Here is a 144179-nt window from a genome sequence, read left to right on the forward strand (position 1 = left end):
GTGGATTGAGGATTGGCTGTCTAATAGGAAGCAGGGAGTTGGAATCAATGGGTGCTATTCTAGTTGGCAGTTGGTGACTAGTGGAGTGCCCCAGGGATCGGTGCTGGGGCCTCAGCTATTTACCATTTTTATAGATGATCTGGAGGAGGAAGCTGAGTGTAGGGTGACGAAATTTACTGATGACACAAAGATGAGTGGAAAAGCAAATTGTGTGAAAGGTGTGGAAAGTCTGCAGAGGGATCTGGATAGGCTGAGCGAGTGGGCGAGGACCTGGCAGATAGAGTATAATGTTAGCAAGTGTGAGGTTATCCACTTTGGCAGAAATAATAGTAGGAGGGATTATTACTTAAAAGGCGAAAAGCTACAACATGCTACAGTGCAGAGGGACCTGGGGGTCCTTGTGCATGAGTCGCAAAAACCCAGTCTGCAGGTGCAGCAGGTGGTCAGGAAGGCGAATGGGATGCTGGCCTTCATAGCGAGGGAGATAAAATATAAAAGCAGGGAGGTCTTGCTGCAACTGTACAGGGTACTGGTGAGGCCGCAGCTGGAGTACTGTGTGCAGTTTTGGTCGCCGCACTTGCGCAAGGATATATTGGCCTTGGAGGGAGTGCAGAGGAGGTTCACTAGGCTCATATTGGAGGTGAGGGGGTTGGACTATGAAGTGAGACTAAATAGACTGGGTCTGTACTCGTTGGAGTTTAGAAGGATGAGGGGGGATCTTATAGAGACGTATAAGATAATGAAGGGGATGGATAGGGTAGAGGTAGAGAGATTCTTCCCGCTCAGAAAGGACAGCAGGACTAGAGGGCACAGCCTCAAGATAAGGTGATGCAGTTTAGATCAGAGTTGAGGAGGAACTTCTTCACTCAAAGGGTGGTGAATCTCTGGAATTCTCTGCCCATTGAAGTGGTGGAGGCTGCCTCCCTAAATATATTTGTGTCACAGGTAGATAGGTTTCTGATAGACAGGTTACGGGGAGAAAGCAGGAAAGTGGAACTGATCCACTTCAGATCAGCCATGATCTTATTGAATGGCGGGGCAGGCTCAGAGGGCTAGATGGCCTACTCCAGCTCCTATTTCTTATGTTCTTATGTAACGCTGGGAAGACAGGTGAGTCATTTCAATCATTTTTTTCATGTAGCTCTGTAACTCTCCCCAACATCCTACCATTAACTGAATAAGTCCTGCCCAGGTTCAATCTACCAAAATGCATCACCTCGCATTTATCTAAATTAAACTCCATCTGCCATTTGCCAGCCCACTCGCCCAATTGATCAAGATCCCTTTGGAATTGGAGATAACTTTCTTCACTGTCCACTATGCCACTAATCTTGATTTCATCTGTAAACTTACTAACCATGCCTCCTATATTGTCATCCACATCATTAATATAAATGACAAATAATAGTGGACCCAGCACCGATGTCTGAGGCAACTGCTGGTCTCAGGTCTCCAGTTTGAAAAACAACCCTCTACAACTACCTCCTGGCTTCTGGCAAGAAGCCAATTAAGTAGCCATTTAGATACCTCACCCTGGATCCAGTCAGAGTTAATCTTATGCAACAACCTACCATGTGGTACCTTGTCAAAGGCCTTGCTAAAGCCCATGTAGACAACATCAACTGCACTGCCTTCATCGACCTTTTTGGTTACCCCTTCAAAAAACTCAGTCAAATTTGTGAGACATGATTTTCCACTCACAAAGTCATGCTGACTGTCCCTCATCAGTCCTTGTGTCTCTGAATGCCTGTAGATCCTGGCTCTCAAAATACCTTCCAACATCTTACCCACCACAGATGTGAGCCTCACTTATCTGAAATTTCCAAGCTTTTCCTGCACGAAATTTGCCCCTCTCCAATCTTCAGGCACCTCATCTGTGACTTTTGATGATTTAAATATCTCGGCTCGGGGCCCTACAATTTCTTCCCTCGCCTCCCACAATGTCCTGGGATACACTTCATCAGGTCACGGGGATTTATCTACTTTGATGCGTTTTAAGACTTCCAGCACCTCTTTCTCTGTAAGATGTACACTGCTCAAGACATCAGTATTTATTTCCCCAAGTTCCTGAACATCCATGCTTTTCTCAACAATAAATATGGATAAGACATATTTATTTAGGATCTCACCAATCCCTTGTGGATGCACACATAGATGACTGTGTTGAAACTTAAGAAGCCCTACTCTCTCCCGTGTTACTCTTTTGTCCTTTATGTATTTATAGAAGATCTTTGGATTCTCCTTTGCCTCATCTGCCAAAACAATCTTGTGTCCCCTTTGTGCCCTCCTGATTTCTCTCTTAACTCTACACCGAGACCCCCCAATACTCTTCAAGAGAAGAGTTCATAGAGAAGGAAATGAAAGACTGCAGAATGTAGTCACAGCTCGGGTGCACAGAAAGAGCAACTTAATGCGAGGTAGATCCATTCTAAAGTCTGATGGCAGAACGGAAGAAGCTGTTCTTGAGTCGGTTGGTACCTGACCTGAAACTGTTATATTTTTTTCCCGATGGAAGAAGTTGGAAGAGAGAATGTCCGTGGTGCATAAGGTCCTTGATTTTTCTGGATGCTTTGCCGAGGCAGCAATAAGTGTAGACAGAGTCAATGATGAGAGTCTGGGTTGCGTGAGGAATTGGGCTATACTCACGATCCTTTGTAATTCCTTGCAGTCTTGGGCAGGGCAGAAGCCACACCAAGTTGTGATACAACCAGAAAGAATGTCTTCTGGTGCGTCTGTAAAATTTGGTGAGAGTCGTAGCTGACATACCACATTTCCTTTGCCTTCTGAGAAAGTAGAGATGTTAGTTTCGTTACTATAGTGTCAGCAATGGGGGGTCATTAGTAACCTGGACACCTCGAAGCTCTTGACCCTTGCCACTTTGATGGATGACAGAGCCACCAGACAATCATTATTAAGGCACGCTGCTTGTTTTATCTTTGCTACTGGGATAATGGTCATCTTCTTGAAGCTGATAGGGAACTCAGATTGTTGTAAAGAGAGTTTGAATATCTCAGCCAGCTGATCTGTGCCGAGTGTGAGGACTTGTTCAGAAACCCCATCCTGGCCAGTCACTTTCCGTGAGTTGACTTTCGAGTAGGCTGTTCTGACATCTACAATGGTGACCTCAGACACAGCTTCATCCGAGGCTTACGGAGTGGAGGCACGCTGCCACTGACCTCATGATTAACGCGGGTATAAAACACATTGAGCTTATTAGAGAGGGGTCTGTTGGAGCCAGCAATTTTACATGCCTTCATTTTAGATCCTGCTATGTCTTGCAGACTTTGGCCCAGTCGGTGGGGTCCCGGGTGGCTGGGATGGGGCAGATTGGTCCGGTACTGGCTTTTTGAAATCTTTGATGGATCTGTGTAGATGGTATCTGGCTTTCTTTATTGGTCAGAGTTGAACGCCTCAGACCCAGACGTCAGTAAACAGTGGATATCCCTGTTCATCCATAGTTTCTCACTGGGAAAGGCACATGATTTCTTCTCGGACACACAGTCTTCTCCACACCTCATAATGAAGTCAGTTACTGTGCTGACGTACTCGTTCAGGCTGGTAGCTGAACTTTTAAATATTGACCAGTCCATGGACTCTAAGCAGTAACATAGGAGATCTTTTGATTCCTCACACCAACATTGCATGACTTTATTTGACGGATCATCCCACTTTAGACATTGTGTGTAAGCCTGTAGCAGGAGCACAGCCTTGTGGTCTGATTGTCTAACTCTCTCTTGCCCCAGTTGCGTCTTTCCTGATGCACACTCTGAAAGAACAAAGAGCAAAGAAATGGACACCACTGGAATAGGCCCTTAGACCTTGGGCAGCATGGTAGCACAATGGTTAGCACAGCTGCTTCACAGACCCAGGGACCTGGGTTCGATTCCCTGTCACTGTCTGTGTGAAGTTTGTATATTCCCCTCGTGTCTGCGTGTGTTCCCTTTGGCTGCTCTGGTTCCCTCCCACAGTCGAAAAATGTGCGGATTAGGCTGATTGGCCATGCTAAAATTGCCCTTAGTATCCTGAGATGTTGAGGTTAGAGAGATTAGTGGCAAAATGTGGATATGGGATATGGAGGTAGGGCCTGAGTGGGATTGTGGTCAGTGCAGACTCAATGGGCCGAATGGCCTCTCCCTGTGCTGGAGGGGTTTCTATGATTCTATCACCCACCAAACCGGTGCTGATCATGATGCCCTATTTTAAAATAAACCCTTCTGTGCTGACTCAGTCCATATCCCTCTTACCTCCTATTAATGTATAAATCCAGATGCCTCTTAAAAGTTGTTCATGTGCCTGATTCCACCACCTCCCCTGGCAGCGCATTCCAGGCACCGACACTCGAGAACACAGAACATTACAGCACAGAACAGGCCCTTCAGCCCTCAATGTTGTGCTGAGCTATGTCCAATCCCAAGATCAAGCTATCCCAACTCCCAACTCCATGTGCCTATCCAATAACCGCTTGAAAGTTCCTAAAGTGTCCGACTCCACTATCACAGCAGGCAGTGCATTCCACACCCCAACCACTCTCTGAGTGAAGAATCTACCTCGGACATCCCTCCTATATCTCCCACCATCAACCTTATAGTTATGCCCCCTAGTAACAGCTACATCCACCCGAGGAAATAGTCTCTGCACGTCCACTCTATCAATCCCCCTCATCATCTTGTAAACTCTATTAAATTGCCTCTGATCCTCCTCCGCTCCAAAGAGAAAAGCCCCAGCTCCCTCAACCTTTCCTCATAAGACCTACCCTCCAAACCAGGCAGCATCCTGGTAAATCTCCTCTGCACTCTCTCCAATGCTTCCACATCCTTCTTATAGTGAGGTGACCAGAACTGAACACAATATTCCAAATGTGGTCTCACCAATGTCCGATATAGTTGCAGCATAATCCCACGGTTCTTAAACTCAAACCCCCTGTTAATAAACACTAAAACAGTATAAGCCTCCTTCACAGGGTGGTGAGGGATTGGAATGCCCTGCCTGCTGCAGTTGTAAATGCACCTAGTTTGTGGGCGTTTAAGAGATCCGTGGATAGGTTTATGGATGGAAAGGGATTGGTTTAGGTTAGAGGGTCATTGTTTTGTAACTGGTTGGCGCAACATCGTGGGCCGAAGGGCCTGTTCTGCGCTGTAATGTTCTATGTTCACGGCTCTATCCACTTGAGTGGCAACCTTCAGAGATCTGTGGATATGAATCCCAAGATCTCTCTGTTCCTCCACATGCCTCAGAACCCTGCCATTGACCCTGTAATCTGCATTCAAGGTTGTCCTATTAAAATGAAACACCTCACATTTATCAGGGTTAAACTCCATCTGCCACTTTTCGGCCCAGTTCTGCATCCTATCAATGTCTCTTTGCAGCCTACAAGAGCCCTCCACCTCATTCACTACTCCACCAATCTTGGTGTCATCAGCAAATTTACTAACCCACCCTTCAGCCCCCTCTTCCAAGTCATTGATAAAAATCACAAATAGCAGAGGACCCAGCACTGATCCCTGTGGTACACCGCTGGTAACTGGCCTCCAGTCTGAAAATTTTCCCTCCACCACCACCCTCTGTCTTCTATGAGACAACCAGTTACTTATCCAATTGGCCAAATTTCCTTCTATCCCACACCTCCTTATCTTCTTCATGAGCCTACCATGGGGAACCTTATCAAATGCCTTACTAAAATCCATGTATACGACATCAACTGCTCTACCCTCACACACTTAGTTACCTCCTCAAATAATTCAGTCCAATTTGTGAGGCAGGGCTTACCCTTCACGAAACCTTTACGACTATCCCGGATTAAATTGCATCTTTCCAAGAGGTCAAAAATCCGATCTCTCAGGACCCTTTCCATTAACTTACCGACCACTGAAGTAAGACTAACTGGCCTAAAACTACCAGGGTCATTCCTAATTCCTTTCTCAAAGAGAGGAACAATATTTGCCATTCTCCAGTCCTCTGGCACTATCCGCATGGACAGTGAGGACCCAAAGATCAAAGCTAAAGGCTCCTCAATCTCATCCGTTGCCTCCCAAAGTATCTTAGGATGTATCCTATCTGACCCAGGAGACTTATCCATCCTCAGGTTTTTCAAAATTGCTCATACATTTTCCTTCAGAACATCTACCTGCTCCATCCTATCAGCCTGTATCACACTCTCATCCTCAAAAACATGGCCCCTCTCCTTGGTGAACACTGAAGAAAAGTATTCATTCAATGCCTCTCCTATCTCTTCTGACTCCATGCACAAGTTCCCACTACTATCCTTGACTGGCCCTAACCTCACCCTGGTGATTCTTTTATTTCTCACATACTTCATTTTTTTATTTTTTAAATTTTATTTCTCACATTTCTCTCTGCCTGAAAAATATCCCCTGCACATCTTTAATATTTCCTCCCATTTGGAACCACTGCCCCCTTGTAATTGAACTTTCCACTGTTGGAGATAAGCCTCTGACTATCCACCCTGACTGTGCCTCTCTCAAGTTTGGAGACCTCTATCAGATCTCCCCTCTGTCTTTTCAGCAAAACCATCCTGGTTTATTCAACCTCTCCTCACAGCCTTCTGTCTAAGTTACTGCTATAAACACCAGTCCCCCTGTCATCGCGCCTTCACTACCTCCCCATCTGTCCTTCTCTCTTTCACTTTCTATTTCACTTTCACTCACTCAGAATCTTCCTCTTTCACTCTTATCCATTCATTTTCCCAGCCTCGCAGCCTTGCTAGACTCAGCCCATCCCACAAATCGTCCCTCTCTCGAGCTCATCTCTCTCCTTCCACATCTGAGCATGTTTCTGAACACTGAATCAGATGTAGATCCAGTGTCATCTGGAGCCTGTGCATTGCTTGTCACAGTTCAATCTGTTATTTTACTGCTCCAAGAGGAGATGTGTTTGTATCTGCTGCAGGGCCTGAATTTTCTGAGATGTCCCGTTGTTTCTGAATATTTTCTCAGTTTGAGAAGCTGCATTCGATTTCAGAATTTAAAAAAAATCAAATTTCTTTGCAGACTAAATAGTTTCAAATTATTGTTCAACGGAATTTTGCAATTTATGCCAAACCCTACCCCACTTCAATCACATCACAGAATGTCTACAGTTAAAGATCACACAGAGAGACACAGTAACAATTGAAACACAATTATTGATTGGTCACAGTCCAGTGCCGGATATCACTGAAACTATCTGATAGAGATGGGACTGATGGTGTTTGAGTGGACAGCGTCTTTCCACTTGTTATTATTTGATAAATGTGATCAACAAAATCCAGTGTTTGGAAAGAAGTAAGTAAATACTAAAAGTAAATATTTTCCACCACTGAACTCAATGTCGTAATCTGTTTGTTCATATAATTAAAAAAAATCAAACCTGGTTGCTGCCACAATGTCCCTAAGGTGACTTTACAGTGTATAAATTAAAGGCTTTGGGAATATATAATGTCAGATGTTAAATTCAGAGAGACAGCCAGCAGCCTGAAGAAACACATCACCTCACACTAAAGATGCATGATCCAATCGCCATGGCTCAGAAAATATTCTACCCAATCATTGCCATTATCGGTGTTCCTGGTGAGTGACTCGAACCATTGAGATTGTGTAAATCTGTGTGTGAGCGGCACTCTGTCTTTAAACTTTGCCTGAAAATGTTCCATGCTGATCTCATTGCCACTGTTATACAGACAGCAGGTTAACGGTGTAATTTACTTAAATCAAATGACTTGAAACATCTCTGTGGTTTTATTCCTTTTCATCGACTGCCAGTGAGCCTTTGTGTGTTACTGACAGGTTCACAACTCAGTGACGTTAATGTATTGAGTCATGAACTACTCCACCTATTGTAAGATTGGGCCTCAGTGAAGGTGATCTGTCTGAAATAATGTTTCGTGGGAGTAAGAATATAATCGAAATTTGATTGTGGACCATTACACAGAGTGGAATACCTGATACCAGTGAACAAGTGTTGCAGTGTATATTTGTCAGTGTAAAATTGTACTGATTGTCATTCTTTCATCTGAGTGGAATATCTGATCAAAATCTCCATTAATATCTGGAACTATCTGTCCATGTAGAATTGTATTGTGTTTCGGAAAAGAATTGGAATGAAATAAGTTGGTTCAATTTTAAGTATATACTATTTTTTTAATTAATTAAAAATTTTAAATTAATTTTTAATTTTTTAATTCATTAAAATTTTTTAATGGGCGTAGGGTAAATAGGATTAAAGAGGCGAATGGGTGGCTCAGGGATTGGTGTGGGAGAAATGGGTTTGAATTTTTGGGGCATTGGCACCAGTATTGGGGTAGGTGGGACCTGTTCGGGTGGGATGGGGTTGGTCTGAACCGTGTTGGGACCAGAGTCCTGGCGAATTGTGTAGATAGGACTGTGGATAGGGCTTTAAACTAACTTGGGGGGGGCGGGTGCGAGGGTAGGTGACATTACGGGGTCTAAAGTAAAGGAGAGGGTACAGGTAAGCGTAGAGGCCGAGGATGTCCCAATAATAAAGGGAGTAGGGGGCGTGAGTAAGGTTGGTGGCGTTCCGGCAAATAGGGTCCAGGTGAAGGCTGGGATGAAGGCGCTTTATCTGAATGCACGATGCATTCGGAATAAAGTGGATGAGCTGGTGGCGCAGATCAGCACAAATGGATATGATCTGGTGGCCATTACAGAGACGTGGCTGCAAGGTGACAGGGACTGGGAGCTGAATGTCCAGGGGTATCAAGTGTTTAGGAAGGATAGACGGGAGGAAAAATGGGGGGGCGTAGCTCTGCTGATTAAGGATAGCACAGTAAAAAGTCTGACAACACCAGGTTTTAGTCCAACCGATTTATTTATAATTATATTTATAAAAAATAAATCGGTTAGACTAAAACCTGGTGTTGTCAGACTTCTTACTGTGTTTACGCCAGTCCAACGCCGGCATACCCACATCATGATTAAGGATAGCGTCAGGGTGGTAGCAAGGGATGATATAGGAACCAAAGAGCAGAAAGTGGAACCGTTGTGCGTGGAGATTAGGAACAGCAAAGGGAGGAAGACGCTGGTGGGTGTCGTCTATAGGCCCCCAAATAATGATCTGGAGGTGGGGCGGGCTGTTAACGCGCAAATAAGTGCGGCGTGCAGGAATGGGACGGCGATAATTATGGGGGATTTCAATCTACATATTGATTGGTCGACCCATGTTGGACGCGGTGGGCTCGAGGAGGAGTTCTTGGAATGCTGCCGGGATAGTTTCCTTGAACAGTGTGTGTTGGAGCCGCCGAGGGAGCGAGCTATCTTGGATCTGGTGTTATGTAATGAGGCGGGTAGAATTAGGGACCTTGAGGTGAAGGATCCTCTTGGGGAGAGTGATCATTGTATGGTGGAGTTTCTGATGCAGATGGAGGAGGAGAAAGTGGGTTCCTGGACACGCGTCCTTTGTTTGAACAGAGGGGAGTACGGTAGGATGAGAGAAGAATTGGCGAATGTTGACTGGGGGAGCACGTTGGAAGGTAGGTCTGCTGAGGAACAGTGGAGGATCTTTAAGAAGATCTTTCTTGGTGCTCAGCAGAAATTTATTCCGATGGTTAAAAAGGATCGTAGGAGGAGAGATAATCAGCCGTGGATAACGAAGGAGGTAAAGGAGAGTATTAAATTAAAAGCTGATGCGTTTAGAGTGGCTAAGAGTAGTGGGCGAGAAGAGGATTGGGAGAGATTTAAATATCAACAAAGATTGACAAAGAAATTGATAAAGAAGGGTAGGATAAACTATGAAGCTGGGCTAGCGCTTAATATAAAAGAGGATAGCAAGAATTTTTATAAATATATAAAAAGGAGAAGGCTGACTAGGGTGAATGTTGGACCCTTAGAGGATGAGAGGGGGGACCTAGTGGTAGGGGATTGGGGAAATGGCTGAGGTCTTGAATAACTTTTTTGCTTGGGTCTTCACGGAGGAGGATGTGAATAATTTGCCGGGTGTTAGAGATGGAAAGGTGGTAGGACTGGAGGGCCTGAATGACATTATTGTTACTAGAGAGGTGGTGCTCGACAGACTGGAGGGACTGATTGTGGACAAGTCCCCAGGACCGGATGGAATGCATCCGAGGGTTCTGAAAGAAATGGCGGAGGTGATAGTGGATGCCTCAGTGATTATTTTCCAAACCTCGCTGGATTCCGGGGAAGTGCTGGAAGATTGGAAAACGGCTAATGTTACGCCGCTGTTTAAAAAGGGTGCCAGGCAAAAGGCAGAGAATTATAGGCCGGTTAGTTTAACGTCTGTTGTAGGAAAAATGCTTGAATCCGTAATCAAGAAGAAAATAGCGAGGCATCTTGAGAAGAATTGTTTGATAGAGCAGACGCAGCACGGTTTCGTTAAGGGGAAGTCGTGTCTGACAAATTTACTGGAGTTCTATGAGGATGTGTCTAGGGCGGTGGATAGAGGAGAGCTGGTGGATGTGGTGTTTCTCGATTTTCAGAAGGCGTTTGAGAAGGCGCCGCACAAAAGGTTGTTACAGAAGGTTAGGGGACATGGAGTTGGGGGTAGGGTGTTAGCGTGGATAGAGGATTGGTTGTCAAATAGGAGGCAGAGAGTGGGGGTCAATGGGTGCTATTTGGATTGGCGGTTGGTGACTAGTGGAGTGCCCCAGGGTCGGTGCTGCCTCAGCTATTTACCATTTATATAGATGATCTGGAGGAGGGAACCAAGTGTAAGGTGTCGAAATTTGCTGATGACACAAAGATTGGTGGAACGGCAAATTGTGCAGAGGGTGTGGAAAGTCTGCAGAGGGATCCAGATAGGCCGGGCGAGTGGGCGAGGACCTGGCAGATGGAATATAATGTTGGCAAGTGTGAGGTTATCCGCTTTGGTAGGAATAATGGTAGGAAGGACTACTACTTACAGGGCGAAAAACTGCAGCATGCTATGGTGCAGAGGGACCTGGCGGTCCTTGTGCATGAGTCGCAAAAACCCAGCCTACAGGTGCAGCAGGTGGTCAGGAAGGCAAATGGCTTTTAGTGAGGGGGATTGAATATAAAAGTAGGGAGGTCTTGCTGCAACTGTACAGGGCACTGGTGAGGTCACAGCTGGAGTACTGTGTGCAGTTTTGGTCGCCGTACTTACGCAAGGATATTTTGGCCTTGGAGGGAGTGCAGAGGAGGTTCACTAGGCTGATACCGGAGTTGAGGGGGTTGAACTATGAGGAGAGGCTGAATAAACTGGGCTTGTACTCGTTAGAGTTTAGCAGGATGAGGGGAGATCTCATTGAGATGTATAAGATGATGAAAGGGATGGATAGGGTAGAGGTGGAGAGGTTCTTCCCGCTCAGAAAGGACAGTAGGACTAGGGGGCACAGCCTCAGGATAAAGCGGGGGCGGTTTAGAACGGAGTTGAGGAGGAACTTCTTCACTCAAAGGGTGGTGAATCTCTGGAATTCTCTGCCTGTTGAAGTGGTGGAGGCTGCCTCGCTAAATATTTTTAAGACGCGGGTTGATGGGTTTTTGATAAGAGAGGGGATTAAGGGTTATGGGGAGAGGGCGGGAATGTGGAACTGAGACACGACAGATCAGCCACGATCTTATTGAATGGCGGGGCAGGCTCGAAGGGCTAGATGGCCTACTCCTGCTCCTGTTTCTTATGTTCTTAAGTTATGTTGTTATGTTCTATTTTAATTTGGTGAGTGAGACGTCCATTCTATGGAGCTGTCTGAGTGTTTCATCTTTGGAATATGTTGAAGGAGTTTGGCTTTGTTTTAATGATGTTTGGTGGTCAGTGTGTGATGTGAAATTTCTCCATACCTCGGCTTTGTGTTGAAAAGAAGCGGTTTCAGCTGATATTTCCTGATATTTAAACAACCCATTTACAAACAGCAATAGTCTGTGATTGTCAAACATTTTGTGATTTCTTCACATTTCATTAATCTGGAAATGAACTCCCATGTGTTTTTTCAGATTGTTATGGCTATGTCTAAACTCTGTTGCTGCTTCAAGTGATTTATGAATCTGATCACCTGAACCCCTAAACTCCTCGAAAGCTTTCAGATACTTGAATTCTCTAGAATGATTGGGAAACTTTGGGTGGCACGGTAGCACAGTGGTTAGCACTGCTGTTTCACAGCTCCAGGGTCCTGGGTTCAATTCTTGGCTCAGGTCACTTTCTGTGTGGAGTTTGCACATTCTCCTCGTGTCTGCGTGGGTTTCCTCTGGGTGCTCCGGTTTCCTCCCACAGTCCAAAGATGTGCGGGTTAGGTTGATTGGCCATGCTAAGAAATTGCCCCTTGTCCAGGGTAGTGGAGGTTAGAGGGATTAGTGGGTATAATGTGTAGGGATATGGGGGTAGGGCCTGGGTGGGATTGTGTTTGGTGCAGACTCGATGGGCCGAAGGGCACTGTAGGGTTCTATGGTTCTAATTTATTGTTCTGATCACAATGTGGAACCTGACACTGAGCTGTGCTAAACTCATTTCCAATTCCAATACCCAATTTGCAAGTTTATCATTTATTGTAAATGGGTGACTGTATTAAGGTGTATTCTTCCACTCTGCTCATTCTCATTATGAGCTTGGATTGATTTGTGAGTTTTGAAATGATCATTTTGCTTTCCAATTCATACTGTTTTTTGTAAATGGTGAAGGGCAGTGATCCCAGTGCTGATCCTTGTGGAAAACCACTTCCCACCTTGCAGCAATCAGAGAAAATCCCTTTAACTCCCACTCCCTGTGCCGTGTCATTATAACCAGCTCCTCGTCATTCTGCTGCTAGTCGCCCACCTCCACTTGCACTGAGATTACTCATGAGTTTGTTAAGTATTAACTTACTGAAGACATCGAGAAAAATCATGTGTCAGACATCAACATTCCCGATAATTGCTGAAATTATTCAATGGATCTATCGAGAATGATATTAATTTTGGAATATCTGCTGAATGCTTTTTATCACAGCCTGTGTTAGAAACAGAGAACCACATAGAAACATAGAACATCACAGTACAGTACAGGCCCCTTGGCCCTCAATGTTGGGCCGAGCTATGTCTGAACCCAAGATCGAGCTATCCCACTCCCTATCATTCTGGAGTGCTCCATGTGCCTATCCAATAACCACTTGAAAGTTCCTAAAGTGTCCGACTCCACTATCACAGCAGGCAGTCTATTCCACACCCCAACCACTCTCTGAGTAAAGAATCTACCTCGGACATCCCTCCTATATCTCCCACCATCAACCTTATAGTTATTCCCTCTAGTAACAGCTACATCCACCTGAGGAAATAGTCTCTGCACGTCCTCTCTATCTATCCCCCATCATCTTATAAACCTCTATTAAGTCACCTCTCATCCTCCTCCGCTCTAAAGAGAAAAGCCCCAGCTCCCTCAACCTTTCCTCATAAGACCTACCCTCCAAACCAGGCAGCATTCTGGTAAATCTCCTCTGCACTCTCTCCAATGCTTCCACATCCTTTTTATAGTGAGGTGACCAGAGCTGAACACAATATTCCAAATGTGGTCTCACCAAGGTCCGGTATAGTTGCAGCATAACCCCACGGCTCTTAAACTCAAACCCCCTGTTAATAAACTCTAACACACTGTAAGCCCTATCCCCTTGAGTGGCAACATTCAGAGATCTGTGGATATGAACCCCAGTGAGGAAGGTTTTCAAAGCTTGCAGAGGGATTTGGACCAGCTAGAAAAATGGGCTGAAAAATGGTAAATGGAATTTAATGCAGACAAGTGTGAGGTATTGCACTTTGGAAGGACAAACCAAAGTAGAACGTACAGGGTAAATGGTGGGACTCTGAAGAGTGCAGTTGAATAGAGGGATCTGGGAGTGCACTTTAAGACTTGAGCAGCAGGTTAGGTGTAAAGATTCGCATTCTAATCAGTAATCTGTGAACTGTCTGTGCTTTATATGCTCTGTCTGAGGCCAGAACTCTCCATTCACCTGACAAAGGGGGTAACCTCGAAAGCTTGTGAGTTTACTATCAAATAAATCGGCTGGACTTAAACCTGGTGTTGTCAGACTTTTTACTGTGTTTACCCCAGTCCAACACTGGCACATCCACATCATAGTTGATAGAAGACAGAGGGTGGTGGTTGTTGGGAAATATTCAACCTGGAGTTCAGTTACAAGTGGTGTACCTCAGGGATCTGTTTTGGGGCCACTGCTGTTTGTCATTTTTATAAATGACCTAGATGAGGGTGTACAAGGATGGATTAGTAAATTTGCTGATGACACCAAAGTCGGAGGAGTTGTAGACAGTGAGGATGGATGTTACAGTTTGCAGAGGGACATAGATAAGCTGCAGAGCTGGGCTGAGAGGTGGCAAACGGAGTTTAATACGGAAAAATGTGAGGTGATTCACTTTAGAACATAGAACATAGAACATAGAACATTACAGCGCGGAACAGGCCCTTCGGCCCACAATGTTGCGCCGACCAGTCTTATTTTTTAAAAAAAACATTGACCCACTAATCTAAACCAATCCCTTTTCGTCCATAAACCTATCCACCAATCTCTTAAACGCCCCCAAACTAGGCGCATTTACAACTGCAGCAGGCAGGGCATTCCAGTCCCTCACCACCCTCTGGGTAAAGAACCTGCCCCTGACATCCGTCCTATAACTACCCCCCCTTAATTTAAAGCCATGCCCCCTCGTGCTAGATTTCTCCATCCGAGGAAACAGGCTATCACCATCCACCCTATCTAAACCTCTAATCATCTTATATGTTTCTATAAGATCCCCTCTTAGCCTCCTTCTTTCCAGTGAAAACAACCCCAAATCCCTCAGTCTCTCCTCATAGGACCTCCCCTGCATACCAGGCAACGTCCTGGTAAACCTCCTCTGCACCCTCTCCAAAGCCTCCACATCCTTCCTGTAATGTGGGGACCAGAACTGCACACAGTACTCCAAGTGCGGCCGCACCAGAGTTGTGTACAGTTGCAACATGACGCTGCGACTCCTAAATTCAATCCCCCTACCAATAAACGCCAAGACACCGTACGCCTTCTTAACAACCTTATCTACTTGATTCCCAACTTTCAGGGATCTATGTACACATACACCTAGATCCCTCTGCTCCTCCACTCTATTCAAAGTCCTCCCGTTAGCCCTATACTCAACACATCTGTTATTCCTACCGAAATGGATTACCTCACACTTCTCCGCATTAAACTCCATCTGCCACCTCGCGGCCCAGCTCTGCAACCTGTCCAAGTCACCCTGCAAACTTCGACACCCTTCCTCACAATCTACCACACCTCCGACTTTGGTGTCATCAGCAAACTTACTAATCCACCCAACTATACCCTCATCCAGATCATTAATAAAGATTACAAACAGCAGTGGCCCCAAAACAGATCCCTGAGGCACACCACTCGTAACCGAACTCCATGATGAATAATTACCATCAACCACCACCCTCTGTCTCCTATCTGCTAACCAATTCCTGATCCAAGTACCTAAATTACCACCAATCCCATACATCTGCATTTTCTGCAGAAGCATACCATGGTGAAGAGTAATAATAATAATAATAATAAAGAATAAAGAATAAAGAATAAAGAAAATTACAGCACAGGAACAGGCCCTTCGGCCCTCCAAGCCTGCACCGACTAACTAAAACCCCCTCCCTTCCGGGGACCATATCCCTCTATTCCGATATTATTCATGTACTTGTCAAGACACCCCTTAAAAGTAACTACCGAGTCCGCTTCCTCCACCTCCCCCGGCAAAGTGTTCCAGGCACCCACCCATCCACTGTGTAAAATATCTGCCTCGTACATCTCCTTTAAATCTTGCCCCTTGCACCTTAAACCTGTGCCCCCTAGTAATTGACTCTTCCATCCTGGGAAAAAGCTTCTGACTATCCACTCTGTCCATGCCCCTCATAATCTTGTAGACTTCTATCAGGCCCTCAACTTCTGTCGTTCCAGTGAGAACAAACCAAATTTCTCCAAATTTTCCTCCTAGCTAATGCTCTCCATATCAAGCAACATTCTGGTAGATCTTTTCTGTACCCTCTCCAAAGCCTCCACATTCTTCTGGTAGTGTGGTGATCAGAATTGAACACTATATTCCAAGTGTGGCCTAACTAAATTTCTATAAAGCTGCAACATGACTTGCCAACGTTTAAACTCAAAGCCCAGGCTGATGAAGGCAAGCATGCCACTGATCCCTGAGGAACACCACTTGTCACAGTCCTCCATTCAAAAATATATCCTTCCGCTGCTACCTTCTATCTTCTTGACTACCTTCTCCATCTACATTGCTACTTTCAGTGACCTGTGTATCTGTACACCCAGATCCCTTTGCCTATCAATATTCTTAAGGGTTCTGCCATTTATTGAATATTTCCCATCTGTATGGGAAATTCCAAAATGCATTTCTTCACATTGCCATCTCTCCACCCAAGTCTCTAACAGATCTATATCCTGCTATATCCTCTGATCATTATCCGCAAATCTACCAACCTTTGTGTCGTTTGCAAATTTAGTAATCAAACCAGATACATTTTCCTCCAAATCGTTTATATATATTACAAACAGCAAAGGTCCCAGCACTGATCCCTGAGGAATGCCACTCATCACAGTCCTCCATTCAGAAACGTACCCTTCCATTGCTACCCTCTACCTTCTTTGACCAAACCAGTTTTGTATCCACCTTGCCAGCTCACTTCTGATCCCATGCGACTTCACATTCTGCACCAACCAATACTTTGGTAAGAGTAACAGGAGTACATAATATAGGGCTAATGGAAGGGCTCTTAGTAGTGTTGACGAGCAGAGGGACCTCGGGGTACATGTGCATAGCTCCCTGAAAGTTGGCACCCAGGTTGATAAGGTTGTTAAGAAGGCGTACGGTGTGTTAGCTTTTATTGGTAGAGGGATTGAATTTCGGAGCCGTGAGGTCATGTTGCAACTGTACAAAACTCTGGTGCGGCCGCACTTGGAGTATTGCGTACAGTTCTGGTCGCCGCATTATAAGAAAGATGTGGAGGCATTGGAAAGGGTGCAGAGGAGGTTTACCAGGATGTTGCCTGGTATGGTGGGAAGGTCTTATGAGGAAAGGCTGAGGGACTTGAGTTTACTTTTGTTCGAGAGAAGGATTGGAGGATTGGAGGATTGGAGGATTGCGGATGTAGTTCCTATTTTTAAGAAAGGGAACAGAGATAGCCCGGGAAATTACCGACCGGTGAGTCTGACCTCAGTGGTTGGTAAGCTGATGGAGAGGCTTCTGAGGGACAAGATTTACGAACATTTGGAGAGGTTTGACATGATCAGGAATAGTCAGCATGGATTTGTCAAGGGCAGGTCGTGCCTTACAAGCCTAGTTGAGTTCTTCGATAATGTGACTGAACACATTGACGAAGGAAGTGCCGTGGACGTAGTGTACATGGACTTCAGCAAGGCGTTTGATAAGGTCCCCCATGCAAGACTTCTTGAGAAGGTGAGAGGGCATGGGATCCAAGGGCCTTTGGCCTTGTGGATCTAGAACTGGCTTGCCTGCAGAAGGCAGAGAGTGGTTGTGGATGGGGCTTTTTCTGAATGGAGGTCAGTCACCAGCGGAGTGCCTCAAGGATCTGTTCTGGGACCCTTGTTGTTTGTCATTTTCATAAATGACCTGGATGAGGAAGTGGAGGGATGGGTAAGTAAGTTCGCTGATGACACGAAGGTCGGTGGTGTTGTGGATGATCTGGAAGGATGGCAAAAGTTGCAGCAGGACATAAATAGGATGCAGGACTGGGCGGAGAAGTGGCAGATGGACTTCAACGCGGATAAATGTGTAGTCGTCCATTTTGGCAGAACCAACGGGATGAACGAGTACACTATCAAGGGCAGGAGTCTTAGTAGTGTTGAGGAGCAGAAGGATCTTGGGGTCTGGGTCCACAGGACTCTTAAATCGGCCTCGCAGGTGGAGGAGGTGGTCAAGAAGGTGTATGGTGTACTGGCCTTCATTAATCGAGGGATTGAGTTTAGGAGTCGGGAGGTAATGCTGGAACTTTATAAGACCCTTGTCAGGCCTCATTTGGAGTATTGTGCGCAGTTCTGGTCGCCTCACTATAGGAAAGATGTAGAAGCTATTGAAAGGGTGCAGAGGAGATTTACAAGGATGTTGCCTGGACTGGGAGGCATGCCTTATGAAGTTAGGTTGAGGGAGCTGGGACTCTTTTCCCTGGAGAGACGAAGGTCGAGAGGCGACCTGATAGAAGTTTACAAAATGTTGAGAGGAATAGATAGGGTGGACTCTCAGAGGCTATTTCCCCGGGTTGAAATGGTCGCTACGAGAGGACACAGATTTAAGGTGCGGGGAGGGAGGTTCAGAAGTGATGTTAGGGGTAAGTTTTTCACTCAGAGGGTGGTGAGTGAATGGAATCGGCTGCCGTCAGTGGTGGTGGAGGCGAACTCGCTGGGGTCTTTTAAAAGACTTCTGGATGAGTATATGGGGTTTAATGAGATTGAGGGTTATAGATAGGTCTGTAGGTTGGTAGGTGATGTGATCGGCGCAACTTGTGGGCCGAAGGGCCTGTTTGTGCTGTAGTGTTCTATGTTCTATGTTCTATTACGAGGCGACCTAATTGAGGCATACAAGATGATCAAAGGATTGGATAGGGTAGACAGTGAGAGCCTTTTTCCTCAGATGGTGATGGCTAACACGAGGGGACACAGTTTTAAATTAAGGGGTGGTAATTATAGGACGGATGTCAGAGGTAGGTTCTTTACTCAGAGGGTAGTAAGGGTGTGGAATGCCCTGCCTGCAGCAGTTGTGGACTCGCCAACTTTAAGGGCGTTCAAATGGTCAGTGGATAGGCATATGGATAACATTGGAATAGTTTAGGTTGGAGGGTCATTAGATTGGTTCCACTGGTCGGCGCAACATCGAGGGCCGAAGGTCCTGTACTGCGCTGGAATGTTCTATGTTCTATCTTCCAAGTCATTGATAAAAAAATCACAAATAGCAGAGGACCCAGCACTGACCTGTGCGGTACACTGCTGGTAACTGGCCTCCAGTCTGAAAAATTTCCATCCACCACCACCCTCTGTCTTCTATGAGACAGCCACCTACTTATCCAAATTGGCCAAATTTTCTTCGGATCCGTGCTGACTATCCCGGATTAAGCTGCATCTTTTGAAATGGTCATAAATCCTATCCCTCAGGACAATTTCCATTAACTTACCGACCACCGAAGTAAGACTAACTGGCCTATAATTACCAGGGTCATTCCTATTTCCTTTCCTGAAGAGCAGAACAACATTCGCCACTCTCCAGTCCTCTGGCACAATCCCCATGGACACTGAGGATCCAAAGATCAAAGCTAAAGGCTCCACAATCTCATCCCTTGCCTCCCAACGTATCCTGGGATGTATCCCATCAGGCCCATGGGGCTTATCGACTCTCAGGTTTTTTTTACAAAATTGCTAATACATTTTCCCTCAGAACATCTACCTCCTCCATCCTATCAGCCTGTATCACACTCTCATCCTCAAAAACATGGCCCTTCTACTCTGAACACTGAAGATAAATATTCATTCAATGCCTCACCTATCTCTTCTGACTCCATGCACAAGTTCCCACTACTATCCTTGACCAGCCCTAACCTCACCCTGGTCATTCTTTTATTTCTCACATAAGAGTAAAAAGCTGTGGTGTTTTCCTTGCTCTGACCCGCCAAGGACTTCTCATGTCCCCTCCTAGCTCTCCTAAACCTTTTTTTTAACTCATTCTTAGGAACCTTGAAACCCTCAAGCAACCCAACAGAACCTTGTTTTCTCACCCTTACATACACTTTCTTTTCCTCGTTCCTTGGCCCTATGGGTGGAGCTGAGAAACAGGTATGACCACATTAATGGGGTTGTATTGTAGACCACCCAATAGTCAGCAAGAATTGGAGGAGCAAATCAGCAGACAGATTGCTGACACAAAGTTGTGATAGTATGGGATTTTAATTTTCCACATATAGATTGAGACTCGCATACTGTCAAAGGTTCAGACGGGGTAGAGTTTGTAAAATGTGTTCAGGAGAATTTTCTACATCAGTATACAGAGGTGCCAACTAGAGAGGATGCGATATTGGATCTCCTGTTGGGAAATGAGTTAGGGCAGGTGATGGATGTGAGTGTGAAGGAACACTTTGGATCCAGTGATCATAATGCCATTAGTTTCAACGTGATCATGGATAAGGATAGATCTGGTCCTCGGGTTGAAGTTCTGAACTGGAAAAAGGCCAAATTTGATGAAATGAGAAGGGATCTGGGAAGTGTGGATTGGCACAGGCTGTTCTCTGGTAAGGATGTAAATGGAAACTGGGACGCCTTCAAAGGAGGAATTTTGAGAGTGCAGAGTTTGTATGTTCCTGTCAGGGTTAAAGGCAAAGTAAATAGGAATAAGGAACCTTGGTTCTCGAGGGAGATTGTAACACTAATTAAGAGGAAGAGAGAGTTGTGTGAAATGTACAGGCAGCAAGGAACAGATCAGATGCTCGAGGAGTATAAAAAATACAAGAAGCTGCTTAAGAGGGAAATCAGGAGGGCTAAAAGAAGACATGAGGTTGTTTTGGCAGACAGAGTGAAGGAAAATCCAAAGCGGTTCTATAGGTATGTTAGGAGCAAAAGGATAGTGAGGGATAAAATTGGTCCTCTTGAAGACCAGAGTGGTAGACTGTGTGTGGAACCAAAAGAGATGGGTGAGATACTAAATGGGTTTTTTGCACCTGTATTTACTGAGGAAACGGTCGTGGAGTCTACAGAAATACGGCAAACAGGTAGGGAGGTCATGGAATCTTTACAGATCACAGGGGAGGAGGTGCTGGCTTTCTTGAGGCAGATCAGAGTGGATAAATCCCCAGGACTGGACATGGTGCTCCCACGGGCCTTGAGAGAGGCTAGTGTTGAACTTGCAGGAGCCCTGGCAGACATATTTAAAATGTCAGTATTCACGGGGGAGGTGCCGGATGATTGGAGGGAGCCTCATGTTGCTCCGTTGTTCCAAAAGAAATCTGGGAAATTATAGGCCAGTAAGATTGATGTCGGTGGTTGGCAAGTTATTGGAAGGTGTGATAAGGGATAGGAGCTACAAATATTTAGATAGACAGGGACTTATTAGGGAGAGTCAACATGGCTTTGTGTGTGGTAGGTCATGTTTGACCAATCTATTCAAGTTTTTCGAGGAGGTTACCAGGAAAGTGGATGAAGGGAAGGCGGTGGATGTTGTCTACCTGGATTTCAGTAAGGCCTTTGATAAGGTCCCTCATGGGAGGTTAGTTAGGAAGGTTCAGTCACTAGGTATACATGGGGAGGTAGTAAATTGGATTAGAAGCTGGCTCAATGAAAGAAGCCAGAGTGTGGTTGTGGAGGATTGCTTCTCTGAGTGGTGACTAGTGGAGTGCTGCAGGGATCGGTGTTGGGTCCATTGTTGTTTGTCATCTATATCAATGATCTGGATGATGTGGTAAATTGGATCAGCAAATTTGCTGATGATACAAAGATTGGAGGTGTAGTGGACAGTGAGGAAGGTTTTCAAAGCTTGCAGAGGGATTTGGACCAGCTAGAAAAATGGGCTGAAAAATGGTAAATGGAATTTAATGCAGATGAGTGTGAGGTATTGCACTTTGGAAGGACAAACCAAAGTAGAACGTACAGGGTAAATGGTAGGACTCTGAAGAGTGCAGTTGAACAGAGGGATCTGGGAATACAGGTACAGAATTCCCTAAAAGTGACGTCACAGGTGGATAGGGTCGTAAAGAGTGCATTGGCCTTTATAAATCAGAGTATCGAATATAAAAGTTAGAGTTTTAGAGTAAGGTTGTATATGGCATTGGTGAGGCCGAATTTAGAGTACTGTGTACAGTTTTGGTCACCTAGTTACAGGAAGGATGTAAATAAGGTTAGAAGAGTGCAGAGAAGATTCACATGGATGTTGCCGGGACTTGAGAAGCTGAGTTATAGAGAAAGATTGAATTGGTTAGGACTTTATTCCCTGGAGCGTAGAAGAATGAAGGGAGATTTGACAGAGGTGTATAAGATTTTGATGGGTATAGATAGAATGAATGCAAGCAGGCTTTTTCCACTGAGGCTAGGGGAGAAAAAAAACCAGAGGGCATGGGGTAAGGGTGAAAGGAGAAAAGTTTAAAGGGAATATTAGAGGTGATTCTTCACACAGAGAGTGGTGGGAGTGTGGAATAAGCTGCCGGATAAAGTGGTAAATGTGGGCTCACTTTTAACATTTAGGATTATATTCAAATTTGTAGAAATGAGAGGGTACCTCATAGAAACTTATTAAATTCTAAAAGAATGAGGCAGGGTCAATTGAGAAAGAATGTTACCAATGTTGGGGGAGTCCACAACTAACTGTCACTGTTTGATGATAAGGGCAAAACTTTTCAGAACTGAGAGGAGGAGAAATTTCTTCAGTCAGAGAGTGGTGAATGCGTGGAATTCACAGGCGTTCTCTGATTTTAAAAAAATAGGCATAGCTCCAGGGGCTAAAGAGATCAAAGAGTATGGAGTAAGGGTGAATCAAGATGTTAAGTTTAATGATCAGCCATGATAAAAATGAATGGTGGCGCAGGCTCCTATTCATGCTTCTTTGTGTCAATGACTCAGGGGCTCACTTGGAATGTAACACTGGAGGATTCATAAGAACATAAGAAATAGGAGCAGGAGTAGTCCATCTAGACCCTTCGAGCCTGCCTCGCCATTCAATAAGATCATGGCTGATCTGAAGTGGATCAGTTCCACTTTCCCGCTTTCTCCCCATAACCCTTAATTCCCTGTCTGTCAAAAACCTATCTACCCATGACTTAAATATATTTAGCGAGGTAGCCTCCACCACTTCAACGGGCAGAGAATTCCAGAGATTCACCATCCTTTGAGTGAAGAAGTCCCTCCTCAACTCCAATCTAAAGTGCCCCACCCTTATTTTGAGACTGGGCCCTCTAGTTCTGTTTTCCTTTCTAAGCGGGAAGAATCTCTCTACCTCTACCTTATCCACCCCCTTCATTATCTTATACGTCTCTATAAGATTCCCCCCTCATCCTTCTAAACTCCAACGAGTACAGACCCAGTCTATTTAGTCTCTCTTCATAGTCCAACCCCCTCATCTCCGGTATCAGCCTAGTGAACCTCCTCTGCACTCCCTCCAAGGCCAATATATCCTTTCGCAAATAAGGGGATCAAAACTACTCACAGTACTCCAGCTGTGGCCTCACCAGTGCCCTGTACAGTTGCAGCAAGACCTCCCTGCGTTTATATTGTATCCCCCTCGCTATAAAGGCCAGCATCCCATTCGCCTTCTTGATCACCTGCTGCACCTGCAGACTGGGTTTTTGTGACTCATGCACAAGGACCCCCAGATCCCTCTGCACCGTAGCATGCTGCAGCTTTTCACCCTTTAAATAATAATCCCTCCGGCTATTATTTCTACCAAAGTGGATAACCTCACACTTACTAACATTATACTCCATCTGCCAGGTCCTCGCCCACTCACTCAGCCTATCCAGATCCCTCTGCAGACTTTCCACACCCTCCACACAATTTGCTTTTCCACTCATCTTTGTGTCATCAGCAAATTTCGTCACCCTACACTCAGCCCCCTCCTCCAGATCATCTATATAAATGGTAAATAGTTGAGGCCCCAGCACCGATCCCTGCGGCACTCCACTAGTCACCAACTGCCAACCAGAATAGCACCCATTGATTCCAACTCTCTGCTTCCGATCAGACTGCCAATCCTCTATCCACGCTAACACTTCATCCCCTATTCCGTGCACCCTAACCTTCTGCAGCAACCTTTTGTGAGGCACCTTATCGAACGCCTTCTGGAAATCTAAAAACACCACATCCACCTGTTCCCCTCTGTCTACCGCACTAATCACATCCACATAGAAATCCAATAAATTCGCTAAACCTTACTTCCCCTTCACGAATCCATGCTGTGTCTGCTCTATCAAACCATTCTTTTCTAGGTGCCTCGCTATTTCTTCTTTGATGACGGATTCTAGCATTTTTCCAACTACAGACATTAAACTAACCGGCCTATAATTCCCTGCCTTCTGTCTGCTACCTTTTTTAAACAGTGGTGTAACATTAGCCGTTTTCCAATCCTCCAGCACTTCCAGTGAATTTTGATAAATAATTACTAAGGCATCTGCTCTTACTTCTGCCATTTCTTTCAGAACCCTGGGATCCATTCCATCCGGTCCCGGGGATTTGTCTACTTTCAGTCCCATTAGTCGATCAAGCACTACCTCTCTAGTGACAGTAATTGCATTAAGGCCCTTACCTCCTACCATCCTTCTATCTTTAATATTCAATAAGCTATTTGTGTCCTCCTCCGTGAAGACCGACACAAAAAACTTATTTAAAGCCTCGTTACCCACCGCTAAATTCCCCTTCTCATCATCCAAGGGTCCAACATTCACTCCAGCCAGTCTCTTCTTCTTTATATATTTGTAAAGACTGACTATCATTTTTTATATTTAGTGCTAGTTTAGCTTCATACTCTATCTTCCCTTTCTTTATCGCTTTCTTAGTCATTCTTTGTTGATTTTTAAATCTTTCCCAATCTTCTAATTCCCCACTATTTTTAGCCGCTCTGTACGCGTCAGCTTTTAATTTAATACTCTCCTTTATTTCCTTCGATAACCACGGCTGGTTATCCCTTCTCTTACAGTCCTTCTTTACCATTGGGTACTGCTGAGTATCGAAAAAGATCTCCTTAAAGATCCACCACTGTTCCTCAGCTGTCCGACCAACCAATCTGTGCCCCCAATCTACATTCACCAATTCCTCTCTCATCCTATCGTACTCCCCTCTGTTCAAACAGAGGACACAGGTTCGGGACCCTACTTTCTCATCCTCCACCTGCATCAGAAATTCAACCATACAATGCTCACTCATCCCAAGAGGATCCCTCACAACAAGATCCCTAATTCTTCCTGCCTCGTTACACAACACCAGGTCTAAGATAGCTTGCTCCCTCGTTGGTTCCATCACACACTGTTCAAGGAAACTATCCCGGCAGCATTCCAAGAACTCTTCCTCAAGCCCACTGCGTCCGACTTGGGTCAACCAATCAATATGCAGATTAAAATCCCCCATAATTATCGCCATTCTGTTTTCACACGCATCATTTATTTGCGTGTTTATAGCCCGCCTCACCTCTAAGTTATTATTCGGGGGCCTATAGACCACTCCCACCAGCGTCTTCCTCCCCTTACTGTTCTTTATCTCCACCCACAACGATTCCACGTTTTGCTCTTTGGAGCCTATATCTTACGACCGCCCTGATATTATCCTTTACTAACAGAGCTACCCCACCTCCTTTTCCCTCCTGTCTGTCCTTCCTAAACACCTGATACCCCCAGATATTCAGTTCCCAGTCCCTGCAACCATGTTTCCGTAATGGCCACTGGATCATACCCATTTGTGCTGATCTGCTCCATCAGCTCATTCACTTTGTTCCGAGTGCTTTGTGTATTCAGGTAAAGTGTCTTTATACCAGCCTTTATCTGGACCCTATTTGTAGAAACGCTACTAACCTCTCTCGTGTCCCCTACTCCTTTCATTAGTGGAATATCCTCAACATTAACCTGCTCATGTACCCTCTCCTTTACTTTAGATTTTGTAATTTCCCCCACCCCTGCACCCTCCCCCCCCTCTAATTGGTTTAAAGCCCTATCTCCAGTCCTGAAACACTTCCCCTCCCCCCCCGACCCCCTCCGCACCGCCACCAACAATTTATCTTCCTCTCTCTCTCTCTTACATCTCCTCCTTCTCTCTCTCTCCCTCACTGATAATACAATCTAACAAGAACGTTGGATGAGAAAGTTGGAAAACCGACAGTTGTATCCTGAGTGAAATGCATTGACGTGGCTGCTGCAGTTTTATTTAACAATTGATCTCAAAAAATTAAACACAGTAACTGTGTGGAAAGAAGCGAATGGAAAAGCCATCCTGAGGCCCCTGAGATTAGGCCTTGAATTGAGGCCGAGTCACAGAGAATCCTGGGGATAAAGAACAGGAAAAGCAAATTGCACGGAGAGTGTGGAAAGTCTGCAGAGGGATCGGGATAGGCTGAGTGAGTGGGCGAGGACCTGGCAGATGGAGTATAATGTTAGCAAGTGTGAGGTTCTCCACTTTGGCAGAAATAATAGTAGGAGGGATTACTATTTAAAGGGCGAAAAGCTGCAGCAGGCGACGGTGCAGAGGGACCTCGGGGTCCTTGTGCATGAGTCGCAAAAACCCAGCTTGCAGGTGCAGCAGGTGGCCAGGAAGGCGAATGGGATGCTGGCCTTCATAGCGAGGGAGATTGAATATAAAAGTAGGGAGGTCTTGCTGCAACTGTACAGGGCACTGGTGAGGCCGCAGCTGGAGTACTGTGTGCAGTTTTGGTCACCACACTTACGCAAGGATATATTGGCCTTGGAGGGAGTGCAGAGGAGGTTTACTAGGCTAATATTGGAGGTGAGGGGGTTGGACTATGAAGTGAGACTAAATAGACTGGGTCTGTACTCGTTGGAGTTTAGAAGGATGAGGGGGGATCTTATAGAGGCGTATAAGATAATGAAAGGGATGGATAAGGTAGAGGTAGAGAGATTCTTCCCACTTAGAAATGATAGCAGGACTAGAGGGCACAACCTCAAGATAAGGGGGGGGGACAGTTTAGATCAGAGTTGAGGAGGAATTTCTTCACTCAAAGGGTGGTGAACCTCTGGAATTCTCTGCCTGTTGAAGTGGTGGAGGCTGCCTCGCTGAATATATTTAAGTCACGGGTAGATAGTTTTCTGATAGACAGGGGAATTAAGGGTTAAGGGGAGAAAGCGGGAAAGTGGAACTGAGCCACTTCAGATCAGCCATGATCTTATTGAATGGCGGGGCAGGCTCGAAGGGCTAGATGGCCTACTCCTGCTCCTATTTCTTATGTTCTTATGTTCTTAGTGTTCTCCAGCTCATTGGTCCAACTAGACCATTCATTTGTATCCCTCCATTCCCAGTCTGTTCATGTGGCTATCCAGATAAGTCGTAAATGATCCCAGCGTGTCCGCCTCCACCATCCTGCTTGGCAGTGCATTCCAGGCGCCCACCACCCTCTGTGTAAAATACGTCCCTCTGATATCTGTGTTAAACCTCGCCCCCCTCACCTTGAACCTGTGACCCCTTGTATTCGTCACCTCTGACCTGGGGAAAAAGTTTCCCACTGTTCACCCTATCTATACACTTCATAATTTTATACACCTCTATTAGATCTCCCCTCATCCTCCGTCTTTCCAGGGAGATCAACCCCAGTTTACCCAATCTATCCTCATAGCTCAGACCCTCCATACCAGGCAACATCCTGGTAAACCTTTTCTGTACTCTCTCCAAAGCCTCCATGTCCTTCTGGTAGTGTGGCAACCAGAACTGGACGCAGGACTCCAAATGTGGCCGAACCAACATTCTATACAGCTGTAACATCATGCGCCAATTTTTATACTCTACGCCCCACCCAATAAAGGCAAGCATGCCATATGCCACCTTCACAACCTTCGCCACCTGTGTTGCCACCTTTAAGGATCTGTGGAATTGCACCCCCAGGTCCCTCTGTGTGTCTATACTCCTGATGGTTCTGCCATTTGTTTTATAACTCCCCCCTACATTAGTTCTACCAAAATGCATCACTTTGCATTTATCTGGCTTAAATTCCATCTGTCATTTCTCCGCCCAATTTTCCAGCCTATCTTTATCCTGCTGTATTCTTTGACAATGTTCATCACTATCAGCAACTCCAGCCATCTTCGTGTCATCCGCAAACTTACTGATCACACCAGTTACACCTTCTTCCAAATTATTTATATATATCACAAACAGCAGAGGTCCCAGTACAGAGCCCTGCGGAACACCACTAGTCACAGACCTCCAGACCCTTCCACTGCTACCCTCTGTCTTCTATGGCCAAGCCAGTTCTCCACCCATCGAGCCACCTCTCCTTGTATCCCATGAGATTTAACCTTTTGCACCAACCTGCCATGAGGGACTTTGTCAAACTCTTTACTAAAATCCATATCGACAACATCCACAGACCTTCCCTCATCAACCGTTTTTGTCACCTCCTCAAAACACTCCACCAAATTTGTGAGGTATGACCTCCCTCTTACAAAACCGTGCTGTCTATCACTAATGGGATTTCCTCAGGATACATTTCAAAACAGGTTGTCTCACAATTGGAGTGTTTGAACATCACACTTTCTGGAAAGACAGGGACATCAGTAGTGACTGCACACAGGAAAACCTCTACCCCCAAATCCTCTGCAATTTTCCCTCCACCCCAACTCCACAATGTTCAGCTGTCTCTCCCCCCTGCTTAACCTGATCCTCCTTTTTCTCTCTCACTCCATAACATCAGCCCTTCATCAGCCTGCCTCCCCACTCTCTCAGTTCTCTCGCACAAGCCACACAATGGAGATACGGAGACACATAGAGACACAGTGCCATGAGACAGAGGTTGATGCCCTTTTAACAAGCCATGCCAAATTCCCAAAGAGGAAAATTTGTTATTAAATTTTGGGTGGCATGGTGGCACAGTGGTCAGCACTGCTGCTTCACAGCTCCAGGGTCCTGTGTTCGATTCCCGGCTCAGGTCACTGCCTGTGTGGAGTTTGCACATTCTCCTCATGAGGGTGGTGGTTGATGGTAAATATTCGTCATGGAGTTCAGTTACGAGTGGTGTGCCTCAGGGATCTGTTTTGGGGCCACTGCTGTTTGTAATTTTTATTAATGATCTGGATGAGGGTACGGTTGGGTGGATTAGTAAATTTGCTGATGACACCAAAGTCGGAGGTGTGGTAGATAGTGATGAAGGGTGTCATAGTTTGCAGGGAGACTTAGACAGGTTGCAGAGCTGGGCCGAGAGGTGGCGGATGGAGTTTAATGCGGAGAAGTGTGAGGTAATTCACTTTGGTAGGAATAACAGATGTGTTGAGTATAGGGCTAACGGGAGGACTCTGAATAGTGTGGATGAACAGAGGGATCGAGGTGTATGTGTACATAGATCCCTGAAAGTTGAGAATCAAGTAGATAAGGTTGTTAAGAAGGCATACGGTGTCTTGGCGTTTATTGGTAGGGGGATTGAATTTAGGAGTCGCAGTGTCATGTTGCAACTGTACACAACTCTGGTGCGGCCGCACTTGGAGTACTGTGTGCAGTTCTGGTCCCCACATTACAGGAAGGATGTGGAGGCTTTGGAGAGGGTGCAGAGGAGGTTTACCAGGATGTTGCCTGGTATGGAGGGGAGGTCCTATGAGGAGAGACTGAGGGATTTGGGGTTGTTTTCGCTGGAAAGAAGGCGGCTAAGAGGGGACCTTATTGAAACATATAAGATGATTAGAGGTTTAGATAGGGTGGATGGTGATAGCCTTTTTCCTCTGATGGAGAAATCTAGCACGAGGGGGCATGGCTTTAACTTAAGGGGGGGTAGATATAGGACGGATGTCAGGGGTAGGTTCTTTACCCCGAGGGTGGTGAGGGATTGGAATGCCCTGCCTGCTGCGGTTGTAAATGTGCCTAGTTTGGGGGCGTTTAAGAGATCCGTGGATAGGTTTATGGATGGAAAGGGATTGGTTTAGGTTAGAGGGTCATTGTTTTTTAACTGGTCGGCGCAACATTGTGGGCCGAAGGGCCTGTTCTGCGCTGTAATGTTCTATGTTCTATGTCTGCGTGGGTTTCCTCCGGGTGCTCCGGTTTCCTCCCACATTCCAAAGATGTGCGGGTTAGGTTGATTGGCCATGCTAAGAAATTGCCCCTTGGTGTCCAGGGATCCGTAGGTTAGAGGGATTAGCGGGTATAATGTGTAGGGATATGGGGGTAGGACCTGAGTGGGATTGTGTTCGGTGCAGACTCGATGGGCTGAAGGGCCTCTTTCTGCACTGTGGGGTTCTATGTTCTAACACCTTGCTTTATAATCTGTGAAAGGTGTGTGGGAAGGTGTGAAATGTTCTTCATTAACATTTAGCAGTTCATTAACAGAAATATCTGACACTCACTTTAAGTGAACAATTAACAATTTATTTATTTATTGAACCAACAGGAAACTTTAGTTAAAGAAGTAACATTGTGATTAAAGTAATGTTCTCCTGGAATAGAACATAGAACATAGAACATTACAGCGCAGAACAGGCCCTTTGGCCCACGATGTTGCGCCGATCAATTGAAAAGCAATGTTGTTCAAATAAATACAAGGACCACTCATTAACAGAAAATAAGAACACAATCATGTCACTGAAAAAATGGTATACAACTAGATTTTGTGCCTTTGGAAAACTTTTGGCGTTCGTCTTTCTCTTCCGCTGCCTGAAGTTATTTCTGATTTAGATAGATAAACGGAGAAACCTATTAACTGATATTCAAAGCTGGAGAGAGCTGCTCTTTCCCTCTCTCGGCTTTGAAAGTTGGGAACTCTTCATTTGAACAGTAGGCAGGCAGTTTTCTCCTGTTTTCATAACTGTGATGACCTATGAATTTTCCTGCACCAGGATTGATCTGATCTTGTTCACAATAATAAATTAACATTTGATAATTCCCTGATAGCTGAGTGTCTTTGAACTGATAGGCTGAACTCAAAATTCAAAAGCCTGCAAAGCCTGTTACAAAGGCAACCTTGATGCTTGGTCTTTGCTACAAATGTTGCAGTCTGTGCACTCTGTCTGTACCTGCATTTTAAGCTTCCAAGCATTGACACAAGTCCAGCTTTAAAGGGGCACAAAACCAGCTTTTAAAGGGACCACACTTCACAAACTCAGCTTCACAACACCAGACATTGAGTGAGAGCGTCAACAATCACTACCACAGCAAACTGGATTCAGGTGGAAACCTCAGCATTTTGTTTCATCCTCACATTTATCTCTCTACCTCAGATACATTTTTAATTTCACAATTATACCCGCCCCAAGTTAAAGATCTTTCATTCCAGGCCATCAAGAATTATTCACAGTGATGAGATTAATCTTTAATCTGACCTCACTGCTGTTAATTTAGAGATTTCTGATGGAACTTGTGCACAGGAAGATCCAAAGCACAGAGGCAGTTTCAGAATTCAGTTCTGAGTTGAAGATAATTGTTTTCTGTGTGTGTGTGTTTTAATGTACAAACTGAGGCTGGAATATTATTCGCACAGTAAGATCCCACAGACAGCAATGTGATATTGTTTGAATGTCCCCTCAGTCCTCTGCAGAAAGTGTTCATGAACTCCCTCAGTTCCATTTTTCAGGTTTAAACTTTTTTTATATTCAAGGCCTTGGGACCTTCTTTGCAGTTAGTGAGCTATTTTCAAAGAGGTTGATCATTGTTTCAAGGCAGGCAAAGGGCCCAGGACAGTGTGTGCACAGCAAGATCCCATTGCAGCTGCACTGTGAAACTGATCAAATGAAACACAGATCTTCCCCTGGCCCCCATCCTCACACCTGCTGGGAGCCGCTGACACCACTGCCCCAAACGAAAAGCTCCACACACCCACCACTGTGTGTGTATGCATTGTCCCAAGTCTGGAGAATTCCCTTCACATCTCTGGAAGGGTGGAAATCTCTCTTAACACTGAGACAACCTTTTGAAACAGGTTTTGCCGTAAGATCACACACGGTGCAGTTAGCAGTGCGGAGTGCCTTTTACACCTTTCGATGGAATGTAACCCTGAAAAGTGCGAGCTGATACACTTTGGAAGGAGTTATTTGATAAGGAAGTACTCAATGAATGTTAGAAATCCAGGAAGATCTATGATAGAATGTGACCTTGGCGTATTTGACCACAGATCTTTGAAAACAGAAACGCATGTTAGTCGGGTAGTGAAAATGGTAAATGGGACACTTGCCTTTATCGATTGAGGCATAGGTTACAAATGCAGGGAAGTTGAAGTTGTATAGAGCTTTGGTGAGGTCCCAGTTAGAGCACTGTGTGCAGTTCCAGTCGCCACATTATAGGAAGGATGTGATTGCACTGGAAGGGATGCAGAGGAGACTCACCAAGATGCTGCTTTGGACGGAAGATCTACGTTATGGAAAGAGGTTGCGTAGGCTCAGGTTATTAACATTTTAGCAGAGAAGACTGAGGGGCGATCTGATTGAGATGTACAAGATTATGAGGGACAAGGACAGAGTGGATAAGGAGCAACTGTTCCCCTTACCTGAAGGGTCAGTCACGAGGGGACACTGTTTCACGGTGGGGTTAAGGAGGTTTAAGGGGAGAGGTGGGTGAGAATATAATTTTTTACCCAGAGGGTGGTGATTGTCTGGAATGCGCTGTCTGGGAGGTTGGTGGAGGTGGGAACTCTTTGTTGTTCGTCCATCATCATTGATGAGGACCTTGACACCATTATTCATTTTGAGGCTGGTTGCGGTGTGTTTGAAGATGACTGATCAGGGCCAATTCGGGCACGGAATGTCCTGGCACATATTGGACAGACTTGTGTAGACACTGTCGTTGTTGCGCTGGTGGCTCTGGACTTGTGCAGCTCGCGCTAAGTTGTGCTTCAGCAATGCATCTTGCTTCGTGAGCTTGACAGCCTTTGTGGGTGAGGCAGTGCCAGGTAGGGCGGTTTTGTGCCAGCATTTCCCAGGTGGTCGTGTCAGTGTCAAGTGACTTCAGGGAGGCCTTGAGTGTGTCTTTGAAATGTTTCTTCTGCCCTCCATGCGAATGCTTTCCAGCAGAGAGTTCCCCAAAAAGGAGCTGTTTGGGTATGCGCTCATCTGACATACGGATGACATGACCTGCCCACCGGGTCTGCGCTCTCATCAGCAGTGTGTGGACTGATGGTAGACTTGCTCCAGAGAGAACTTCAGTGTCTGGTACTTTGTCTTGCTATTGGATGTGTAATATTCTGCGAAGTCATGTGGAAATGGTTGAGCTGTCTTGCATACCTTCGATACACAGTCCACGTTTCACAGGCGTACAGGAGGATAGTGAGTACATGGAGCACTTGGAGTACTGTGTGCAGTTCTGGTCCCCACATTACAGGAAGGATGTGGAGGCTTTGGAGAGGGTGCAGAGGAGGTTTACCAGGATGTTGCCTGGTATGGAGGGGAGATCCTATGAGGAGAGGCTGAGGGATTTGGGGTTGTTTTCGCTGGAAAGAAGGCGGCTAAGAGGGGATCTTATTGAAACATATAAGATGATTAGAGGTTTAGATAGGGTGGACAGTGATAGCCTTTTTCCTCTGATGGAGAAAGCTAGCACGAGGGAGCATAGCTTTAAACTAAGGGGGGGTAGTTATAGGACGGATGTCAGGGGTAGGTTCTTTACCCAGAGGGTGGTGAGGGATTGGAATGCGCTGCCTGCTGCAGTTGTAAATGAGCATAGTTTGGGGGCGTTTAAGAGATCCGTGGATAGGTTTATGGACGAAAAGGGATTGGTTTAGGTTAGAGGGTCATTGCTTTGTAACTGGTCGGCGCAACATCGTGGGCCGAAGGGCCTGTTCTGCGCTGTAATGTTCTATGTTCTATGTTCTATGGCGCTGTAGACCTTCAGTTTTGTTGCTGGGCTGATTCCTCGACGTTCCCATACAGTGGAGCGGAGTCTACCAAAAGCAGAACTTGCCTTTGCTATTCTGCAGTTAACTTCTGTATCAATAGTCACTGCTTGGGAGAGGGTGCTGCCAAGATAAGTGAACTGGTCCACTGCCTGTAGTTTCTGCCCTTTGATTGTGATTATGGGCTCTGTGTACGGTACATGAGGAGCAGGCTGGTGCATGACTTCAGTCTTTTTAATGTTGATGGTGAGTCCAAAGTTGTCACAAGCCGTGGAAAATTTGTCCATACTGACTTGCATCTCTGGCTCTGAGGCAGTAATGATGTGGAGATGCCGGCGTTGGACTGGGGTAAACACAGTAAGAAGTCTCACAACACCAGGTTAGAATCCAACCAATTTATTTGATAGTAATCCCACTATGAAATAAATTGGTTGGACTCTAACCTGGTGTTGTGAGACTTCTTACTGAGCCAGTATACAGGGTGCAGTCATCGGCAAACAGGAAGTCTCTCAGAACAGTCTCTTTTGCTTTGGTAATAGCTTGAAATCTCCTCAGGTTGAAGAGCTTCCCATCCACTCTGTACTTGAGGCTGATTCCAGCAACACTGTCCTGGAAGGCATCATTCAGCATGGCAGTAAACATCATGCTGAACAGTGTGGGTGTGAGCACACAGCCCTGATTGACACCACTGGTGACTGGGAATGTCTCAGAGGATTCTCCGCCATCCAGTACTCTGGCCATCATGGAACTGGCGTACCATCTGAATGAATTTGGGGGGAGGCAGCTGAACTTTGACATGATCCTCCACAGGCCTTGTCGGCTGACAGTGTCGAAGGCTTTCACAAGGTCAACAAAGGTTGTGTCGAGCTCGCGATTCTGCTCCTGACACTTCTCCTGAAGTTGGTGCGCAGCAAAAATCATGTCAATAGTCCCACGACCTTTGCGGAAGCCACACTGTGACTCTGGAAGCAGGCCCAGCTCCAGATGAGTGACCAGATGATTTAGCAGGACTCTTGCGAGGGTTTCTCCTGTGATGGAGAGCAGTGAGATTCCTCGGTGGTTGTTGCATACTTGCCGATTGCCCTTCCTCTTGTAGAGGTGTACAATGGAAGCATCTTTAAGTTCCTGAGGAATGGATCCTTGCTTCTAAAAGGACTGGAACAACTCGGTGAGCTTCTCGATAAGTACAGGACCAGCAGCTTTATAGATCTCTGTGGGTTTGGCATCTGCCCCTGGGGCTTTGCCACTGGAAAGCTGGCTGACAGCTTTCATGGCTTTGGCTACTACCAGTGGGTCTTCCATGGCGCTGTTGATATCGACCTGGGGAATCCTGTCTATTGCATCATCGTTAATAGATGATGGTCGGTTGAGGACGGCTTCAAAGTGTTCAGCCCATCTCTGCAGGATCTGAGCCCTCTCTGTAATGAGAGTTGTACCATCTGTACTCAGGACAGGGGAACTCCTGAGAGATTGAGGTCCATAGAGAGTGTTGAGGGCTTCATAGAACCATTTCAAGTCGTTTCTGTCAGCGTATCCCTGTATTTCATCTGCCTTGGTGCTCAGCCAGGCATCCTGCATTTTACACAGTTTATTCTGGACTGTCCTGCGAGCACTGGGAAAAGGATTTCTCTTGGCAGCTGAAGATGGGTCGTTCTGACAGGCCCGATGAAGACGGCGCTTTTCAACAAGTAGAGTCTGTATCTCCTCATCATCCTCATCGAACCAGTCATGCTGTTTGTGGGTGGAGGGCCTGAGCATCTTCAGTGCAGATGTATGGACAGCATCCCTGAAGCATTCCCAGTTGTTCTCAGCGCTGCCTGCGAGGTGTAGGTCAGCAAGCTTGATTTCTAAGTCTCCAGCCAGTGCTGAAGCTATGCTGGGGTTCTTTAGCTTGGCCGCATTGATTCTTTTCATAACCGTGCTTCCTTGTGGTCGCCTCTTGGGTCTGATACGGAGCCTCATTTTGGAGACAATGAGCCTGTGATCTGTCCCGCAGTCAGCACCACACACGGCCTTGGTCACTCTGACATCCTGCCTGTCTTTTCTCCTGACAGTGACATAGTCGATAAGATGCCAATGCTTAGAGCGGGGGTACATCCAGGAGGTCTTGTTACGGGTAGGCAGACGGAAGGTTGTGTTGGTGATGAGGAGGTCGTGTGCTGCACAGGTCGTCATTAAGAGTAGGCCGTTAGTGTTACACTTGCCCACTCCATGCCTCCCAATGACTCCCTGCCAGATTGCAGAGTCACACCCTACTCTTACGTTGAAATCGCTAAGCAAGATCAGCTTGTCGGTGCTGCCCCCTGCTGATAGTAGGGGGTCTCTTCGTAGGACTTGTCTTTCATCTTGTTCGGGTTGTTCATTGTGGGGGCATAGGCGCTGATCAGGGTGGCTTGTCTCCTGTTCTGTAGCAGAAGCTGTAATGTCAAAAGCTGGTCGTTCACACCCTTGGGTAGACTATCAAGTTTCCGAACAAGGTGACTCCTGACTGTGAATCCAACTCCAGCATCACGACGCTCATCACTGCTGTGACTGCTCCAGAAAAAGTTTATCCACCTTCAGTTTCACTCAACTGACCTACGCTGGAAAGACGAGTTTCGTCCATGGTTGTAATGTCAATGTTGTATCTTGCAAGCCCGCTGGCAACGAAGGCTGTTCTTCTCTCTGGTCTGTCTGCTGTAGGATTGTCCAAAAGCACGTGCACGTTCCAAGTGCCAATGGTGAGCGGTGTCACCTTGTGTTTTATTTTGTGGTGATGGTCTGGAATGCGCTGCCTGGGAGGGTGGAGGGGGTGGGTTGCCTCACACTCATTAAAATATATCTGAATGAGCACTTACCACATCATAACATTCAGGGCTATGGGCCAAGTGCAGACACATGGGGTTCGGTATTTCTAATGTGTCAGTGCAGACTCGATGGGCTGCACGATATGATTCCATTCTTCTCTCCATCTCATTCTCGGTTCTCCTCATTCTCTCTCACTCTTTCCTTCCCTCCATTTCTTCCAATCAGACAGAAACATTGGAATGGAGAAACAGAGAGATCCACAGAGAGAATCTTCTAAAGCTGAATTAAAATGCCAGTCCTGCTGCTCCCTGCCCAGCCCCTGTTCCCTCTCAGTCCCTAGAAGCTGCTCAACTCACTCTTTCAGTTTGGGAAGCGGCTGCTAATACTTTCAGGACACTTTTTAAATCCTCCCAGACTATCTGACTGGGTTTGACTGGAGCTGCAGCCAGTGGCCACACACTGGAGACTCTCACATCCTGCCTCTCTTTCTCAAATGTTCTCCCTCAATCACCACCTCTGCTTTGACCGTCCACTCCCCTCAGGCCTCCCTCTGTCTCTGCTCCATCCCCTCCTCCTCTTTTCTCCTCCTGCCACGATCGCTCTCACTCATTGTAAAGATGGATGTTCTGATCTAGGTCCAGGTCTTTGGAACCACACCCACCTCCTCTTACTCCATCCCTCGATGGAAAGGTGGTAGGAATGGAGGGTCTTAATGACATTACTGTTACTAGAGAGGTGGTGCTCGACAGACTGGAGGGGCTGATTGTGGACAAGTCCCCAGGACCGGATGGAATGCATCCGAGGGTTCTGAAAGAAATGGCGGAGGTGATAGTGGATGCCTTGGTGGTTATTTTCCAGACGTCGCTGGATTCCGGGGAAGTGCCGGAAGATTGGAAAACGGCTAATGTTACGCCGTTGTTTAAGAAGGGTGCCAGGCAAAAGGCGGGGAATTATAGGCCGGTTAGTTTAACGTCTGTGGTAGGTAAAATGTTAGAATCCATCATTAAGCAGGAAATTGCGAGGCATCTTGAAGGGAATTGCTTGATAGGGCGGACGCAACACGGTTTCATTAAAGGGAAGTCGTGTCTGACAAATTTACTGGAGTTCTATGAGGATGTGTCTAGGGCAGTGGATAGAGGAGAGCCGGTGGATGTGGTCTTTCTGGATTTTCAGAAGGCGTTTGACAAGGTACCTCACAAGAGGTTATTGCAGAAGGTCAAGGGACATGGAGTTGGGGGTAGGGTGTTAGCGTGGATAGAGGATTGGTTGTCAAATAGGAGGCAGAGAGTGGGGGTCAATGGGTGCTATTCGGATTGGCGGATGGTGACTAGTGGGGTGCCCCAGGGGTCGGTGCTGGGGCCTCAGCTATTTACCATTTATATAGATGATCTGGAGGAGGGAACCGAGTGCAGGGTGTCGAAATTTGCTGATGACACCAAGATTGGGGGAAAGGCAAATTGTGCGGAGGGTGTGGAGAGTCTGCAGAAGGATCTAGATAGGCTGGGCGAATGGGCCAGGAAATGGCAAATGGAATTTAATGTTGGCAAGTGTGAGGTGGTCCACTTTGGTAGGAAGAATGGTAGGAAGGACTATTACTTACGGGGCGAAAAACTGCAGCAGGCGACGGTGCAGAGGGACCTCGGGGTCCTTGTGCATGAATCGCAAAAACCCAGCTTGCAGGTGCAGCAGGTGGTCAGGAAGGCGAATGGGATGCTGGCCTTCATAGCGAGGGGGATTGAATATAAAAGTAGGGAGGTCTTGCTGCAGCTGTATAGGGCATTGGTGAGGCCGCAGCTGGAGTACTGTGTGCAGTTTTGGGCGCCGCACCTGCGCAAGGATATTTTGGCCCTGGAGGGAGTGCAGAGGAGGTTTACTAGGCTGATACCGGAGTTGAGGGGATTGAGCTATGAGGAGAGGCTGAATAAACTAGGCTTGTACTCGTTAGAGTTTAGAAGAATGAGGGGAGATCTCATTGAGACGTATAAGATGATGAATGGGATGGATAGGATAGAGGTGGAGAGACTCTTCCCGCTCAAAAAAGACAGTAGGACTAGGGGGCACAGCCTCAAGATAAAGGGGAGGCGGTTTAGAACGGAGTTGAGGAGGAACTTCTTCACTCAAAGGGTGGTGAATCTCTGGAATTCTCTGCCCGTTGAGGTGGTGGAGGCTGCCTCGCTAAATATTTTTAAGAAGCGGGTTGATGGGTTTTTGATAAGAGAAGGGATTAAGGGTTATGGGGAGAGGGCGGGAAAGTGGAACTGAGCCACGACAGATCAGCCATGATCTTATTGAATGGCGGGGCAGGCTCGAAGGGCTAGATGGCCTACTCCTGCTCCTATTTCTTATGTTCTTATGTTCTTATGTTCTCCCTCTAACTTCCTATTTCTGTCCATATCTCTGCTTCTTTCCATCTCTTTCATGTGCTCTGTGTTGAAAGGAGCGATGCAATATTTCTGAGCCACATTGCCAATAACCACAATCATATTGCTGTGATGGAGTGGGAAGAACAACTGGGAATCTCCAGTTAGGAGTCAATGCCCAGCTTCCTGTCTCTGAAGAATAGCCTCAGTCAGAGCCCCGAGATTCCTTATTTACAGAAATCAATCAATAGATCAATAAATCAATTAATTTATTAATTAATAGCTACTGGGACACTCATTTTAAAACATCTACCATAGGAATGGACACAGCTTGTTCCCAGTTTGAAGAGGAGAACATAGAACATTACAGCGCAGAACAGGCCCTTCGGCCCACGATGTTGCGCCGACCAGTTACAAAAACAATGACCCACTAGCCTATACCAATCGCTTTTCATCCATAAACCCATCCAGAGACCTCTTAAACGCCCCCAAACTAGACGCATTTACAACTGCAGCAGGCAGGGCATTCCAATCCCTCACCACCCGCTGGGTAAAGAACCTACCCCTGACATCCGTCCTGTAGCTACCCCCCCTTAATTTAAAGCCATGCCCCCTCGTGCTAGCTTTCTCCATCCGAGGAAAAAGGCTATCACTATCCACCCTATCTAAACCTCTAATCATCTTATATGTTTCAATAAGATCCCCTCTTAGCCGCCTTCTTTCCAACGAAAACAACCCTAAATCCCTCAGTCTCTCCTCATAGGACCTCCCCTCCATACCAGGCAACATCCTGGTAAACCTCCTCTGCACCCTCTCCAACGCCTCCACATCCTTCTTGTAATGTGGGGACCAGAACTGCACACAGTACTCCAAGTGCGGCCGCACTAGAGTTGTGTACAGTTGCAACATGACGCTGCGACTCCTAAATTCAATCCCCCTACCAATAAACGCCAAGACACCGTACGCCTTCTTAACAACCTTTATCTCTTTCTGTAACTGAGGGGATATGTATCCAATCTCAGGATTCACATGGTGCTGGGTGGAGGTTTACACCAAGCACGAGGCTAGGGAAATGAAATTTCTCCCCCACTTTGTCCTCTCTCGATATGGTCACAGTGCCGTCCATGGGATCATGCTGTGCTTAAAATCCCCGCAACCAAAGCTGGAAATGGAGAGGGAGAGATCAGGAGGGAGGTGAACAGAAATGGGGAGAAAGCGAGATGGAGAGTGCAATACTGGGGTGAGATAGAGAGATATGGGGAGAAACCTTAGCAGAGAGAGAACAATTAGCGAGCGATAGGGAGATATGGGGTAAAGCTCTGATGTGAACGAAGAATGGAAATGCACTGGATGGGAGAGAAATCCAGAAAGGGGGAAATAAAGCTGGTCGGAGAGAAGAGAGTTAGGAAGAGTTAGATAGGGAAGCAAAGGAGAAGGCATAGAGAGAGGGAGAGGAGAAAGGAAAAAAAAAGAAGCAGAAAGGCTGTGAGGGAGAGTGAGAATGGGGAGGAAATTTGGAGAGGGGAAGTTAAATAGAAAAATCCTGAATTGAGATCCAACTCCATCAGCTGTCCAGCCCAGGGAAGTGTTCAATCCGGGGTGGACTCTGATCATTGGGTGCAGGAAAGGATTTCAGATTCTATCCCTGTCCACTTTGGGTCTAATTGGGAAACCCGTCCAGTCTGAATTAATCCTGGAAAACAGATCAGATGAGAAATCCAATCTCTCTGAAGTATTTGAATGATCAGAGTTTGCAGATTTGCTCCATCAAAGTGAGAGATGTGTAATTCACAGCTTCCTGTCTCCCAGTCCCTATTTAACCAGTGATGTTACATTGGCTACTTTCCAATCTGCAATGTTAATCTCTAACACAATCCTCCAATAACACCGCTACCCCGGGAACCCCTGTCCATTGGATTGATGCTGAAATCCTCTCCTTACTGTCAGCTCACACATGGAGAATGTTCGCTCAATAATTTCCCGGCTCTTATCCCTTTTTCTCTGATAGTTAATTTACTGGGAATTGTGATCCTGAGTTGGGGAAAGTGTGGCCTCTCCACCTGCACCACTCGCTACCTGGTGGCCATGGCAGTGGCGGATCTACTGTTCATCATCCTTAATCCCATTCTCGGCTACATAAATGGTGAGTTTTTCCCTGTGAATTTCCTGCACCTCACCCCTGTGTGTCGTATTCACAATGTCATGCTGAATTCAGCCAGAGACTGTTCTGTCTGGTTCACCGTCACTTTCTCCTTTGATCGATTTGTGGCCATTTGCTGCCAGAAACTGAAAACTAAATATTGTACTGGGAAAACTGTGGCTGTGGTTCTGGCAACAACCGGCATCCTGCTCTCTGTGAAAAACATCCCCATGCACTTTATAGTCGAACCTTGGTTTATAATAGACAATGTCCAGTGGCTCTGTCTGACAAAGACAAGCTTTTTCACTGATCCTGGCTGGATTGGATTTTCCTGGTTTGATAAGGTTATAGCACCATTGCTCCCATTCGGTTTAATCCTGTTGATTAACGCTCTGACAGTCAGACACATTTTGGTGACCAGTCGAGTCCGGAAGGGACTGAGGGCTCAGAGTCAGGGAGAGAATCACAGAGACCCCGAGATGGAGAGCAGAAGGAAGTCAATGATTTTACTCTTCAGCATATCTGGTGTTTTCATTCTCCTCTGGTCGGTGTCTGTTATATTTTTTATCTATTTGAAAGTGAAAAGATCAGTTTACGGCACCCTTCCTGAACTCACGTTTCAAAATGTCGGATATATGCTGCAGAATTTAAATTGCTGCACAAACACATTTATTTACATGGTGACTCAATCCAAATTCAGGGAGCAGATCAGAATCGCAATGAAATATCCGGTTACATCAATTATTCAATTAATGAAGAAACAAAACTGAATGACAGCCAATCACAGAATGGGATCACTAAATCATCTGCTCAGCCAATCAGAGACTGCATTGCGAACCAACACCCTCCCTCAGACAATCAGAAACTGGATTGCTCACTGACTGCAACAGCCAATCAGAGACTGGATTGCTAACTGACCACATTAGCCAATCAGAGACTGGATTGCTCACTGACTGCCACAGCCAATGAAGGACTGGATTGCTGACTGATCCGCCCCCCCCCCCCCATCAGCCAATCAGAGACTGGATTATTAACTGATCTCCCAACCAATCAGAGACTGGATTGCTCACTGACCATCTCAGCCAATCAGCGGCCAGACAATTGTCTGAATCAGCCAATCAGAATGGGTGCTCACTTTCTGACAGCCAAGTCCACCAATGAATGGCCTCTGCACTTTGACAGCAGATGAGCCAATCAGAGGCTGGGCTTTCTGACTGACAGCCATGTCAGCCAATCAGAACATCAACAGCTAATAGCCTGCCCCCCCCCAGAACAAATCCAATTGGCTGAGCCACAGAAGTTTCAAACAATCAGGAAGCTAGTGTGTGTCTGTATCAGAGTCTGTGTCTGTGTGTCTGCCTGTCAGAGTTTGTGTGTGTGTGTGTCTGTCAGAGTGTGTGTGTGTGTGTGTCTGTCAGAGTGTGTGTGTGTATGTATGTGTATTCTGTCACAGTCTGTGTGTGTGTCTGTCAGAGTCTATGTATGTGTCTGTCAGAATCTCTGTGTGTTTGTGTCTGTCAGATTCTGCCTGTGTCTGTCAGAGTATGTGTGTGTGTGTGTGTCTGTCAGAGTCTGTGTGTGTGTGTGTGTCTGTCAGAGTCTGTGTGTGTGTGTCTGTCAGTGCCTATGTATGTGTCTCTGTCAGAGTCTGTGTGTGTTTCTGACAGTGTGTGTATTTGTCAGGCTGTGTGGGTGTCCGTCAATATCTGTGCCTGTCTGTCAGTATCTCTGTGTGTGTCTTTCAGTGTCTATGTCTGTGTGTGTGAGTCAGTGTCTATGTGTGTGCTAGTGTGCATCACTGTGTGTGTCATTAAGTGTGTGTATCTATGTTTGTGTCAGTGTGTGCCTATGTATATCAGTGCATGTGTGTGTAGCAGTATGTGTGAGTGCCAATTTGTGTGCATATCAGTGTGTATCTGTGTGTGTGTGTCTTTTGGTGTGTATCTTTGTGTGTATCAGTGTGTGTCTCTCAGTGTGTATCAGTGTGTCTCTATCAGTGTCTGTCTCTCAGTGTGCTCAGAAAGGACAGTAGGACTAGGGGGCACAGCCTCAAGATAAAGGGGGGGTGGTTTAGAACGGAGTTGAGGAGGAACTTCTTCACTCAAAGGGTGGTGAATCTCTGGAATTCTCTGCCCATTGAAGTGGTGGAGGCTGCCTCGCTAAATATTTTTAAGACGTGGGTTGATGGGTTTTTGATGAGAGAGGGGATTAAGGGTTATGGGGAGAGGGCGGGAATGTGGAACTGAACCAAGACAGATCAGCCATGATCTTATTCAATGGCGGGGCAGGCACGAAGGGCTAGTTGGCCTACTCCTGCTCCTATTTCTTATGTTCTTATGTTCTTATATCAGTGTGTGTCTATCAGTGTGTATCAGTGTGTGTGTCTCTCAGTGTGTATCAGTGTGTGTCTCTCAGTGTGTATCAGTGTGTGTGTCTCTCAGTGTGTATCAGTGTGTGTCTATCAGTGTGTGTCTCTCAGTGTGTATCAGTGTGTCTCTCAGTGTGTATCAGTGTGTGTCTATCAGTGTGTATCAGTGTGTGTCTCTCAGTGTGTATCAGTGTGTGTGTCTCTCAGTGTGTATCAGTGTGTGTGTCTCTCAGTGTGTATCAGTGTGTGTGTCTCAGTGTGTATCAGTGTGTGTCTCTCAGTGTGTGTCTCTCAGTGTGTATCAGTGTGTGTCTATCAGTGTGTGTCTCTCAGTGTGTATCAGTGTGTCTCTCAGTGTGTATCAGTGTGTGTCTATCAGTGTGTATCAGTGTGTGTCTCTCAGTGTGTATCAGTGTGTGTGTCTCTCAGTGTGTATCAGTGTGTGTGTCTCTCAGTGTGTATCAGTGTGTGTGTCTCAGTGTGTATCAGTGTGTGTCTCTCAGTGTGTGTCTCTCAGTGTGTATCAGTGTGTGTGTCTCTCAGTGTGTATCAGTGTGTGTCTCTCAGTGTGTATCAGTGTGTGTGTCTCTCAGTGTGTATCAGTGTGTGTCTCTCAGTGTGTATCAGTGTGTGTGTCTCAGTGTGTATCAGTGTGTGTCTCTCAGTGTGTATCAGTGTGTGTCTCTCAGTGTGTATCAGTGTGTGTGTCTCTCAGTGTGTATCAGTGTGTGTGTCTCTCAGTGTGTATCAGTGTTCGTGTCTCTCAGTGTGTATCAGTGTGTGTCTCTCAGTGTGTATCAGTGTGTGTGTCTCAGTGTGTATCAGTGTGTGTGTCTCTCAGTGTGTATCAGTGTGTGTCTCTCAGTGTGTATCAGTGTGTGTCTCTCAGTGTGTATCAGTGTTCGTGTCTCTCAGTGTGTATCAGTGTGTGTCTCTCAGTGTGTATCAGTGTCTGTGTCTCTCAGTGTGTATCAGTGTTCGTGTCTCTCAGTGTGTATCAGTGTGTGTCTCTCAGTGTGTATCAGTGTGTGTCTCTCAGTGTGTATCAGTGTGTGTGTCTCTCAGTGTGTGTGTATCAGTGTGTATCAGTGTGTGTGTCTCTCAGTGTGTATCAGTGTGTGTCTCTCAGTGTGTATCAGTGTGTGTGTCTCAGTGTGTATCAGTGTTCGTGTTTCTCAGTGTGTATCAGTGTGTGTCTCTCAGTGTGTATCAGTGTGTGTCTCTCAGTGTGTATCAGTGTGTGTCTCTCAGTGTGTATCAGTGTGTGTGTCTCTCAGTGTGTATCAGTGTGTGTCTCTCAGTGTGTATCAGTGTGTGTGTCTCTCAGTGTGTATCAGTGTTCGTGTCTCTCAGTGTGTATCAGTGTGTGTCTCTCAGTGTGTATCAGTGTGTGTCTCTCAGTGTGTATCAGTGTGTGTGTCTCTCAGTGTGTGTGTATCAGTGTGTATCAGTGTGTGTGTCTCTCAGTGTGTATCAGTGTGTGTCTCTCAGTGTGTATCAGTGTGTGTGTCTCAGTGTGTATCAGTGTTCGTGTTTCTCAGTGTGTATCAGTGTGTGTCTCTCAGTGTGTATCAGTGTGTGTGTCTCAGTGTGTATCAGTGTTTGTGTCTCTCAGTGTGTATCAGTGTGTGTCTCTCAGTGTGTATCAGTGTGTGTGTCTCAGTGTGTATCAGTGTGTGTGTCTCAGTGTGTATCAGTGTGTGTCTCTCAGTGTGTATCAGTGTGTGTGTCTCTCAGTGTGTATCAGTGTGTGTGTCTCAGTGTGTATCAGTGTGTGTCTCTCAGTGTGTATCAGTGTGTGTGTCTCTCAGTGTGTATCAGTGTGTGTGTCTCAGTGTGTATCAGTGTGTGTCTCTCAGTGTGTATCAGTGTGTGTCTCATTGTGTATCAGTGTGTGTGTGTCTCAGTGTGTGTGTGTCTCAGTGTGTATCAGTGTGTGTGTCTCTCAGTGTGTATCAGTGTGTGTGTCTCTCAGTGTGTATCAGTGTGTGTCTCTCAGTGTGTATCAGTGTGTGTGTCTCTCAGTGTGTATCAGTGTGTGTCTCTCAGTGTGTATCAGTGTGTGTGTCTCTCAGTGTGTATCAGTGTGTGTGTCTCAGTGTGTATCAGTGTGTGTCTCTCAGTGTGTATCAGTGTGTGTGTCTCTCAGTGTGTATCAGTGTGTGTGTCTCTCAGTGTGTATCAGTGTGTGTCTCTCAGTGTGTATCAGTGTGTGTGTCTCTCAGTGTGTATCAGTGTGTGCCTCTCAGTGTGTATCAGTGTGTGTGTCTCTCAGTGTGTATCAGTGTGTGTGTCTCTCAGTGTGTATCAGTGTGTGTGTCTCAGTGTGTATCAGTGTGTGTCTCTCAGTGTGTATCAGTGTGTGTGTCTCTCAGTGTGTATCAGTGTGTGTCTCTCAGTGTGTATCAGTGTGTGTGTCTCAGTGTGTATCAGTGTGTGTGTCTCAGTGTGTATCAGTGTGTGTCTCTCAGTGTGTATCAGTGTGTGTGTCTCTCAGTGTGTATCAGTGTGTGTGTCTCAGTGTGTATCAGTGTGTGTGTCTCAGTGTGTATCAGTGTGTGTGTCTCAGTGTGTATGAGTGTGTATGTCTCAGTGTGTATCAGTGTGTGTCTCTCAGTGTGTATCAGTGTGTGTGTCTCAGTGTGTATCAGTGTGTGTCTCTCAGTGTGTATCAGTGTGTGTGTCTCTCAGTGTGTGTGTGTCTCAGTGTGTATCAGTGTGTGTGTCTCTCAGTGTGTATCAGTGTGTGTGTCTCAGTGTGTATCAGTGTGTGTCTCTCAGTGTGTATCAGTGTGTGTGTCTCTCAGTGTGTGTGTCTCTCAGTGTGTATCAGTGTGTGTGTCTCAGTGTGTATCAGTGTGTGTGTCTCAGTGTGTATCAGTGTGTGTGTCTATCAGTGTGTATCAGTGTGTGTGTCTCAGTGTGTATCAGTGTGTGTGTCTCAGTGTGTATCAGTGTGTGTGTCTCTCAGTGTGTATCAGTGTGTGTGTCTCAGTGTGTATCAGTGTGTGTGTCTCTCAGTGTGTATCAGTGTGTGTGTCTCTCAGTGTGTATCAGTGTGTGTCTCTCAGTGTGTATCAGTGTGTGTCTATCAGTGTGTATCAGTGTGTGTGTCTCAGTGTGTGTCTCTCAGTGTGTATCAGTGTTCGTGTCTCTCAGTGTGTATCAGTGTGTATGTCTCTCAGTGTGTATCAGTGTGTGTGTCTCTCAGTGTGTATCAGTGTGTGTGTCTCTCAGTGTGTATCAGTGTGTGTCTCTCAGTGTGTATCAGTGTGTGTGTCTCAGTGTGTATCAGTGTGTGTCTATCAGTGTGTATCAGTGTGTGTGTCTCAGTGTGTGTCTCTCAGTGTGTATCAGTGTTCGTGTCTCTCAGTGTGTATCAGTGTGTGTGTCTCAGTGTGTATCAGTGTGTGTCTCTCAGTGTGTATCAGTGTGTGTCTCTCAGTGTGTATCAGTGTGTGTCTCTCAGTGTGTCAGTGTGGGCTGAAGGTCTTGTTGTTAGGAGTTTTCTATAGGCCCCCAAATACTAATAGAGATGTGGAGGAAGAAATTGCAAAGCAGATGATGGATCGGTGTGGAGGTCACAGAGAAGTTGTGATGGGTGACTTTAACTTTCTCCTCTGGAGCAAAGTTCTGGTCCAAGAGTTCCGAGTCACATGACAGTCTTCAAATTCCTGGAGAGAAGAAACAGAGAAAAGTAATTAATTACACACACGTAAACACTTATATTAAATACCCAGCTCATCACCAATGGGGGAATCACACAGACCCAGCTCATCACCAATGGGTGAATCACACAGACCCAGCTCATCACCAATGGGAGAATCACACAGACCCAGCTCATCACCAATGGGGGGAATCACACAGACCCAGCTCATCACCAATGGGGGAATCACACAGACCCAGCTCATCACCAATGGGGGAATCACACAGACCCAGCTCATCACCAATGGGGGAATCACACAGACCCAGCTCATCACCAATGGGGGGAATCACACAGACCCAGCTCATCACCAATGGGGGGAATCACACAGACCCAGCTCATCACCATTTTGAGGGGAGGGGGGGAGCTCACAAAGATACGGATCATTGGCAGTGGGCTGGTTAGCGATCGAGCTGGCAGGCAAACTGCAGGCTGTTCGGAGATTCGCCCCATGGAACTTTTTATCAGCTAGATAGTCAACATATCTTCCCTAAGAATGAGGAGTCTAAAACTCGAGGCATGGGTTTAAGGTGAGAGGGGAGAGATACAAAAAGATCCAGAGGGGCATTTTTTTCACACAGACGATGGTGAGTGTCTAGAACAAGCTGCCACATCCAATATCTTTTTCCCGACAGAGGAAGGTGGTAGAGGGAATGTCCGGGGTGTGTGGGGTCCTTGATTTTGCTGGCCGCTTAGTCAAGGAAGCAGGAAGTTTATAGAAAGTCGATGAATGTAAGGGTGGTTTGTGTGATTGAATGGGATTCATTCCTGACCCTTTGTAGTTTCTTGTGATCTGTGACCGAACAGGAGCTATATCAAGTACTGGAGTTTTAATTTGAATGCTGAAATAATCATAGAGTCATTGCAGTGAAGGAAGAGGCCATTCAGCCCACTGAGCCTGTACCGACAACAATCCCATCTGGGCTCCATCTCCAAAACCCCCTGTATTTGTCCTGCTGGACCCCTGACACTATGGGTTCATTTAGCATGGCCAATCCTTCGAACCTGCACATCCCTGGACACTAAGGGACAACTTAAGAGGGCTAATCCACCTATCGTGCACATCCTTGGACACAGAGGGGCAATTGAGCATGGCCAATTCACCTAACCTGCATTCCTTTGGACATGAAGGGGCAATTTCGCTTGGCCAACCCACCGAACCCACACATCTTTGGAGTATGGGAGCAAATTGGAGCACTCGGAGAAAACCCACAAAGACGCAGTGAGAACGAGCAGACTCCACACAGACAGTCACCAAAAGCTGGACTCGAACCCAGATCCCTGGAGCTGTGAGGCAGCAGTGCTAACCATTGTGTCACCATGCCACACACGTTACCTGTGACACTAAGAAAAAAACTTTAAACTGATGTGTAATTTCACCTTTCCTGGATATTTCTCTGATTCATTCACAAGCAGTGGATCAGGGTCAGATTTCAAAGATTTACAAAGATTATTTTCTAACTTCATGGCCCTGGAACTGAAGCCTCGATTGAAAAGAATCAACAAGTTGGTCTGCGTTCTCTGATGATTGTAACAAAAAAAAATTGTCATAATTTCATTGTTAGCCTTCTGCTGTGAATGACACAGATTTGCTTTAATATTATTTGAAAAGAATTACTTTGAAACCATCATTTGTCTGAATAATTGATTTGTTCGGGGCACTCACATCATTATTACCATCAACCTGGGCATTCCATTCAGCAAGAATGCTTTCAACACTTGTAATTATTACCCAGTGTTGACCCATTCATTCAAAATCATACAATCATGACTCATAGGATCCCTACAGTGCAGAAGGAGTCCATTGAGCCTGCACCAATCGCAACCCCACCCGAGCCCTATCCCCGCAACCCCACATATTTACCCCGCTAATTCCCCTGAATGAAGGGTTGTGAACAAAGCCAAGACTTTCACACAAACCAGCCTCCCAACCACTGACTCTGTCGACACTTCCCGCTGCCTTGGAAAAGCAGCCAGCATAATTACGAATCCCACATACCCCGGACATTCTTTCTTCCACCTTTTTCCATTGGGAAAAAGAACAACAAAGAACAACACAGCACGAGAAACAGGCCCTTCGGCCCAACGAGTCCGCGCTGCCATTTTAACATTGTGAGTGCCCTCTTCTACCTATGACCTTTGTCTATGCCTGTTGGACTCCACAATAAAGGAATTATAACCAGATTGAGGGACGACTAATTTAGGGACAATTTGTTAACACCAATCAGCCTAAGAGCACGTTTTTGGGGTGTGGGAGGAAACCGGAGCACCCGGAGAAAACCCACGCAAGCACGGGGAGAATGCGCAAACTCCCACAGACACCGGCCCAAATCCATGTGTCTGCACAGCAATCAGTGATAGTCACTGAGCTGTCGTGTTGCCCGTCAGTTGGTTCAGTTTAAGCGTAAACTTATGATGTGAAGCACGAGGCAACTCTCGAAGCAACATCCAAGAGCAGCCCTCGCATCACCCACCGCGTGTATGCCCCTCGTTGGACAACAAGGCGGACCGAATCACCTGTGGATTAAAAGAAAAGACATCAATAAACATGCACAACTTATACAGACATTCACGGAATCCCCAGAAGCTCAGACGTAAGACAAGTGAGCCATAAAATATGTTGGAAGGTCGGTATGAATCAATTGATGCCCAGGAACATCCCAAGGCTCTTGATCTTTATTTAGAACAGTCTCTTGTATCCCTCCATCTCTAGACTGTTCATGTGCCTATCTAAGTAAACCTTAACCCCAGCGTGCCTTCCTCCACCACCCTACTTGGCAGCGCATTCCAGGCCTCCACAACCCTCTGTGTGAAAATCCTCCCTCTAACATCCGAATTATACCTCGCTCCCCTCACCCTAAGCCCATGGCCCCTCGTAGTTTTTGTATCCAACTTAAGAAAAAGCTTACCACTGTCGACTCTGTCTATACCCTTCATAATCTTATACACCTCTATTAGATCTCCCCTCATTCTCTGTCTTTCTAGGGAAAACAGCCCCAATTTGCCCAATCTCTCCTCATAACCCAGTCCTTCCATACCAGGCAGCATCCTGGTAAACGTCCTCTGCACTCGCTCCACGTCCTTCTGGTAGTAAGGCGACCAGAACTGGACGCAGTACTCCAAATGCGGTCTAACCAACGTTCTATACAACTGCAACATTAGACGCCAGCTTTTATACTCTATACCCCTTCCTATAAAGGCAAGCATACCATAAGCTTTCTTCGCCACCTTCTCCACCTGTACTGCCACCTTCAAGGACTTGTGTACTTGCACCCCTAGGTGCCTCTGTGTTTCTATACTCTTTATAGGCCTACCATTTATCGTATAACTCCCCTTACATTACCTTGCATTTATCTGGATTAAATAGCTATAGATGTGATCGGCACAACTTGTGGGCTGAAGGCCCTGTTTGTGCTGTAGTGTTCTATAAATTCCATCTGCCATTTCTCTACCCAATATACCAGCCTATCTATATCCCGCTGTATTGCCTGACACTGCTCCTCACTATCAGCAAGTCCAGCCATCTTCGTATCATCTGCAAACTTACTCCCTCTTCCAAATCATTTATGTATATTACAAATAGCAGAGGTCCCAGTACTGAGCCCTGCGGCACACCACTAGTCACAGACCTCCAGCTAGAAAAGGACCCTTCCACTACTACTCTCTGTCTCCTGTTGCCTAGCCAGTTCTCAATCCATCTAGACACCTGTCCTTGAATCCCATGAGCCTTAACCTTTTCCACCAACCTACCATGAGGGACTTTGTCAAACGCCTTACTGAAATCCATATAGATGACATGAACGGCTCGTCCGTCGTCGACCGTTTTTATCACCTCCTCAAAAATTTCTACCAGATTCGTAAGGCACGACCCCCGCTTTACAAAGCCACAGAAGATACAAAAGTCTGAGGACACGCACCAACCGGCTCAAGGTTCATGGAGGGAGATATAGGAGGGATGTCCGAGGTAGATTCTTCACTCAGAGAGTTGTTGGGCTGTGGAATAGACGACTTGCTGTGATAGTGGAATCAGACACTTTAGGAACTTTCAAGCAGTTATTGGATAGGCACACAGAGCACTCCAGAATGATAGGGAGTGGGATAGCTTGATCTTGGGTTTGGACATAGTTTGGCACCACATTGAGGGCTGAAGGGCCTGTACTGTGCTGTACTGTTCTATGTTTCTATATAAAAGCCTGAGATCAGGTACCAACCGACTCAAGAATAGAGTCATTCAGGACATTTAAATTGAAGTAAAGTTTACTTATTAGTGACACAAGGAGGCTGACATTAACAGTACAATGAAGTTACTGTGAAAATCTCCTGGTTGGCACACTCCGGCTCCTGTTCGGGTACACTGAGGGAGAATTTAGCACGGCCAATGCACCCTAACCAGCGTGTATTTCGGACTGGGGGAGGAAACTGGACTGCTGGACTTGGCTGAAGTTGCTGAAATTGGATCAAAGATCAATATTCAAAAAATATAAGTTGAAGTAACATTGAAAAGGGAATATATTCAGGGGTCTGCGAAAGAGCAGGGGGAGAAGATTAATGAGATAGTTATTACAAAGAACTAGCATTAATATATTGGGTTGCATTATCTGCTGTTTGTCATGTCACTCACTCTTAAAGGATGTCATTTAAGCAGAAATAAAAGAGTTCAGGTTTCTCATGTCCTGGCATTTCCTTCTTTCCAAGGATTAGAGAAGTATGATAAGTAATCTGAAATCAAATAACTATGAATAGAAAGTTGCAAGTGTTGTAAGGGACGTCCCAGTTTATAGATCACAAAGTGAAAGATGCATTGTAAAATGCAATGCATGTTATTAATTTCCACCTGGGCAGATAAAATGAACACAAGTCTGTTTGTTCACGGGTTATATATATGAATATGGTCATAGAACATAGAACATTACAGCGTAGCACATACCCTTCGGCCCTCAATGTTGTGCCGAGCTATGTCCAATCCCAAGATCAAGCTATTCCACTCCCTATCATTCTGGTGTGCTCCATGTGCCCATCCAATAACCACTTGAATGTTCCTAAAGCTCCCGACTCCACTATCACAGCAGGCAGTGCATTCCACATCCCAACCATTGTCTGAGTGAAGAATCTAGCTCGGACATCCCTCCTATAGCTCCCTCCATGAACTTTATAGTTATGCCCCCAAGTAACAGCAACATCCACCCGAGGAAATAGTCTCTGCACGTCCACTCTATCAATCCCTCTCATCATCTTATAAACCTCTATTAAATCGCCTCTCATCTTCCTCCGCTCTAAAGAGAAAAGCCCCACCTCCCTCAACCTTTCCTCATAAGACCTACCCTCCAAACCAGGCAGCATCCTGGTAAATCTCCTCTGCACTCTCTCCAACGCTTCCACATCCTTCTTATAGTGAGGTGACCAGAACTGCACACAATGTTCCAAATGTGGTCTCACCAACATCTGGTGCAGTTGCAGCGTAACCTCATGGCTCTTAAACTCAAACCCCCTGTTAATAAACACTACACACTATGAGCCTTCTTCATGGCTCCATCCACTTGAGTGGCAACCTTCAGAAATCTGTGGATATGAACCCCAAGATTGCTCTCTGTTCCTCCACATTCCTCAGAACCCTGCCATTGACCCTGTAATCCGCATTCAAGTTTGTCCTACCAAAATGAATCACCTCACACTAATCAGGGTTAAACTCCATCTGCCACTTTTCGGCCCAGTTCTGCATCCTATCAATGTCTCTTTGCAGCCTGCAAGAGCCCTCCACCTCATCCACTACTCCACCAATCTAGGTGTCATCAGCAAATTTACTAACCCACCCTTCAGCCCCTTCTATGTTCTTGCAAGTCCAATATCACAAAAAGTAGAGGACCCAGCACTGATCCCTGCGGTAAACCGCTGGTAACTGGCCTCCGGTCTGAAAACTTTCCCTTCACCACCACCCTCTGTCGGTTGATGGTGGACGAGCCATTGATGTCATCTACATGGATTTCAGTAAGGCGTTTGACAAAGTCCCTCGCAGTAGGCTGGTAGAAAAGGTTAAGGCTCATGGGATACAGGGACAGGTATCTAGATGGATTGAAAACTGGCTAGGCAACAGGAGACAGAGAGTAGTAGTGGAAGGGTCCTTTCCTGGCTGGAGGTCTGTCACCAGTGGTGTGCTGCAGGGCTCAGTACTGGGACCTCTTCTATTCGTAATATACATAAATGACTTGGAAGAGGGCGTAAGTGGTGTGATCAGCAAGTTTGCAGATGACACCAAGATGGCAGGATTAGCAGATAGCGAGGAGGATTGTCAGGTGACACAGCAGGATATAGATAGATTGGTATACTGGGCAGATAGATGGCAGATGGAATTTAATCCTGATAAATGCGAGGTGATGCATTTTGGAAGGAATAACGCAGGGAGAAGTTACATGATAAAGGGTAGACCTATTAAGAGTATAAAAATGCAGAGGGACCTGGGAGTGCAAGTGCACAAGTCTCTGAAGGAGGAAACCCAGGTGGAGAAGGTTGCAAAGAAAGCCTATGGAATGCTAGCCTTTATAGGAAGGGGTATAGAGTATAAGAGCTGGCGTCTAATGCTGCAGTTGTACAGAACATTGGTTAGACCGCATTTGGAGTACTGCGTCCAGTTCTGGTCACCTTACTACCGGAAGGATGTGGAGACCCTGGAGAGAGTGCAGAGGAGGTTTACCAGGATGCTGCCTGGTATGGAAGGACTGGGTTATGAGGAAAGATTGGGTAAACTGGGGCTCTTTTCCTCAGAAAGACGGAGATTAAGGGGGGATCTGATAGAGGAGTATAAAATAATGAAGGGTATAGATAGAGTCAACAGTGGCAGGCTTTTTCCTAGATTGGAGACAAATATCATGAGGGTTCACAAGCTAAGGGTGACGGGGGAGAAGTATAATTTGGATACTAGAGGAAGGTTTTTCACACAGAGGGTCGTGGGGGTATGGAATGCACTACCAGGTAAGGTGGTGGAGGCAGGCACACTGGACTTGTTTAAGGTTTACTTAGATAGGCACATGAGTGAAACAGGGATGGAGGGTTATAGGAGACTGTTTTAAATAAGGGTCAGAGCCTCAGGACGTTACTGGAAATCTAACGCTACATGTGTTGATGTTTTTCTCTTTTAATCTGCAGGTGTGTCGGTCCACCTTGTTGTCTAACGAGGGACATACACACGGTGGGTCGTGCGTGGGCTGCTCTTGGGTGTTTCGAGAGTGGCCTAGTACTTTGCGTTGTTTGTGTGTGCTTAAAACTGGACCAGCGGATGGGCACCACGACAGCTCAGTGACTATCACTGTTAGCTGTACAGATACATGGATCTGGGCCAGCGTCTGTGGGAGTTTGCACATTCTCCCGTGCTTGCGTGGGTTTCCTCCGGGTGCTCCGGTTTCCTCCCTCACCCCAAAGATGTGCTCTTAGGCTGATTGGTGTAACAAATTGTCCGTAAATTATTCTCCCCTGAATCTGGTTTCCAATGGGGGAACCATACTCATACACACGGGTCAAGGTAGGTGGAGGAAAATGCTTTGTTAAGATGGCGGCGCGGGCTCGTTTGGCCGAAGGGTCTGTTTCCTGTGCTGTGTTGTTCTTTGTTCTTTGTTCTTCTTCTTTGTCTTCTATGATACAGCCAGTTACTTATCCAATTGGCCAAATTTCCTTCTTTCCCACACATCCTTATCTTCTTCATGAACCTACCATGGGGAACCTTATCAAACGCCTTCCTAAAATCCATGTATACGACATCAACTGCTCTACCTTCGTCCACACATTGAGTTACCAAATAGTTTTGAATTGTATTACTCTCATTGTGTATACCCATTTTTCCAAATGGAATAAAGACAGAAATATTATTAATGCAAGAATACAAGTCCCTTCACTGTACCTTTTCTGATTTAAAGTTTAAAGTTAATATATGTGTCACAAGTAGGCTTACATTAACAGTGCAATGAAGTTACTGTGAATATCCCCTCATCATCACACTCTGGCACCTGTTTGGATACACTGAGTGAGAATTTTGCATGGCCAATGCACCTCACCAGCACGTCTTTTGGACGTTGATTTGAATTATTTTTGTCACATGTATTGGTATACAGTGAAAATTATTGGTTCTTGGGCATTATACACCAAAGCATCTCATTCACAGAGAAAGAAAGGAGAGGGTGCAGAATATAACATTACAGTCATAGCTAGGGTGTACCGAAAAATTAATGTTATACGAGGTAGTTCTTAAACTTAACTCAACGGGCAGCCACTTTGCGGCAACATCTCCTTTGCCTTGTGAGGAATAGCTTGAATGGCATGGAGAGGCTCTTTGGAAAGATATGTGGATTTGCTGATAATGCTTTCCACATCGAGATGAGGACTTCGCCTCAATATCAAGAACTTGGCAGAAAACTGTCCATGACTTTGAGAGAATCATTGGAAACTCTTGGGGATTTTGGCAAATTGCTCAACTCATCGAAAGAAGCAGTTTTGTCGTTAAATCAGTTGAGCGGCGAATTATAGCATGAGAACGATCGGAAGCTAATGTGGATATGCTTCAGTCAGTGCGATAGGCAGTTGGCCGCACTGTCACCATGACTGGCGGTAAAATCTTGAATGGCATACAATGAAACTTGGGGAACGATTGTGTATTCACTCAGAAAGCTTGAGTCAGAGACACACACATTTGACTGCAATGTCGGCTTGTTGGCGAAATGGACACCATTACATTCCGCTCAACTTTGGAGTCCATTGTGGATTTATTCAAAACGCTTAAATCAACGGGCAGGCACTTTGAGGCAACATCACCTTGCCGAGCGACAAACATCTTGAATGGCATGGAGCAAACTCTGTAAGGGTTGTAGATTTAGTGAAATTGTTCAACTCATAGAGATGAGAACTTCACCACAATATCAATAACTTGGCAGCAAGATGTCGATGACATTGAGAGAGTGATTGGAAACTAATGAAGATTTTCACAAAATTCGCAACTCTTCCAAATAACCACTTTTGCCAGCATGTCATTCAGTGGCGCATAATGTTCATTTATAGGAAAGAAACATTGGAAGCGAATGCGGGTATGGTCAAAACGCTTAACTACATGAGAAAGGCACATGTCCATGTATCGCCATGTTTGGTGAAAACGGTTTGAATGGCGAGGAGTGAAAGTCTTGAAATCTTTCGGGATTTATTCAAACCGCTTCAATCGATTTCTTACGCTCTTTATTGCAAGATCAGCGTTTTGGCGAAAAAGGCTCAATTACATTGAGCAGAACGTTGGAATAGAACGTGGATTCCCGCAATAGGCTTAATTCAGCGGGATAGGCACTTTGGGGCAACATCACCTTGCTTAGTGAGCAACATATTGAAAGTCAGGGATTGAAACATTGGAAAAGATGAGGAAATTACTGAAAGTACTTCAATTAACGAGATTGGCACTTTCCTGCCCATAGCCGCATTCGTGACAGAATGACTGAAGGACTTTGAGATAGACTTTGGAATCCAATGTGGATTGACTGAAAACGCTAAACTCAACAGGTTGGGCACTTTGTGGCAACAACACCTCGATGACCGAAAAACATCTTGAATGGCATGGATTGAAATATTAGAAACGACGGGGAAATACTGAAAGTGCTCAACTCAACGAGATAGGCTCTTTCCTGCAATAGCAGTGTTCGTGACAAAAAGACTGATTTACTGTGAGGTAAATTTTGCAATCTAATGTTGATTTACTGAATATGCTTCAATCAACGGGATTGGCAGTTCAGGGCTCAGCCAACGTCTTCAATGGTATGAAGTGAAAATCAGCAGTGATTGCGGATTTAGTCAAAAAGATGAAGACACCATGATGAGCACTTCGCCACAACATCAAGAACGTTGCAGTAGCTGTCGATGACATTGAGGTAATCATTGAAAACTCATGGAGACTTACGCAAATTGCTCAACTCAGCCAAATAAGCACTTTTGCTTCTATATCAGTTGAGAGGCGAATAGTGGCATGAGAAGCATGGGAAGCTCATATGGATTTCCTCAAGTCAGAGGCATAAGCACTTGGTCGCATTGTCACCATGCCTGGCGATATAAACTTGAATGGCATTCAATGAAACTTGGGAAACGATTGTGGATTTACTCAAAATGCGTAAATCAGCGACACACACACTTTAGTGCAATCTCGGTTTGTTGGCGAAGTAGGCTAAATCACTTTGAGTCAAACTTTGGAATCCAATGTGGATTTACTCAAAAAGCTTAACTCAACGGGCAGCCACTTTGTGGCAACATCTCCTTTGCCTTGTGAGGAACAGCTTGAATGGCATGGAGAGGCTCTTTGGAAAGGTATGTGGATTTGCTGATAATGCTTTCCCCATCGAGATGAGGACTTCGCCTCAATATCAAGAACTTGGCAGAAAACTGTCCATGACTTTGAGAGAATCATTGGAAACTCTTGGGGATTTTGGCAAATTGCTCAACTCATCGAAAGAAGCAGTTTTGTCGTTAAATCAGTTGAGCGGCGAATTATAGCATGAGAACGATCGGAAGCTAATGTGGATATGCTTCAGTCAGTGCGATAGGCAGTTGGCCGCACTGTCACCATGACTGGCGGTAAAATCTTGAATGGCATACAATGAAACTTGGGGAACGATTGTGTATTCACTCAGAAAGCTTGAGTCAGAGACACACACATTTGACTGCAATGTCGGCTTGTTGGCGAAATGGACACCATTACATTCCGCTCAACTTTGGAGTCCATTGTGGATTTATTCAAAACGCTTAAATCAACGGGCAGGCACTTTGAGGCAACATCACCTTGCCGAGCGACAAACATCTTGAATGGCATGGAGCAAACTCTGTAAGGGTTGTAGATTTAGTGAAATTGTTCAACTCATAGAGATGAGAACTTCACCACAATATCAATAACTTGGCAGCAAGATGTCGATGACATTGAGAGAGTGATTGGAAACTAATGAAGATTTTCACAAAATTCGCAACTCTTCCAAATAACCACTTTTGCCAGCATGTCATTCAGTGGCGCATAATGTTCATTTATAGGAAAGAAACATTGGAAGCGAATGCGGGTATGGTCAAAACGCTTAACTACATGAGAAAGGCACATGTCCATGTATCGCCATGTTTGGTGAAAACGGTTTGAATGGCGAGGAGTGAAAGTCTTGAAATCTTTCGGGATTTATTCAAACCGCTTCAATCGATTTCTTACGCTCTTTATTGCAAGATCAGCGTTTTGGCGAAAAAGGCTCAATTACATTGAGCAGAACGTTGGAATAGAACGTGGATTCCCGCAATAGGCTTAATTCAGCGGGATAGGCACTTTGGGGCAACATCACCTTGCTTAGAGAGCAACATATTGAAAGTCAGGGATTGAAACATTGGAAAAGATGAGGAAATTACTGAAAGTACTTCAATTAACGAGATTGGCACTTTCCTGCCCATAGCCGCATTCGTGACAGAATGACTGAAGGACTTTGAGATAGACTTTGGAATCCAATGTGGATTGACTGAAAACGCTAAACTCAACAGGTTGGGCACTTTGTGGCAACAACACCTCGATGACCGAAAAACATCTTGAATGGCATGGATTGAAATATTAGAAACGACGGGGAAATACTGAAAGTGCTCAACTCAACGAGATAGGCTCTTTCCTGCAATAGCAGTGTTCGTGACAAAAAGACTGATTTACTGTGAGGTAAATTTTGCAATCTAATGTTGATTTACTGAATATGCTTCAATCAACGGGATTGGCAGTTCAGGGCTCAGCCAACGTCTTCAATGGTATGAAGTGAAAATCAGCAGTGATTGCGGATTTAGTCAAAAAGATGAAGACACCATGATGAGCACTTCGCCACAACATCAAGAACGTTGCAGTAGCTGTCGATGACATTGAGGTAATCATTGAAAACTCATGGAGACTTACGCAAATTGCTCAACTCAGCCAAATAAGCACTTTTGCTTCTATATCAGTTGAGAGGCGAATAGTGGCATGAGAAGCATGGGAAGCTCATATGGATTTCCTCAAGTCAGAGGCATAAGCACTTGGTCGCATTGTCACCATGCCTGGCGATATAAACTTGAATGGCATTCAATGAAACTTGGGAAACGATTGTGGATTTACTCAAAATGCGTAAATCAGCGACACACACACTTTAGTGCAATCTCGGTTTGTTGGCGAAGTAGGCTAAATCACTTTGAGTCAAACTTTGGAATCCAATGTGGATTTACTCAAAAAGCTTAACTCAACGGGCAGCCACTTTGTGGCAACATCTCCTTTGCCTTGTGAGGAACAGCTTGAATGGCATGGAGAGGCTCTTTGGAAAGGTATGTGGATTTGCTGATAATGCTTTCCCCATCGAGATGAGGACTTCGCCTCAATATCAAGAACTTGGCAGAAAACTGTCCATGACTTTGAGAGAATCATTGGAAACTCTTGGGCATTTTGGCAAATTGCTCAATTCATCGAAAGAAGCAGTTTTGTCGTTAAATCAGTTGAGCGGCGAATTATAGCATGAGAACGATTGGAAGCTAATGTGGATATGCTTCAGTCAGTGCGATAGGCTGTTGGCCGCACTGTCACCATGACTGGCGATAAAATCTTGAATGGCATACAATGAAACTTGGGGAACGATTGTGTATTCACTCAAAAAGCTTAAGTCAGAGACACACACATTTGACTGCAATGTCGGCTTGTTGGCGAAATGGACACCATTACATTCCGCTCAACTTTGGAGTCCATTGTGGATTTATTCAAAACGCTTAAATCAACGGGCAGGCAGTTTGAGGCAACATCACCTTGCCGAGCGACAAACATCTTGAATGGCATGGAGCAAACTCTGTAAGGGTTGTAGATTTAGTGAAATTGTTCAACACATCCAGATGAGAACTTCACCACAATATCAATAACTTGGCAGCAAGATGTCGATGACATTGAGAGAATGATTGGAAACTAATGAAGATTTACGCAAAATTCTCAATTCTTCCAAATAACCAATTTTGCCGGCATGTCATTCGGTGGCGCATAATGTTCACTTATAGGAAAGAAACATTGGAAGCGAATGCGGGTATCCTCAAAACGTTTAACTACATGAGAAAGGCACATGTCCATGTATCGCCATGTTTGGTGAAAACGGTTTGAATGGAGTGAAGTGAAAGTCTTGAAATCTTTCGGGATTTATTCAAACCGCTTCAATCGATTTCTTACGCTCTTTATTGCAAGATCAGCGTTTTGGCGAAAAAGGCTCAATTACATTGAGCAGAACGTTGGAATAGAACGTGGATTCCCGCAATAGGCTTAATTCAGCGGGATAGGCACTTTGGGGCAACATCACCTTGCTTAGAGAGCAACATATTGAAAGTCAGGGATTGAAACATTGGAAAAGATGAGGAAATTACTGAAAGTACTTCAATTAACGAGATTGGCACTTTCCTGCCCATAGCCGCATTCGTGACAGAATGACTGAAGGACTTTGAGATAGACTTTGGAATCCAATGTGGATTGACTGAAAACGCTAAACTCAACAGGTTGGGCACTTTGTGGCAACAACACCTCGATGACCGAAGAACATCTTGAATGGCATGTATTGAAATATTGGAAAGGACAGGGAAATACTGAAAGTGCTCAACTCAACGAGATAGGCACTTTCCTGCAATAGCAGTGTTCGTGACAAAAAGATTGATTTACTGTGAGGTAAATTTTGCAATCTAATGTTGATTAACTGAATATGCTTCAATCAACGGGATTGGCAGTTCAGGGCTCAGCCAACATCTTCAGTGGTATGAAGTGAAAATCGGCAGTGATTGCGGATTTAGTCAAAAAGATGAAGACACCATGATGACCACTTCGCCACAACATCAAGAACGTTGCAGTAGCTGTCGATGACATTGAGGTAATCATTGAAAACTCATGGAGACTTAACGCAAATTGCTCAACTCAGCCAAATAAGCACTTTTGCTTCTATATCAGTTGAGAGGCGAATAGTGGCATGAGAAGCATGGGAAGCTCATATGGATTTCCTCAAGTCAGAGGCATAAGCACTTGGTCGCATTGTCACCATGCCTGGCTATATAATCTTGATGAGCTGGGCCTGTGTGATTCCCCCATTGGTGATGAGCTGGGTCTGTGTGATTCCCCCATTGGTGATGAGCTGGGTCTGTGTGATTCCCCCATTGGTGATGAGCTGGGTCTGTGTGATTCCCCCCATTGGTGATGAGCTGGGTCTGTGTGATTCCCCCCATTGGTGATGAGCTGGGTCTGTGTGATTCCCCCATTGGTGATGAGCTGGGTCTGTGTGATTCCCCCCATTGGTGATGAGCTGGGTCTGTGTGATTCCCCCCATTGGTGATGAGCTGGGTCTGTGTGATTCCCCCATTGGTGATGAGCTGGGTCTGTGTGATTCCCCCATTGGTGATGAGCTGGGTCTGTGTGATTCCCCCATTGGTGATGAGCTGGGTCTGTGTGATTCCCCCTGTTGATGATGAGCTGGGTCTGTGTGATTCCCCATTGGTGATGAGCTGGGTCTGTGTGATTCTCCGATTGGTGATGAGCTGGGTCTGTGTGATTCCCCCATTGGTAATGAGCTGGGTCTGTGTGATTCTCCCATTGGTGATGAGCTGGGTCTGTGTGATTCCCCATTGGTGATGAGCTGGGTCTGTGTGATTCTCCCATTGGTGATGAGCTGGGTCTGTGTGATTCCCCATTGGTGATGAGCTGGGTCTGTGTGATTCCCCCATTGGTGATGAGCTGGGTCTGTGTGATTCTCCCATTGATGATGAGCTGGGTCTGTGTGATTCCCCCATTGGTGATGAGATTGGTCTGTGTGATTCTCCCCATTGGTGATGAGCTGGGTCTGTGTGATTCTCCCCATTGGTGATGAGCTGGGTCTGTGTGATTTTCGCCATTGGTGATGAGCTGGATCTGTGTGATTCCCCCCATTGGTGATGAGCTGGGTCTGTGTGATTCCCCCCATTGGTGATGAGCTGGGTCTGTGTGATTCCCCCCATTGGTGATGAGCTGGCTGTTTCATGGAAACTTTTTGTTCTATTTAATTAATTATTATTCTCCATTTCTTCTCCCCAGGAGTTTGAATTTTGAAGACTGAATTGTGAGTCAGGACCACAGCTTTTTTCCAGAGGAGGATGATGGACTGAGGTCTGTTCCACAGACCACACTGATGTGTATTTTTGTCTCTTTATTATCCCTAAGAAGGTGGAGGGTGGAGTCTGGAATTTGAAGACCTGTGGTTAAAATAGCCAAACTTTCCAATAGGTCACAAATATCTTAATGATTTAGAGGATGACAAAGAGAAAAGACAGGCAACACGACAGCTCAGTGAGTATCACTGTTTGCTGTGCAGATACATGGATTTGGGCCGGTGTCTGTGGGAGTTTGCGCATTCTCCCCGTGCTTGCGTGGGTTTTCTCCGGGTGCTCCGGTTTCCTCCCACACCCAAAGATGTGCTGTTGGGCTGATTGGTGTTAACAAATTGTCTCTAAGTTAGGCGTCCCTCAATCTGGTTATAATTCCTTTATAAGAACATAAGAAATAGGAGCAGGAGTAGGCCATCTCGCCCTTCGAGCCTGCCCCGCCATTCAATAAGATCATGGCTGATCTGAAGTGAATCAGTTCCACTTTCCCGCTTTCTCCCCATAACCCTTAATCCCCTGTCTGTCAAAAACCTATCTACCCATGACTTAAATATATTTAGCGAGGCAGCCTCCACCACTTCAACGGGCAGAGAATTCCAGAGATTCACCACCCTTTGAGTGAAGAAACTCCTCCTTAACTCTGACCTAGTCTGCACCCCCTCCCCCTTATCTTGAGGCTGTGCCCTCTAGTCCTGCTATCCTTTCGAAGCAGGAAGAATCTCTCTACCTCAACTCTATCCATCCCCTTATCTTATATGTCTCTATAAGGTCCCCCCTCAGCCTTCTAAACTCCAGCGAGTACAGACCCAGTCTATTCAGTCTCTCTTCATAGTCCAACCCCCTCATCTCCGGTATCAGCCTAGTGAACATTCTCTGCACTCCCTCCAAGGCCAATATATCCTTGCGCAAGTGCGGCGACCAAAACTGCACACAGTACTCCAGCTGTGGCCTCACCAGTGCCCTGTAAGTTGCAGCAAGACCTCCCTGCTTTTATATTCTATCCCCCTTGCTATAAAGGCCAGCATCCCATTCGCCTTCTTGATCACCTGCTGCACCTGCAGACTGGGTTTTTGCGACTCATGCACAAGGATCCCCAGGTCCCTCTGCACCGTAGCATGCTGCAGCTTTTCGCCCTTTAAATAATAATCCCTCCTACTATTATTTCTACCAAAGTGGATAACCTCACACTTACTAACATTGTACTCCATCTGCCTGTCCTCACCCACTCACTCAGCCTATCCATCAGCAAATTTTGTCACCCTACACTCAGCCCCCTCCTCCAGATCATCTGTATAAATGGTAAATAGCTGAGGCCCCAGCACCGATCCCTGGGGCACTCCACTAGTCACCAACCGCCAACCAGAATAGCACCCATTGATTCCAACTCTCTGCTTCCTATTAGACAGCCAATCCTCTATCCACGCTAACACCTTACCCCCAACTCCGTGCACCCTAACCTTTTGTAGCAACCTTTTGTGAGGCACCTTATCAAATGCTTTTTGGAAATCTAAAAACACCACATCCATTGGTTCCCCTCTGTCTCCCGCGCTAGTCACATCCTCATAGAAATCCAATAAATTCGTCAAACACGACTTCCCCTTAACGAATCCATGCTGTGTCTGCTCTATCAAACCATTCTTTTCTAGGTGCCTCGCTATTTCTTCTTTGATGACGGATTCTAGCATTTTTCCCACTACAGACATTAAACTAACCGGCCTATAATTCCCTGCCTTTTGTCTGCTACCTTTTTTAAACAGCGGTGTAACATTAGCCGTTTTCCAATCTTCCGGCGCTTCCCCGGAATCCAGTGAATTTTGGTAAATAATCACTAAGGCGTCTACTATCACCTCTGCCATTTCTTTCAGAACCCTGGGATGCATTCCATCCGGTCCTGGGGACTTGTCCACCTTCAGTTCCCATTAGTCAATCAAGCACTACCTCTCTAGTGATAGTAATTGCATTTAGGCCCTCAACTCCTACCATCCTTCTATCTTTAATATCCGGCAAACTATTTGTGTCCTCCTCCGTGAAGACTGAGGCAAAAAACTTATTTAAAGCCTCAGCCATTTCCTCATCGCCCATTGCTAAATCCCCCCCTCATCCTCCAAGGTCCAACATTCACTCTAGCCAACCTATTCTTCTGTACTTGTAAAAGTTTCACTGTCATTTTGTATATTTAGTGCTAGTTTAGCTCCATACTCTATCTTTCTTTATCGCTTTCTTAGTCATTTTTTGTTGATTTTTAAATCTTTCCCAACTTCTAATTCCCCACTATTTTTAGCCACTTTGAACGCATCAGCTTTTAATTTAATACTCTCCTTTATTTCCTTCGATAACCACGGCTGGTTGTCCCTTCTCCCACAGCCCTTCTTTACCATCGGACTTTATTGTGGATTCCAATCGGCGTGGACAAAGGTCAGAGGTAGAAGACGGCACTCACAATGTTAAAATGGTGGCACAGGCTTGTTGGGTCGAAGGGCCTGTTTCCTGTGCTCTGTTGTTCTTCGTTCTTTGTTTGTCCTTTGTTCTCTATCACTCTCTCTCTCTATCTGCCTCTCTTTCTCTCCCTCTGTTCCTCTCTCCCTGTGTATTCCTCTTTCTCTGTGTGTTCCTCTCTGTGTGTGTCCCTCTCTCTCTGCCCCTCTGTCTGTCTGCCTGTCTCTGTCTCTCTCACTCTGTGTATATCAGTGTCTCTGACATCTCTGTGTGTTAATGGATTATGTTTTTAAAAGGGTTTGAACATGGAACATTACAGCGCAGTTTGGCTCAGCTTCAAGAGGGAATTTAACCCCTCAGGGGGCTGGATGGAAATCTCCAGATTTGGGACAACATGCACACACGCATGCACAAGTGCACACTGTTACACACACACACACACACACACATGAACACACATACACACATGAACACACATACACACACACAGATGCACAAAGATACATAGAGAAGGATACACACTGGTACACACACAGATGCTCACACACATAGATACACAGATATACACACTGATAGACACACAAACACTGACACACACACGCAGATACACACTAAGAGACACAAATATTGATAAACATACACATATCCACACTGACACCCACACACAAACTGATACACACACTGATAGACATGCACACACACACACGCACACACACACAGTTACACACACACACAGTTACACACACACTGTTACACATACACACATACAGTTACACACATACACTCACACACAGTTACACACACACTGTTACACACACACACAGTTACACACACACTCACACACACTGTTACACATACACACATACAGTTACACACATACACTCACACACAGTTACACACACACTGTTACACACACACACAGTTACACACACACTCACACACACTGTTACACATACACACATACAGTTACACACATACACTCACACACAGTTACACACACACATACAATTACACACTGATTTACACACACACAGTTACACATACACTGTTACACACACACACTCACACACAGTTACACACACACTCATACACACTGTTACACACACACATACTGTTATACACACAGAGATACAGACAAAAGCACACATACACCAGCTTCCTGATTGGTTGAAGCAAATTGATCTCCCCGATTTGTTCCGGGGGCTGGGCTGTTAGTTACTGGTGTCCTGATTGGCTGACACGGCTGTCAGTCGGAAAGCCCAGTATCTGATTGGCTAGTCTGCACTCAGTCAAAGTGTGGAGATCAGTCATTGCTGGACTTGGCTGTTTCTGATTGGCTGATTCATGCAGTAGTTATTCTGGCCTCTAATTGGCTGAGGCGATCAGTTAGCAATCCAATCTCTGATTGGTTGAGATGGTCATTTAGTGCCCCAGTCTCTGATTGGTTGAGGATGTAAGTTAGCAATCCAATCCCTGATTGGCTGAGGTGTTCAATTAGCAGTCGAGTCCCTGATTGGTTTAGGTGGTCCGTCAGCAATCTAGTCTCTGATTGGCTGAGGCAGTGATTTAGTGATCCCACTCTGTGATTGGCTGTCAGTCAGTTTTGTTTCTTTATTAATTGAATAACTGATGTAACTGGATATTTCACCGTGATTCTGGTCTGCTCCCTGAATTTGGATTGAGTCACCGTATAAATAAATGTGTTTGTGCCACAATTTAAACCCTGCAGCATAACTCCGACTTGTTGAAATGGAAATTCAGGAGGAGTGACAGAAGTTAATCCCCTCACTGTCGCATGGATGGAATTTATAATAACACCGCCCATAGGAGAATGAAAGCTCTGGATATGCTGATGAGTAAAATCATTGATTTCCTTCTGTCCACCTTGAGGTCTCCGTGTTTCTCTCCCTGACTCTGAGCCCTCAGTCCCTTCCGGAATTGACTGGTCACCAAAATATGATTGACTGTCAGAGTGTTGATGAACAGGATTAAACTGAATGAGAGCAATGGGGTTAAAACCTGATCAAACCAGGTAATTACAACGCACCCGGGATCAGTGAAATAGTTTGCCTTTGGCTGACAAAACCACTGGGCATTGCCAATTGTACTTTGGGGTTCATTTGTAAAGTATGTGGGTATGTTTTTCATAGCGAACAGGATGCTGGTTGTTGCCAGAACCAAAGCTGCAGTTTACCTGGTGCAATATTTTGTTTTCAGTTTCTGACAGTGAATGGCTACAAATCAATCAAAGGAGAAAGGTGAACCAACTGGAACAGCTTGTGTCTGCAGGCAGCAGGACTGTGTGAACACAGTACACATAGGTGAGGTGCAAGAAATTCCCAGGGAAATAATAACCATTTATCCAGGTGAGAATGGGATTAAGGATGGTGAACAGTAGATCTGCCCTGCCATGGCCACCAGGTAGTGAGTGGTGGAGAGGCTACACTTTCCCCAACTCCGGATCACAATTCCCAGTAAATTAACTGTCAGAGAAAGAGGGATAAGAGCCGGGAAATTGGTGAGTAAGTATTCTCCACGTGCGAACTGACAGTAACAGAGGATTTCAGCATCATCCAATGAGGTTCCCGGGGTAGCGGTGTTGTTGGAGGATTGTGTTAGAGATTAGCATTGCAGATTGGAAAGTAGCCAATGTAACACCACTGGTTAAATAGGGACTGGGGGACAGTAAGCTGTGAATTAAACATCTCTCACTTTGATGGAGTAAATCTGCAAACTCTGATCATCCAAATATTCATGAGAGATTGGATTTTTCATCTGCTGTGCTTTAGAGGTTTAACAAAGACAGAATGTGTTTCCTATAATTAGACCTAAAGTTGACTGAAAATATATAGCAATGGAATCTTCAATCCCTTCCTGCACCCATTTATCAAAGCCCACCCACATTGAACACATCCCTGGACTGGACAACTGATGGAGTTGGGTGCGCTTGAGAATTATTCTATTCATCTTCCCTCTCCCAATGTCTACTCTCCTCCTTTGCCCCAACAGATTTTCTGATTCTTGTTTCTTTTCTCTACCTGTCTCTCTTTCCAGTCTTCTCTCCCTCTCTCTTTACGTTTCCCCTTTTCTTCCTGTATCTGTCTCTCACCACTCTTTTCCTCTCCCTCTTTAGTTTTTGTCCCCTTTCTCCAGATTTCTCTCCTATCCAAACTCTTTCCACTTTTTCACTCTCATTCTAGCTTCCTCCCCTCATCTGCCTCTTTCCAACATCTCTCTCTTACTGTTTCTCCCGATAACTCTCCATCACTCAACAGTATTTCTTGCTCTCTCCATCACATTCTCTCCATTTCTGTTTATCTGCCTCTTTCTCTCTTCAGTTTTTATTGCGTGGCTTTTAATCAGAGCAAGATCCCTTGTGACCATCTCGAGAGAGGACAAGAGGAGACATTTCATTTCTTCAGCCTCCCGCCTGATACATAAGAACATAAGAAATAGGAGCAGGAGTAGGCCATCTAGCCCCTCGAGCCTGCCCCGCCATTCAATCTGATCATGGCTGATCTGTCGTGGTTCAGTTCCACATTCCCGCCCTCTCCCCATAACCCTTAATCCCCTCTCTTATCAAAAACCCATCAACCCACGTCTTAAAAATATTTAGCGAGGCAGCCTCCACCACTTCAATGGGCAGAGAATTCCAGAGATTCACCACCCTTTGAGTGAAGAAGTTCCTCCTCAACTCCATTCTAAACCACCCCCCCCCCTTTATCCTGAGGCTGTGCCCTCTAGTCCTACTGTCCTTTCTGAGTGGGAAGAGTCTCTCCACCTCTATCCTATCCATCCCATTCAACATCTTATGAGATCTCCCCTCATTCTTCTAAACTCTAACGAGTACAAGCCTAGTTTATTCAGCCTCTCCTCATAGTTCAACCCCCTCAACTCCGGTATCAGCCTAGTAAACCTCCTCTGCACTCCCTCCAAGGCCAAAATATCCTTGTGTAAGTGCGGCGACCAAAACTGCACACAGTACTCCAGCTGCGACCTCACCAATGCCCTATACAGCTGCAGCAAGACCTCCCTACTTTTATATTCAATCCCCCTCGCTATGAAGGCCAGCATCCCATTTGCCTTCCTGACCACCTGCTGCACCTGCAAGCTGGGTTTTTGCGACTCATGCACAAGGACCCCGAGGTCCCTCTGCACCGTCGCCTGCTGCAGTTTTTCGCCACGTAAGTAATAATCCTTCCTACCATTATTCCTACCAAAGTGGACCACCTCGCACTTGCCAACATTAAATTCCATTTGCCAGTTCCTGGCCCATTCGCCCAGCCTATCTAGATCCTTCTGCAGACTCTCCACACCCTCCGCACAATTTGCCGCTCCACCAATCTTGGTGTCATCCGCAAATTTCGACACCATACACTCGGTTCCCTCCTCCAGATCATCTATATAAATGGTAAATAGCTGAGGCCCCAGCACCGACCCCTGGGGCGCTCCACTAGTCACCAACCGCCAATCCGAATAGCACCCATTAACCCCCACTCTCTGCCTCCTATTTGACAACCAATCCTCTATCCACGCTAACACCCTACCCCCAACTCCATGTCCCCTGACCTTCTGTAATAACCTCTTGTGAGGTACCTTGTCAAACACCTCCTGAAAATCAGGAAAGAGAGATGTAATCCTCCACCAGCCCATCAACACCATGTGTACACTGAGTCGGGTACATGTCCCCTCAGTGACAGAAAGAGTAAACTCTCCTCTTTAAACTGGGAACCAGCTGTGTCCATTCCTTTGATACACTTTATTTTTTAAATGAGCCTCCCAGTATTTATTCCTATTTACTTGTTTGTTTGTTTATTTATTTAATTTCATTTTATTTGTTTATTTATTGTTTGATTTGTGTACATAAGGAATCCCAAGGGTCTCTGACTGAGAATATTCTCCAGAGACTGGGAGCTGGGCACTGACCCCTAACTGGAGACCCCCAGATAATGTGATTCTTCCCACCTCCTGACAACAGTACGATTTGTGGTTATTTGCAATGGGGGTCAGAAATATTGCAGCATTCCTTTCCTTGACGTTATACATGAGCAAGAGGGAGGTAAGTGGACATATGGACAGAGAGAAGAAGTTAGCAGTGATGGATGGAGTAAGTGGTGTTTGGGGTGGGTGCAGGATCTGTGATCTGGAGAAGAACATCCAACTTTACAATGATTGACAGCAACACTGGCCGATGTAGTGAAGGGAAGGAGGGGGTGAAACAGATGGAGGGAACTTGAGGGGAGTAGAAGGTCAAAACCCTGGTGGTGACGGAGAGAGAGGATTTGAGAAAGCGAGGCAGGATATGAGGGTCTCCAGTGTGTAATCTCTGGCTGCAGTTCCAATCACACCATCTCAGATATTCTGACTTCTGGAGAAAATTCCATGGAGGATTTAAAAAAGTGTCCTGAAGGAATCAGCAGCCCTTTCCCAACTGAAAGAGGGAGTTGAGCACATTCTGGAGATTGAGAGGGGGACGGGACTGGCAGGAAGGAGGGGGGCTGACATTTTAATTCCAGTTTAGAAGATTCCTTCATGGTTATCTCTCTTTCTCTCATTTCAATTGTTCTGCCTGATTGGACAGAAATTTTGGAAAGGGGGGAGTGAGAGAGAATGAGGAGAACCAAGAGGGAGATGTACAGAATCACAGAATCATACAGCCCGTCAAGTCCACACCGACACATTAGTGAAAGCTCAACTCCCACCTGGCCCCATCTGTCAGCAGTTGGTCCCTAGCCCTGAATGTTATGACGTGCAAAGTTCTCATCCAGATACTTCTTAAAGGATGTGAGGCATCCCTCCTCCACGTACCCTCCAAGGCAGCACATTCCAGACCGTCACCACCTGCTGGGTAAGAAATCATTTTTCCTCACATCCCCCCAAATCTCCTGCCTCTCACCTTGAACCTATGCCCCGTCATGACTGAGCCTTCACCTAATGGGGATAGCTGCTCCTCACCCAATCTGTCCATGTCTTGCACATATTTCTGCACCTCGATCAGGTCGCCCCTCAGTTTTCGCTGCACCAATGGAAACAATCCAAGTCGACATAACGTCTCTTGATAACTGAAATTTCAGGCAGCATCTTCTTAACCCCAATCACATCCTTCTGATATTGCAGTGACCAGAACTATACACAGTACTCAAGCTGTGGCCTAACCAAAGTTGACACTTTCACAGTAAATGACAGTGCCCTTCAGCCCATCGATTCTGCACCAAAGCATGAAAGGCTCTGACCTGTCCACCTAACCCAACTTACCAGGATTTAGCCCCTAGCCCTGTATATTATGAAGCGTCAAGTGTTCATCCAGATACTTTTTTAAAGGATGTGAGGCAACCCACCTCCCAGGCAGTGCATTCCAGAGCATAACCACTCTCTGAGTAAAATATGTACATTCCTCAAGTCCCCCCAAATCCTCCCACCCCTCATATTGAACTTGTGACACCTCGTAACTGACCCTTCAACTAAGAGGAGCAGCCACTCCCTATTCACTCTGTCCAAGCCCCTCATTAACTTGAACACAGGTTACCCCTCAGCTTTCTCTGTCCCAGAGAAAATAATCCAAGGCTCTCAAACTACTCTTTATAAATTAAATGTTCCATCTCAGGCAACATTCTGGTGAATCTCCTCTTCATTCCCTTTGTAGTGTGTTAACATTCTCCGTATAATGTGGTGATAGAACTGCACACAGTGCTCCAGCTGTGGCCTCACCACAGTTCTATACAACTCCATCGTGACCTCTCTGCTTTTCTAATCTATGCCCTGGTTAATAAAGGTGAGTGTGCCATATGTCTTTTTCACTACCCTATTAATCTGCCTTCTGAGATGTTTGGATAAACACGCCAAGGTTCCTTTGACCTTCGGAACTTCCTCATACCAGACCTTTCATAGTTTTCTTCCTTGTCAAATTACCCCTTCCAAAGTTTATCACCTGACAATTTTCACGGTTAAATTCCACCTGCCACTTATCCATCAATTTGACCATCTCGTCTTTTCTTCCAGTAACGCGAGGCACTTAACCTCACTTTTAACCACCCGATTAATTGTATCAGTGGCAAACTTACTGATCCTACCCCCAACATTGTCATCTATACAATAGGGATGCCCAGCACAGATGTAGTACGCCACTGGTCACTGGCCATATTCACTAATGCAGTCGTTTGCTTTACCTTCTATCCTAACGTGTCCGACTCCACTATCACAGCAGGCAGTCTATTCCACACCCCAAACACTCTCTGAGTGAAGAATCTACCTTGGACATCCCTCCATGAACCTTATAGTTACGCCCTCTAGTAACAGCTACATCCACCCAAGAAAATAGTCTCTGCAAGTCCACTCTATCTATCCCCCTCATCATCTTATAAACCTCTATTAAATCACCTCTCATCCTCCTCCGCTCTAAAGAGAAAAGCCCCAGTTCCCTCAACCTTTCCTCATAAGACCTACCCTCCAAACCAGGCAGCATCCTGGTAAATCTCCTCTGCACTCTCTTCAATGCTTCCACATCCTTCTTATAGTGAGGTGACCAGAACTGAACACAATATTCCAAATGTGGTCTCACCAATGTCCGGTATAGTTGCAGCATAACCCCACGGCTCTTAAACTCAAACCCCCTGTTAATAAACGCTAACACACTATAATCCTTCTTCACGTCTCTATCCACTTGAGTGGCAACCTTCAGAGATCTGTGGATATGAACCCCAAGTTCCTCCACATTCCTTAGAATCCTGCTGTTGACCCTGTAATCCACATTCAAGTTTGTCCTACCAGAATGAATCACCTCGCACTTATCAGGGTTAAACTCCATCTGCCACTTTTCGACCCAGCTCTGCATCCTATCAGTGGGACTTGGGAGTCTTTGTTCAAGATTCTCTGAAGGTTAACGTGAAGGGTCAGTCGACAACTAGGGTGGTGAGGGATTGGAATGCCCTGCCTGCTGCAGTTGTAAATGCGTCTAGTTTGGGGGCGTTTAAGAGATCTCTGGATAGGTTTATGGACGAAAAGGGATTGGTATAGGCTAGTGGGTCATTGTTTTTGTAACTGGTTGGCGCAACATCGTGGGCCGAAGGGCCTGTTCTGCGCTGTAATGTTCTATGTTCTATGTTCTATACAAGAGCAGGGGTGTATTTCTGAGGCTGTGTAAGGCTCTGTTCAGACCCCATTTGTAGCATTGTGAGCAGTTTTGGGCCCCATATCTAAAGAAGGATGTGCTGGCCTTGGAAAGGGTCCAGCCATATTTACACAAACGATCCCTGGAATGGAGAGCTTGTCATATGAGGAATGGTTGAGGACTCTGGGTCTGTACTCATTGGAGTTTAGATGGATGGGGGCGTGGGGTTTACTGAAACTTACAGCGAAGCCTTGATAGAATGGATGTGGAGAGGATGTTTGCACTCATAGGAAAAACTAGAACCAGAGAGCACAACCTCAGATAAAAGGGACGTTCCTTTAAAACAGAGATGGGGAGGAATTTCTTCAGCCAGCGAATGGTGAATCTGTGGAATTCCTTGCCCACAGAAGGCTGTGGAGGCCAAGTCATTGAGTGTCTTTGAGACAGAGAGAGATAGGTTCTTGATTAATAGGGGGATCAGGGTTTATGGAGAAAAGGGAGGAGAATGGGGTTGAGAAAAATATCAGCCATGATTGAATGGTGGAGCAGACTTGATGGGCTGAGTGGCCTAATTCTGCTTATGTGCTATGGTCCCTTATGATACAGGGAATAAGGAATAGAAGTAGATGTAAGGAGCATTTGGGATATGTTCAGAGTGCAGGGATTTGGGGGTGTGTTTTCGGACAGGTTTTGTTGTGAGGAATGGGAGTTAAGCAATTCTTCAAACAATATTTCCCTTCTGCAAAATCCATGCTGCTCTTGTCCGATTTTACCACTGCATTCCAAGTACTGAGTTATGAAATCCTTGATAAATTCTCCAGCTCCAACTTCCTGTGTACTGATGATAGGGTCACTGGGATCAGAAATCTTATCATTGATCATGTGTGTCAGTAAAATACTGACGTGTAGATCAATAAGAAGTCTCACAACACAAGGTTAAATTCCAAAGTCTAAGTCCTGGTGTTGTGAGACTTTTTACTGTGTTAACTCCATGGTGACATATTCCCACATCCCTCTGGGATACTGACATTGCAAAATAGCTCATTTCGAGTTTCTTCAAATCAACAAACGGGTGACGATATTGTTTGAGGCTGTGGAATATATTTATTACTGAGATTGAGTTGCTGCCATTCAGAGGCTGGATGATGCTGATCACAATTAAGTTGTAATATGAGAAGCAATGTTACCCACCAAATGTGCTGTCATCTAAAACACAACTCTCGATCCCATGTTGCCTCAGTGTTGTCTTTCACCGGGCTGTGACCTTTCAATGATTCAATTTCAAGTGTTAGAGTGTCTCTGTGGACTTTTCCACTCTAGCCTGGGATATAGTTGCCCTCTTTAACTCTGGAAATCTACTGAATTCGTTCAGGACCTATAATTGTGACTCCAATTTCAGATTTAATCTTCAATGAATTCAAAACCGTGGATTAAAACAACTGAATCTATCCCCTCCACCAAAATGTTTCCCAGCAGCCCAGATGAGATGTCCTGAAGCGGGGTACCAGGCAGGCAACACAGCCTTCGAGACTCTCAATCCTGGCCACAGAGAAAAGTGTCTATTCCCCTGACGAACTATCCCCATTTAGAACATAGAACATAGGAAAACTACAGCACAAATTGGCCCTTTGGCCCACAAGTTGCACCGATCATATCCCTACCGACCAGGCCTATCTATAATCCTCAATCCCATTAAATCCCATGTACTCATCCAGAAGTCTCTTAAAAGACGCAACGAGTTTGCCTCCACCACCACCGCCGGCAGCCGATTCCACTCACCCACCACCCTCTGAGTGAAAAACTTACCCCTGACATCTCCTCTGTACCTACTCCCCAGCACCTTAAACCTGTGTGCTACAACTACATTTCTCTGTTCTCCTCCCTCTTGAATGGCTCATCTTCCTTGAAGCTCCCATCAATGTCTGCACCGGGAACAAGTGTCACAAACCTGTTTCTTTAATCATTCGCAGGACATGGGCATCCCTGGCTGGCCAGCATTTATTGCCTAGTTGACCTTTGAAGGCATTGAGAGCCAAAAACACTGACGTGACTCTGGTGTCACATGTAGGCCACTCCAGGTAAGGACAGAAGGTCTCATTCTCAAAAGGATATCCGTGAACCAGACGGGTTTCTGGATTAATAGTCAAGAGGCAATACTATTCGTTCATCACCTACACTGAGACAAACTAAAGGGCTGAGGCTCCTTCAACATCACCTCCTGGATTTGTCACCAAACCTTGCTTGTAGTCACACTCTCCCATCCCTGGCCACTCACCAAATTTGATGTAGTTATTGTAAGGAGTATGGCTGCCTCCTGAAAACACAGCATCTCGCTAACTGTCCCCCTCCCTAATGTGCCTCAGTGTTCAAAACTCAGACTCCAGCTCATCAAACCTGAACTCGACTTCCTCGAGCAACCAACACTTCCTGCCGATGTGTCCACAAGTAAACACAAATGGCACTGCAAGATCCAACATCATGCAGCCACATTAACTGGCCCTGTGTCTGAATTTTATCTATTTGGTTATATCAATTTATTATTTGTTGCTAATTTTCTACTTTGAGCGAATTTCTCAATAAATTTCACAGATAGTATCCCACCAGCATAAAAATCTAAATCTGCTTTGACTCTGTAAGGATGGGAAAGGGCATTTTTCATTCTTTGTGGGAACTGGGCCTCACCAGCTGGCCAACATTTATTGCCCATCCTTAGTTGACCTTGGAGGCAGTTGAGAGTTAAACACATTGCTGTGGCTCTGGAGCCACTGTAGACCAGACCAGGAAATTTCCTTTTCTAAAGGACATTAGTGAACCAGATGGATTTTTCTGACAATCGAATCTGGTTTTATTGTCATCAATAGATTTTTAATTCCAGATTTCTTTTTTTATTGAATTCAAATTCCATCAGCTGCAGTGATAGGATTTGAACCCGGGTCCCCAGAACATTAGTGATATTGGGAGCCCTTCCTGAAGGTATGATGTCAGGGGAGAAAATTCTCTCAGTGTTCCTTCCAAGGCCTTACTCATCAATCAGCTGCTTCCAACGGTCCCACGTCACTTTCTGAACTGTAACGTCTGGTTGTCGTAAGGGACTGGATAGTTAGGGACGCGACACACAGCAACACCTCTCCATCCACTTCCTGAAACTCCCACACTTAGCCCAACTCTCAGTGTTTCATTCTCTGCAGCTTACACCCTGTGGTGCTCCCTGAGTGGGCAGATTTCACAGGCCTCAGTTTGATAGTTTACATTTGTGCATGTCCAACTCAAGAACCTGTTTGAAGTCATTTCATCCCGATCCCTTGAGGGCTTGACCACCTTGGAAACATTTTTTTGGAGTTTCAATGCTGGGTCTGGTTCGTCCTCCTCAGCCTTGGAAGTGAGTGGGGTTCAGCGCTTCTTCCACCATGCGCGTTGTGGCCTGAGTTCCCATTGGGTGACAATGTGGTCAAGAGCGCTAAGCCCATTGTGTCCATTTCAGACTCCGAGGTGCCCATTGGTGCAGATGGAGAGCAGACTTCCGAGTGCCTCGAATTCTTTCCAAAGTTCCCGCTGTGCTGGGAATTGGTTTTTCAGGCACAGATTGGGACATCATGGCTTGTAGATGATTGAAGCATTCCCATAGGATGGTATCTTCCAAGTGGACTTGATGGGAAACTGGCCCTGTTCTGGATTAGAATGTGCCTCAGAACCACGCAGATCCATTGCAATGATTCTTTACTAATAACCTGCCTTTAAGTACCTCTCTCGACTGGTGGGATCGGCATTGAGTGTCTTGATGCCTTGTCAACCTCCCGCCCTCAGGAAGATCAGACTCAACCTTGGGCAGAGTCATCTTCCCATGAGCACCTCTGCTGTGGCTATTCCGGTTGTTGAATGGTGGGGTGTGTGGGTGGGGGAGGTGGGGGGGTGTTGTCCTGTAATTGAAGATGAATTTGGATAGTTTGGTGTCCAAGGGGACTGTGAGTTTTCTTTTAAACTGTTTTTACTGTTTGGGCCGCTTTTTTGGCCAGGCTATTGGACGATGGGTAATATGGTACTGTCCTAACATGTCAAATTCTGCTTCACTTCATGTAATTCCCACATTCCTGGCTGATGAAGGGCAGTCCATTTTCAAAAACCAACACCCTGTGTTTAACCCATGGTTTAACTCACCCTGTGTATGGCCATCCATTTGGAATTAGCATTTACCATGACCAGGAACACTGGCCCCAAGAACAGACCAGACTGTCCATGTGCAGCCACATCTACAGATGTTCTGTCCATTCCCAAGTGTTGAAGACTATTAATTGGTAATAGTTGTGCTTTTGTTGATATTGCCAACAATTGACCCATGGGCAAATATCTCTATGTGGAGATGCTAGCGTTGGACTGGAGTAAACATAGTAAGAAGTCTCACAACACCAGTTTAAAGTCCAACAAGTTTATTTGATAGTAAGAACAGTACTTGTGGATTTACTATCAAATAAACTTGGCCTCTAATCTGGTGTTGTGAGACTTCATACTGCAAATATCTCTATCTGTACCTGGCCACCAGACATGGAAACTTGGAGAATCTTCAATATGCCACTCATGGGTGACCATGGTAAAGTTTAGCCAGGATGGGGTGGTGAACCTGGCTCTGGATGACACTCTTGAACCCCATCGGTGTGTGCCATCTTCCACACTCAGCTGCTCTCTCCCACTCCAATATGGATGTAATTCAGGCTGTAACGGCCTTTTGGATTCCCTAGCATTACCGAACAGCAGCACTCGCTGCTTCAGTTTATTCAGGAATGGGTAATTTTGCCTCCACAGCTGAATATTATCAGCAGCCACTGGGAGAGTTTTGAAAAGGTTCATGATTACCATCTCTTCAACTGGGGGTAACAAGTGTCTGTTAGTCGTCACTAGCTGAAGGCATCTGTGTTCGTCCCTCAGCCTCCTGGAGGGTGTTCCATTCGATAATGGCAGGTGGACAGTAATAAAGCCCACAGCTGGATATGGCCAATGTTATGGGCTGCCTTGCCATGCAGGTGTTTCTGGAACTTCATTGTCCAAACTATCAGCACAGGCGTGGTATCACAGTGGTTAGCACTGCTGCCTCATAACACCAGAGACCTGGGTTCAATTCCTGGCTTGGGTCACTGTGCGGACTCTGCACATACTCTCCGTATCTGTGTGGGTTTCCTCCAAAAGACGTCTTGGTTAGATGCATTGGCCATGCTAAATTCTCCCTCAGTGTTACCCAGACAGGCATCAGTGTGTGACGACTAGGCGATTTTCATAGTGATTTCATTTCAGTGTTAATGTAAGCCTACATTTGACACTTTATAAAGTTAAACTTCCTCTGATTATGATTTGCTGTCGCCCTGGAGACACATTCTGTCTTTATGTGCATCCCTCTCTCTGTATCTCTGTCTCTTCCTCTCTCTCTCTCTCTTTCTGTGTCTCTGCCTGTTTCTCTGTGTCTTTTACTGTCTTTCTGCACCTCCCTCATTAACTTTCTCTCTACACTCTTCTTCTGAGTCTCACTGTCCATCTTCTTCTCCTTCTCTGTCCCCCTTTTCTTATTTCTCTGCCTTTTTCTGTCTCCAACTTGCTCTGACTTTTGCCCTTGCTTTGTCCATTGTACTCATTCAGCCTCACTGTTTCAAATTCACTGACACTCTGTACCTGCATCTGTTTCTTTCTGACTCCCTTTCTGTCTCCCTTTCCATCTTAGTCTTCCTCTCTCATTACATCCTGCAATCTGTCTCCCTCTGCCTCCCTTTCTCATTCCTGTCCACCTCCCTCCCCATTTCCTCCAATCTCTATCCCTGTTTTTCTCGCTATGTGAGAGTCTGTATCCGTCACTGTTCTTTCTCTCTGTCTTTCCTTCTCTGTTTCTCTGCTTCTTTCCCTGTATCTGTTAGAAACTGTTTCAAAATTTGTCACCCTCCATGTATTTATGCTCCTCCCTCTCTCTGTCAACCCCCACCTCTCTATCACTCTCACTGTTGTTCTCACTGCCCTTTCTCTCTTTGACTGTCACTCTTTATGTTTCTGTGAAGCTGTTTGTTATTTACAGTTTGAATGCCCAATGGGAAGAGTCATGTATCTCGGGTTGTAGTTTCATCTCAGTGTCTAATAAGTTGAAGAATTGAAGTAAGGGGATATTTCAGCACATTTTTCAGCTGATGTCTGAAGTGAGTCTGTGTCACAGCATAAATGATAGTATTTGTGCAGCAACTTGTGAGTTGCAGCATGAAACCCAAATCCAGAACGAAAAAATCTAAAGTTACCGATTGATAGCCCAATTCATTCATCCGACGCCATATAGAATAAACCATTAATGTTGACCATAACAGGATGAAATTGGCTGAGATAACAAACAGTAAAATGATGGATTTCCTGCGACTCTCCATCTCTGGGTCACTGGGATTTTCCCTACTGCTGTGAGCCCGGAGTCTCCTGCGGGATCTGCTGCTCACTAAAATGTGTCTGATGGTGAAAATATTGAGCAGCAGAATCAGGACAAATGGGACACATGGGGTTAGAATGTTATGGAGGAACTCAATTGTTCCCCAGGCCAGAGAGAAAACAACATCCTCTCTGACGTGACAAAACCAGGGGTTGTTCACCAGCCGATATCCACTTGCTAGCATAAAATACCAGGAAATATTCTCTAAGCAGCTCAGAACTGTGACTGTTCCCAGAACCACAGCTGCCGATTTCTCAGTGCAATATCTGCTTTTCAGCTTGGGGCAGCAAATGGCCACAAATCGATCAAAGGTGAAAGTGACGGTGAACCAGACAGAACAGTCCCTGGCTGCATAAAGCAGGGCAGCGTGGATGTTACACATGGGGAGTGACAGCAGGAAATAAAACTGTTGCCAAAAAAGAATGGGAATGTGTCTCAATATCAGGTCGAAGATAATAACCAGCAGATCCCCCACTGACATGGCCACCAGGTAACGAGTGACACATTTGGTCAGACCACAGTTTCTGCCCGTCAGTATCACAATTGTGATTATGTTCACTGTCAGGAAGGGAAAAAAAGAATAAAATTAGACATGATTCAGGGGAAGAAATTACCATTTAGAATGAGGGTGAGTTGAAATAAAAAAGAATGTACACACATTAAAACACAAGTCTTTTTTTAAATCCAGCACATTTTTTGCAGTGTGTGAGAGAGGAACATCCAGAGGAAACCCACACAGACATGGGGAGAAGGTCCAAAATCCACACAGACAGTGGCCCAAGCCTGGAATTGAACCCAGGTCCCTGATGCTGTGAGTCAGCCATGCTAACCACTGTGCCACCAAATTGCTCTATGGTAGCAATACAATGGTATACATTTGGGACAGAGCTTTCTGGGGAGTCCACAACATTGACCCTTGTTCAGCTACAGGTAAATAGCCTCTCTACCTTGTGGGGGATTTGGAGGGCAAAAGGCTGAGGGAATAAACCCTGACAGAAAATCCAGAGTGGAATCCTATGGCTGGTTAGCTGTTTTCTCTCAGACAGCTTACTGACAACCCCTGCAACAGAGCTGGTACCAAACAGTGCCAAACAGTTTCACCCCTTCCTCTGGACAATACCAACAGTTGGCAGAGGGAGACCCTGATGCCTCGACAGCTCAGAATCTCTATTATATTTATCCAGGACTGTACCCTGGAGAGGAGATCACAGCATTGTGGCCACCTTTAGCACAACACAGGAAGAAAGAGTAATTTCATACTCGACTGGCACAGAACACAAATAGCCACGTTCTGCACACATGAGGATGGCTTCAACTGGGATCTTGGGTTCATGTCACACTATCTGAAACCCTCACGATTTCCTGGGCTTGCAAAATCTCACTAACTGTCCTGTCTGGGGACAATACACATCTCTTTAACCTGTGCTTAATCCTCTCTCCACTCACATTGTCTGTACCTTTAAGACTTAATTACCTGTAAAGACTCGCATTCCAACCATTATCTTGTAAATTGTGTTTGTGTCAAACATATACCCTGTTTATGAACATACATCCTCACTCACCTGGAGAAGGAGCTTGAGGCTCCGGAAGCTGGTGTTTCCAAATAAACCTGTTGGACTTTAACCTGGTGTTGTGAGACTTCTTACTGTGCCCACCCCAGTCCAACACCGGCATCTCCACATCACAGAACACAAGTACCAGAGTTTGCTTTCAACAGTGGGAGGAAGCTTCAGGGTTCAGTAAATAGCCACTGGCCATAGTACCCAATAGGATTGCTGCTGTCCCACTATGGCCAACTGGACCATTGAAGCTCAGTGAGTCCTCTCTCAGCAGGTAGGTTGCTAATCTTTGCACCAGGCAATAAAAACTCAAACAAAGACTGGTACAAAGGAAAAACCAAGCAGCTGCCTTAAGACTATCATCCTCTGTTGACACTAATATCCAATATTATGAAATGTATCTGCAGGATAGTCATGGCATGAATCAATTCCGGACTCTCAGATTGCCCAGATCCACTACAGTTCACCTACGTCTGCAATAGGTCTACAGACACCATCTCCCTGGCCATACAGTCAACCCTAGAACACAGATTTGTGTTTATCAACTACAGTTATCACCATTATTCCTATGAAACTTACGTTCAAAATCCATGGCCCGGGGTCCAGCTGCTGCTTCTGCAATTGGATCCTGAACTTCCTAACCCACACACAGCAATAAATAAGGATATTCAACAACACCTCCTCCACAATCATTCTCTGCAGAGGTGCTTCACAAGGCCTCAGCCCCTTACTACACTCCTATGCGCCGATGACTATGTGGCTAAATTCCCTTCCAATTCAATTTCCAAGATTATTGATGACACCATGTAGTGGGTCGAGTCTCAAACAACAATGAGACTAAGAACAGGGAAGAGGCAGAGAATCTAGTGAACTAATCCGAGCACAATAATCTCTTCCTCAATGTCAACAAAGCAAAAGAGATGGTCATCGACTTCAGGAAGCAGAGTGGAGTACATGCCCCTGTCTACAGGATGAAGTTGAATTGTTCGACAGCTTCAAGTTTTTTGGGGTCCAGATCACCAACAGCCTGTCCTGCTCCCTCCGTGATGACTCTGGAGTTAAAAAAGCTCTCCAACGACTCTACTTTCTTCGAGGTCGAAAGACATTTGGAACGTGAGCTATGATTCTCACCAATGTTTACTGATGCACAATTGAAAACATCCTTCCTGGTTGTATCATCGCTTGGTATTTCTCCTGCTCTGTCCAAGACTGCAAGAAAATTCAAAACTTCATAAATGAAGCCCAGTCTATCACTCAAACCAAACTCCCACCAACTGACACTGTCTAAACTTTCTGCTGCCTTGGAAAAGCAGCCAGCCTAATTCAGTACACCACACACGATGGACATAAACTCTTCCAAGTTGTCCCATTGCAAAAAAAATCAATTCTGAGGACATGTACCAACCAACTCATAGTATCATAGAAACAAGACAGTGCAGAAGGCCATTCGACTCTCTGAGTCTGCACTGACAACAATCCCAGCCAGCCCGTATCCCCGAAGTCCCACATACATTCCCTGCTAATCCTTCTAACATATTTATATCCTGGGGCCATAACAGACAATTTAGCATGGCCAATCAACCAAACAAGCACATCTTTGGACAGTGGGTGGAAACCGGAGCATCTGGTAGAAACCCACGCAGAAACAATGAGAATGTGCAAATTCCACAAAGACTATCATCCAAGCCGGGAATCGATCCCAGGTCCCTGTGAGACAGCAGTGCTAACCATTGTGCTACCATGCTGATGACTCAAGAACAGCTTGTTCTTGCTGCCAGCAGACGTTTGAATGACCTACATGGCATTAAGTTGATCTTTTTTCTGCATCCTAGCTATGACTGCAACATTACATTCTGCACTTTCTCTTCTATGTACGGTATTCTTTGTCTGTATAACACTCAGGAAACAATAATTTTCACTGTATTCTAATACATGAGACAAAAATAAATCAAATCAAATCAGGCTTTCAGATCTTGAGCTAGAACATCAGCACGATGTGTCCTGGCTTTACCAATGATCTTTTGCAGGTTGCTGGTGTGCACGGGACGGCTGTGAGCGAGAATGAAGGTACGAGGCTCAATGTGGACCCTGGGGAGCTGTGAGAAACTGGACTTGCTCAAATTGGATAATTCCAGAGAAATACCACACGTTCTTGTAACAGGAGAAATCCCAACAGGCAATGTGTGAGAATGGAGCTAGTTTCAAAGTAAAAAAACTTCACCGGTGATGATGGAATCCTAGGGATTGAGTTGGGGTCTCTGATGCTGTGAGGCAGCAATGCTAACCACTGTGCCATACTGCCATCCTACACGGTGCCCTGGAGACATCCAAGATCACACCCAAGACACCATCATCATCATATCCGTGGTAGGGAAATGATTGGAAAACAATCTGAGGGACAGAATTCATCTCTACTTGGAGAGGTAAGGATTTATGAACATTAGTCAGCGTGGCTTTGTCAGGGGGAAATCATGACTAACAATTTGCTTGAATATATTGAGGAGGTGACGGGATGAGGAGATGTGGGAAGTGCAGTCTATGTCATCTGCACGGACTTCAGAAAAGCTTTTGACAAATTCCTCATGGGAGAAAGAACAAGAAAGTAATAGCTGATGGGATCCAGGGCAATTTGGTAAATTGCATTCAAAATTGGCTGAGTGCCAGGAGGCAGAGGGCGATGGTTGAATGTTGCTTTTGTGACTGCAAGCCTGTGTCCAGTGGGGTTCCACAGGGATCGATGCCAGGTCTCTTGCTGTTTGTAGTGTGCATTGATGATCTAGACAGGAATATGTGAGGTATGATCAGTAAGTTTGCAGATGATACAAAAATGGGTGGTGTGGTAAATATTGAGGATGAAAGCCCGAGATTACAGGAATCATAGAATTCGACAGTGCAGAAAGAGGTTATTCAGCCCATCGAGTCAGCACTGACCACAAGGACCTATCCCATAACCCCATGCATTTACCCCAGCAAGTCTCCCTGAAATTAAAGGCTATTTACCCTGGCCAATCCACCTAACCCACACGTCTTTGAAATGTGTGGAGCAAACTGGAGCACCCGGAGGAAACCCACGCAAGACAAGGGGAAAATGTGCAAAATACATGCAGAAAGTGACCCAAGCCAGGAATTGAACAGGTGTTCCTAGTGCTGTGGTGTAGCAGCGCTAACCACTGTGCCACTGTGTGAAGGAAACGGACAGGCTGGTCAGATGGGCTAATGCAATTTAAAAGTGAAAAATGTGAGTTGATGCATTTTGGGAGGACTAACAGGGCAAGGAGATGCAGAATGAAGAGTAGAGTGTGAGGAAGTGCAGAGGACCAGAATCAATGTGGGCTGCATATATGAGGATCCCTGAAGGCAGCAAGAAGGTAGATGGGGTGGTTAAGATGACATGTCGGACACTTGCCTTCAGCAGCCACAGCATCGAATATAAAAGCTAGGAGGTGATGATGGAAGTGTATAAAATGCTGGTTAGACCAGAGCAAGAGTACTGTGTGCAGCTCTAGTCATCACACTACAGGAAGAATGTAATTGTACTGAAGACGGTGGAGAGGAGATTCACCAGGACGCTGCCTTCAGCAATGAAGAGAGGCTGGTTAGGCTGAGTGTTTTACCGTAGAGCAGAGATATCTGGAGGGGGAATGGGTGCAGTGGGTGGTGGTGTGGAGTGCTTTCAGGTGGAGGGGACCTGAGTGATATGTACAAAATTATGTGGCACACAGAGAGGAAGGAACATTTTCCCTTTAGCAGAGGTATCAATACCCAGAGGGGCGTGGATTTAAGATAAAGGGCAGATTTCTCTGTGGATTTGAGGAAAAATGTTTCCATCCACAGGGTGCTGGGATCTGCAGCTCACAGCCTGAAAGGATGGTAGAAGCAGGAACAACCACAAGAGGCATTTCGATCAGCAATTCAAGCATCAGAGTATAAAAGGCTGTGGATCGAGCACTGGAAAGTGGGATTCCATTGGATCGGTGTTCGATGACCGGTACAGAAATGATGGCCGAAGGTACTAATTTTTTTGCTGTGAAAACTCGATGACTGTTAGACCACCCTCAGCAGTGATCCCATCACTAGCAGCTCTCACAGCGCTGACTGGAATACCGACCATGTACCAAACTGATCTGGTTACAAATGTGCCATTGCAGCCAGCAGTGAGCTGCCTGGGCTGAGAGAGAGACATCTGTCAGCCCTCTGCTGCTGCAGATAGCTTCAGCACAGCAGCTGCCCACAGATAGTCCGGGGGTCCGCAGGTGTTCATGAGGAGTCCCTGAACGAAGGTACTCCCACCCCCATCACCTGGATCGATCAATCACATCCTCCACACCAATCACCTGCAGAGAGACAGCGAGACCCCCTCCCTACCCCACTGTGTATACAGAGAGACAGCGAGACCCCCTCCCTACCCCACTGTGTATACAGAGAGACAGCGAGACCCCCTCCCTACCCCACTGTGTATACAGAGAGACAGCGAGACTCCCTCCCTACCCCACTGTGTATACAGAGAGACAGCGAGACCCCCTCCCTACCCCACTGTGTACACAGAGAGACAGCGAGACCCCCTCCCTACCCCACTGTGTATACAGAGAGACAGCGAGACCCCCTCCCTACCCCACTGTGTATACAGAGAGGCAGCGAGACCCCCTCCCTACCCCACTGTGTATACAGAGAGACAGCGAGACCCCCTCCCTACCCCACTGTGTACACAGAGAGACAGCGAGACCCCCCCCCACCCCACTGTGTATACAGAGAGACAGCGAGACCCCCTCCCTACCCCACTGTGTACACAGAGAGACAGCGAGACCCCCTCCCTACCCCACTGTGTATACAGAGAGACAGCGAGACCCCCTCCCTACCCCACTGTGTATACAGAGAGGCAGCGAGACCCCCTCCCTACCCCACTGTGTATACAGAGAGACAGCGAGACCCCCTCCCTACCCCACTGTGTATACAGAGAGACAGCGAGACCCCCTCCCTACCCCACTGTGTATACAGACAGACAGCGAGACCCCCTCCCTACCCCACTGTGTATACAGAGAGGCAGCGAGACCCCCTCCCTACCCCACTGTGTATACAGAGAGACAGCGAGACCCCCTCCCTACCCCACTGTGTATACAGAGAGACAGCGAGACCCCCTCCCTACCCCACTGTGTATACAGAGAGACAGCGAGACCCCCTCCCTACCCCACTGTGTACACAGAGAGACAGCGAGACCCCCTCCCTACCCCACTGTGTATACAGAGAGGCAGCGAGACCCCCTCCCTACCCCACTGTGTATACAGAGAGACAGCGAGACCCCCTCCCTACCCCACTGTGTATACAGAGAGACAGCGAGACCCCCTCCCTACCCCACTGTGTATACAGAGAGACAGCGAGACCCCCTCCCTACCCCACTGTGTATACAGAGAGACAGCGAGACCCCCTCCCTACCCCACTGTGTATACAGAGAGACAGCGAGACCCCCTCCCTACCCCACTGTGTATACAGAGAGGCAGCGAGACCCCCTCCCTACCCCACTGTGTATACAGAGAGACAGCGAGACCCCCTCCCTACCCCACTGTGTATACAGAGAGGCAGCGAGACCCCCCTCTCTATGCCACCGATTGCATTCAGAGTGGCAGGGTCCCCTCTCCCCTTCCACCAATAACGCGCAGAGTGACAGTGGACCTTCCTACGGGATCAGCCCACTCCCCAAGGGCCAGGCTGCTGTCACCTCATCCCCTCAGGCCCTGCCCCTTCAAGTCCCGCCCCTGCAGGCCACGGCCTGTAGGCCCCACCAACTCAGGCCCCACCCCCTGGTACTGCCCAGTGGATACTGCCCAAGGGGAACATACCTTTGTCCTCAACCATGTCTGATGTCCTCAATGGACTTCATTTCTACCAACAAAGTCCTCACAACTCGTCCTCATACACTCATATCTCTTTGTTCTATAACTCTCCTTAATGCACTACCATTAACTGTCCTGATTTGATCTACTGAATCCATCATATTACACTGATCCAAATTCAACTCCATCAGCGCACTGGCCCAATAGACCAAGATCCCATTGCAATCCCAGATAGCCTTCTTTACTATCCACGATGCCACCAGTCTTAGTGTCATCTGAAAACTTCCTAACCATGGCGCCTAAATTTCTATCCAAATCATTCATACCAATGTTAAATTACAGTGAAACCAGCACTGATCCTTGAGGCACACCCTAGTTACAGGCCACCAGACTGAAAAACAACCCACTACAAGCACCTGCTCTCTTCAGTCATCAAACCAATTTGCTATCCGAATAGCGAGCTCACCCTGGACCCCGTGAGATTTAACGTTACGCAACATGGTTCCTTTTCAAAAGCCTTGCTGAGTTCCAACGCCAGTTGCACTGCCCTCATCAACTTGGTTGGTTACTCCTGAAAATCGGCAGGAGCAGAGTCTTTGAATATTTTTAAGAAGGAGGTGTGAATATTATCAGGGCTTGGCAAGAACGTGGGATTGACTTTACATATTGAAGAGCAAGAAGTTCAAGATTTGAGGGGCTGTATGGCTGAATTCTGCTTGTAATATGTAAGTGTGTACACAGTACAAGACAACCTTAATTTTGCAGGTGTCCAGATCACCAACAATCTGTCCTGGGCCCTCCACGCCAACACTATAGTTAAGAAAGCCCACCAATGTTTCTACTTTTTCAGAGGTTGATGAAATTTGTGATGTCTGCTACGACTCACACCAACTTTTACAGATGCAATATAAAAAGCATTCTTTCTGGTTGTATCACAACTCGGTTTGGCTCCTGCTCTGCCCAAGGCCGCAAGTAACTGCAAACAGTGGTGAATGCATCTCAGACAATCGCACAAACCAACCTCCCATCCATTGATTCTGCTTATAGTTCCCACTGCTTCAGAAAAGCAGCCAGCATAATCAAGGACCCCAAGCAACTCGGACATACTCTCTTCCACCTTCCTCCATTGGGAAAAAAGATACATAAGTCTGGGGCCACACACCAACCGACCTAAGAACATTATGGTCCTACCATGTATTGCACTCATCTTTCTCTACATGCTGGCTATGACTGTAACATCACATCCTGAACCCGCCCCATATAAAAGCAAATTATTGTGGATTCTTGAATCAGAAACCAATCAGCTTTGACAAAGGATCATCTGGATTTGAAACATTAGCTCTTTTCTCTCCGTACAGTTACTTCTGAATTCTGCACCTCATCGTTTCCTTCCCTATGAATGGTATGCTTTGTCTGTCCAGCGCAAAAAAACAATATGTTTCACTTTGTGCTAATATATGTGATAATAATAAATCTGTTCAAAAAGAAGTTATGGTGAGCAACAATGAAAGTCTACTTTGATCCCACGTGGGATACTGTGTCCAATACTGAGCTCCACACTTTGGGAAGGATGGAGAGACTTTGGAGAGGATACAGAAGGAATTTACTGGAATTCTTCAGAGAGGAAAGATTATGCTGAGACCTGGTTAGAATGGGGAAGCTGATTTTGTTCTCCATCGAGCAGTGGAGAATATTAGGAGAGTTGATCGAGTGTTCAGCATATAAAGGGTTTAAATAAATTAAATAGAGACATGGGGGAATTTTCCTGTTCTGCCCATCACAGGTATCATAGTGGATGGGACACAGACCATGCAAAGGTCCGTTGATCTCAGGTGGGATTTTCCAGTTTTGGGGTAAGTTTGGCTGGTTAAACCCAAGCGTAATGTTTCCAATGTCAGACAGGTCGATAAGAAGCAGAGGTGGATTGGTTCAAAAAGCCTTCAATTCTGGTCGCCACATTACAGGAAGGATATGGCTGCTTTGGAGAGGTGCTGGAGAGCTTTACCGCGATGCTACCTGGGTTAGAGAGTCTGAGCTATAAGGAGAGGCTGGACAAGGGTTGTTTTCTCTGGAGTTTTAGAGGCCGAGGGGAAACCTGATAGAAGTCTATCAAATGATGAGAGTCATAGAGTTGACAGTCAGAATCTCTTTCACAGAGTTGAATTGTCTAATCACAGAATCCTGACAGTGCATAAAGAAGCTACGTTGCCCATCAAACCTGCAAAAAATAATAATTCCACCCAGGCCCTATCCGCATGACCCGCGTTTTAACACCACTAATTCCACAGACACAAAGGGGCAATTTAGTATGAGCAATCTAACTAACCTCGACACCTTTGGTGTGTGAGAGGAAACTGGAGCACCTGGAGGAAACCCACGCAGACACGAGGAGAATGTCCACCCTCCACACAGAGAGTCACCTGAGGTTGAAATTGAACCCGGTCCCTAGTTGTGTGAGGCAGCTTTGCGAACCACTCTACTACCATGCCACCTAATACTCAGGGGCATGCACTTAAAGTGAGAGCAGAAAACTTCAAAGGACACTTTAGGGGTAAAGTATCTTATGATGTGGAGATGCTGGCATATGACTGGGGTAAGCACAGTAAGAAATCTCACAACACCAGGTTAAAGTCCAACAGGTTTAGTTGGTAGCACGAGCCACAGGCTTTCAGAGTACGGCCCCTTCATCAGGTGAGTCGGATTTGTATTCACAAACAGGACACGTATAGACACAAACTCAATTTACAAGATAACGGTAGACTGAGAGACTTTACAGGTAAACAAATCTTACAGATACAGGCAATGTGAATGTTACCCATCAGGAAGAGAACACTTCGGCCTGATGATTGTCGAGCAGTGTTCATTTTTCCGTTGTCATAGTGACTGCATGGTCTCCCCAATGTACCATGCCTCAGGACATCCTTTCCTGCAGCGTATCAGGTAGACAATGTTGCTCGAGTTGCAAGAGTATTTACCGTGTACCTGGCGGATTGTTCTCTGGAGCAGTGTACTGGTGGCTGGTGAGTCTGAACTGCGAGTGTATTATTATTTTCAATTGTATTGCCGGTTCGAGGGGTTTTTTGTTAGTTTGCGCTTTCCGTAGCGGGTCCTGGGCACAAGGGCAGTCGGGAAGGGAGCGCGAGAGTACAAAAAGAAGGCCGTAATAGACAGCAGGCAGTGTCGGGAGCGGGCAGCGGAGTGAGGTGGGCGCTGAGTGAGTGCTGCAAGGGCTTTGGCTCACAGGGCTTAGGCAAGGTGAGATACTGGGCAAATTTTTCCATTTGTGTCCATAAGTCTAAGGGTGGTCAAATAAATGGCAGGGTCCTTGGGGAGACGTGTCAGCTGTGTAAGGTGCAATATGTGGGAGTTCCTGGAGACACAGCATCTCCGGAGAGTCCACATCTGCACCAAGTGTCTGGAGTTGCAGCGTTTGAGGGCCTGGGTTAGGTAACTGGAACTGGGGCTGGAGGATTTATTTTTAGTGAGGGAGAATGAGGCGCTAATCAATAGGAACCAGATTCAAGAGGGGATCCCAGAGCCTGGGCGGGGGGAGGGGGGGGGGTTATTGTTAGGAAGGGGAAAAAGAAGAGGAGTAACGTTCCAAAGGCTACCCCAGGGGTAGTCGCTCAAGATATCAGGGGTAAGGCACCAACTGAGGTGGAAAGGGCACGAGGGGAAGAGGAAAATGCCTCCGAGGGAAGGAAGGGGGCTGGATGTGAGATAGTGGTGGGGGACGGGAGGGTTAGAGGGATTGATAGGCGGTTCTGTGGGCAAAAGCGGGACTCCAGGATGGTGGTCTGCCTCCCTGGAGCAGGGGTACAGGATGTGTTGGAGAGGGTAGAGGGAATCTTGAAGGGCCAAGGGACCCAGGCGGATGTAATTATACACGTAAGAGAGAGGGACATAGGAAGGAAGAGTAGGGGGGAAATACATAGGCAGTTCAGGGAGTTGGGAGCCAGGTTGAAGTGCAGGGCCTCCAGGGTGGTGATCTCTGGGCTGCTGCCAGTGCCCAGCAATAGCAGGGATAAAAATAATGAGATCCTGCAGCTGAATGTGTGGCTGAGGGATTGGTGCAGGACAGAGGGTTTTAGTTTTGTTGACCATTGGGAAGTCTTTGCAAAGGAAGGGCACTTGTATAAGAGGGATAGGGAACACTTAAATGGGAAGGGCACACATATTTTAGCTGGGAGGTTGGCTGGAGTGTTTAGGCAGGGTTTAAACTAGTATGGAGGGGGGGTGGGGAGGAGAGAGACAGCTCAGGCACTGGGAGTGAGTTGGGTGACAGGGAAGTCGAGATGATAGGAAAATCTCCCAGGAGAAGGAGGATCCGAGAGGGACTGAGGGTCTTCAGTGCATCTGTTTTAATGTGAGGAGTGTGACGGGAAAGACGGATGAACTTAAGGCCTTGATGTTCGTGAGGAATTTAGATGTGGTGGCAGTGACGGAGACGTGGTTAAAGGAGGGGCAGGACTGGCAGCTAAATATTCCAGGGTATAAGTGTTTTAGGTGTGACAGGGGAGGGTTGAAAAGAGGAGGGGGAGTGGCCCTCTTAGTTAGGGAGCAGATCACAGCGGTGCAGAGGGAGGATAACATGGAGGGGTTGGAAATTGAGTCTTTGTGGGTGGAGTTGAGGAATAGGAAGGGAGCCATTACTATGCTAGGAGTGTACTATAGGCCACCCGATAGCCCGCGGGCAGTGGAAGAGGGTAGATGTAGGGACATTTTGGATAAGTGTAGGAAGAACAGGGTTGTTGTAGTGGGAGATTTTAATCTCCCTGGGGTGGATTGGAAGGTGCCGAGAGCTGGGGGTTCGGACAGGGAGGAATTCGTAAGATGTGTATTGGAAGGGTCCTTGGAGCAGTATGTAGATACCCCGACTAGAGAGAATGGGAAAGGTAGGATTAGGGAACCCTGGATTACTAGAGATATAGAAGGCCTGGTTAGGAAGAAACGAGAGGCGTACGTCAGGTCTAAGCAGCTGGGAACGGAGAGAGCGTTGGAGGAATACAGAGAGAGTAGGAGGGATCTCAAACGGTGAGTTAGGAGAGCAAAGAGGGGGCATGAGATGGCTTTGGCAAGTAGGGTTAAGGAGAATCCAAAGGCGTTTTACTCCTATCTTAGGAACAAAAGGGTGGCTAGGGGTAAAATCGATCCTCTCAGGGACAGACGTGGGGAATTGTGCTTAGAGGCAGAGGGAATGGGGGAGATCCTGAATGAATACTTTGCGTCGATATTCATGAAGGAGAGGGGCTTGATGTCTGGTACGGTCATTGAGGGAGCTGGAGACCAATTGAAAGATCTATTGATTACGAGGGAAGAAGTGTTAGGGTTTTTAAGTAGCATTAAAACCGATAAATCTCCGGGGCCTGATTGCATTTATCCTAGGCTGCTTAGGGAGGCGAGGGATGAGATTGCTGGGCCTCTGACGCGAATCTTTGTCTCTTCTTTGGACACAGGTGAGGTCATGATGTGGGTATGCGGGTGATGGACTGGCGTAAACACAGTAAAAATTCTGACAACACCAGGTTTTAGTCCAACCTATTTATTTGATAATATACTCACAAGCTTTTGGGTTAGCCTCTTCGTCAGGTGAATGGAGAGTTCTGGCCTCAGACAGAGCATATAAAGCACAGACAGTTTAGAGATTACTGATTAAAATGCGAATCCTTACACCTAACCTGCTGTTCAAGACCTGAAGTGGCTGATAATGTGAGTGGAAGGAGCACTGATCACAGTTTACAGAGATGTGTATTGTCTCCAGACAGTACAGTGAGTGAGGTTTTGCAAACCCAGGCAAGTCACGGGGGTTACAGATAGTGCGACATGAACCCAAGATCCCTGTTGAGACCGTCCTCATGTGTGTGGAACTTGGCTATCAGTCTCTGTTCAGCAACTCTGCGTGTGTCGTGAAGGCCACCTTGGAGAATGCTTACCCGAAGGTCAGAGGCTGAATGCCCGTGACCACTCTGGGGTAGGTGGGACCTCTACAAGAGGGATGGTCTACACCTGAACCAGAGGGGAACTAATATCTTGGGGGGAAAATTTGCCAGTGCTATTCAGGGGGGTTTAAACTGATTCCGAGGGGGGTGGTGGGAACCTGAACTGTAGCTCCAATGTACAGGAGGATGAGAATAGGGAGGTCATGGATAAGGTTTCTCGGTCACAGCAGTGTATTGGCAGGCAGGAGGGTGGTTTGAAGTGTGTATACTTTAATGCGAGGAGCATACGCAATAAGGTGGATGAACTTGTAGCCTGGATTGGTACCTGGGACTTCGATGTTGTGGCCATTTCAGAGACATGGATAGAGCAGGGACAGGAATGGTTGTGGCAGGTTCTGGGGTTTAGATGTTTCAGTCAGAGCAGAGAAGGTGGTAGAAGAGGGGGAGGCGTGGCATTGTTAGTCAAGGACAGTATTACGGTGGCAGAAAGGACGTTTGATGTGGACCTGTCTATTGAGGTAGTATGGGCTGAGATTAGAAACAGGAAAGGAGAGGTGACCCTGTTGGGAGTTTTTTACAGGCCTTCAAAAAGTTCCAGAGATGTAGAGGAAAGGATTGCAAAGATGATCCTGGATAGGTGTGAAAGTAACAGAGTAGTTGTTATGGGGGACTTTAACTTTACAAATATCGATTGGAAAAGCTATAGTTCAAGCACGTCAGAGGGGTCAGTTTTTGTCCAATGTGTGCAGGAAGGTTTCCTGACACAGTATGTAGATAGGCCAACAAGAGGTGAGGCTGCATTGGATTTGGTACTGGGTAATAAACCAGACCAGGTGTTAGACTTGAAGGTAGGCGAGCACTTTGGTGATAGTGACCACAATTCGGTTACGTTTACCTTAGTGATGGAAAGGGATAGGCATATACCGAAGGGCAGAAGTTATAGCTGGGGGAAAGGTAATTATGAGGCGATTAGGCGAGATTTAGGATACATAGGGTGGAGTAGGAAACTGCAGGGGCTGGGAACATCTGAAATGTGGAGCTTATTCAAGGAGCAGCTACTGCGAGTCCTTGACAAATATATACCTGTCAGGCAGGGAGGAAGTGGTCGAGCGAGGGAACCGTGGTGTACTAAGGCAGTTGAATCTCTGGTGAAGAGGAAGAAGGACGCTTATGTAAAGATGAGACGTGAAGGCTCAGTTAGGGCACTGGAGAGTTATAAATTAGCCAGGAAGGAGCTAAAGAGAGAGTTAAGAAGAGCCAGAAGAGGACATGAGAAGACTTTGGCAGATAGGATCAAGGAAAATCCTAAAGCTTTCTACAGGTATGTCAAGAATAAAAGATTGGTTAGGGCAAGATTAGGGCCAGTCAGAGACAGCAGTGGGAAGTTGTGGGTGGAGCCTGAAGAGATAGGAGAGGCACTGAATGAGTATTTTTCGTCAGTATTCAAGCAGGAAAAGGTCAGTGTAGTCGAGGAGAATACTGCGATACCAGGTAGTAGACTAGACGGGATTGAGGTACACAAGGAGGAGGTGTTAACAATTCTTGAGAGTATGAAAATAGGTAAGTCCCCTGGGCAGGATGGGATTTACCCTAGGGAGGCTAGGGAGGAGATTGCAGAGCCTTTGCTTTGATCTTCATGTCGTCATTGGCTTCAGGTGTAGTGCTGGAAGACTGGAGGATAGCAAATGTTCCCCTTGTTCAAGAAGGGGAGTAGAGACCATCCTGGGAATTATAGACCCGTGAGCCTTACTTCTGTTGTTGGCAAAGTTTTGGAAAGAATTATAAAGGATAGGATTTATAATCATCTAGAGAGAAATAAATTGATTAGGGATAGTCAACATGGTTTTGTGAAGGGTAGGTCGTGCCTCACAAACCTTATCGAGTTTTTTGAAAAGATGAACAAAGAGGTGGATAAGGGTCAGGCAGTTGACGTGGTGTATATGGATTTTAGCAAAGCGTTTGATAAGGTTCCCCATGGTAGGCTACTGCAGAAAATGCAGATGTGTGGGATTGAGGGTGATTTAGCAGTTTGGATCAGGAATTGGCTCGCTGATAGAAGACAGAGGGTGGTGGTTGATGGGAAATATTCAACCTGGAGTGCAGTTACAAGTGGTGTACCTCAAGAATCTGTTTTGGGGGCCACTGCTGTTTGTCATTTTTATAAATGACCTAGATGAGGGTGTAGAAGGATGGATTAGTAAATTTGCTGACGACACCAAAGTTGGAGGAGTTGTAGACAGTGAGGATGGATGTTACAGTTTGCAGAGGGACATAGATAAGCTGCAGAGCTGGGCCGAGAGGTGACAAATGGAGTTTGATACGGAAAAGTGTGAGGTGATTCACTTTGGTAAGAGTAACAGGAGTACAGAATATAGGGCTAATGGAAGGACTCTTGGTAGTGTTGACGAGCAGAGAGATCTCGGGGTACGTGTGCATAGATCCCTAAAAGTTGGCACCCAGGTTGATAAGGTTGTTAAGAAGGCGTACGGTGTGTTAGCTTTTATTGGTAGAGGGATTGAATTTCGGAGCCATGAGGTCATGTTGCAACTGTACAAAACTCTGGTGTGGCCGCACTTGGAGTATTGTGTACAGTTCTGGTCGCCGCATTATAAGAAAGATGTGGAGGCATTGGAAAGGGTGCAGAGGAGGTTTACCAGGATATTGCCTGGTATGATGGGAAGGTCTTATAAGGAAAGGCTGAGGGACTTGGGGTTATTTTCGTTAGAGAGAAAAGGTTAAGAGGTGACCTGATTGAGGCATACAAGATGATCAAAGGATTGGATAGGGTGGACAGTGAGAGCCTTTTACCTCGGATGGTGATGGCTAACACGAGGGGACATAGCTTTAAATTAAGGGGTGGTAATTATGGGACGGATGTCAGAGGTAGGTTCTTTACTCGGAGGGTAGTAAGGGCGTGGAATGCCCTGCCTGCAGCAGTTGTGGACTCACCAACTTTAAGGGCGTTCAAATGGTCAGTGGATAGGGATATGGATAACATTGGAATAGTTTAGGTTAGAGGGTCATTAGATTGGTTCCACTGGTCAGCGCAACATCGAGGGCCGAAGGGCCTGTACTGCGCTGGAATGTTCTATGTTCTATCAGCAAATTTCATCACCCTACACTCCTCCAGATCATCTATATAAATGGTAAACATTTATATAAATGTAATTATATTTAATTATATTATATTTATATAAATAAATAAATAATGAATAAATCATTAAATAAATAATTAAATAATTTATATAAATATAAATGGTATCCCTCATCTTTCACCTTTGTCACTTCCTCGAAAAGCACTATCAAGTTAATCTGCATTACCTCCCCCTCACAGACCATGCTATCACTAATAAGTCTATTTTTTTCCACATCTGAATAAATCCTGTCCCTTAAAATTATTTTAAATAATTTCCCAACCACTGATGTAAGACTCACCGGCCTATAATTTTCTGGATTACCTCTGTAGCCCTTCTTAAACAATGGAATAACATTGGCTTTGTTCAAGTCCCAATGAGGATCAGGGTTATGGGGAGAGGGCGGGAAAGTGGAACTGATCCACGACAGATCAGCCATGATCTTATTGAATGGCGGGGCAGGCTCGAAGGGCTAGATGGCCGACTCCTGCTCCTGTTTCTTATGTTCTTATAAAGAGATTTCTGTCAAGGCCCTTCCTCCATCGTGCTTCTGTAGTTGCCTCTACTCCACTGTAATACCGCTACATCTGATTCCAGCTGTTCCCTCTCAAACTGCAGGGTGAATTCTATCATGCTATGGTCACTGTCTCCTTCGGGTTCCTTCATCCTAAGCTCCCATACCAGGACTGATTCATTATGCATCAACAAATCCAGAATTCCTTGTTTCCTAGTGGGCTCTACCACAAGCTGTTCCATAAACCCATCTTGCAGAAATTCCACAAATTCCTTTTCTTGGGATCCACTACTGCCCTGATTTTCCCAGTCCACCTGGATATTGAAGCCCCCCCATAACCACTGTAACATTGCCCTTCTTCAATACCTTTTTTATCTTCTGGTGTATTTTGTCCTCCACATCCTGACTACTGCTCGGAGGCCTGTACATTACTCCCATCAGAGTCTTTTACTGTAGTGTCCCACAACACGACCCACACTGATCCTGTGGCTGTCTTGCCTGCCACGGCAATCGGAGCAGGTGATGGGCTGTCAACAGAAAGGTCTGTTGATTTTGGGCAGGATTTTACGGTTTGCGGATGGGCGGGGCCGCAATGTTCCGCCCTGTATCTTTTGACCCAAGATCCTTTCTTGCTATCAATTTAATTGAATTTCTTATGAACAAATCACTGCTGCCCCCTCTGCCCACCTGCCTGTCTTTTCAATAAGATCTGTACCTTTGGATATTTAGTTCCCAGACATGGTCCCCTTGCAGCTATATCTCTGTGACGCCCACAACATTGCACCTGCCAATTTCAATCTGTATTACAAGCTCATTGACTTTATTTTGTAAACTTCATGCATTCAAATACAACACCCTCAGTTCTACTCTAACCACCCCTTTCACATTGTCCTTACTTTAACTGCTGAGCATTCTATGGGCCCTTAAAATTTCTTGGTGTTATACTGAAGACATACGTGCTGTGGGGGGTTTGGTGGTCTCTGTTGAAATGCCAACAAAACGAAGCATCTTATGGTGTGAGACCATAAGATGGACAAATTCATGGAAGGATTAGACCAGGTGAGAGTGAAAATGACGCTTTACCAAATCAGCTGGTGAGAGAGGCCAGTGAGCACAAGGATGACAGTAAATGGGACTTGGTGAAAGTTGGGCTATGAACAGCAGATTTTGAGATGAGTTTTTATTCTGCAACTTTGTAACTCAATGACTGGTCAACAGAAATCTGGAATAGTTGAGTCAGAAATTGTGACAGCTGAAGTGAGGTGAAGGATGATTCTGGTGGTGACAGTAGACAGGATTCATGATGTGGTGGATAGCACAGGAACAGGCCCTCAGGCTCTCCAAGTCCATGACAATCATGATTTCCCTGGTTTACCAGGCTGATTCCAGGGGTGGGAGGACAGATGTATGAGGAGAGATTGATTAGGTTCGGATTATTTTCACTGGAGTAGGGATGAGTAGGGATTTCACCGAGAATTGTAAAATTCTAACAGGACTGGATAGGGTAGATGCAAGGAGGGTATTCCCGATGGTGGGAGAATCTAGAATCAGGGATCACAGTCTGAGGATTCAGGGTCAACCATTTAGGACAAAGAAGAGGAGACATTTCTTCACCCAAAGAGTGGTGAGTCTGTGGAATTCATTGCTGCAGGAAATAGTTGATGCCAAAACATTGAATGTATTCAAGAGGTAGCTGGATATAGCAGCTGGGGAGAATGGAAGGGAAAGCAGGATTAGACTGTTGAGTTGGACAATCAGCCATGATCGTAATGACTGTTAGAGCAGGTTTGAAGGGCTGATTGGCCTCCTCCAGCTCGTATCTTCTATATTTCTATAATAACCTAATTAAACAAAAAAAAGCTGCTGCCTTACTCTGACCGTATCTCTCGATTCCACCAGATTCTCTGGCAGCATGTTGAAGGCACCCACCACACTTCGCATGAAAATATTCCCCCGCACATCTCCCTTAAACTTTATCCCTCTCAGCTTGAACCTCTGCCACCTTGTAATTGACACTTCCACCTTGGGAAAAAACTCTCTGATAAATTTGCAGACCAGCTCTTCCCTCAACCACTGTTTTTCTAGTGAAAACAATTCTGGTTTATCCAGCCTTTGTACAGAACGTTGGTTCGGCCGCATTTGGAGTACTGCGTCCAGTTCTGGTTGCCTTACTACCGGAAGGACGTGGAGACTCTGGAGAGAGTGCAGAGGAGGTTTACCAGGATGTTGCCTGGTATGGAAGGACTGGGTTATGAGGAAAGATTGAATAAATTGGGGCTCTTTTCCCTTGAAAGACGGTGACTGAGGGGGGATCTAATAGAGGTATATAAGATTATGAAGGGTATAGATAGAGTAAACAGAGGTAAGCTATTTCCTATGATAGAGACACACAGGACAAGGGGCCACGGGCTTAAGGTGAGGGGAGAGAGGTACAACACAGATATTAGAGGGAGGTTTTTCACACAGAGGGTAGTGGGGGTATGGAATGCTCTGCCAAGTAAGGTGGCGGAGGCAAACACGCTAGAGTCATTTAAGAGTAACTTAGACAGGCACATGAGTGGGTTGGAGATGGGAGGATATGGGAGAACCTTTTAAATAAGGGTCATTAGCATTGGGGCATCCCTGGTAAGGTAAATGGATATGATACCATAATAATGTTATTTTTTCTTTTCATTCACAGGTTTTAAGTCGGTCCACCTCATGTCCAACGAGGGGCATACACGTGATGGGTCGTACTGGGGTTGCTCTTGGTTGTTTGAGATTGGCCTAGTGCTTCATGTTGTTAGTGTGCTTAAACTGGACCAGATACTGGGCAAGACGACAGCTCAGTGACTATCACTGTTTGTTGAGCAGACACATGGATTTGGGCCAGTGTCTGTGGGAGTTTGCGCATTCTCCCCGTGCTTGCGTGGGTTTTCTCCGGGTGCTCCGGTTTCCTCCCACACCCCAAAGATGTGCTCTTAGGCTGATTGGCAGTAATAAATTGTCCCTAAATCAGTTTCCCTCAATCAGGATGGCCATAAAACATTAGACAGGGGTCGTGGGTGGAGTGGGGGACTGGTGGTGTTGAGATGGCAGCGCGGGCTCATTGGGCTGAAGGGCCTGTTTCCCGGGCTGATTTTGTTCTTTGTTCTCTCCTCATATACAACACCCCCGAGATCAGGCAACATATTTTTAAATTCATTCATTGGACATGGGCGTTGCTGGATGGCCAGCATTTTAAATTGTCCAATCGCAGTTGTCCTTGAGAAAGTCGTTGAGAGCCAGCTTCTTGAATTACTGCAGTCCATGTGGTGTGGGTTGACCCACAATCCCATTTAGATGGGATTTTCAGTATTTTAACAGCCACTGTGAAGAAACCAACAATATATTTTCAAACCAGGAGGTTGAGTGGCTTGGAGGGGGAGCTTGTAAGTGGTGGTGTCCCCATGTATCTGCTGCCCTTGTCCTTCTAGGTGGAAGTGGTCATGGGTTTGGAAGGTGTCTAAGGATCTTGTGTGAATTGCTGCAGTGTATCTTGTAGATAGCACACACTGCTGCTGCTGAGTGTTGGTGATGGAGGAGGTGGATGTTTGTGGATGTGGTGTCAATCAAGCGACTGCTTTGTCCTGGATGGTGCCAAGCTTCTTGAGTGTTGCTGGAGTTGCACCATCCAGGCAACTGGGGAGTATTCTATCACACTCCTGGCCTGTGCCTTGTAGATGGTGAATAGGCTTTGTGGAGTCAGGAGGTGGGTTACCTGCTGCAGTATTCCTTGTCACTGACCTGCTCTTATCACCACTGTGTTTATGTGGTGACATAAAGACTCACATTCTAATCAGTAATCTGTAAACTGTCTGTGCTCTGTCTGAGGCCAGAACTCTCCATTCACCTGATGAAGGGGCAAACCCGAAAGCTTGCGAGTTTACTATCAAATAAATCGGTTGGACTTAAACCTGGTATTGTCAGACTTCTTATTATGTGTGAGACCAGTTGAGTTTCTGGTTAATAGTAGCATCCTGGTGAACTCTCTTTGAACTACCTCCAAAGCTTACGCTTCCTTTAGGTAGTGTGGTGAACAACATTGTAAACAGTGCCTGAAGTGTGGACTGACAAAGGTTTGATAAGGCTGCATGACATACGGGGTGAGTAATCAGTTCAAGATCAAAGGATGAGTGGAGGGTCTAAACAGTGTGGACCAGCTTCAGAAATGGAGTAAATGGACAGGAATCAGAGATTAACTGTGAAACTGAAGTCAATGGATTCCATGTTCCCAAAACTGGAATAAGGAGAGTAATACAATGAAACATAGATGACAAATAGAATAAGTAGAAACAGAGACTTACCAGGGACACCAACAATAGCCAGGATTGGATAGTAAAACCCTTGAATAACTAAGAGAACAAATTGAATGGTAACTGTTAACGGCATTGAACCAAACCAATCTTGAGAAATATAGAACAGACCGTCAGCAAAACTCCTGTCCAGTGTTGAAACATTGTCCATTGTTCCCAGATTCTGATCCATTATTGGAACATTCCAGTCCATTGATCCCAGATTCTGATCTCTCCTCCCCCTCCCTCTCTCACCACAGCCGCTGATCTCTGTTAGTGTCGGAATTGTTGCTCCTGCTGACTCAATGGGACAACACATTGAAAGGAATCCCTTATTAATAGAAGAGGGAAAACCCTCCAGGCACACTAATTGGATCCATGGAGACTCACATCAATTACAGTCACTAAACAAACAGCTTCATTTAACCCCGTTCAATCCAACACTTTTCATATCACAATGGAGTAGAGCGTTTACCAGCCTGGATAATGGTGGAGGTTCAATGAGAGCAGGACAAGTAGAAATGGTGGAGACGCTGGCCATAAACTTTCAATCTTCCCATTTCTTTCAAAATTCATTTTATGGAATGTGGGTATCACTGGCTAGTCCCAGTATTTATTGTCCATCCCTAGCTGTCCTCAGGAAGGTGGTGAGGTCCCTTTTCGAACTACTGCAGCCTGTCCAGTGGGTACAACCAGAGCGCTGTTAGGGAGGGCATTCCAGGATTTGGACCCCGTGACAATGAAGGAACAGCCGATATAGTTCCAAGTCAGGATAGTGCGAGATTTGTCAACTGTAGTAGTGTGGCCCCTGTTCAGAAGAATTTCCTATGGACCATGTGGTCGGGTCTGACCCTATGGAACATTGAGGTGGGACAATGAGTCACTCGAGTGCGAGGGTGCATATTCCGAGCCAGGAGATGATTGACAGCTGAATCCAGGAAAGTGCAGATGCAGTTATGCTGTCTGATCATGTGATAGATATGATTTAGGAAGAATCCAGAGCACTCACAGTAAACCCACGCAGACATGGGGAGAATGAGTAAACTCCACACAGACAGTGACCTGAGAATGGAATTGAACCCGGGTCCCTGGCACTGTGAGGAAGCATGGCTAATCACTGTGATACGGTACTGCCCCAAATCTGCACGTTAGGTGGATTGGCCATGCTAAATTGCCCCTTAGTATGGGGGATTAACAGGGTAAATATGAGGGGTTACGAGAATGGAGCCTGTGTGAGATTGTTGTCAGTGCAGGCTCGATGGGCTGAATGGCCTCTTTCTGCACTGTAGGAACTCTATGATTCTAATGAACACAGTATGAATGAGAAATGGAATTGTGTTTGTAAAGGCTCCACACAAATAATTCACAAAGCCAGGGCTATATGCAGCAGTTGTATTAAAACCTGTGCATTTTAAATTGTATCTCTGAAAACCCCATTAAATTCTCCATCATACAAAAAGGTGATTATTCTCATGGCTTTTTTTTTATTCATAATATTCATTATATTTCCTTCACTAAAAAGAACAATCTGATAGACTAAAGTAAATTTACACTCCGGCCAATTAAATAAAAATCCCTTTGATTTGTGGTCTTGGTTTTAATGGCCATAACGTCTCGGTGTGATAAACAGTGACACATTGCCACTTGGTAAAGTATCTGACAGCACTTATATTTTTGATAGGTCTCACTTTCCTCACTCAAACTGGATTATTTGATTTGACTTGATTTGTTATTGTCACATCGAACATTAGAACATAGAAGAGTACAGCACGGTACAGGCGCTTCAGCACTCAATGTTGTGCCAAGCTACGTCCGAACCCAAGATCAGTCTATCCCACTCCCCATCATTCTGGAGTGCTCCATGTGCCTATCCAATAACTGTTTGAAAGTTCCTAACGTGTCCGACTCCACTATCACAGCAGGCAGTCTATTCCACACCCCAACCACTCTCTGAGTGAAAAATCTACCTCCTATATCTCCCACCATGAACCTTATAGTTACGCCCTCTAGTAACAGCTACATCCAACCGAAGAAATAGTCTCTGCACGTCCACTCTATCAATCCCCCTCATCATCTTATAAACCTCTATTAAGTCGCCTCTCTTCCTCCTCTGCTCCAAAGAGAAAAGCCCCAGCTCCCTCAACCTCTCCTCATAAGACCTCCCCTCTAAACCAGGCAGCATCCTGGTAAATCTCCTCTGCACTCTCTCCAATGCTTCCACATCCTTCTTATAGTGAGGTGACCAGAACTGGGCACAATATTCCAAATGTGGTCTCACCAACGTCTGATATAGTTGCAGCTCTTAAACTCAAACACCCTGTTAATAAACGCTAACACACTATAAGAACATAGAACATAGAACACTACAGAACAAACAGGCCCTTCGGCCCACAAGTTGCGCCGATCATATCCAGGCCATGGAACTATCTATAACTGTGAGTCCCATTAAATCCCATACACTCATCCAGAAGCCTTTTAAAAGACCCCAGCGAGTTCACCTCCACCACCACCGATGGCAGCCGATTCCACTCACTCACCACCCTCTGAGTGAAAAACTTACCCCTGACATCTCCTCTGTACCTGCTCCCCAGCACCTTAAACCTGTGTCCTCTCGTAGCGACCATTTCAGCCCTGGGAAATAGCTTCTGAGAATCCACCCTATCTATACCTCTCAACATTTTATAAACCTCTATCAAGTCGCCTCTCAACCTTCGTCTCTCCAGAGAGAAAAGACCTAGCTCCCTCAATCTACCTTCATAAGGCATGCCTCCCAATCCAGGCAACATCCTTGTAAATCTCCTCTGCACACTCTCAATAGCTTCCACATCCTTCCTGTAGTGGGGCGACCAGAACTGCGCACAGTACTCCAAGTGGGGTCTGACAAGGGTCTTATAAAGTTGCAGCATTACCTCCTGACTCTTAAACTCAATCCCTCGATTAATGAAGGCCAGTACACCATACACCTTCTTGACCACATCCTCCACCTGCGAGGCCGATTTAGGAGTCCTTTGGACCCGGACCCCAAGGTCCTTCTGTTCCTCAACACTGCTAAGAGTCCTACCCTTGATATCATACTCCTTCATCCCATTGGACCTGCCAAAATGGACCACTACACATCTATCCGCATTGAAGTCCATCTGCCACTTCTCTGCCCAGTCTTGCATTCTGTCTATGTCACACTGCAACTCCTGAGATCCCTCCAGACTATCCACAATACCACCAACCTTCGTGTCATCAGCGAACTTACTAACCCATCCCTCCACTTCCTCATCCAGGTCATTTATGAAAATGACAAACAACAAGGGTCCTAGAACAGATCCCTGACTTCTTCATGGCTCTATCCACTTGAGTGGTAACCTTCAGAGATCTGTGGATATGAACCCCAAGTTCTCTCTGTTCCTTCACATTCTTTTGAACCCTGCTGTTGACCCTGTAATCCGCATTCAAGTTTGCCCTACCAAAATGAACCACCTCACACTTATCAGGGTTAAACTCCATCTGCCACTTTTCAGCCCAGCTCTGCATCCTATCAATGTCTCTTTGCAGCCTGCAAGAGCCCTCCACCTCATCCACTACTCCACCAATCTTGGTGTCATCAGCAAATTTACTAACTCATCCTTCAGCTCCCTCTTCCAAGTCATTGATAAAAATCACAAAAAGCAGAGGACCCAGCACTGATCTTTGAGGTACACCACTGGTAACTGGCCTCCAGTCTGAAAATTTTCCTTCCACCACCACCCTCTGTCTTCTATGATACAGCCAGTTACTTAGAACATAGAACATAGAACATAGAACATTACAGCGCAGAACAGGCCCTTCGGCCCACGATGTTGCGCCGACCAGTTACAAAAACAATGACCCACTAGCCTATACCAATCCCTTTTCGTCCATAAACCTATCCAGAGATCTCTTAAACGCCCCCAAAGTAGACGCATTTACAACTGCAGCAGGCAGGGCATTCCAATCCCTCACCACCCGCTGGGTAAAGAACCTACCCCTGACATCCGTCCTGTAGCTACCCCCCCTTAATTTAAAGCCATGCCCCCTCGTGCTAGCTTTCTCCATCCGAGGAAAAAGGCTATCACTATCCACCCTATCTAAACCTCTAATCATCTTATATGTTTCAATAAGATCCCCTCTTAGCCGCCTTCTTTCCAACGAAAACAACCCTAGATCCCTCAGTCTCTCCTCATAGGACCTCCCCACCATACCAGGTAACATCCTAGTAAACCTCCTCTGCACCCTCTCCAACGCCTCCACATCCTTCTTGTAATGCGGGGACCAGAACTGCACACAGTACTCCAAGTGCGGCCGCACTAGAGTAGTGTACAGTTGCAACATTACACTGCGACTCCTAAATTCAATCCCCCTACCAATAAACGCCAAGACACCGTACGCCTTCTTGACAACCTTATCTACTTGGCCAAATTTCCTTCTATCCCACACCTCCTTATCCTCTTCATGAACCTACCATGGGGAACCTTATCAAACGCCTTCCTAAAATCCATGTATACAACATCAACTGCTCTACCTTCGTCCACACATTGAGTTACCAAATAGTTTTGAATTGTATTACTCTCATTGTGTATACCCATTTTTCCAAATGGAATAAAGACAGAAATATTATTAATGCAAGAATACAAATCCCTTCACTGTACCTTTTCTGATTTAAAGTTTAAAGTTAATGTATGTGTCACAAGTAGGCTTACATTAACAGTGCAATGAAGTTACTGTGAATATCCCCTCATCATCACACTCTGGCACCTGTTCGGATACACTGAGTGAGAACTTTGCATGGCCAATGCACCTCACCAGCACGTCTTTTGGACGTTGATTTGAATTATTTTTGTCACATGTATTGGTATACAGTGAAAATTATTGGTTCTTGTGCATTATACACCAAAGCATATCATTCACAGAGAAAGAAAGGAGAGAGTGCAGAATATAACATTACAGTCATAGCTAGGGTGTACCGAAAAATTAATGTTATATGAGGTAGTTCCATTCAAAAATCTGATAGCATCAGGGAAGAAGCTGTTCTTAAGTCGGCGGTGCGTGAACACAGACTTTTGTATCTTTTTCCCGATGTAAGAATGTGGAAGAGAGAACGTTTGGGGTGTTTGGAGTCCTTGATAATGCTGGCTGTTTTGCCAAGGAAGCAGGAAGTTTCGACAGAATCAATCGATGGGTGGCTGGTTTGTGTCATGGATTGGGCTTTGTTCGCCGCCTCTTGTCGTTCCTTGCGGTCTTGGTCTGAGCAGAAGCCATACCAAGCTGTGATACAACCAGAAAGAATGCTTTCTATGTTGCATCTGTAAAAGTTGGTGACAGCCGTAGCAGTCATGGCAAATTTCCTTAGTCTCCTGAGAAAATGAACATGTTGGGACTTTCTTAATGAAAGCATCGGTGTGGAGAGACCAGGGTAGGTCTGTGTTAGAGATCTGGACACTGAGAAACCTGAAACTTTTGATCATTTCCATTTCATTCCCATTGACGTAGACAGAGGCGTGTCCTCCACTATGCTTCCTGAAGTCGATGACTATCTCCTTCGTTTGACGGACATTGAGGGACTGATTATTGTTCATCAGGTTCTGTCTCATTCCTGTCTCTGTCTCGTCATCAGCAAACCTGGAAATAAAGTTAGAGAAAAATTTGGCCACAAAGTGATAAGTTATAAGGAGTATAAGGGGCTGAGGACACAGCCTTTTGGGGCACCGGTGTTGAGGATGATTGTGGAGGAGGTGATACCGGAGATGAGAGGGTTGGACTATGAAGAGAGACTAAACAGACTGGGTCTGTACTCGCTGATGTTTAGAAGGATGAGGGGGAATCTTATAGAGACGTATAAGATAATGAAAGGGATGGATAAGGAAGAGGTTGAGAGATTCTTCCCGCTTTGAAAGGACAGCAGGACTAGAGGACACAGCCTCAAGACAAGGGGGGGGTGCAGTTTATATCGGAGTTGAGGAGGAACTTCTTCACTCAAAGGGTGGTGAGTCTCTGGAATTCTCTGCCCGTTGAAGTGGTGGAGGCTACCTCGCTAAATATATTTAAGTCATGGGTAGATAGGTTTTTGACAGACAAGGGAATTAAGGGTTATGGGGAGAAAGCGGAAAAGTGGAACTGAGCCACTTCAGATCAGCCATGATCTTATTGAATGGCGGGGCAGGCTCGAAGGGCTAGATGGCCGACTCCTGCTCCTATTTCTTATGTTCTTATGTTGTTGCCGATCCTTATGGATTGCGGTCTGTGGGTTAGAAAGTCTAGGATCCAGTTGCAGACGGAGGAGACGAGCCCCAGTCCATGGAGTTTGGAGATGAACTATTATTAATGTATAAATACAAATCCCTTTACCCCAGTGTTAAAATTGCAAGGTGGGGAATGAAAGTTGTTGATGAAATTAAATTATGATTGTTTTGCGAATTTGATCTTGTTTTGGGGGTGGGGAGGAGAAAAGATTTGAATTATATTCATAGAACGATTCATTCCACAGTACAGAAGGAAACCATTGGGTCCATTGAGTCTGCACCGACCACAATCCCACCCAGGCCCTATCTCCATAACCCCATGCACTTACCCGAGCTAGTCCCTTGACACTAAGTGGCAATTCAGCATGGCTAATCTGCCGAACCTGCACATCTTTGCAGCGTGGGAGGAAGCCGGAGCACCCAGAGGAAACCCAGACAGACACAGGGAGAAGGTGCAGATACCACACAGACAGTGACCCAAAGCTGGGATTGAACCAGAGTCCCTGGCTCTGTGAGGCAACAGTAATAACCAAAGTAGCACCGTGCCGCAGATCAAATATTGAACCTTGAAACACATGTAAATGTAGAACATGTACAGATTTGTGAATCCCAGCGCCTTCCCCACTCCCCCCACAGGTCAGCGCTCCAATCCTTTGGTTTCATTGACAGACACAGTAATGATGTGAAGTCCATTTTCTGTAGCGGTCAGTCTGGTGAAGTAAAATTCCTCACGCAGAAGGAAAGAAGCACCAATGATCAAATAAACCAGATTTTGGCAGAGAAACGCTCGGTTACCACCTAACAGAATATATAAAATTTCAATAGTTTGCATTGAGATGTCCGATTGACCATCTGAGCAACACGTCAACAACCTTTTCTTTTGTTCCGCAGGATGTAGCAGGAGAAACTGCTCTGGTAAATGTTTCAATTCAGATCATTCGTTATTCTGCAATGTGTATGTTGGATATAGAATCACACAATTCCTACAGTGCACAAGGAGGCCATTAGGCCCATCAAGTCTGCACTGACCACAATCCCCATCCAGCCCCTGTCGCCCGAAAATCCCTCTAGCAAATGCATCCCGGGACACTATGGGGCAATTTAGCACGACTAATGCCGTGGATGTGGATGTGGTCTTTCTGGATTTTCAGAAGGCGTTTGACAAAGTACCTCATAAGAGGTTATTGCAGAAGGTCAGGGGACTTGGAGTTGGGGGTAGGGTGTTAGCGTGGATAGAGGATTGGTTGTCAAATAGGAGGCAGAGAGTGGGGGTCAACGGGTGCTATTCGGATTGGCGGTTGGTGACTAGTGGAGTGCCCCAGGGGTCGGTGCTGGGGCCTCAGCTTTTTACCATTTATATAGATGATCTGGAGGAGGGAACCGAGTGTAGGGTGTCGAAATTTGCTGATGACACCAAGATTGGGGGAACGGCAAATTGTGCGGAGGGTGTGGAGAGTCTGCAGAAGGATCTAGATAGGCTGGGCGAATGGGCCAGGAAATGGCAAATGGAATTTAATGTTGGCAAGTGTGAGGTGGTCCACTTTGGTAGGAAGAATGGTAGGAAGGACTATTACTTACGGGGCGAAAAACTGCAGTAGGCGACGGTGCAGAGGGACCTCCGGGTCCTTGTGCATGAGTCGCAAAAACCCAGCTTGCAGGTGCAGCAGGTGGTCAGGAAGGCGAATGGGATGCTGGCCTTCATAGCGAGGGGGATTGAATATAAAAGTAGGGAGGTCTTGCTGCAGCTGTATAGGGCATTGGTGAGGCCGCAGCTGGAGTACTGTGTGCAGTTTTGGGCGCCGCACCTGCGCAAAGATATTTTGGCCTTGGAGGGAGTGCAGAGGAGGTTTACTAGGCTGATACCGGAGTTGAGGGGGTTGAACTATGAGGAGAGGCTGAATAAACTAGGCTTGTACTCGTTAGAGTTTAGAAGAATGAGGGGAGATCTCATTGAGACGTATAAGATGATGAATGGGATGGATAGGATAGAGGTGGAGAGACTCTTCCCACTGAAAAAAGACAGTAGGACTAGGGGGCACAGCCTCAAGATAAAGGGGGGGCGTTTTAGAACGGAGTTGAGGAGGAACTTCTTCACTCAAAGGGTGGTGAATCTCTGGAATTCTCTGCCCGTTGAAGTGGTGGAGGCTGCCTCGCTAAATATTTTTAAGAAGCGGGTTGATGGGTTCTTGATAAGAGAGGGGATTAAGGGTTATGGGGAGAGGGCGGGAAAGTGGAACTGAGCCACGACAGATCAGCCATGATCTTATTGAATGGCGGGGCAGGCTCGAAGGGCCAGATGGCCGACTCCTGCTCCTATTTCTTATGTTCTTATGTTCTTATGTAATGCACCTAACCAGAACGTCTTTCAGACTGTGGGAGGAAACCAGAGCACCCAGAGGAAGCCCATGCAGACACGGGGAGAATGTGCAAACTCCACACAGGCAGTGACCCTAACGGGAAATCGAATCCAGCTCCCTGGAGCCGTGAGGCAGCTGTGCTAACCACTGTGCCACCGTGCAGCCCTCATAATCTCATAAACATGCATCTGTCTGAGTTGTGACAGCCTATATTTTATTTTGTGACAGCATCTTACAAATGGCTCCCAAAGAAAAGAACGCTCCACATCTACAAACAGCCATTCCCTCTACTGAGGCTCAGTAGCAGCATTGTGTACCATCTACAAGCTGCACTGCAGCAATTCACCAAAGATCCTTAGACAGCACCTTCCAAACCCACGGCCACTTCTATCTGGAAGGACAGGCAGCAGATAGATGGGAACACCTCCACCTGAAAGTTCTACTCTGAGCCACTCACCATCCTGACTTGGAAAAAAATAACGGCCATTCCTTCACAGTTGCAGGGTTAAAACCCTGGATTTCCCTCCCTAATGGCACTGTGGGTCAACTCACAGGCTGTGGACAGCAGCAATTCAAGAAGGCAGCTCACCGCCTTTTTTTTATTCATTTGTGGGACACGGGTGTCTCTGGCTGGGCCAGCATTTATTGCCCATCCCTAGTCACCCTTGAACTGAGTGTCTCGCTTGGCCATTTCAGAGGGCAGATGAGAGTCAATCTCATTTCTGTGGCTCTGGAGGCACATGTAGGCCAGACCAGCTGAGGATGGCAGATTCCCTTCCCTGAATGATATTCGTGAACCAGATGGGTCTTTCCAACAATCGACATCGGTTTCATGGTCATCAGTAAATTATTAATTCCAGATTTCTTTTTAGAATTCGAATTCCGTGGCAGGATTAAAACCAGGATTCCCAGAGCATTGGCCAAGTTTCTGGATTAATGGTCCAGTGATAATACCACACGGCCATCACCTCCCCTCCAAAGGAAGGGATACTATTGCACACAGAGGATGTGCTGATGCCTATCATTGGTATTGAATAATTGGGGGACATCTCAAATCCATGTAGCGTAATAGATCAATAAGGTCAAATTCAGCATAAACTACACAATGACACTCATCTCTAAAGATATAAGTCAATGATTTGTGAGGATCATAAGTTCCAGTTCTATTGTTGAAGTATTGTATTAATATGGATTTTGAATTGTGTGTAATCAATAATGATCATAAAAATGTTTGTCTATCACAGGGCACAACCACTATGGATACTCTCACCGTCACCACCTCTACGATTCTGGTAAATACTTAATTTATTTAAAATTCTTCAATATTTTTAAGTTGATTTGATTTCTTATCGTCACGTGTATTGTGATTCAGTGAAAAGTATTGTTTCCTGTGCTCTGTATTAAGTAAAGCATACCTTTCATAGAGAAGGAAAGGAGAGAGTACAGATTGTAGTATTACAGTCACAGCTAGGGTGTAGAGAAAGCTCAACGTAATGTGCGCTGGGTCCATTCGAAAGTCTGACAGCAGCAGGGAGGAAGCTGTTCTTGTGTCAGTTGGTAGTTGGCTTCAGACTTTTCTATCTTTTTCCCGAAGGAAGAAGGTGGAAGAGAGAATGTCCGGGGTGCATGGGGTCCTTAATTATGCTGGCTGCTTTGCTGAGGCAGCAGGAAGTGTTGACAGATTCAATGGATGGGAGGCTGGATTGCGTGATGGACTGGGCCACATTCACAACCCTTTGTAGTTTTGTGTGGTCTTGGGCAGAGCAGGAGCCCATACCAAGCTGTGAAACAACCAGAAAGAATGTTTTCTATGGTGCATCTGTGAAAGTTGGTGAGAGTCGTAGCTGATATGCCAAATTTCCATAGTCTTCTGAGAAAGTAGAGGCTTTGGTGGGCTTTCTGAACTATGGTGTCAGCATGGGGGAACCAGGGTAGGCTGTAGGTGATCTGGACACCGAGAAATGTGAAGCTCTCAACATTTTCCACTTTATTCCCATTGATGTAGACAGGGACATATCCTCCACTATGCTTGCTGAAATCAATTTAATTTGATTTATTGTTGTCACATGTATTAGTACACAGTGCAAATATTGTTTCTTGTGCTCTATATAGACAAAGAATACCGTACATAGAGAAGGAAAAGGGAGAGTGCAGAATGTAGTGTCACAGTCATAGCTAGGGTGCTGAGAGCGATTAAATCTTTTGTTGTATTGACATTGAGGGAGAGATTATTGTTGTCACATCAGTTCGCTAGATTTTCCATCTCATTCCTGTACTCTGTCTCGTCATTGTCTGAGATCTGACCCATGACAGTGGTGTCATCAGCAAACTTGAAAATGTAGTTGGAGAGGAACTTGGCCGCTCAGTCAAAGGTGTATGAGGAATATAGTAGCGGGCTGAGCCCGAGCTGTGATATAACCAGAAAGGATTCTTTCTCTGGTAACAACAATGACAAGTGATGACAACACAAATTGTTGGAGCCATTGAAGAAATAAACATCCAGGATTCATGGCGCTATGTTGATCAAGCTCAAAAGAATAGATAATTGATGATAAATGTTTTAGTAGTGGTTCCTCGCCAATGCCTGTCCTCGACTCTGAGCATCACCAGTTATCGAGGCAGTGAAAGCAGTGGGGGTTATGTGGAACAAACAGAATGGAATCAATGAGTCAAGATGAGAGACACGAAGGAAAAGACAGATTGAGAAAGATTCTGCCCAGAGCGAGGATAAGATAGAAAAATGAAATGATTCAAATTGGAGTTTTTGGAGAGAGATGATTGGTCTTTCAAATAGCTGCACAGATGAAGTGGGTCGATTCCCGTGCTGTCCATTATACATCTGCTAAATGGGGAAATGTCTGACCCGATTCTCCCATCGAGACCTACAGCTTTTCTCGTGGATCTGGTCAGAAGAATCGCGTCGTTGGCCTTTTTCCGGGATTTGTGCATGCACCAGGAACGCATGCCCGTCTCCCAGAGCCAGAGAACCGTCAAAGACCAGATCACGCTGGACTACGAGGGAGCGAGTTATCTTAGACCTGGTGCTGTGTAACGAGGCAGGTAGAATTAGGGATCTTCTTGTGAGTGATCTTCTTGGGTCGAGTGATCATAGTATGGTTGAATTTTTGATGCCGATGGAAGATGAGAAAGTAGGGTCCCGAACCTGTGTCCTCTGTTTGAACAGAGGGGGGTACGATAGGATGAGAGAGGAATTGGTGAATGTAGATTGGGGGCACAGATTGGTCGGTAGGACGGCTGAGGAACAGTGGAGGATTTTTAAGGAGATCTTTCTCAGTACTCAGCAGAAATATATTCCGATGGTAAAGAAGGACTATAGGAGAAGGGATAACCAGCCATGGTTATCGAAGGAAATAAAGGAGAGTATTAAATTAAAAGCTGATAAGTTCAGAGTGGCTAAAAATAGTGGGGAATTAGAAGATTGGGAAAGATTTAAAAATCTACAAAGAATGACTAAGAAGGTGATGAAGAAAGGGAAGATAGAGTATGAAGCTAAACTAGCACTAAATATAAAAATGACAGTAAAAGTTTTTACAAATATTTAAGGAAGAAGAGGTTGGCTAGAGTGAGTGTTGGACCTTGGAGGATGGCGAAGGTGGGGGGTGTGGATTTAGCGGTAGGCGATGAGGAAATGGCTGAGGCTTTAAATAAGTTTTTTGTGTCGGTCTTCACGGAGGAGGACACGAATAGTTTGCCGGATATTAAAGATAGAAGGTTGGTAGGAGTTAAGGGCCTGAATGCGATTACTGTCACTAGAGAGGTAGGGCTTGATAGACTAATGGGACTGATGGTGGACAAGTCCCCGGGACCAGATGGAATGCATCCCAGGGTTCTGAAAGAAATGGCAGAGGTGATAGTAGACGCCTTAGTGATTATTTACCAAAATTCACTGGATTCCGGGGAAGTGCCGGAAGATTGGAAAATGGCTAATGTTACGCTGCTGTTTAAAAAAGGTAGCAGACAAAAGGCTGGGAATTATAGGCCGGTTAGTTTAATGTCTGTAGTTGGAAAAATGCTAGAGTCCGCATTCAAAGAAGAAATATCAAGGCACCTAGATAAGAATGGTTTGATCGAGGAGACACAGCATGGATTCGTTAAGGGGAAGTGGTGTTTGACGAATTTATTGGATTTCTATGAGGATGTGTCTCGTGCGGTGGACAGAGGGGAACCGGTGGATGTGGTGTTTTTAGATTTCCAGAAGGCGTTTGATAAGGTGCCTCACAAAAGGTTGCTGCAGAAGGTTAGGGTGCACGGAGTTGGGGGTAAGGTGTTAGCGTGGATTGAGGATTGGCTGTCTCATAGGAAGCAGGGAGTTGGAATCAATGGGTGCTATTCTGATTGGCAGTTGGTGACTAGTGGAGTGCCCCAGGGATCGGTGCTGGGGCCTCAGCTATTTACCATTTTTATAGATGATCTGGAGGAGGAAGCTGAGTGTAGGGTGACAAAATTTGCTGATGACACGAAGATGAGTGGAAAAGCAAATTGCGTGAAAGGTGTGGAAAGTCTGCAGAGGGATCTGGATAGGCTGAGTGAATGGGCGAGGACCTGGCAGATAGAGTATAATGTTAGCAAGTGTGAGGTTATCCACTTTGGCAGGAATAATAGTAGGAGGGATTATTACTTAAAAGGCGAAAAGCTACAACATGCTACAGTGCAGAGGGACCTGGGGGTCCTTGTGCATGAGTCGCAAAAACCCAGTCTGCAGGTGCAACAGGTGATCAAGAAGGTGAATGGGATGCTGGCCTTTATAGTGAGGGGGATAGAATATAAAAGCAGGGAGGTCTTGCTGCAACTGTACAGGGTACTGGTGAGGCCGCAGCTGGAGTACTGTGTGCAGTTTTGGTCGCCGCACTTGCGCAAGGATATATTGGCCTTGGAGGGAGTGCAGAGGAGGTTCACTAGGCTAATATTGGAGGTGAGGGGGTTGGACTATGAAGCGAGACTAAATAGACTGGGTCTGTACTCGTTGGAGTTTAGAAGGATGAGGGGGGATCTTATAGAGACGTATAAGATAATGAAGGGGATGGATAGGGTAGAGGTAGAGAGATTCTTCCCGCTCAGAAAGGACAGCAGGACTAGAGGGCACAGCCACAAGATAAGGTGATGCAGTTTAGATCAGAGTTGAGGAGGAACTTCTTCACTCAAAGGGTGGTGAATCTCTGGAATTCTCTGCCAATTGAAGTGGTGGAGGCTACCTCCCTAAATATATTTGTGTCACAGGTAGATAGGTTTCTGATAGACAGGTTACGGGGAGAAAGCGGGAAAGTGGAACTGATCCACTTCAGATCAGCCATGATCTTATTGAATGGCGGGGCAGGCTCGAAGGGCTAGATGGCCTACTCCTGCTCCTATTTCTTATGTTCTTATGTAACGCTGGGAAGACAGGTGAGTCATTTCAATCATTTTTTTCATGTAGCTCTGTAACTCTCCCCAACATCCTACCATTAACTGAATAAGTCCTGCCCAGGTTCAATCTACCAAAATGCATCACCTCGCATTTATCTAAATTAAACTCCATCTGCCATTTGCCAGCCCACTCGCCCAATTGATCAAGATCCCTTTGGAATTGGAGATAACTTTCTTCACTGTCCACTATGCCACTAATCTTGATTTCATCTGTAAACTTACTAACCATGCCTCCTATATTGTCATCCACATCATTAATATAAACGACAAATAATAGTGGACCCAGCACCGATGTCTGAGGCAACTGCTGGTCTCAGGTCTCCAGTTTGAAAAACAACCCTCTACAACTACCTCCTGGCTTCTGGCAAGAAGCCAATTAAGTAGCCATTTAGATACCTCACCCTGGATCCAGTCAGAGTTAATCTTATGCAACAACCTACCATGTGGTACCTTGTCAAAGGCCTTGCTAAAGCCCATGTAGACAACATCAACTGCACTGCCTTCATCGACCTTTTTGGTTACCCCTTCAAAAAACTCAGTCAAATTTGTGAGACATGATTTTCCACTCACAAAGTCATGCTGACTGTCCCTCATCAGTCCTTGTGTCTCTGAATGCCTGTAGATCCTGGCTCTCAAAATACCTTCCAACATCTTACCCACCACAGATGTGAGCCTCATTTATCTGAAATTTCCAAGCCTTTCCTGCACGAAATTTGCCCCTCTCCAATCTTCAGGCACCTCATCAGTGACATTCGATGATTTAAATATCTCGGCTCGGGGCCCTGCAATTTCCTCCCTCGCCTCCCACAATGTCCTGGGATACACTTCATCAGGTCACGGGGATTTATCTACTTTGATGCATTTTAAGACTTCCAGCACCTCTTTCTCTGTAAGATGTACACTGCTCAAGACATCAGTATTTATTTCCCCAAGTTCCTGAACATCCATGCTTTTCTCAACAATAAATATGGATAAGACATATTTATTTAGGATCTCACCAATCCCTTGTGGATGCACACATAGATGACTGTGTTGAAACTTAAGAAGCCCTACTCTCTCCCGTGTTACTCTTTTGTCCTTTATGTATTTATAGAAGATCTTTGGATTCTCCTTTGCCTCATCTGCCAAAACAATCTTGTGTCCCCTTTGTGCCCTCCTGATTTCTCTCTTAACTCTACACCGAGACCCCCCAATACTCTTCAAGAGAAGAGTTCATAGAGAAGGAAATGAAAGACTGCAGAATGTAGTCACAGCTCGGGTGCACAGAAAGAGCAACTTAATGCGAGGTAGATCCATTCTAAAGTCTGATGGCAGAACGGAAGAAGCTGTTCTTGAGTCGGTTGGTACCTGACCTGAAACTGTTATATTTTTTTCCCGATGGAAGAAGTTGGAAGAGAGAATGTCCGTGGTGCATAAGGTCCTTGATTTTTCTGGATGCTTTGCCGAGGCAGCAATAAGTGTAGACAGAGTCAATGATGAGAGCCTGGGTTGCGTGAGGAATTGGGCTATACTCACGATCCTTTGTAATTCCTTGCAGTCTTGGGCGGGGCAGAAGCCACACCAAGTTGTGATACAACTAGAAAGAATGTCTTCTGGTGCGTCTGTAAAATTTGGTGAGAGTCGTAGCTGACATACCACATTTCCTTTGCCTTCTGAGAAAGTAGAGATGTTAGTTTCGTTACTATAGTGTCAGCAATGGGGGGTCATTAGTAACCTGGACACCTCGAAGCTCTTGACCCTTGCCACTTTGATGGATGACAGAGCCACCAGACAATCATTATTAAGGCACGCTGCTTGTTTTATCTTTGCTACTGGGATAATGGTCATCTTCTTGAAGCTGATAGGGAACTCAGATTGTTGTAAAGAGAGTTTGAATATCTCAGCCAGCTGATCTGTGCCGGGTGTGAGGACTTGTTCAGAAACCCCATCCTGGCCAGTCACTTTCCGTGAGTTGACTTTCGAGTAGGCTGTTCTGACATCTACAATGGTGACCTCAGACACAGCTTCATCCGAGGCTTACGGAGTGGAGGCACGCTGCCACTGACCTCATGATTAACGCGGGTATAAAACACATTGAGCTTATTAGAGAGGGGTCTGTTGGAGCCAGCAATTTTACATGCCTTCATTTTAGATCCTGCTATGTCTTGCAGACTTTGGCCCAGTCGGTGGGGTCCCGGGTGGCTGGGATGGGGCAGATTGGTCCGGTACTGGCTTTTTGAAATCTTTGATGGATCTGTGTAGATGGTATCTGGCTTTCTTTATTGGTCAGAGTTGAACGCCTCAGACCCAGACGTCAGTAAACAGTGGATATCCCTGTTCATCCATAGTTTCTCACTGGGAAAGGCACATGATTTCTTCTCGGACACACAGTCTTCTCCACACCTCATAATGAAGTCAGTTACTGTGCTGACGTACTCGTTCAGGCTGGTAGCTGAACTTTTAAATATTGACCAGTCCATGGACTCTAAGCAGTAACATAGGAGATCTTTTGATTCCTCACACCAACATTGCATGACTTTATTTGACGGATCATCCCACTTTAGACATTGTGTGTAAGCCTGTAGCAGGAGCACAGCCTTGTGGTCTGATTGTCTAACTCTCTCTTGCCCCAGTTGCGTCTTTCCTGATGCACACTCTGAAAGAACAAAGAGCAAAGAAATGGACACCACTGGAATAGGCCCTTAGACCTTGGGCAGCATGGTAGCACAATGGTTAGCACAGCTGCTTCACAGACCCAGGGACCTGGGTTCGATTCCCTGTCACTGTCTGTGTGAAGTTTGTATATTCCCCTCGTGTCTGCGTGTGTTCCCTTTGGCTGCTCTGGTTCCCTCCCACAGTCGAAAAATGTGCGGATTAGGCTGATTGGCCATGCTAAAATTGCCCTTAGTATCCTGAGATGTTGAGGTTAGAGAGATTAGTGGCAAAATGTGGATATGGGATATGGAGGTAGGGCCTGAGTGGGATTGTGGTCAGTGCAGACTCGATGGGCCGAATGGCCTCTCCCTGTGCTGGAGGGGTTTCTATGATTCTATCACCCACCAAACCGGTGCTGATCATGATGCCCTATTTTAAAATAAACCCTTCTGTGCTGACTCAGTCCATATCCCTCTTACCTCCTATTAATGTATAAATCCAGATGCCTCTTAAAAGTTGTTCATGTGCCTGATTCCACCACCTCCCCTGGCAGCGCATTCCAGGCACCGACACTCGAGAACACAGAACATTACAGCACAGAACAGGCCCTTCGGCCCACAATGTTGTGCTGAGCTATGTCCAATCCCAAGATCAAGCTATCCCAACTCCCAACTCCATGTGCCTATCCAATAACCGCTTGAAAGTTCCTAAAGTGTCCGACTCCACTATCACAGCAGGCAGTCTATTCCACACCCCAACCACTCTCTGAGTGAAGAATCTACCTCGGACATCCCTCCTATATCTCCCGCCATGAACCTTATAGTTATGCCCCCTAGTAACAGCTACATTCACCCGAGGAAATAGTCTCTGCACGTCCACTCTATCAATCCCCCTCATCATCTTGTAAACTCTATTAAATTGCCTCTGATCCTCCTCTGCTCCAAAGAGAAAAGCCCCAGCTCCCTCAACCTTTCCTCATAAGACCCACCCTCTAAACCAGGCAGCATCCTGGTAAATCTTCTCTGCACTCTCTCCAATGCTTCCACGTCCTTCTTATAGTGAGGTGACCAGAACAGAATAGTTGTAGCATAATCCAATGGGTGTTAAACTCAAACCCCCTGTTAATAAATGCTAACAAACTGTAAGCCTTCTTCACGGCTCTATCCACTGGAATGGCAACCTTCAAATATCTGTGGATATGAACCCTAAGAGAACTCTGTTCCTCCACACTCCTCAGAACCCTGCCGTCTGTAGGGTTAGGGTTTAGGGTTAGGGTCAGTGTCAGGGTTAGGGTTAGGGGTAGTGGTTAGGGTTAGGGTTAGGGTTAGGGGTAGTGGTTAGGATTAGGATTAGGATGAGGGTTAGGGTTAGGGTTAGGGGTTTGGGTTAGGCCTAGGGGTTAGGGTTTAGGGTTAGGGATAAGGGGTTAGGGTTAGGGTTAGGGTTAGGAGTTAGGGTTGGGATTAGTGTTGGGGTTACGTTGAGGGTTAGGACTAAGTGTTAGGCACTATGGTTAGGTGTTAGGGTTAGGCTTTGGCTTTGGGTTAGTGTTAGGGTTAGGATTAGTGTTAGGGGTTAGGGTTCGGGTGAGGGTGAGAGTGTGGGGTTAGGGTTTGGGTTTGGGGTTCGGGGTAGGGTTAGGGTTAGGGTTGGGATTAGGGTTGAGGTTACGTTGCGGGTTATGAGTAAGTGTTAGGCGTTATGGTTATGTGTTAGGGTTAGGCTTTGGCTTTGAGTTTGTGTTAGGGTTAGGGTTAGGGTTAGGGGTAAGGGTTAGGGTTTGGGGTTAGGGTTAGGGTCAGGGTTACGTTTAGAGTTTGGGTTCGGGGCTAGGTATAGGGTTCGGGTTAGGGTTAGGGGTTAGGGTTAGTGTCAGGGGTTAGGGTTAGGGGTTAGGGTTAGGGTTAGGGTTAGGGTTCGGTGTTTTGGTCAGGGTTTTGGTTCGGGTTAGGGTTAGGTGTTATGATTAGCGTTAGGGTTAGGGATAGTGTATTAGGGTTAGGGTTAGGGTTAGGTGTTAGGATTAGGGTTAGGGTTAGGTGTTATGGTTCGCATTAGGGTTAGGGTTAGTGTGTTAGGGTTAGGATTAGGGTTAGGGTGTTAGGGTTAATGTTAGGGTTAGGGTTAGGGTGTTAGGGTTAGGTTAGGGTTAGGGTTAGGTTTAGGGTTATGGTTATGGTTAGGATTAGGGTGTTTGGGTTAGGGTTAGGGTTCGGGGGTTAGTGTTTCGGTTAGAGTTAGGGTTCGGTTTCGGGCTAGGGTTATCTTTAGGGTTAGGGTTAGAGTTATGGTTAGGGCTCGGATTAGAGTTTGGGTTTGGTTCAGCATTAGGATTAGGGTTCGCGTTAGGGTTAAGGTCAGAGTTAGGGTTAGGGTTAGTATTAGGATTAGGGTTTGGGTTAGGGTTAAGTTTAGGGTTAGAGTTAGAGTTAGGGTTCGGGTTAGGATTCGAGTTAGGGTTAGGGTTAGGGTTTGGTTTAGAGTTTGGGTTAGAGTTAGGTTTCGGGTTTGAGTTAAGGATAGGATTAGGATTAGATTTAGGGTTAGGGTTCGCATTATGGTTCGGATTAGGGTTGGGTTTCGTGTTAGGGTTATGGTTGGTATTCGGGTTCGGGTTCAGGATATGGTTGGGGATAGGGTTTGGGGTTAGAGTTAATGATAGGGTTAGGGTTAGGCATTCTGGTTCAGGTTTGGTGTTCGGGTTAGGGTTACGGTCTGGGTTAGTGTTAGGGTCAGGGTTACAATTAGGGTTCGGGTTATGGTTAGATTTAGGGTTCGGGTTAGAGTTACGCATAGGGTTCGGGTTAGAGTTAGAGTTAGGGTTAGGGTTAGCTTTAGAGTTAGGGTTAGGGTTTAGATTAGGTTTAGGTTTAGGGCTCGGGTCAGCATTTGTTTTAGAGTTAGAGTTAAGGTTAGGGTTAGGGTTAGAGTTAGGGTTAGGCTTAGTGTTTTGATTATGGTTTGGGTTCGGGTTAGGGTTAGGGTTAGAGTTTGGGATAGGATTCGCATTACTGTTAGGGATAGGGTTTGGGTTAGAGTTTGTGTTAGGGGTAGGATTACAGTTAGGGTTAGAGTTAGGTTCGGGTTCGCATTAGAGTTAGCGTTAGGTTTAGGAATAGGGTTAGGGTTAGTGTTAGAGTTAGGGTTAGGGTTAGGATTAGAGTAGTGTTAGGATTAGAGTTATCATTCGGGTTAGGGTTAGGATTAGATATAGAGTTCGGATTAGAGTTAATGTTAGGGTATGGATTACAGTTAGGCTTAGAGTTTGGTTAGGGTTCGCGTTAGGGATCGGTTTAGGGTTAGGGGTCGGGTCAGGGTTAGGGTTAGGTTCCGGTTAGCATTAGAGTTCGGGTTAGATTTAGGGTTAGGGTTAGAGTTACGGATAGGGTTAGGGTTAGAGTTAGCGTTAGGGTTAGCGTTAGAGTTAACGTTAGGGCTCAGGATAGGGTTAGTTTTGGGGATAGGGTTAGGGTTCGGGATCGTGTTATGGTTAGGCTTAGAGTTAGGGTTAGGGTTAGGATTAGAGTTAGGGTTACAGTTAGTCTTAGTGTTAGGATTAGGTTTTGGGTTCGAGTTTGAGTTAGGGTTAGGGTTAGGGTTAGGGTTCGGGGGTTAGTGTTTGGGTTAGAGTTAGGGTTAGGTTGAGGGCTAGGGTTATCTTTAGGGTTAGGGTTAGAGTTATGGTTAGGGTTAGGGTTAGAGTTAGGGTTTGGTTTAGCATTAGGGTTAGCGTTCACGTTAGGGTTAAGGTCAGAGTTAGGGTTAGGGTTAGTATTAGGATTAGGGTTTGGTTTAGGGTTAAGTTTAGGGTTAGCGTTAGAGTTAGGGTTCGGGTTAGGATTAGAGTTAGGGTTAGGGTTAGAGTTTGGTTTCGAGTTAGGGTTCGAGTTAGGTTTCGGGTTTGAGTTAAGGATAGGATTAGGATTAGATTTAGCGTTAGGGTTCGCATTATGGTTCGGATTAGGGTTGGGTTTCATGTTAGGGTTAGGGTTGGTATTCGGGTTTGGGTTCAGGATATGGTTGGGGATAGGGTTCGGGGTTAGAGTTAATGATAGGGTTAGGGTTAGGCATTCTGGTTCAGGTTTGGTGTTCGGGTTAGGGTTATGGTCTGGGTTAGTGTTAGGGTCAGGGTTACAATTAGGGTTCGGGTTAGGGTTAGATTTAGGGTTCGGGTTAGAGTTACGTATAGGGTTAGGGTTAGAGTTAGAGTTAGGGTTAGGGTTAGCGTTAGAGTTAGGGTTAGGGTTAGGGTTTAGATTAGGTTTAGGTTTAGGGCTAGGGTCAGCATTCGTTTTAGAGTTAGAGTTAAGGTTAGGGTTAGGGTTAGAGTTAGGGTTAGGCTTAGTGTTATGATTATGGTTTGGGTTCGGGTTAGGGTTAGAGTTTGGGATAGGATTCGCATTAGAGTTAGGGATAGGGTTTGGGTTAGAGTTTGTGTTAGGGGTAGGATTACAATTAGGGTTAGAGTTAGGTTCGGGTTCGCATTAGAGTTAGCGTTAGGGTTAGGAATAGGGTTAGGGTTAGTGTTAGAGTTAGGGTTAGGAATACGGTTAGGGTTAGTGTTAGAGTTAGGGTTAGGGTTAGGATTAGAGTTAGGGTTAGGATTAGAGTTATCATTCGGGTTAGGGTTAGGATTAGAGATAGAGTTCGGATTAGAGTTAGTGTTAGAGTATGGATTACAGTTAGGCTTAGAGTTTGGTTAGGGTTGGCGTTAGGGATTGGATTAGGGTTAGGGATCGGGTCAGGGTTAGGGTTAGGTTCCGGTTAGCATTAGAGTTCGGGTTAGATTTAGGGTTAGGGTTAGAGTTACGGATAGGGTTAGGGTTAGAGTTAGCGTTCGGGTTAGCGTTAGAGTTAGGGTAGGGTTAGTGTTATGATTATGGTTTGGGTTAGGGTTAGTGTTAGGGTTAGAGTTTGGGATAGGATTCACATTAGAGTTAGCGATAGGGTTCGGGTTAGAGTTTGTGTTAGGGTTAGGATTACAGTTAGGGTTCGAGTTAGGTTCGGGTTAGCGTTAGAGTTAACATTAGGGCTCAGGATAGGGTTAGTTTTGGGGATCGGGTTCGGATTCAGGATTGTGTTATGGTTAGGCTTCGAGTTAGGGTTAGGGTTAGGATTAGAGTTAGGGTTACGGTTAGTCTTAGTGTTAGGATTAGGTTTTGGGCTCGAGTTTGAGTTAGGGTTTAGATTAGGGTTCGAGTTAGGGTTAGGTTTAGGGCTTGGGTTAGCGTTAGGGTTAGGGTTAGTTTTACAGTTAGGGTTTGAGTTAGGTTTGGGTTAGCGTTAGCATTAGGGTTCGGAATAGGGTTAGGGATCGGGATAAGGTTCGGGTTAGGGGTAGGGTTAGGGTTATGTTTAGGGTTAGGGTTAGAGTTACGGATAGGGTTAGGGTTAGGGTTAAGGTTAGGTTTAGTCTCAGTGTTAGGATTACGGTTAGGGTTAGGGTTGGGGTTAGTGTTCGGGATTGGATTAGGATTAGAGTAAGTGATAGGGTTCGGGTTAGAGCTCAAGTTAGGGGTAGGATTACAGTTAGGGTTAGAGTTCATGTTCGGGTTAGGGATAGGGTTAGGTTTCGGGATGGGGTTAGGGATAGGGTTAGGGTTAGGGTTAGAGTTAGGGTTAGGGTTAGGATTAGAGTTAGGGTTAGGGTTAGTTTTAGTGTTAAGATTAGTGTTAGGGTTAGGGTTAGTCTTAGTGTTAGGATTCGGGTTCGGGTTCAACTTTGGGTTAGAGTTAGGGTTAGATTTAGTGCTAGGGTTTGCGTTAGGGTTAGAGTTAGTTTTAGGGTTAAGGTTAGGGATAGAGTTATTTTTAGGGTTAGGGTTAGTGTTAGTATTAGGATTAGGGTTTGGGTTCGGGTTCAGTTTAGGGTTATAGTTAGAGTTCGGGTTCGGATTTGCATTAGAGTTTGGGTTAGGGTTTGGGTTAGATTTAGGGTTAGAGTTAGGGTTAGGCTTTGAGTTCGGGTTAGGATTAGGATTAGACTTAGCGTTAGGGTTAGCATTATGGTTCGGATTAGGGTTGGGTTTAGGGTTAGGGTTCGGGGTGTGGTTGGGTTTTGGGTTAGGGGTTAGAGTTAGTGATAGGGTTAAGGTTAGGGTTCAGCATTCTGGTTAAGGCTTGGTGTTAGGGTTAGGGTTGTGGCCTGGGTTAGGTTTAGGGTCAGGGTTAGGATTAGAGTTATTGATAAGATTCGGATTAGAGTTTGGGATAGGGTTAAGGTTAGGTTTACAGTTAGGGTTAGAGTTAGGTTCGGGTTAGGGTTCGCGTTAGAGTTAGCATTAGGGTTAGGCATCGGGTTAGGGTTAGGGATAGGGATGGGGTTAGGGTTAGTGATAGGGATAGAGTCAGGGATAGGGTTAGGTTACGGTTAACATTAGAGTCAGGGTTAGATTAAGGGTTCGGGTTAGAATTACGGATTGGGTTATTGTTAGAGTTCGGGTTAGGTTTAGGGTTAACGTTAGAGTTTGGGTTAGGGTTCGGGTTAGTCTTACTGTTGGGATTAGGTTTTGGGCTCAAGTTTGGGTTAGGGTTCGGGTTATGTTTCGGATTAGAGTTATTGATAGGGTTAGGATTAAGATTAGATTTAGGGATAGGGTTAGGGTTCGGATTACAGTTAGGGTTAGAGTTCGGTTAGGGTTAGCATTAGAGTTAGCATTAGGGTTAGGGATAGGGTTCGTGTTAGGGATAGGGTTAGGGTTAGGGTTAGGGTTCAGATTAGAATTACGGTTCGGGTGCAGGTTAGGGTTAGGATTAGAGTTCGGGATAGGGTTAGGATTAGCGTTCGGGATAGGCTTAGTTTTAGAGTTAGGGTTAGGGTTAGGATTTTAGTTAGGCTTAGAGTTAGGTTAGGGTTCGTGTTCGAGTTTGCATTAGGGTTCGGGATTGGGTTAGGGCTAGAGATAGGGATGGGGTTAGGGTTAGTGATAGGGATAGGACCAGGGTTAGGGTTAGGTTACGGTTAGTATGAGAGCCAGGGTTAGATTTAGGGTTCGGGTTAGAGTTACTGATTGGGTTCGGGTTAGAGTCAGGGTTAGGTTTAGGGTTAGCGCTAGAGTTTGGGTTGGGGTTCAGATTAGAGTTAGGGTTAGGGTTAGTCTTAGTGTTAGGATTAGGTTTTGGGCTCGAGTTTGGGTTAGGGTTTAGATTAGGGTTCGAGTTAGTGTAGGTTTTGGGCTAGGGTTAGGGTTAGTGTTACAGTTAGGGTTAGAGTTAGGTTAGGGTTAGGGTTTGCGTTAGAGTTAGCGTTAGGGTTAGGGATAGGGATAAGGTTAGGGTTAGGGATAGGGTTAAGGTTAGGGTTAGCATTGGAGTTAGGGTTAGGCTTCGGGTTAGGGATAGGGATAAGGTTAGGGTTAGGGATCGGGTTAAGGTTAGGGTTAGGTTAGGGTTAGCATTGGAGTTAGGGTTAGGTTTTGGGTTAGGCTTCGAATTATGGATCAGGTTAGGGTTAGATTTAGGGTTAGGTTTAGGGTTAGCATTCGAGTTAGCGTTAGGAGTAGCTTTAGGGTTAGTCTTCGTGTTGGGATTATGGTTTGGGTTTGAGTTTGGGTTTGGGTTTAGATTCGCGTTAGGTTTAGGGCTAGGGTTAGCATTAGGGTTCGAGTTAGGGTTAGGATTAGGGTTAGAGTTTGGTTTGGGATTAGGGTTAGAGTTAGGGTTGGGGTTAGTGTTATGATTATGGTTTGGGTGAGGCTTAAGTGTTAGGATTAGGGTTAGGGTTAGAGTTCTGGATAGTATTAGGATTAGAGTTAGGGACAGGGATTGGGTTAGAGTTCAGGTTCGGGGTAGGATGACAGTTAGGGTTAGAGTTAGGTTTGGGTTAGAGTTAGAGTTAGCGTTAGGGTTAGGGATAGGGTTAGGTTTAGGGATAGGGTTAGTATTAGGGATAGGGTTTGGTTTAGGGATAGGGTTAGGGTTAGGGATAGGGTTAGGGTTAGGGTTAGAGTTAGGGTTAGGGTTAGGGTTACAGTTAGGGTTAGAGTTAGTTTAGGGTAGAGTTAGCTTTAGAATTTGCGTTAGGTTTAGGGATTGTGTTAGGGATAGGCTTCGGGTTATTGTTCGGGTTAGAGTTAGGGTATTTTAGGGTTAGCATTTGAATTAGGGTTGGGATTAGAGTTACGGTTAGGGTTTGGGTCCAGGTTCTGGTTTGGGTTAGGGTTAGGGATTAGGGTGAGAGTTCGGGTTAGTTTTCCTGTTATGGTTAGTGATTAGGGTTAGGGTTAGTGTTAGGGGCTTGGATTAGGGTTAAGGTTAGGTTTAGGGTTAATGGTAGAGTTAGGGTTTAGCATTAGGGTTGGGGTTAGGGTTAGCATTCTGGTTTGGATTTGGGTTGGGTTAAGGTTAGGGTTATGGTTGGGATTTGGGTTAGGGATATGGTTGGTGTTAGTGTTCGTGGTTAGAGTTCATGATAGGGTTAGGGTTAGGGTTAGGGTTAGGCATTCTGGTTAAGGTCTGGTGTTCGGGTTAGGGTTACGGTCTCGGTTCGGGTTAGCGTCAGGTTTAGGATTAGAGTTATCGATAAGATTAGGATTTGTGTTAGCGATAGGGTTAGGGTTAGGATTACAGTTAAGGTTAGAGTTAGGTTAGGGTTAGTGTTAGATTTAGCATTAGGGTTAGGGATAGGGTTAGGATTAGGGATAGGGATAGGCTTAGGGTTAGGGTTAGGTTAGGGTTAGCATTAGGGTTAGGGATAGGGTTAGGATTAGGGATAGGGATAGGGTTAGGGTTAGGTTAGGGTTAGCATTAGAGTTAGGGTTAGGATTCGAGTTGCGGTTTGGGTTAGGGTTCGTGTTAGGGTTAGGGTTAGGGTTAGGTTATGGTTAACATTAGAGTTAGGGTTAGATTTCGGGTTCGGGTTAGAGGTACGGATAGTGTTAGGGTTAGGTTTCGGGTTAGCGTTCAAGTTAGGTTTAGGGTTAGGATTGGAGTTAGGGTTCAGGTTAGTCTTAATGTTAGGATTAGGTTTTGGGTTCTAGTTTGGGTTAGGGTTTAGATTAGGGTTCGAGTTAGGGTTACGTTTAGGGCTAGGGTTAGCGTTAGGGTTAGGGTTGGTATTACAGTTAGGGCTAGAGTTAGGTTAGGGTTAGGGTTAGCGTTACGGTTAGGGGTATGGTTCGTGTTAGGGATAAGGTTAGGGTTAGTGATAGGGTTTGGATTCGGGTTAGCGTTGAGTTAGGGTTAAGGTTAGAGTTACGGATAGGGTTAGGGTTAGGTTTAGGGTTAGCGTTAGAGTTAGGGTTAGGATTAGAGTTAGGGTTAAGTTTAGTCTTAGTGTTAGGATTACGGTTTGGGTTCGAGTTTGGGTTAGGGTTTAGATTAGGGTTAGGTTTAGGGCTAGGGTTAGGGTTTGGGTTAGAATTAGGGTTAGGGTTAGAGTTAGGTTTAGGGTTTGGGTAAGAGTTAGGGTTAGGGTTAGGGTTAGTGTTATGATTATGGTTTGGGTTACGGTAAGGGATAGGGTTAGGGTTAGCGTTCGGGATAGGATTAGGATTAGAGTTAGGGGTAGGGTTCGGGTTAGATTTCGGTTTAGGGGTAGGATTAGGGTTCGGGTCGGAGTTAGGTTCGGGTTAGCATTAGAGTTAGCGTTAGGGTTATGAATAGGTATAAGTTTAGGGATAAGGTTACATTTAGTGATAGGGTTAGCGTTAGGGTTAGGGTTAGAGTTACGGATTGGGTTAGGGTTAGAGTTAGGGTTAGGTTTAGGGTTAGCATTAGAGTTGGGGTTAGGATTAGAGTTCGGGTTAGTCTTCGTGTTAGAATTAGGGTTTGGGTTCGAATTTGCGTTCGGGTTTAGCTTAGGGTTAGGGATAGTGTTAGAGTTAGGGTTAGGGTTAGGGTTAGGATTAGAATTCGGGTTAGAGTTCGTCTTCGTGTTAGGATTAGGGTTTGGCTTAGGGTTTAGAGTAGGGTTAGAGTTACGGTTGGGTTTACGGCTAGGTTTAGCGTTAGGGTTAGGGTGAGGGTTAGAGTTAGGTTTAGCGGTCAGGTTAGAGTTAGGATTTGGGTTAGTATTAGGATTAGGGTTTGGGTTAGGGTTAGGGTTAGAGTTAGGGTTACAGTTAGAGTTAGAGTTAGGGTTAGGGTTAGGATTAGAGTTAGAGTTCAGATTAGAGTTAGGGTTAGGGTTCGGGTTATCGTTAGGGATAGGGTTAGGATTTGAGTTAGGGATAGGCTTACATTTAGAGTTAGAGTTAGGGTTAGGATTACAGTTCGTGTTAGTGTTAGGTTAGGATTAGGTTTAGCGTTAGAGTTCGCGTTAGGGTTACGGATAGGGTTAGGGTTAGAGATAGGGTTCGGGTTTGGTATAGGTTTACTGTTAGGGTTAGAGTTAGGGTCAGGTTCGGGTTAGCATTCGAGTTAGGGTTAGGTTTGGGGTTCGTGTTAGAGTTACGGGTAGGGTTAGGGTTAGACTTAGGGTTAGGTTTAGGGTTAGCTTTCGAGTTAGTGTTCGGGTTCGGATTAAAGTTAGGGTTAGGGTTAGTCTTAGCGTTAGGATTAAGGTTTAGGTTCGAGTTAGGGTTTTGATTTGGGTTAGAGTTTGGGTTAGGTTTAGGGCTCGGGTTAGTGTTAAATTTTGTGTTAGGCTAGGGTTAGTGCTCGTGCTTGGGTTAGGGTTCGGGTTCGTGTTAGGTGTTTGGATTGTGGTTCGTGTTGGAGTTAAGGTTGGAGTTAGCGTTCGGATTAGGGGTAAGGTTAGAGTTGTGGTTAGCAGACGAGTGAAGGAGCAGAGAGAGAGATAAGATTTCACCTGTTAAAAACCTGTTTAAATAAGTTTAAAGCACTTTGTTCTTTGTAGAACTGTTTAAAGCATTTATTTATTGTCTTTACTGCTTTAAGAATTCTGAGGGAGTGTTTAGAAGGAGTTGTGGGCCAGACAGCTTTAAATCAGCGCCAGGTTTAAAAGGAGGCCTGGTGTAGACAGCGGGCAGCGTCTGAGCGGGCAGCGGAGTGAGTGGGAAGCAGAGTGAGTTATTAGGGCTTAATATCAAAAGGGCTGGGGAGAAAAAAGGCCAGGTGAGTTCGTGTGGAAATTTTCAAAATTACTGCAGTGAATAATGGAGGGGCATGTGATGTGTGGTTTCTGTATGATGTGGGAACTGGTGGAGCCCAGGGTCCTCCCCAGTGACCATGTCTGCAGTAAGTGCAGGTTGCTGGAGGAGCTCCAGCTCAGGGGAGATGAACTGGCCTCTGAGTTACGGACGCTGAGGCTCATCAGGGGGAGAAAGGGTGCCATTGTCAATGGGGTGCAAGAGACATCCACCCCCCCTAGACTGGCTAACTCTCAGGGTCAGGAACAAGAGGGGGCTGCTGAGAGGAGGAAGCGGGGTGAGGAGAGGAGGCCTCAGCCTCTCAAGCTGCATAACAGGTTTGAGGTTCTTGCTTCCAGTCTGGAAGAGGACGAGGGAGGTGAGGTCGGTGAGCAAACTGCACACGGTACAGTGATGCAGCAGGACATAGGCAAAGAGAAGGTGAAAAGGAACATAGTAGTAATTGGGGATAGTGGGGTGAAGGGTATTGACACTGTCCTTTGTCACAATGACAAAGTGCACAGAAGGGTGTGTTGTCTGCCTGGTGCTCGGGTCCGGGATGTCACATCTGGGCTGCAGAGGAACCTGGAGTGGGAGGGTGAGAATCCGGTCGTTGTGGTACATGTGGGTGCCAACGACGTAGGCAAAATGCGAACTGAGGATCTGGGGAGGGAGTATGAAAAGCTGGGAATGGAATTAAAAAGTAGAACCGACAAGGTGGTTATCTCTGGGCTACTGCCTGAACCGTGTGCAGATGGGCGTAGGGTAGATAGGATTAAGGAAGTGAATGGGTGGCTCAGGGATTGGTGTGGGAGGAATGGGTTTGAATTTATGGGGCATTGGCACCAGTATTGGGGTAGGTGGGACCTGTTCAGGTGGGATGGGGTTGGTCTGAACCGTGCTGGGGCCAGAGTCCTGACGGATCGTGTAAATAGGACTGTAGACAGGGCTTTAAACTAATTGTGGGGGGAGGGTGCGAGGGTAGGTGACATTACGGGGTCTACAGGTAAGGAGAGTGTACATGTAAGGGAAGAGGCCGAGGATGTCCCAATAATAAAGGGAGTAGGGGGCATGAGTATGGTTGGTGGCGTTACGGCAAATAAGGTCCAGGTGAAGGCTGGGATGAAGGCACTTTATCTGAATGCGCGAAGTATTCGGAATAAAGTGGATGAGCTGGTGGCGCAGATCAGCACAAATGGATATGATCTGGTGGCCATTACAGAGACGTGGCTGCAAGGTGACAGGGACTGGGAGCTGAATGTCCAGGGGTATCAAGTGTTTAGGAAGGATAGACGGGAGGAAAAAGGATAAGGATAGCATCAAGGTGGTAGCAAGGGATGATATTGGAGCCAAGGAGCAGAATGTGGAATTGTTGTGGGTGGAGATTAGGAACAGCAAAGGGAGGAAGACTTTCTGGTGGGTGTCGTCTATAGGCCCCCGAATAATGATCTGGAGGTGGGGCGGGCTGTTAACGCGCAAATAAGTGCGGCGTGCAGGAATGGGACGGCCGTAGTTATGGGGGATTTCAATCTACATATTGATTGGACGACCCATGTTGGACGCGGTGGGCTCGAGGAGGAGTTCTTGGAATGCTGCCGGGATAGTTTCCTAGAACAGTGTGTGTTGGAGCCGACGAGGGAGCGAGCTATCTTGGATCTGGTGCTATGTAATGAGGCGGGTAGAATTAGGGACCTTGTGGTGAAGGATCCTCTTGGGGAGAGTGATCATTGTATGGTGGAGTTTCTGGTGCAGATGGAGGAGGAGAAAGTGGGTTCCCGGACACGCGTCCTTTGTTTGAATAGAGGGAAATACGGTAGGATGAGAGAAGAATTGGCGAATGTGGACTGGGGGAGCGCGTTGGAAGGTAGGTCTGCTGAGGAACAGTGGAGGATCTTTAAGGAGATCTTTCTTGGTGCTCAGCAGAAATTTATTCCGATGGTTAAAAAGGACAGTAGGAGGAGAGGTAATAAGCCGTGGATAACGAAGGAGGTGAAGGAAAGTGTTAAATTAAAAGCGGAGGCGTTTAGAGTAGCTGAGAGTAGTGGGCGAGAAGAGGATTGGGAGAGGTTTAAATGTCAACAAAGATTGACAAAGAAGTTGATAAAGAAGAGTAGGAGAAACTATGAAGCTGGGTTAGCGCTTAATATAAAAAAGGATAGCAAGAGTTTTTATAAATATATAAAAAGGAAGAGGCTGGCTAGGGTGAACGTTGGTCCCTTAGAGGATGAGAAGGGGGACTTAGTGGTAGGGGATGGGGATATGGCTGAGGTCTTGAATAACTTTTTTGTTTCGGTCTTCACGGAGGAGGACGTGAATAATTTGCCGGATGTTAGAGATGGAAAGGTGGTAGGACTGGAGGGTCTTGATGACATTATTGTTACTAGAGAGGTGGTGCTCGACAGACTGGAGGGGCTGATTGTGGACAACTCACCAGGACCGGATGGAATGCATCCAAGGGTTCTGAAAGAAATGGCGGAGGTGATAGTGGACGCCTTGGTGGTTATTTTCCAGACGTCGCTGGATTCCGGGGAAGTGCCGGAAGATTGGAAAACGGCTAATGTTACACCGTTGTTTAAGAAGGGTGCCAGGCAAAAGACAGGGAATTATAGGCCGGTTAGTTTAATGTCTGTTGTAGGTAAAATGTTAGAATCCGTCATCAAGGAGGAAATAGCGAGGCATCTTGAGGGGAACTGCTTGATAGAGCAGACGCAGCACGGTTTCATTAAAGGGAAGTCATGTCTGACAAATTTACTGGAGTTCTATGAGGATGTGTCTAGGGCGGTGGATAGAGGAGAGCCAGTGGATGTGGTCTTTCTTGATTTTCAGAAGGCGTTTGACAAGGTACCTCACAAGAGGTTATTGCAGAAGGTCAGGGGGCATGGAGTTGGGGGTAGGGTGTTAGCGTGGATAGAGGACTGGTTGTCAAATAGGAGGCAGAGAGTGGGGGTCAATGGGTGCTATTCGGATTGGCGGATGGTGACTCGTGGAGTGCCCCAGGGGTTGGTGCTGGGGCCTCAGCTATTTACCATTTATATAGATGATCTGGAGGAGGGAACCGAGTGTAGGGTGTCGAAATTTGCTGATGACACCAAAATTGGTGGAAAGGCAAATTGTGCGGAGGGTGGGGAGAGTCTACAGAAGGATCTAGATAGGCTGGGCGAATGGGCCAGGAAATGGCAAATGGAATTTAATGTTGGCAAATGTGAGGTGGTCCACTTTGGTAGGAATAATGGTAGGAAGGACTATTACTTACGTGGAGAAAAACTGCAGCAGGCGACGGTGCAGAGGGACCTCGGGGTCCTTGTGCATGAGTCGCAAAAACCCAGCTTGCAGGTGCAGCAGGTGGTCAGGAAGGCGAATGGGATGCTGGCCTTCATCGCGAGGGGGATTGAATATAAAAGTAGGGAGGTCTTGCTGCAGCTGTATAGGGCATTGGTGAGGCCGCAGCTGGAGTACTGTGTGCAGTTTTGGGCGCCGTACTTACGCAAGGATATTTTGGCCTTGGAGGGAGTGCAGAGGAGGTTTACTAGGCTGATGCCAGAGTTGAGGGGGTTGAGCTATGAGGAGAGGCTGAATAGATTAGGCTTGTACTCGTTAGAGTTTAGAAGAATGAGGGGAGATCTCATTGAGATGTATAAGATGATGAATGGGATGGATAAGATAGAGTTGGAGAGACTCTTCCCACTCAGAAAGGACAGTAGGACTAGGGGGCATAGCCTCAAGATAAAGGGGGGGGCGGTTTAGAACAGAGTTGAGGAGGAACTTCTTCACTCAAAGGGTGGTGAATCTCTGGAATTCTCTGCCTGTTGAAGTGGTGGAGGCTACCTCGCTAAGTATTTTTAAGACGCGGGTTGATGGGTTTTTGATGAGAGAGGGGATTAAGGGTTATGGGGAGAGGGCAGGAATGTGGAACTGAGCCACGACAGATCAGCCATGATCTTATTGAATGGCAGGGCAGGCTCGAAGGGCTAGTTGGCCTACTCCTGCTCCTATTTCTTATGTTCTTATGTTAGGGTTAGGATTAGAGTTAGGGTGAGGGTTAGTGTCAGGGTTAGGTTTAGGGTTAGGTGTTTGGATTATGGTTAGGGTTAGGATTAAAGTTAGGGTTAGGTTTAGGATTTGATTTTTGTATTATTGTCAGGGTTAGGGTTAGGGCTTGGGTTCGTGTTAGGGTTAGTTGTTCGTGTTCACGTTAGGGTTAGGTGTTTGGATTATGGTGAGGGTTAGGGTTAGTTGTTAGGGTTAGAGTTAGGGTTCGGGTTGGGGTTGTTAAATGTTCGGGTTAGCTTTTGGTGTTAGGGTTATGGTTGGGATTAGGGTGAGGGTTAGGGTTAGTTTTACTGTTATGGTTAGCGATTAGGGTTAAAATTAGTGTTTGGGGCTTGGATTAGAGTTAAGGTTAGGTTTAGGGTTAATGATAGGGTTAGGGTTTTGCGTTCGGGTTCGGGTTAGGGTTAGGGTTATGGTTCAGATTAGGGTTGTGTTTAGGGTTAGTGTTAGGGTTATGGTTGGGATTAGGGTTAGGGTTAGGGATATGGTTGGTGTTAGGGTTAGGGGTTAGAGTTAATGACAGGGTTTGGGTTCGGGCTAGGCATTCGGGTTAGGGTTTGGTGTTAGGGTTAGGGTTACGGTCTGGGTTAGGGTTAGCTTTAGGGTTCGGGTTATTGTTAGGCTTGGCATTAGGTTTACAGTTTGGTGTTCGGGTTTGGTGTTCGGGTTAGGGTTACAGTCTGGGTTAGGGTTAGGGTTGGGTTTAGGTTTATGGTTGTCTTAGCGTTAGGGTTAGGCACTAGGGTTAGGTTTAGGTTTATGGTTAGCGTTAGGGTTAGGGTTCGGCATTGGGGTTCAGGTTTGGTGTTAGGGTTACGGTCTGGATTATGGTTAGGGTTAGTGTTCGGGTTCGGTTTAGGTTTATGATTTTTGTTCGGGTTACGGTCTGGGTTATGGTTAGGGTTAGGTTTATAGTTAGTGTTAGGGTTAAGGGTTAAGGTTTTGGGTTCGGGTTAAGCATTAGGGTTTGGCTTTTGTGTTCGGGTTAGGGTTACAGTCTGGGTTATGGTCAAGGTTAGGTTTAGGTTTATGTTTAGTGTTAGCGTTCAGGCTAGGGTTAGCGTTAGAGTTAGGGTTAGGCTTTAGGGTTCGCGTTTGGAGTTAGGGTTAGGGTTTGGTGTTGGTGTTAGGGTTAGGGTTCAGTTTATAGAACATAGAACATAGAACATTACAGCGCAGAACAGGCCCTTCGGCCCACGATGTTGCGCCGACCAGTTACAAAAACAATGACCCACTAGCCTATACCAATCCCTTTTCGTCCATAAACCTATCCAGAGATCTCTTAAACGCCCCCAAACTAGACGCATCTACAACTGCAGCAGGCAGGGCATTCCAATCCCTCACCACCCGCTGGGTAAAGAACCTACCCCTGACATCCGTCCTGTAGCTACCCCCCCTTAATTTAAAGTCATGCCCCCTCGTGCTAGCTTTCTCCATCCGAGGAAAAAGGCTATCACTATCCACCCTATCTAAACCCCTAATCATCTTATATGTTTCAATAAGATCCCCTCTTAGCCGCCTTCTTCCCAACGAAAACAACCCTAGATCCCTCAGTCTCTCCTCATAGGACCTCCCCACCATACCAGGCAACATCCTAGTAAACCTCCTCTGCACCCTCTCCAACGCCTCCACATCCTTCTTGTAATGCGGGGACCAGAACTGCACACAGTACTCCAAGTGCGGCCGCACTAGAGTAGTGTACAGTTGCAACATTACACTGCGACTCCTAAATTCAATCCCCCTACCAATAAACGCCAAGACACCGTACGCCTTCTTGACAACCTTATCTACTTGATTCCCAACTTTCAGGGATCTATGTACACACACACCTAGATCCCTCTGTTCATCCACACTATTCAAAGTCCTCCCGTTAGCCCTATACTCGACACATCTGTTGCTCCTACCAAAGTGAATTACCTCACACTTCTCCGCATTAAATTCCATCCGCCACCTCTCGGCCCAGCTCTGCAACCTATCTAAGTCTCCCTGCAGACTATGACACCCTTCCTCACAATCTACCACACCTCCAACTTTGGTGTCATCAGCAAATTTACTAATCCACCCAACTATACCCTCATCCAGATCATTAATAAAAATTACAAACAACAGTGGCCCCAAAACAGATCCCTGAGGCACACCACTCGTAACTGCACTCCATGATGAATATTTACCATCCACCACCACCCTCTGTCTCCTATCTGATAGCCAATTCCTGATCCAACTTCCTAGATTACCCACAATCCCATACATCTGCATTTTCTGCATAAGCCTACCATGGTGAACCTTATCGAACGCCTTACTAAAATCCATGTATACCACGTCAACTGCCTTACCCCCATCCACCTCTTTGGTCACCTTCTCAAAAAACTCAATAAGGTTAGTAAGGCACGACCTACCTGCTACAAAACCATGCTGACTATTTCTAATCAATTCATTACACTCCAAATAACTATAAATCCTATCCCTAATAATTTTTTCTAAAACCTTGCCCACAACAGAAGTGAGACTCACCGGTCTATAATTCCCAGCAAAGTCTCTGTTCCCCTTCTTAAACAATGGGACAACATTCGCTATCCTCCAATCCTCCGGGACTACACCAGAGACCAATGACGACCTGAAGATCTGAGCCAGAGGCTCTGCAATCACCTCTCTAGCCTCCCAGAGAATCCTAGGGTAGATCCCATCCGGACCAGGGGACTTATCTATTTTCAGCCCCTCAAGAATTTCCAGCACATCCTCTTTATCAACCGTAATACTTTCTATTTTACACCCCTGCAACCCAATGTCCTCCTCAGCTATATTCATGTCCCCCTGCGTGAACACCGAAGAGAAATATTGGTTCAATACTTCTCCAATCTCCTCCGGTTCCACACACAACTTCCCCCTGCTGTCTGTAACTGGCGTGTTCGCGTTTGGATTAGGGTTAGGGTTGGCATTACGGTTAGGGTTTGGTGTTCGGGTTAGAGTTGTGGTCTGGGTTAGGGTTAGGTTTATGGTTAGTGTTAGCGTTAGGATTAGGGTTCGGCATTAGGGTTAGGGTTTGGTGTTCGGGTTACAGTCTGGGTTATGGTTAGGTTTAGGGTTAAGTTTAGGTTGATGGTTAGTGTTAGGGTTAGGGTAAGGGTTTGGGTTTGGGTGAGGTATTACGGTTAGGGTTTGGTGTTAGGGTTCGGGTTACGGTCTAGGTTCTGGTTAGGGTTAAGGTTCGGCATTAGGGTTAGGGTTTGGCATCAGGGTTAGGGTTTGGTGTTTGGGTTAGGGTTAGGGTTACGGTCTGGGTTAGGTTCAGGTTTATAGTTCGTGTTAGCATTAGGGTTAGGGTTAGGCATTAGGGTTAGGGTTTGGTGTTCGGGTTACGGTCTAGGTTATGGTTATGGTTAGGGTTCGGGTTAGGGTTTGGTTTATGTTTATAGTTCGTGTTATCGTTCACGTTAGAGTTAGGCCTTAGGTTTAGGTTCTGAGTTATGGTTAGGGTTAGGGTTAGGCATTAGGGTTATGGTCTTGGTTATGGCTAGGGTTAGGGTTTGGGTTAGCATTCGGGTTAGGGTTAGGGTTACTGTTAGGCTCTGTGATTCTCTATCTTGATCTCTTTGTCTCTCAGTCTCTGTATCTCTGAGGCTTTTGTGTCTGAGTGTCTGTGTCTCTCTGTCTCTGTGTCTGTGTGTGCGTGTCTCTGAGTCTCTGAGTTTCTTAGACTCTGTGTCTCTGAGTCTCTGTGTGTCTGTGTCCCTGTATCTCTCTGTCTCTGAGTCCCTGAGCCTCTGTGTCTCTGAGTCTCGTGTCTCTGAATCGCTCTGTCTCTGTTTCACTGAGTTTCTGATTCTCTGTGTCACTGAGTCGCTGTGTCTCTCAGTCTCGGTGCCTCTGAGTCTCTGAATCTATGTGTCTCTGTGTCTCTGAGTCACTCTGACACTGAGTCTCTGAGTTTCTGAGTCTCTGTGTCTCTGTCTCTGAGTCTCTGAGTCTCTGTGTCTCTGAGTCTCTGTGTCTCTGTGTCTCTGAGTCTCTGTGTCTCTGTCCCTGTTTCTCCGTGTCCCTATGTCTCTGTGTCTGTGTGTCCCTGAGTCTCTGTGTCTCTGTGTCTCTGAGTCTCTGTGTCTCTGTGTCTCTGCGTCTCTGAGTCTCTGAGTCTCTGTGTCTCTGAGTCTCTGTGTCTCTGAGTATCTGAGTCTCTGAGTCTCTGTGTCTCTGAGTCTCTGTGTCTCTGAGTATCTGAGTCTCTGTGTCTCTGAGTCTCCGAATCTCTGTGTCTCGGTGTCTCTGTGTCTCGGTGTCTCTGAGTCCCTGTGTCTCTGACCCTCTGTGTCTCTGAGCTTTTGTCTTTCCGTGTTTATGAATCTGAGTCGATGTGTCTCTGTGTCTCTGTGTCTCCGAGTCTCTGAATTTCTGTGTTTCTGTATCTCGGGGTCAGGGTTCAGGGCGTGTCCTCAGGGTCAGGGTTCAGGGTCTGTCCTCAGGGTCAGGGTTCAGGGTCTGTCCTCAGGGTCAGGGTTCAGGGCCTGTCCTCAGGGTCAGGGTTCAGGGTCTGTCCTCAGGGTCAGGGTTCAGGGTCTGTCCTCAGGGTCAGGGTTCAGGGCCTGTCCTCAGGGTCAGGGTTCAGGGTCTGTCCTCAGGGTCAGGGTTCAGGGCCTGTCCTCAGGGTCAGGGTTCAGGGCCTGTCCTCAGGGTCAGGGTTCAGGGTCTGTCCTCAGGGTCAGGGTTCAGGGTCTGTCCTCAGCGTCAGCGTTCAGGGCCTATCCTCAGGGTCAGGGTTCAGGGTCTGTCCTCAGGGTCAGGGTTCAGGGTCTGTCCTCAGGGTCAGAGTTCAGGGTCTGTCCTCAGGGTCAGGGTTCAGGGCCTGTCCTCAGGGTCAGGGTTCAGGGCCTGTCCTCAGGGTCAGGGTTCAGGGTCTGTCCTCAGGGTCAGGGTTCAGGGTCTGTCCTCAGGGTCAGGGTTCATTGCCTCTCCTTGGGGTCAGGTTTCAAGGTTTGAGGCCTGTTGTCAGGGTCAGGTTTCAAAGTTCAGGGTCTATCCTTGGGCTCAGGGTTCAATGTTTGAGGCCTGTACTCGGGGTCAGGGTTCAGGGCCTGTATTCGGGGTCAGGGTTCAGGGTTGGGGGACTGTACTTGGGGTCAGAGTTCGGAGTTCGGGGCCTGTACTCAGGGTCAAGGATCAGGATTCAGGCCTGTGCTTCAGGTCAGCGTCTGATCTTCACACACACTCTCTCTCTCACACACACTCTCTCTCTCACACTCTCTCTGTCTCACACAAACTTTCTCTTTCTCACACACACTCTCTCTCTGCGTCTCAGAGTCTCAGAGTCTCTGCGTCTCAGAGTCTCTGCGTCTCCGCGTCTCAACGTCTCTGCCTCTCTGCGTCTCAGAGTCTCTGCGTCTCAGAGTCTCTGCGTCTCCGCGTCTCAACGTCTCTGCCTCTCTGCGTCTCAGAGTCTCTGCGTCTCAGAGTCTCTGCGTCTCTGCGTCTCAGAGTCTCTGCGTCTCTGCGTCTCAGATTCTCTGCGTCTCTGCGTCTCAGCGTCTCTGTGTCTCTGCGTCTCTGCGTCTCTGCGTCTCAGAGTCTCAGATTCTCTGCGTCTCTGCGTCTCAGTGTCTCTGCGTCTCTGCGTCTCTGTGTCTCAGTGTCTCAGACTCTCTGCGTCTCAGAGTCTCTGTGTCTCTGCGTCTCTGCGTCTCAGCGTCTCAGAGTCTCAGAATCACTTTGTCTCAGAGTCTCTGTGTCTCTGCGTCTCAGAGTCTCTGTGTCTCTGCGTCTCAGCATCTCAGAGTCTCAGAGTCACTTCGTCTCAGAGTCTCTGCGTCTCAGAGTCTCTGAGTCTCTGTGTCTCAGAGTCTCTGTGTCTCGGAATCTGAGTGTCTCGGAATGTCTGTGTCCATGTGTTTCTGTGTTTCAGAGCCTCTGTCTCTCTATCTTTGTGGTTGTGTGCCTCTGACTTGCTGTGTCTCTGAATCTGTGAGAGTCTGTGTCTCTGTGTCTCTGAGTTTCTGTCTCTCAGTGTCTTTGAATCTCTCTGTCTCTTTGTCCCCGACACTCTGTGTCCCTGAGTCTCTCTGGCTCTGAGTCTCCGAATCTCTGTGTCTCGGTGTCTCTTCGTCTCTCTGTCTCTGAGTCCCTGTGTCTCTGACCCTCTGAGACTCTGTGTCTCTGAGCTTTTGTCTTTCTGTGTTTATGAACCTGAGTCTATGTGTCTCTGTATCTCTGTGTCTCCGAGTCTCTGAATTTCTGTGTTTCTGTATCTTGGGGTCAGGGTTCAGGGCCTGTCCTCAGGGTCAGCGTTCAGGGTCTGTCCTCAGGGTCAGGGTTCAGGGTCTGTCCTCAGGGTCAGGGTTCAGGGCCTGTCCTCAGGGTCAGGGTTCAGGGTCTGTCCTCAGGGTCAGGGTTCAGGGCCTGTCCTCAGGGTCAGGGTTCAGGGTCTGTCCTCAGGGTCAGCGTTCAGGGTCTGTCCTCAGGGTCAGGGTTCAGGGCCTGTCCTCAGGGTCAGGGTTCAGGGTCTGTCCTCAGGGTCAGGGTTCAGGGTCTGTCCTCAGGGTCAGGGTTCAGGGTCTGTCCTCAGGATCAGGGTTCAGGGTCTGTCCTCAGGGTCAGAGTTCAGGGCCTGTCCTCAGGGTCAGAGTTCAGGGTCTGTCCTCAGGGTCAGGGTTCAGGGTCTGTCCTCAGGGTCAGCGTTCAGGGTCTGTCCTCAGGGTCAGGGTTCAGGGTCTGTCCTCAGGTCCAGCGTTCAGGGCCTGTCCTCAGGGTCAGGGTTCAGGGTCTGTCCTCAGGGTCAGGGTTCAGGGTCTGTCCTCAGCGTCAGCGTTCAGGGCCTATCCTCAGGGTCAGGGTTCAGGGTCTGTCCTCAGGGTCAGGGTTCAGGGTCTGTCCTCAGGGTCAGAGTTCAGGGTCTGTCCTCAGGGTCAGGGTTCAGGGCCTGTCCTCAGGGTCAGGGTTCAGGGCCTGTCCTCAGGGTCAGGGTTCAGGGTCTGTCCTCAGGGTCAGGGTTCAGGGTCTGTCCTCAGGGTCAGGGTTCAGGGTCTGTCCTCAGGGTCAGGGTTCAGGGTCTGTCCTCAGGGTCAGGGTTCAGGGCCTGTCCTCAGGGTCAGGGTTCAGGGCTTGTCCTCAGGGTCAGGGTTCAGGGTCAGGTTTTCAGGGCCTGTCCTCGGGGACAGGGTTCGGGGCCTGTTCTCAGAATCAGGATTTAGGTTCAGTCCTTGGGGTCAGAGTCAAGGCCTGTTTCCAGAGTCTGGGCTCAGGGCCTGCCCTGAGGGTTAGGGTTCGAGGCCTGTCTCAGGGTCAGGGTTCATTGCCTCTCCTTGGGGTCAGGTTTCAAGGTTTGAGGCCTGTTGTCAGGGTCAGGTTTCGAAGTTCAGGGTCTATCCTTGGGCTCAGGGTTCAATGTTTGAGGCCTGTACTCGGGGTCAGGGTTCAGGGCCTGTATTCGGGGTCAGGGTTCAGGGTTGGGGGACTGTACTTGGGGTCAGAGTTCGGAGTTCGGGGCCTGTACTCAGGGTCAAGGATCAGGATTCAGGCCTGTGCTTCAGGTCAGCGTCTGATCTTCACACACACTCTCTCTCTCTCTCTCACACTCTCTCTCTCACACACACTCTCTCTCTCACACACTCTCTCTCTCACACTCTCTCTCTCACACACACTCTCTCTCTCACACACTCTCTCTCTCACACTCTCTCTCTCTCACACTCTCTCTGTCTCACACAAACTCTCTCTGTCTCACAAAAAACTCTCTCTCTCTCACACTCTCTCTGTCTCATACACTCTCTCTCTCTCTCACACACTCTCTCTCACACTCTCTCTCTCTCACACTCTCTCTGTCTCACACAAACTCTCTCTGTCTCACACACACTCTCTCTCTCTCTCACACTCTCTCTCTCTCACACTCTCTCTGTCTCACACAAACTCTCTCTGTCTCACACACACTCTCTCTGTCTCACACAAACTCTCGCTGTCTCACAAAAAACTCTCTCTCTCTCTCTCACACTCTCTCTGTCTCATACACTCTCTCTCTCTCACACACTCTCTCTCACACACACTCTCTCTCTCTCACACTCTCTCTGTTTCACACTCTCTCTCTGTCTCACACACACTCTCTCTCTCTGTCACACTCTCTCTGCCTCACACACTCTCTCTGTCTCACACACACTGTCTCTGTCTCACACAAACTCTCGCTGTCTCACAAAAAACTCTCTCTCTCTCACACACACTCTCTCTCTCTCACACTCTCTCTGTCTCACACAAACTCTCTCTGTCTCACACACACTCTCTCTCTCACACACACTCTCTGTCTCACAAAAATCTCTCTCTCACACACACTCTCTCTCTCTCTCACACTCTGTCTCACACAAACTCTCTCTGTCTCACAAAAAACTCTCTCTCTCTCACACACACTCTCTCTCTCTCTCACACTCTCTCTGTCTCACACAAACTCTCTCTGTCTCACACACTCTCTCTGTCTCACACACACTCTCTCTCTCTCTCGCACTCTCTCTGTCTCACACACACTCTCTCTCTCTCTCACACTCTCTCTGCCTCACACTCTCTCTCTGTCTCACACACACTCTTTCTGTCTCACACACACTCTTTCTGTCTCACACACACTCTCTCTCTCTCACACACACTCTCTCTCTCACACACACTCTCTCTCTCACACACACTCTCTCTCTCTCACACACACTCTCTCTCACACACACTCTCTCTGTCTCACACACACTCTGTCTCACAAAAAACTCTCTCTGTCTCACACAAACTCTCTCTGTCTCACACACTCCCTCTGTCTCACAAAAAACTCTCTCTGTCTCACACACACTCTCTCTGTCTCACACAAACTCTCTCTGTCTCACACACACTCTCTCTTTCTCACACACACTCTATCTCTCTCTCACACTGTCTCTGTCTCACACACTCTCTCTGTCTCACAAAAAACTCTCTCTGTCTCACACAAACTCTCTCTGTCTCACACACACTCTCTCTGTCTCACACACACTCACTCTGTCTCACACACTCTCTCTGTCTCACACACACTCACTCTGTCTCACACACTCTCTCTGTCTCACACACACTCTGGGTCTCACACACACTCTCTCTGTCTCACACACACTATCTCTGTCTCACACTCTCTCTCTGTCTCACACACACTCACTCTGTCTCACACACTCTCTCTGCCTCACACACTCTCTCTGTCTCACACACACTGTCTCTGTCTCACACAAACTCTCGCTGTCTCACAAAAAACTCTCTCTCTCTCACACACACTCTCTCTCACACTCTCTCTGTCTCACACAAACTCTCTCTGTCTCACACACACTCTCTCTCTCACACACACTCTCTGTCTCACAAAAAACTCTCTCTCACACACTCTCTCTCTCTCTCACACTCTGTCTCACACAAACTCTCTCTGTCTCACAAAAAACTCTCTCTCTCTCACACACACTCTCTCTCTCTCTCACACTCTCTCTGTCTCACACAAACTCTCTCTGTCTCACACACTCTCTCTGTCTCACACACACTCTCTCTCTCTCTCGCACTCTCTCTGTCTCACACACACTCTCTCTCTCTCTCACACTCTCTCTGCCTCACACTCTCTCTCTGTCTCACACACACTCTTTCTGTCTCACACACACTCTCTCTCTCTCACACACACTCTCTCTCTCACACACACTCTCTCTCTCACACACACTCTCTCTCTCTCACACACACTCTCTCTCACACACACTCTCTCTGTCTCACACACACTCTGTCTCACAAAAAACTCTCTCTGTCTCACACAAACTCTCTCTGTCTCACACACTCCCTCTGTCTCACAAAAAACTCTCTCTGTCTCACACACACTCTCTCTGTCTCACACAAACTCTCTCTGTCTCACACACACTCTCTCTTTCTCACACACACTCTATCTCTCTCTCACACTGTCTCTGTCTCACACACTCTCTCTGTCTCACAAAAAACTCTCTCTGTCTCACACAAACTCTCTCTGTCTCACACAAACTCTCTCTGTCTCACACACACTCTCTCTGTCTCACACAAACTCTCGCTGTCTCACAAAAAACTCTCTCTCTCTCTCTCACACTCTCTCTGTCTCATACACTCTCTCTCTCTCACACACTCTCTCTCACACACACTCTCTCTCTCTCACACTCTCTCTGTTTCACACTCTCTCTCTGTCTCACACACACTCTCTCTCTCTCTCACACTCTCTCTGCCTCACACACTCTCTCTGTCTCACACACACTGTCTCTGTCTCACACAAACTCTCGCTGTCTCACAAAAAACTCTCTCTCTCTCACACACACTCTCTCTCTCTCACACTCTCTCTGTCTCACACAAACTCTCTCTGTCTCACACACACTCTCTCTCTCACACACACTCTCTGTCTCACAAAAATCTCTCTCTCACACACACTCTCTCTCTCTCTCACACTCTGTCTCACACAAACTCTCTCTGTCTCACAAAAAACTCTCTCTCTCTCACACACACTCTCTCTCTCTCTCACACTCTCTCTGTCTCACACAAACTCTCTCTGTCTCACACACTCTCTCTGTCTCACACACACTCTCTCTCTCTCTCGCACTCTCTCTGTCTCACACACACTCTCTCTCTCTCTCACACTCTCTCTGCCTCACACTCTCTCTCTGTCTCACACACACTCTTTCTGTCTCACACACACTCTTTCTGTCTCACACACACTCTCTCTCTCTCACACACACTCTCTCTCTCACACACACTCTCTCTCTCACACACACTCTCTCTCTCTCACACACACTCTCTCTCACACACACTCTCTCTGTCTCACACACACTCTGTCTCACAAAAAACTCTCTCTGTCTCACACAAACTCTCTCTGTCTCACACACTCCCTCTGTCTCACAAAAAACTCTCTCTGTCTCACACACACTCTCTCTGTCTCACACAAACTCTCTCTGTCTCACACACACTCTCTCTTTCTCACACACACTCTATCTCTCTCTCACACTGTCTCTGTCTCACACACTCTCTCTGTCTCACAAAAAACTCTCTCTGTCTCACACAAACTCTCTCTGTCTCACACACACTCTCTCTGTCTCACACACACTCACTCTGTCTCACACACTCTCTCTGTCTCACACACACTCACTCTGTCTCACACACTCTCTCTGTCTCACACACACTCTGGGTCTCACACACACTCTCTCTGTCTCACACACACTATCTCTGTCTCACACTCTCTCTCTGTCTCACACACACTCACTCTGTCTCACACACTCTCTCTGCCTCACACACTCTCTCTGTCTCACACACACTGTCTCTGTCTCACACAAACTCTCGCTGTCTCACAAAAAACTCTCTCTCTCTCACACACACTCTCTCTCACACTCTCTCTGTCTCACACAAACTCTCTCTGTCTCACACACACTCTCTCTCTCACACACACTCTCTGTCTCACAAAAAACTCTCTCTCACACACACTCTCTCTCTCTCTCACACTCTGTCTCACACAAACTCTCTCTGTCTCACAAAAAACTCTCTCTCTCTCACACACACTCTCTCTCTCTCTCACACTCTCTCTGTCTCACACAAACTCTCTCTGTCTCACACACTCTCTCTGTCTCACACACACTCTCTCTCTCTCTCGCACTCTCTCTGTCTCACACACACTCTCTCTCTCTCTCACACTCTCTCTGCCTCACACTCTCTCTCTGTCTCACACACACTCTTTCTGTCTCACACACACTCTCTCTCTCTCTCACACACACTCTCTCTCTCACACACACTCTCTCTCTCACACACACTCTCTCTCTCTCACACACACTCTCTCTCACACACACTCTCTCTGTCTCACACACACTCTGTCTCACAAAAAACTCTCTCTGTCTCACACAAACTCTCTCTGTCTCACACACTCCCTCTGTCTCACAAAAAACTCTCTCTGTCTCACACACACTCTCTCTGTCTCACACAAACTCTCTCTGTCTCACACACACTCTCTCTTTCTCACACACACTCTATCTCTCTCTCACACTGTCTCTGTCTCACACACTCTCTCTGTCTCACAAAAAACTCTCTCTGTCTCACACAAACTCTCTCTGTCTCACACACACTCTCTCTGTCTCACACACACTCACTCTGTCTCACACACTCTCTCTGTCTCACACACACTCACTCTGTCTCACACACTCTCTCTGTCTCACACACACTCTGGGTCTCACACACACTCTCTCTGTCTCACACACACTATCTCTGTCTCACACTCTCTCTCTG

This window comes from Carcharhinus amblyrhynchos, chromosome 21, assembly GCF_965287045.1.
Source record: "Carcharhinus amblyrhynchos chromosome 21, sCarAmb.v2.hapA, whole genome shotgun sequence".
NCBI classification, from domain to species: domain Eukaryota; kingdom Metazoa; phylum Chordata; class Chondrichthyes; order Carcharhiniformes; family Carcharhinidae; genus Carcharhinus; species Carcharhinus amblyrhynchos.